This window comes from Buteo buteo, chromosome 12, assembly GCF_964188355.1.
Source record: "Buteo buteo chromosome 12, bButBut1.hap1.1, whole genome shotgun sequence".
NCBI lineage: Eukaryota > Metazoa > Chordata > Aves > Accipitriformes > Accipitridae > Buteo > Buteo buteo.
This window is the reverse complement of record NC_134182.1, coordinates 1,455,059-1,579,718: the sequence shown is the minus strand read 5'-3', so window position 1 is coordinate 1,579,718 and position 124,660 is coordinate 1,455,059. Positions and strand designations below refer to the sequence as shown.

General features: G+C 46.6%; 3 protein-coding genes and 1 long non-coding RNA gene across 6 annotated transcripts; 1 reads left to right on the top strand and 3 right to left on the bottom strand.

Moving 5' to 3' along the window:
- The first annotated feature begins 54,380 nt into the window (after positions 1 to 54,380).
- CST7 (cystatin F) lies at positions 54,381 to 60,627 on the top strand. The gene is given in 6 exon segments (XM_075041999.1): positions 54,381 to 54,659; positions 54,746 to 54,830; positions 54,833 to 54,913; positions 59,317 to 59,489; positions 59,789 to 59,905; positions 60,389 to 60,627. Coding segments are annotated over 6 exon segments (588 nt in total). The 5' UTR covers positions 54,381 to 54,605; the 3' UTR covers positions 60,467 to 60,627.
- Positions 60,628 to 61,156: 529 nt separating this feature from the next.
- LOC142037540 (uncharacterized) lies at positions 61,157 to 64,588 on the bottom strand. Its single transcript, XR_012652399.1, has 3 exons — positions 64,189 to 64,588; positions 62,319 to 62,439; positions 61,157 to 61,851 (listed from the first exon to the last, which is right to left on the bottom strand). It is a non-coding gene; the product is annotated as an uncharacterized LOC142037540 (long non-coding RNA).
- A 3,845-nt stretch (positions 64,589 to 68,433) lies between these two features.
- APMAP (adipocyte plasma membrane associated protein) lies at positions 68,434 to 84,879 on the bottom strand. Of its 2 annotated transcripts, none has more exons than XM_075042396.1 (9): positions 84,726 to 84,879; positions 80,780 to 80,896; positions 77,011 to 77,126; positions 75,164 to 75,256; positions 73,025 to 73,141; positions 71,627 to 71,801; positions 71,037 to 71,171; positions 70,477 to 70,669; positions 68,434 to 69,378 (listed from the first exon to the last, which is right to left on the bottom strand). In XM_075042396.1, the coding sequence occupies exons 1-9, from the start codon at positions 84,815 to 84,817 to the stop codon at positions 69,169 to 69,171; spliced, it is 1,248 nt and encodes a 415-aa protein (XP_074898497.1). In that variant the 5' UTR covers positions 84,818 to 84,879; the 3' UTR covers positions 68,434 to 69,168. The 2 variants fall into 2 exon arrangements, with proteins under 2 accessions (XP_074898497.1, XP_074898498.1); XM_075042397.1 differs by having other exon boundaries at positions 69,150 to 70,211.
- Positions 84,880 to 87,476: 2,597 nt separating this feature from the next.
- Positions 87,477 to 124,333, bottom strand: ACSS1 (acyl-CoA synthetase short chain family member 1). 2 transcript variants are annotated; one of them, XM_075042394.1, is made up of 14 exons: positions 124,031 to 124,333; positions 120,551 to 120,647; positions 110,320 to 110,537; positions 108,644 to 108,819; positions 105,755 to 105,907; positions 103,866 to 104,013; positions 103,430 to 103,567; positions 102,761 to 102,853; positions 98,066 to 98,178; positions 97,020 to 97,146; positions 95,218 to 95,345; positions 93,670 to 93,733; positions 92,983 to 93,101; positions 87,477 to 92,010 (listed from the first exon to the last, which is right to left on the bottom strand). In XM_075042394.1, exons 1-14 carry the CDS (start codon positions 124,314 to 124,316, stop codon positions 91,837 to 91,839), a joined length of 2,034 nt encoding a protein of 677 aa, XP_074898495.1. In that variant the 5' UTR covers positions 124,317 to 124,333; the 3' UTR covers positions 87,477 to 91,836. The 2 variants fall into 2 exon arrangements, with proteins under 2 accessions (XP_074898495.1, XP_074898496.1); XM_075042395.1 differs by having other exon boundaries at positions 110,320 to 110,519.
- Between the last annotated feature and the right edge of the window lie 327 nt (positions 124,334 to 124,660).

The following is a 124,660-nucleotide window of genomic DNA, read 5'->3' as shown; positions in this document are numbered from 1 at the left end:
GTATTATATAGCATCAATAAAACATGAACTAAACAGATTAAGAACTGCCTACCTGACAGATATCAAGCAGCAAGCAGTCAGGGGAAACCAGCATTAAACAGGAACGGCTCTAGTGAGGTGGCACGAGGAGCAGGACTATGCCCAGAATAGTTTGCTGCTTTCAGCTGTGCTCTGGGAGTTGATGCAAATGAAACTGGCAAGTGATGCAAATGCCAGCAGCTCAGTAGAGAGTGATGAGGGTGAGGTTGCCATACCCAGACATCTGTGTCACTGAGGGAACAGGGACCACTTACACAGAGGCGGCTTGAATATGCAAAGTCATGTGTCTAGCAAGGAGAAACACATAGAACAGAGACTGTGCCCCTAAATGGGGGTTGCAATGGCCACAGGACGGACCGTGACCTCCCAGCGTGAGGATTTGGCAAAGAGACACAATCCTTATCTACCGATAGACCGCATGTGACTTTTTGTGCTGTGATGAGAACGGTCCTGGGATACTGTGCAGCCTTCTGGCACCTGGAGATCAAGAAAGCAGGGAAAATTCAAGGACAGCGAGGAAAAATGCTGCCTAAACTATCTAGGGGCTGGGGGGTGGGCAGAGGGGTGCATTAGCAGAGAGGGTCAGACAGTTTGAGCTGCCAAGAGCTTTGTGGCCAGCCCTCACCCTACGCATCCTCTTTTCTTCTGAGCATCGCCCTTCAGCTTCAAGGACTCCTCTTTCTCCTTGACGGACAGCCAAGATGGTGAGCAAAGGCCATGTCCACCCACAGCCCGGCTCCTGTGGGCTGACACAGCCCTGTGACCACATGGAATCTGCAGACCAGACCCAGCCTCTCACACACAGCTTCTGGCTGCAGGTAGGGAAGATCTGCAGACGTCACTCGGAGTGTCTCGGTGATATTCAAGCCTCAGCAGTGCACTGTGTCACACGAGCAGGACTGGGAATAACGGGCTGTGCTACCTCTCTCTAATTTGCAGCATCGTAACCATTCTAATTTGCAATTTTCCCCAAATGAGACACTTGCATGTCAATTGGCTGCTACCAATTACAAGATGGGCAGTATATGCCTTGAAAAAGTAGCATCAGCCTCTATTGGGATCATTAAAAGATAGCGTTGTAATCTCACCCAGGCATTTTAGGTGCTTAACAAACCAAAAAGGGCAGACTTTCCTTAAGAAAAGCAGCAAGAAGCTGCCAAATGTGTCTTTTAACCGAGTGGAGCTTGCCAAGGTGAGTTTAGCAGTGCTATCTTGAGACTGCCAGACTGAATTACTTTGAAGATTTTGTTGTTTCTTTGCTTTTGTTGCTTTTTTAAGGGGAAAAAAAAAGGCAAAGATAAAGGAAGAAATACAGCAAGGAAAGAGAAAGAAATTAGAAGCCTAGAGCAAGCGAGCTGCAGCTCCGTGCTAAAAATGCAGGCAGGAAGCTTTCCTGGAGGACGAACAACAGCATCACAAGCTTAGACCCTGCCAATTGTCAACTATCCCTTATGCTACTCCATCCTGCCATCCAGCTTTTCGGCTTCACTTCTCCAACACACTCCTCATACCTTTGTATCCTTCAGGAAGTGTTTTCCCTGCCTCAAGGCCATGAGGAGAGTGGAAAAGCGACCTTCTTGCTGCCGGTAGCAGAACAGGCTGCAGGGCAGGCAGGATGGTGTGTGCTTGGGTCATCTTCCAACACAGAGCCTGCCCGCTTTGGATCTTTGGTATGTTGTTGCCCCTTTCTGCTAGATGAAAATTCAGCTGTGAGGAGACATCCATCTTCCCACATGGGTGGCCCTAGGTGGGGAGCAGCCTTCTCTCCTTTTCCAGCTGCTGCAGAGAAGATGATTTTAGGGTCCCCATGTGTGAGGTGGATCTTCCACTCCACTGGGTAGACCTCATGGATGCGACACACCACTCCTGGACCCTTGCCCTGTCAGAGAAGATGACATAAGGGAAATTAGGACCTCTGCAGTCCTCTTTACAAAAGTGGGGCACTTTATAGATAGGGAAGCTGTTTATCACTGCATTTAAAAGGACAGGATGATTTTTCAGACCATCACCCACGCATGGCTGGAGCTCAGCTCACCAAAGTCCTGGGCTGTGTGTCATTCCTGCTGGGCTGGCTGCTCCCCCAGAACCTGCAGGTCAGCGTGGCAATAACACTACAGTTCTCCTTTTGGGCTCAAGAGAAGCAACACACGCAGCAAACAAAGCCGAATGAGTTCTCCAGCGGCACAAGCAATTAATTACTGCTGCAAACCAGCCCCAACAACCAAAACGACTTGGAGCAGCCCAGAGGAGGCTGAAATAAAACCAGTGCAAGTGAAAGCAAAACTGGGCACTATATAGCCAAGTGGGTTCTTTGAGAATTAACCTCGTCTTTATAGAGCTGAACAACAGAAAAGGCGAAAGAGAAGAGGAACTTTACTACCAAGAAGACCATGCCCAAGTTATGGCAGCTCTTTTAACAGCACAACCAGGAATCTTTCTTGTTTGGCCCTTCCTCATCAGCCGTCTGCTTGGTACCAAGTTGTCTCCCATCCGTATCTTTGTCTCATTTCCCCCTCCGGCACCCACACTGCAGTCAGCATTACTTATTCAGGCCATGTTTTCCAGCAGATACCAACAGTGACTGTCTCAAGGGAAGCTAAATTGCAGTGGGATGTGCGGAAACAAACATGCTCACTGCCCCACAGTATCAGCCATCGCATCTTCGCTATCATCAGGCCTTCATTGTTGATGAACAACGAACTCGTCACACTGGGGCATGTGTAGAAAATCTCTCTCCATTATGTGGGAGTTCAAGTAAGAGGCTTCATTAAAAAACATTAGAAAGCTGACGGTTGCCTTATCCCTGTCCACATGTCTCAGACTGGGACGCAACTGGGTCTTCTTTCATCTGGCCAAGGCAAGTGAAGTTTGCCCCAGCACTCAAAAGCTGGAAGATTCAGGAGGGAATTTCATCAGGACTGGGAGGGTAACAGGGCTGTCCGTCAGGAGGTGTCTGGGTGGCAACTGCCAGAAATTAAATCCTAAATCACACGGTGTGGAAAAGCTGCCTGTGGAGATGGCCAGGATTTTTTTCCTGCGTATGGGTCAGCAGGGCTGAAATGGAAGCTGTATGGTGTGATGTGGCAAGCTACACCTGCGTGCTTGCAACCTGAAGCATCACATGGATGAAATCTTTTTTTTTTTCTCATACTTCTCATGAAAACAAACAGCTACCCTACAGCCAACCCTTGCGCTTCTAAAACACATGGCACAGATCTTCCCTCAGAAACCTAAAATGTACTGCTCACAACACTGAAATTGGACATTGTCCCCTACTTTCAAAATTCTGATTAAAAATTCATCACAATGTTTACAGTGGAAATTTTGAGCATAACTATCACTGTAACCCAGGTCTCATCTTACTCATTTCTTGCTCTGTTTTAAATCTAGCCAACAATATTCAGATTAGAAAAATTCTTTAGTGCCATATTGGAATTAAACATATTACATTTTAATAGGAGAAAAACAAGAGGAAAATTATTTTTCTTTACTTAATTCAGCCATTTATACTTGTGAAAACTATCATGCATGAAAGTCTTAAACCACTGTATGGTTTAGTATAGTTAATAGGCAGCAACAGTAGACTCTCCTGCAGGCTGGGATGGTTTTTTCAACACTTCAAATTAAAAACACCTGAAAACGTGATAAATACCTCTGAATTCCAATAGCCTTTTAATGTACACTTCCCTTGCAAGTAGATTGCCTTTATGAAACATGAATAAATGCACACATCAAGGAAACTGCACACTTCAGTTTTTGAGATTGAGCATGCTTACTTGTGAAAAGACCCCACAAATCTTCCTCGGATATTTGTTGGTCGACAGTCAGCCCAAATTTCCAGTTTGAAAATGGTTTATAGGATGCTCATAGAAGCTAAAGAAAGCAGAGGGCTAATTAAGTGTCTTTAACTGTCTGAACACCAGGTACAACTCAAAGTGACTGCACTGCAGACTTTTTCCCTGCAATGGCCCACTAACACCTCCTGAAGGCTCCAGATTCAGCCAAGCTGAAAAATATATTTCTGCCTTTTGTGCTGTTCTTAGCCGGCTGAGGTGGCAGGGGCTGTGCAAAACTGCGGCGCGTATAAAACTGACGGATGCTCACCTACAAGCACAAAGGGCTACAATTGCTCCTGAGCCATCGCAGATAGATTTCCCCTGCCAGAAACAAACAGGATCTCTATAGGTCTGAATTGTTATTAATAATGCAGAGAAGTCTCGTTGTACACCATAAGGGCTCATTTGATCATGATAAAGACAGTGATGAAAGGAAGCACTGAGGCTTCTGAGCTCAGTGTGAATGCTGCACTTTAAATCACTAGAACAAATTAAATTCTAAGAGAAAAATGCTGTAAAGCACTTGGCCAGGGTGCCTAAGCTGGAGGGTTATTTACACAGTTTCTTTCTTTCAACAAGTAAGTTTTCTGAGTGAAGTTAAGGCAAATATTCCCTGGAGAAACTAATTTGTAGTAGATCTTGAACGCTAAAAAAGGAAGGCAGAGGAGATCAGACCCGCCAGAAAGAGATAGCTTCGTCCACATTTAAATTATTGAACCACTGTGTTCTGCATAAGCTCTCAAGAAAAATGTACAAAAGTTCAAACCGGGAAATCCACACATGGAGGATGCATGCCCCTCATGCTGTACTCTACCCACAACCAACACGCAGCATTAGTGTATAGGCACTGAAGATTACAGCCTGAGTTGATCAAAACTGGTATAGCCCTGTTAAAGTACAGGGTGAGTTCAGATAAGCTTGAATTTGACCAGCAAAGAAAAACTGAGTCAAAATGCTCTTTAAAAATGGTATAAATCACTCCCCACAAACAGGACTGCTGTCTCATGACCAAATCTGTATTTGCTGGGGTTTTTTTTGAAGTCCCATGTTTTAGAGCCCACTAAGTCCAAGATAATAATTTTCTGTTCTTCTAGGTAAGTACCTAACTGCCATGAAGAACAAGCAACTCAAATGTTTGACCTGAAGGACTCAAAAAAAGAAGAAATATTAGCAATGTAAACCTCCAGGTATGGGAACTGTTTAAGCTGACTTTGTTTCTTGAAGCTCAAGAGCTGTCCATCCTCACAAGTGGAAAGACAGGCAAAAGTGCTAGGACATCTGCATGGATAATCAATGAACTTCTGGCAAACCTCAAACATAAAAAGGAAGTTGGAAGCAGGGACTGGTAACCTGGGAGGAATATCGAGACACTGTCCGAGCATGCAGAGATGTGTTTAGGAAAGCCAAATACCACCTGAAACTGAACCTGGCAAAGGGTGTCAAAGGCAACAAGAAGGGCTTCTGTAAGTGCATACCTAGCAAAAGGAAAATGGGGAAAGGAAAAAAGGAAAAGGAAAAGGGGAAATGTGGACCTGCCGCTGAATAGGGTGGGGGACCTGGTGACACAGGACATGGAAAAGGGTGAGGTATTGAATGCCGCCTTCGCTTCAGTCTTTACTAGTAAGACCAGCTTCAGAAATACCAGACCCTGGAGACCAAGGGGAAAGTCTGAAACAAGGAAGACATACCCTTGGTGGAAGAGGATCAGGTCAGGGAATACTTAAACAAACTGGACATCCCTAAGACCATGGGTCCTGATGGGATGCATCCGTGAGTGCTAAGGGAGGTGGCTGATGTCGTTTTGTGGTCAATCTCAATGATCTTTGAATGGTGATTAGAAGAGGTTCCTGAGGGCTAGAAGAAAGCAAGCGTCGCTTTTATCTTCAAGAAAAGCAAGAAGAAGGATCCGGGGAACTACAGGCTGTTCACAGCCTCACCTCAAGGATGCTCCAGACACTAGAGTGGATATTCCCCTGTAGCCTGCGGAGAGGACGTTGGTGGAGCAGGTATTCCCTGCAGCCCGTGAAGAGGACCATACTGGAGCAGATTTTTCCTGAAGGATTGCAGCCCAATGAAGGGGATCCATGCTGTTTTGGTGTTTGAGACAGCATTGGTTCAGGTCACACAGCGTTGAGCACCTTGGTCATTTTATCTGTTGGCATGGGGCAGGGCTCCACTATGTAATTTATCAGTTTGGTTTTTAAATTGACCTTTATTGGTTTGCTAAGGCACTTGAAAAAACTAAGTTGAAACTATTAAAAATGTCAAGCCAGTTGCTTAAGCGATTCCGGCAAATACAACTGCCAGTCTCAGAATAAAAACATACAAACATGTTAAAATAACAACACAGCCTCAGATGACTCATATTCATTGAATTTTAGAACAATTTAGGTTGGAAGGGAGCTCCAGAGGTCAGCTAGCCCATCCATCTGCTCAAAACATGTCTAATCAGATCAAGGGATGCTTGTCAACTCCTCATGCATATGCATTAGAGTTTATGTTTTCTAAAGCCTTTTCCAACCTCTAAGTTCATTACCAAGGAGAAGACAGATACTATCCCTATTATTTACAAGAGGAAACTGAGGAAATTTAGAAGAAACACAGTTTGTCTGATCAGAGCTGTAAACTAAACACAGGCTTTCCCCATGGTTTTATGTATCACCTTAATATCAGGCTGTTCTGGATCAGCCTTCCAAGATGACTGGTGAACATAAGACGGAGCTCAACATGGAGTGGGTACGATGGCACTGGAGATGCTCTCCAGTCCTACACCTTCTACGTGCCTATCATCAGGCTGTGACATGACACCCAATACAAGGCCAAACACTCCTAGTGACCAGAGAAGACAAGGGAGAAGAAAATCCAGATGTGAGACTTCTACTTGATCAGAGCATCTCTTTGAGGTGCTGTTGACTGCTAAGTGGGGTCCCAGAGCAAAAAGGAATGAGACAGGAACAACTAGTGCTGTGATCACATGCAGCAATTCAATCTCCATCTGCTCCAGAAGAAACCAAGGTCATTAGCTAGTGTTGTCAAGGTTGTTAATGAGCTATTTACTTTGGCTGGTAATATGCCAGCCCACCTCAAAGACGGACAGCAAAATGAATGGATCAAGACTGGGACAACAATGACCCAGATATTTCACTTTTCTAATAGACAGTGTCTTGCAAACCATGACAGAAACAGAAAGGAGATGAGGAAAGCAAAGAGCTCATAAAAAAACTTCTGTCTTCACAGATTTACAGTTTTCAGCAAAAACTTTGGCCACCCTCAAACGATTTTTTGACTACAGAAGAGAAGAAATAAATTCAAATTAAAAAAAAAATTAAAAAATCCCTGCTACAAAAACTTCAGGCAAAATGTTTCTTGTCCAGCCATAGGGAATATCAGATAGGAACAAAGCAGTGCTTTTAGACTGTAACATATCCTGTACCTGTGTTTCCAGATGGAGGTTAAAGAAGAAAGAATGGTTCAAAAAAGAGCAAAAAAGCCCATCAGAGTTCTGGAAAAGATGCCTTATAAAGAAAAATGTATTCCAAAGCTCTTGCCTTTATTAAATTATTTCAATGTGGGTTATAAAAATTACTGAGAAGTATGAATTCTTCCACCTCCAAAAAAAGCAATACAGTTCTAACACTGAAAGCTGAACCTATCTCACAGTGAGGTAAATCAATCACTTGGCAAATTCCCTGGGGACACGGTAGCATCACCATCACCTGAGGTCTACAGCCAGCTGGCTGAAGGACGCACCCTAACTAAATCAGGAGCTATGGGCTAGATATAGAAATTGCTGGGTAAAGTTTCAAGGCTTGAATTATTATAGAAGGGCAGGATCCAGATTCATAATAACCCCATCCAGCCTCAAGATCTATGAGTAATGCAGTTACTTCTGCTTTCATTTTGGCAGCAGCCATTGTCTTGGATGCAAGTCCCCAGAACTTCACTGCGTACACTGGACCTAAGTGAGGATACAGCTTACAGGATGGAAATTTACAGAAATGAAACAAATTAACAGCTTCTCAAGCTCAGCAGTATTCATCTGACTCTTCTGCTCTGAGTGTGCTGAGAACACTTGCACTTTTATAGCTGTAATTATGCAGCCCTGTTCATTGCTTCACTGCCTAGCCCAAGGTTTATAGAGCAATGCGAAATTTTTGGTTGTTAATCCTGGCTGTTAGTTACTGCTTTCATTTCATCTTTTCACAATCACAACTGATGTTTATATTTACTACATGCTTTATGAGGGTTTCATAGTACTTTTTAGGCACAGTTTCAATCTGGCAGCATTGCAAGCAAACCATTGTCCTTCCCGCTTGGTAGGATCCTTCATCTTGAAGACAGGTTTGGAACTGCAGGTTGAGGAGATCAGCTCAGATTCCCCATTTCTCAGGCCAGCCTTGCTGGGCAAGCAAAGGCAGTTGACCTTCTTTCACATATTCCAGTGTCTCCGACACTTCCTTTGCATCCAATACAGGGACCTTTCCCTTTCACCTAGCACGTCTACAAGGTGATCTTCAAGGCATCCAGAACTGCTTCACCATTGCTTTGTAAATGGACACTTATCTTCTAATATCATGTGGTGATTGTATTGGAAACATGCATTACTCTTACATGATCAGCTGCCTCTGATTTATCGCCACATTTATTGCAGATCCATAATGGGCTCAGATTTATGCTTTCATTTATTTTTATGTCTTAAAGAGACCAGCGCAGGTTTCATTTTGCTCCTTTCCTGCTCTTCAACTGAAAGGCACTTCTTCGCTGCCTTCCAACCTGAGTTCTCTTCCAAACAATCAAAACCTCCCTTGCTACACGGGGAGAAACACTACTAACACTCTAAAACAATATTTTGACTTTACTAACTACAGTATATGCCATAGATAGCAATGCTTTTCTACACTGAGCAAATATTTTTGCCAAGAGACACAAAAAAGGAAAAAAGGAAAAAAAAAAGAGTCAAAAAAGGAACACTCCCAGTCACCAGCACCCTACAGGCTAATGCATGTAAGATCAGACCTGGGAGCCGCCTTAATTAACCAGACTCTTAATAGTATGAATACCTCTAAATCAGCAGCTGTTTTTTCCCCACTGAAATCCCTACACCTCTAAATGCGACAAGAGAAACCCAGCATTGAGCCAGGAAGGATTTTCATAGCACGTCTTCCTTCATGGTCTCACGTAGCTCCTAGGCATGAATTGCACCGGGAACCTCTGCTTGTTCCGATATCCCCCCAGTCTCACCTAAAACCTGCTTTCAGCTCGGAATACAAAAGAAAGCATAAAGCAACACAGACACAAGCCCCTTCCTGAATGAAGCAGGGCACTGCCAGGGAAGGAATACCTTAGTGCTGCATCTAACAACACTGTGCAATATCAATTCAGGGAGAGACTGCAAAGTTATCCATCTCGCACCTCTGTAGCACAACTGGCTGCCCTTGGTAAGCATAGGCTATGGTTAATAGACTCCTCTTTATTAAAGTATTAGAAATTTGTCTTCATTGCACTTCCAGAGTGGAGAATGCCTTGATTTGAGTTTCTCCTCTGGCTTTAAACACATCAGCATCTATTTTCAAGCACAGTTTGCTCCCTCTTTCCCCAGTGACTTCTTACTTGAGAAACATTAAATGCCTCCCCATTCTGCTCCCTCCATCAGCTGAATCTTTTTTATATTAGCATCCATCACTTCTCCCATTTGCTAGACGGGTTCAAAGTCAAAAGGCTCACTGCCTGCTAGAGAATGGAACGCATCTGGGGTTTTTCGAGAAGCACGAGGGCAGCAGCGCTGGGGGCCGGATTCAGCCCGGGATCCTGCTTGTCCTAGGTGCTGTACACGCTGCCCACTTGCACAAGATGTTGGGCAGTGACTCTGAACACCACCACCGAGCTCCCCACACACGTGCAGATTTGTGTGTGCCCGCGGCTGCTGAACACGGGGAGGACAGCAACGTGTCTGGCTCGTTCCTAGGCACCAGAAGAAAGGCAGCAGCGAGAGATTTATGATTTATCCTGGGCAAAGCCAGGTAATAAAGACTTGTTGCCAGATAATAAGGACTGCTTTTAGCATAGAAAGCACCTCCAGATTCAATACTAGTTTGCATAGCTGTGCTCCAGGACCCATGAGCATTGCAATGAAATCAAGTATACTCTTGCACAACAAGGCTCACCTCTGCTGGGGGCTCAGTGATAATACCCAGCGCTGAAAGGTAGTTTGGAAAATGCATTTACATAGGGTTCCATATTGGCCACGAGCCTCACCTCGGTGACAGGTCATGCCCTGCTCTAGCAAAACTGACATGTTTTGAACACACAAAACCTCCTTGTCGCTGCAAGGGACTGCCAGACCATTGCCGCATCTACCGTGTCCCACTTGGCTCATACCACTCAAACTGGTACCATTGACCCCAGCTGGACACTATGGACCAGAGCAATCAGGAGAACCCTTCTGATTCAGCTGGCAGTGGCCCAGGCCATACGCAACACCATGGCCACGGGTCTTTTGCCTGGTCCCCATTAGTTGGCAGCTGCCCTGCTTTCCTGGAGCATGGGGTATTTATAAGTCGGAGAAGGGAAGACTTCAGCGGCCTATCATTTTACACATCTGGGGCTTTGTAAAATTCTAGGCTGAAGGCTGATTGCCTCCAATCACCCTCGACATCTATTATTGGTCCATAAAAACACACAGTGCACCGCCCCGGAGTTGCTAATAGCAGCTCAATTACGAAGGAATTTGCACTGGAAGCAGAGAATCAGGCTCATTCTTATGTGTGTCTCCACCCCAAAATTAAAGCACTTACTTGTGGAGCCCAGAATTCATTTTCTGAGGCAGCCTATTCATTGGCATCTTACGGAAAGACTGAGAAGTGGCCTCTTTTGGGTCTTTCACTTGAACAAAGCATTCCCTCGCACTTGCTTAAAGCTAGCTGGGATTTGGGGAGCTGTCACTTGAATTAGGAGAGGTTTTAAGTACAACAGATGACGTAGGTCATTTTGTCCACTCACTGAGCTGTAGAGTCCCAGCTGTAATGCAGCGGGTGGAAGAAGCACATAACCGAGTTGATAAGCTCTGCAGCTGCTGTCAAAGGCCAACCTGAGACACAACCAATTGCACCCAGTTTGGCTTCTGCTCTTCGTCACCGCTGCTGGGACTGGTGATAGAAAGAATTAAGGGGAATGGGGCAGGAGGCAACCACAGGGCAGAGGAAAGAAAAACTAGATAGAAATACCAGTGTGGCAAGGAAGAAGAAAACAGTGGCAATGAAGAGCAGGACAAAGAAGTTTCTCCTGGGGGCACAGCAATGCAATGCACTTTTTGAATGGGCATCCATAAGGCACATTGACCAGATCCCTCTCTGCAGTCTCCCTCCAGTGAAGCAACAATGAGAGCGAGGCACGAAAGTATTTTCATACCCTTCCCTCCACAAAAAAAAAAAAAAAAAAAAGTTTACAACAAACCAAAAGTATTCTTAGGGAAAGAGGCAGTTTTGATAACACAACTGCCATGTGCAATTCCCACTGCTCTCCTTCCATCCTTTGCCTTCTGATTTGGAATTGTTTAGAAATCAAAATGGATTAAGTCTCTTTTTTAATTAAGGGGGGGAAAGATCAATGGCCAATTCCATAGCTAACTGATTTGGGGCAATTCAGACAACAGCTGCAAAATATCCTCCACATTTCACATTTTCATGAACATATAGATACTTCAGATATTTTTAGAAAAGCTTTTCTCACCTTGTTTTATTTCCTACTTCTAAACGGAGCTTGGATTACTTCAAATCAATAGCGCAGAAGAAATATTAAACGCTATCACCTTTCGTCAGCTGGACAGAGCAATCCCTTGCCCTATTTCAAGGTGACGGGGAGTCCCCAAATAGCCCAGAGCGGGGAGTGAAAAGCACTTCACCTTCTGAAGTGCTCATGCATACACCTAACACTGTGCATAACAAACTTGGATTTTATAAACATTTGCATGGCACACTGCAGCAGACACACTTAAGCTGTGCTTTAGCAGGAAAGATGTTGAAGCACGCAAAATTCTTTCAGCTATCTTTTTATGTTCCCGGCTGCACAAAGCACAGAGTAGAAGCATGGCACCCATGCAGGGCTCATTATTTTCACTCAAAGCAGCTCTGGTGTCAGTCCATTGGTCTCTCTTGCGGTGTCAATTTATGGTGTAATGACACGGTCTCTGTGCAATATCCTGCTCTACAGCCCAGGAAATTCAACCTGTCTCTCAACACTCCTGCATTTTCACTCCTCTCTGGCCCTTAAAAATGTGCACCTTCACATCTGTTTGCCTATACAAGCTGCCACCTCTCTCCTCCCTTGCCTGCTTGAGAAATCATTAGTCCAGTTCTTCCTTATTTCTGTTTTGGGGTTGGGGGAGGAGATTTTTACTACACACACACCCCCACACACCCTTTTTGTGTTCTGTGTTTTCGTATTTCTTTGTTTGCTGCAATGTCTTTTGCACATTGCTGGAGTAAGCCCAGATAAACATTGTGACAAGCCACGGCACAGCTGGAAAAGAATTGCCCATCGCACAGGAACGCTCTCAGGAGCCTGTGTGTTACAGCAACTGCTATTTTTGATGAGCACAATTATGTCCTGGGAAAGCATAAGGGCTTCCCTGGCTTCATGAGAAATCTGGAGGCGTTGAGTTTACTAACACAGGTTAATAGGAAGCTGGATTTTGGTGACACTACGTCCTTCCCTGAAACAAAAGAAAAAAGGGGGATGATACAATACAACCCTGTTTACAGAAACCAGACAAAACCCAAGTCAAGTCAGAAGCCAACAAACAGGGGGACGTTGCTGACGAGTAATACCCAGTACTGCTGTTCCCAATGTGCAGCAACCTGATGTTTTTGGAGCCCCGAAAGGCAAAGGACCTGGGACATGGCCATTTCCCAGTTCTCCCATTAAGTCAGGCTGCTCTTCAGAACCTGCCAGCTACAGGAGTGAGCACAAATGAGCAAAGGAGGTGCAGAACTGTGTGGGGTTGCACAGTGCCTTCACCTTTACAACACCCAGGGCCGTCCATTTGCAATCCTGCAGCCTGTCTTTCTCTCCCAGATCTGCAACCTCTCACCAAAAATCCCGCAGCTGTCCAGAGCCTCTGGGGCAATATTTTCCACCTGATTTTTCTATGCTGTTGTTCCCATGGCTTTGCATTCTCCAGTGTTATGACAGGTTCCTCCTTGGAAGCAACTGCCCCTGGTGTGAGAATTACCCCCTCCGCCCTCTTCTTATTTACCCCTTATTTTGTGGCTTTTGGTTTACAGTAACGCAAAAATAAGGTGGATAACAGTCATTTAAATATAAGGTATTAATGCCACCAGCATTTCCTGCAGGGTCACCCATGCTTGCCCCAGTCTCCGGCTGCACACATTAGAGCTAATGGGGAGTCAGCACCCAGAGGCAGGGGAGGGACACGGAGCCAGTTTTGGCCCCAGGGCTGGGGAAAGGGATGGGACCGGGATGAGATTTGGGGGACGGCAGTGCACGGCTTGGCTGTCGTTGCTGAAACACTCAGTTCAGCACTTGGCCAGCAGGAAAGTGTCAGTGTCCGTTGACTTTCACAGGCTAATTCCCTGCCGCCAGCCAACAAGAGAATTAAAATTCAACAGCGGATCTCAGCTTTGGCTTTCTTTTTTTTCACTGTATGAACAGCCTTTTGACAGCCTGTGAAAGGAGAGACTGAGAAAGCCCCACTGCGGTCCAAGGGGCAGCATAGAGGCAGCAAAATGCAATCAGAGAAAACAAACAAACAAAAAAAGCCAGTAATGACCAAGGAGCACAGGGGCTGGAAAGAGACCACGGCTGCCCTATGAGGAATTGAGCCCGCATCTCAAAATGCCTTGAGAGACACCAGGGAACAATACTAATAGGGAGGAGGATGGTCCAAATCCTCCTCGACCAGCAACAGATCCAAAGCACTGCAGGATGATCGGCGAAGCGCAGCGGTGGGGAAAGGGCAGGAGAGCCCACCGAGGAAAAGGAAAACACCACTGGGTCGTGCGGAGGGCTGAAATTGTACCTGTCCCCGTCTGCTGGGACCCACTGCTTGAAGAGGGCAAAAGTTTTCCATCTCCTGCTCCTTCTCCTCCCTTCCCTACCTGCAAAATCTTGCCCCAGGCAATGGCTGATTAAACACTGCATACTGCGTTATTTAAGACACTGTTGCTGTGATACAAAGCTAAGTTCTTTCAGAGGCAATACCTGACAAAAACAAGCATAGAGAGATACTTAGAGTTCCTGGAGGAGGAATTTAAATTGGTCAGGAAGGGCTTCTGAAAAATAAAAGTCAATGACAAAGTCTATTTTGAAAAGCAACCCCACGGAGAACTGTGTTTTTCCTCACATGATCCTCTCCGTTGGCCTAAATTACGCTCAAATATACTTCTTGTTGTTCACAAGAAAAGCTAACTCAACAAAGCCCCTTTGCTTATCATCTTCTGGGTTTTTTATAACTACCTAGAAATGAGGGAGGATACCCAAGAAAGGGACATATACCACTTTTTGTTTACTATGTCTGCTTCATAATGCCAGTACTTTGGAAAAAAAAAACCATAATAATCTTTTATGTATTAGATTCTTCAAGGTGAACCAACTAAATAAGCTGCAAGGATTGCTGCAGGATTTATGATCCAAAATCCTTGGAGTAGTTGCCAGGGCTGAGGAATGAATTCTTCCCTGACGTTAGGACAGGTCTATTTGTTTCTGCGTGACCCACGGTCAAAAGGCAAAGGAAAGCTTAGAAGGGACAGGCTCTGCTCAGGACAGGGTGCCTATGTGGAGAAAAAGAGGGTAAGAGGGAAGACGGTCTCCCATTTTTGTTGTGGGTATATTCTGAAAATCAAGATGTCTAAAGGTTGACTACCCACCATAAACAGCACAAGTAGCTCCAGCAAATTTCAGTTCTGCTTTCTGGCAATTTCCCATCACTAGTGGGCTAGCAGTCCTGCCGGAGGAGTAATCGCAGGAGACCAGCTCCTCAGGAACAGAGAATCCCAGCTGCACTTTTCCTTGCCACAAGTTAAGAAAATACAATAGAGTATTTAAATCATAAACTTTCCTTGGGAAATGACTGTCCCATCCTGAGTATGCGCAGCACTTACCACCCAGCTGCTAATTGCTAGTTTTGATTTGGGTCCAATAGAGACAGTTTGGGGAAAAAAAAAAGTATCGAGGAGACAGTCACATTAAATTTGTTAGGTCAGCCTCTGAGAAGGGGCTGTAGCTCTCTTTGCATGGGTAATCTTGCCTCCCTGAGCTCTCCCCCCTCTCTCTTCTCCCTTTAACAGTTTTATTTTGTTGAGCTACAAGACTTTTTTTTCTCCTGCTGAGTGCTGGCTTAACAAATGCAGGAGGCATATATTAACAGTATTCTTTGGAGACCACCTACAGCAGTGGGATGAACAATGGGCCTCGAACCATTACTAATTTATAGCCCAGAAATATGGTGTATGAATATTTTTTAACTGTAAAACCATTAGTCACACTTAATAGTTTATTTGAACTAAAACCGTATTATTATCCCCTCATTATTTTACCTGGTATATTTTAGACCACTTATCTCAGGGGTTGCCATAGCTACCTGCTGAGTGCCTTTGACTGGAGTGTTTGCAGTAATCAAAGTTAAAGACTTCTTACAAAAAGATGTACGGTCTAACTAAAGAGGAACCTGCGCAAAATTGCCCGTAATTGTATTCTTTCTCTCAGCGCTGCAGCTGTTGGGTGAGCGGTAGCTTGGTCCCCTCGTTGGTCTCCGAGGAGGTATCCTTAAGGTACAGTCCTTAGGCTCCACCATAAAATCACATGAAAATGAAGGTTTGGAAGGGCCTCTGAAGGTCTCTAGTCCAACCTCCAGCTCAAAGTGGGTCCAGCCAGGATCATGGCCTTGTCCAGAGAGGTGCTGGAGATCTCCAAGGACAGAGAGGGTGTAAAGAAACCGGAGCCGGGCACTTCTCGGTGGTCCCCAATGACAGGACCAGAGGTGATGGGCACAAACTGAAATACAGGAGGTTCCCTCTGAGCATCAGAAAATACTTTTTCACTGTGAGGGTGACCAAGCCCTGGCACAACTTGCCCTGAGAGGTTGAGGAGTCTCCGTCCATGGGGATACTCAAAAGTCACCTGGACATGGTCCTGTGCAACCAGCTCTGGGTCACCCTACTTGAGCAAGGGGGTTGCATGGCTCCAGGGGTCCCTTCCAACCTCCCAACCTCAACCATTCTGAAATTCTGAGACTTCTCAGATGCCAACAAGCCGATGTGACGCTCCGCTCTTCTTTCTGAACTGAGACAAAAAACCCATAGACATCTGATTTCCAGAAACACCTGCAGAGCAGCCTACACGCCCCAAAACCACATCCAGCCTCTCCCCACATATGCAAGGACACAGTGCAGGGTGATTCCCAGCAAGACCCTTTCCAAGCATCATGTGCCTGTCCCTCAGTGGTAGAGCTGAGTACCTGGGAACCTTTGTCTTCCTCCAGGGAGACGTTGACTGTGAAAGGACGTCCACCATCATCAGGTTGGCACTTCTCCATGCTGCACCGCCTGCTCAGCCCAATCCCTTTGAGCACCAGGACTGCCCACCCAGGATGCTCCACTGCGGTTGACCCTGTGATGTGAAGGCACAGGCTGTTTCACGTGATAAGGTAAAGTGGACAGATAAAAGCACTGGGAACCAGGACTCCTGGGTTCTCTCTTTGCTGCTAGAGGATTTGTCTTGGTGGCTAAAGCTGGAGTGAGGAAGGCTGGGTCTCTCCCAAACCCTCCCCAGAGTCAAGGAGCAGCAAGAGTAGCTGCTCCCTGAGGAAAGGGGAGCAGGAGCTGAGCAAGGTAACTCCTGATTTATCTCTGAGCAGAGGCGACAGCCTCACCAACAAGGATGCAGGCCCACATATCCGAGGACCACAGGTAGGACAGACCCAGCGAGACCTTCAGCTCCAAAGCCAAATGCAATCAAAGGCACAGGAGGTCCCCACTGAGCTGCTTCGCAGCACCTCCTCCAACAGCTCTCTTCACAGCTGAATGCCTGCACCGTACCTAAGGTGACCCTGAACCAGGCAGCCAAACCCTCAGGAGGAGGGCAATGCACTCGAGCTCTGCCGTTGCACCTCTGGGTGGTACAAGGTGGGTCCCAGCCCTTCCCTCTTCCTCCATTTCCCCACCCGGGTAGCAGAGCGGACACATCCCCGAGCTCTGATCAGACGGCAAGCACTTGTGGGCACAGCGAGCGATTGCTCTTTTGAGGCAAGGACTCCTGCCGGTGTCCTGCCAGCTGGAACCAGCACCCTTCTTCAGGTTTGGACAGAAGTTCCCAGCAACCCCCATCTCTTGCTGTCTTCCCCCATCCCTCAGAGTGCTGGCTCCGGGAGAGCCCATCCCAGGGGATTTGCACCACTCGCTTTGCTGAATTGCCGTCCCCTCTTTCCCTTTGCTTCAGCCACTCCTGCCCGGAGCATTCCCTGTGCAACATCAGCAGAGCCCCTTCTCCTAGCTAACTCTGTCTATGCGGCACGTTACCCATGCTGGGAAGCGCTGGAGCCCAGTATCACAAGCCAGGGGCCTGCTGATAGCAACAATAGACCCCAAGTCCCCCAAGGCAGTAAGAAATGAGGTACCTCAGCTCTTCAATCCATCCATCCATCCATCCATCCATCCATCCATCCCATAGCAGTGTTTCAGGATACCTCAGCATGCATCTAAATATTTATTTTACTTATGCAAAGAAGTGAGAGGAAGAAACTTAATACTTTTGGAAAGAAACCAGTTTTAATCAGAGCTAGCAGGCGCTACTGGAATCATTCAAATGCACTGCAAGCAATTAGACAATTACAGTGAAGGTCACTAGAAGTACACACTAAGCAGCCATCCTGACAGAGCATTTAAGTACAGAAGAGCTGGATACTGCAATTAAAACAGTTTGCACAAACACAGCTCTGTTGCATTAGGGACTGACTTCTCTAAACCCTACAGGAACAAATCAACAAGGCAACAGGATTCACACTGGTCATACTCAGAAGACAGACTCCTTCCCCACTGTGGCTAACAGCAGGTCTAGGATTTAGCGGATTTGAGTGCCATCAGCTTCTCCTCCTTCTACACCACAACTACACCCACAGCCCCAATTCCTGCACAGCTGGAACATCATTTCCTATCTGAGAAACCTGCTGGAGCAAAAGGGATTTGTCCCTTCACAGTTAACTGGTCCTATTCTGCCACATGGAAGAGCAGAGTGGCCTTTCAAAAAAGGGGAGATTGGGGTGTGCGATGCAGAAGTTAAAGAGATGTTTTATCTCAAGTTTCACAACAGATACCACTCCCCTGTTTGACCAGAGCACTTTTTCCCTTTCGGCATCAGGAGTGGGTAAGTCCCCAGGATAAGGTTTAGAAAGACACGCAGCACGAGAACTCTGTAAAATGACAGCCACTGTCTTCTGGAATTGCCCTAATGTGGGATTGCTGACCCCTGGATCCAGGCATCCACGTAGCAAAAGAGACCACCATCCTCTACAAATTCTCTTCATCCTACCTTGCAAAGACCTGACTAAACACCCTCCTTCACCCAATCGCTGTGACGAAGGGCAGTCAAAGGACATCCCAGCTCCTAGTTTTGCTCAGCCAGCCTGCTTGGAGCTGTGATATACTCCACAGAGACACCACAGGTCCTGAGGACAGGCAGGCTTACCCAAGAGGAAATAATGTCAACACTTGTATCATTTGCTTTTGCAAAATGGTTGTTTTACACTATAAAGGTCCAGTTTTCACCATCATAGGTTATCAGAGGCAGCATAAGTCAGGAACCAGGATCCTGTTGTGCTAAACACCACGTCCAGGCACCCCAAAACAAGACATACGACTTGCTATGATCCCCCTTGGACAAATACAGCTGATATCCTCAGGAAGTCTTCCACAGACACTGCCCAGATCCATTCACCCACCTAGATGTGGGGCTGGATTCTGCCCTTCCCCATCCAAACCAGCTTGCATTTGTCAGAACAGACGTGGTCCCAAAGCGTCTCTGAAATTCTGCAGAAGCTGCAGAGCACTGCTGTTTCCACCATCTAAACCACACCACTCCCCTCTCAACTCGAAATCTCTCTGCACATCCTCACTAGGATCAAGGGAGCCGGTAGCACTGCCCCAGCCGGCAGATTCTCATTGCAAGAAAAAAAAGAAAAAAAAAACCTCATTGCTGGCTATGGAAGAATCCTTTCTATTCCCTGGTAAAAGGATTTAGAGCAGTCAATGACACAGGGTTCAAATTGGGTATATAGGTGAGGCCATGCCTGCTGGCTGTGCCTGTAGCACTGTCTGGGCAGCTGGTGTCCTGGCACAGGGAGGGGAAGGCAATCTGCGTTTCTCCCCAGGAATTCCAAGATGCATTTTGAATGGAGACCAAGCGAGAGCCCAGAGCTCTCAGCTGGCCCCTCCAGAGGGAGCTGCCAGCGGTCAGGACATCCAGTCCCAGTTAACTTTGTACGTCTAGAAACTCTGTTAATCTCAGAGGCTGACGAGTTCAGGCAAAGCTCTGCTTATCAGCGTGACCCCCTCAAGGAACCTCTCCTCGCCGCTGGAAGTCACGCTTGTTCGTACGTGCCAGGTGACCTATTGATTTTAGCACATCTGAACGTAACACAGAGTTCACGCTTGTGCAGAAGGGCAAGAACCCTCTCGTATGCCCCCACCACGTACCAGGCAGCACAGCAAAGGGAAGCCTGCATGGAGAGCTAATGTTGATAAGTGTCCCTGCATGGGGTTCACCTTAGGGAGTCCTGGCCATACACAGAAGAAAGCAGGCTCCAGAAACATACCCTTATCCAGAGCAGGAGACTTTAAAAGTTCCCTTTATTTTACCAGAAAAAAAGCTTCATGCAAACCACGACAAAGCAGCCAGCAAGCAAGAAACATTGACTCCCTTAGGGGAGAGCAGTCCTGGCTTGAAATACTCAACAGGTCCCTTGGCAGAGAACTGGACCCAGGACAACACAGCGCTGCCTCCCTCTGCCTCTTTCTGGAAGGTGTATAGAGAGGAGCCATTTGTTCTTTACCTCCATTCAGCCTTTAGGAAATTGAAACAAAACAAAACCACCTCTGCAGATTTTGCAGTTATGGGGCCTGACATATTCATAAATCAGAAAAACATTTTCGGCTCTCAAAATCTGGAGCACATTTGTCTCCCACCCATTTAACTTAACCAAAGTACCAGAAGCAAACCAGCTCCTGGAAGTCATCCCCTCTGTGCAGAGTTTAGCAGCCCCAGCCACCTCTCCAGAACTGCAGTCCCCTGCCGTCCTGGTCTCTAGACTGCCTGAAATTCCACTTTCCTCAGGCCTCTTAGGAAACTTGCTTTAAAGTTTATCTGAAGAGCACTACAGTGAATTACTCCTTGAAGTGAGCTTATTCGGAAAGTTAAATGTCAGCCTTTCCCGGTGCCCACTTCAGCACAGACTTTAGAGTTATCGTCTCCCCATACCAGCGTAAAAATGTAATAATCCTCATCAGGTTAACCCCTGCTGTGTTGCCAGAGAGCCTGTCTGAGGGACCGTCCCAGCGAAGAAAGCCTGGCACGTGTCCCAGATCTTGTAGAGACCTATGTCCGAGATTTTGGTCCTAGCAGCAGGACACCGGTCATCACCCTGGCTGCCATACAAGCACAAGCCAAGGATTCAGCCTAAGACAGGAGCTCCAGTGCCCTCCCAAGCCCCCTTGACCTGGGTGACCAAGACACAAGCGGCCAAAGGCACAACCCCGCACACTTACAGATTTACTAAAAGGAAAGCAAAGAAACCCGGGCGTAGCCTGCCACAGGGCATTTCAACAACAAAAGCGGGGCAAAAAGAACCACAGCCCGCTGCTCCTCGTCTGGGATCCCTGAGCATCCCAGACCCGTTTCTGCATGCCTGTGTCAAACCACGCACTGTTGCCCAACACAAACAGCCAGGTATCTCCTATCTCACAGCCTCTGTTCTTTCCAGCATCTCTTCCTACACCAAATCTTCCCCTTCTGCTCCAGACCCAGAAAGGTGTCTCAATTGACAAAGTCGGCACCGGCAGCCCGTTCTCCGGTACTCCTATGCTGCCCTGCACCAGTCTTTAAAAGGCCTTTTTTAGTGTACAACTGAAGCATGAAAAAAGGACGTCTCCAAACAGCACAACCAGAGCATTTTCATCCAAGCTTTCTTGGTGAAACACCAGGCATAGCTCATGCTACTGTGCCTGGGTACGACAACAGAACTGGGTTAGGTTTCAAACCAAAGCAGTTTTTCCAGCATACACTGTATCATGAACTTTAGTATAAAAGCAGGTCTGTTAAAAAGTTGTCTTCAAAATCTGTGTGTCAAAAAGAATCCGTAGTTTTTTCCTCCTTCCCCACCCCGTGTTGCATTTTGGTCACCTTCCAAATTTGCTTTTTGTTGCATAGTCTTCTTTGCAGACCTGCGGTCACTGGAAGAGACGGCAGGGTACGGGGATTTCTGGGTAATTACAGCTTTGATAACACACTATGTAACCAAATACTGAGCCACAGAAGAGAATAACAGACTAAAAATTAATGCATTCATTGAACATCAGGTAAAACTCAGTCATTCAGTGGTCTGTGCACGACAAGAGTACTTCACAAAAATAAATGAAACAAGTCAGTGGGAAAAACTGTAGATTTGTTCCTCTCACAAAAATATATACCTTGGATTCCCAAAGAAAAGTTCTCTGCACAGTCCAGAAATCACCCAGGCTAGTCTGCAGCACTGAGAGCATAAATCAAGTTTTCTCCACTTGCAGGGCTTACACTCTTGAAACAGTTGGATCTAATGGCTAATCCTTAAAGCAACCTTATTCATTTCTCTTAGGACACATCATCACAAGTACGGAAAAAATGACTTTGGAGTGAAACAGAGAGCAACTAAAATAAGCAAAAACTGACTTTGGTAAACTGCCAAGTGATGTTACCATTACACAGATCTAGAGAACATTAGTTTCCAGCAGTACCACCACTGTAACCTCATCTTCATCTGTTTCGTTCCACCTCTTGGCTTTCAAGGACAGCCACACATCAAAGTAACTCACAGAAATGGTGATGGAGGAAGAAATACTGAGCTACAAATAGATGGTAGACAAGCACGTTTTTCTGGGATGCTTTCCCGTGAGCTAAGGCTGTACAGCTCAATGGGCTTGGGATCTGACCCCAGTAAGCCCATGATCTGCAGTCCACAAACTACACAGACGAGTTTCACAGCCTCGCTGATTTATTCCCACACTTCCAAACCTGCCCCTTGCCCTACGCTGGCTCCCAGTCTCTCCTTAGCCCTTTTACTTTACACACACCAAACCATGCGTTCGGCACCACAGAAATGGGTCCCTCCTTACTCCCACCACAGCAAGGCAGCCAACTCCTGGGGTCCGTGGAGGACCGTGGCTTCAAACACACGCCTACCCTGAGCCCCAGCTTTGAGACTTCTGCAAAAGTCTTTTCCCCTTGACGTCTAGAGAATGCTGGGCATGAATTGTCCCTGCAGGAATCACCAAGGAGCAGATGCTGATGGAGAAGGATGAGTCCGGGCTTTGGCATACATTTGGACCTTCGCTCTCACTCTTGGGGGTCACAAGGTAGAGATGATGACGGTGGTCTCCAACTCTGGAGAAGATCAGAGGAGAGGAAGAGTGTGATCGTACGCTCACAGAAGCATTAGTGGGAAGGACCTCTGCGGGTCTCTAGTCCATCATCTCTCCCAAAGCGGCAGTAGCACCAGAACTAGATCGGATCAGCTGCAGCTTTGTCTAGTAGAGGCTCAAAAACCTCCAAGCAAAGAGATCCCACCACCCTGCCCCAGAACTGCTCCTGAAACCAACTCAACCTCCCACACCTCAGCTTGTGGACAGTTCATATTTTCATGTTGCCTGGCACTACCTGAACGATTTAGCCCCATCATCCATGCAACTGCCCTTCAAGTAGCTGGTCAGGGAAATAAGACAGCAATCAGAAACTGAATAATCCTTATTATCATGAATAAACTATTCTTCACTTGTCACAGGTGAAAGTAGGACAGGGGTTCAGGAAAAAAATTAATCTTTAGTGAGCAACAATTTAAGGTAGCTAAACATTGTGACAGGCAATCTGCATACACACAAAGTCTTTTGTAGGTATTCAAGCATCAGCTGTTGGAAAACAGCGAAGTTTTATTTTCTGCACAGGAGGAAGAAAAGATAAACCTGTGCAGTCTGTTAAGCACCTCCATTATAGCATGAAAACAGCACAGCAAGAGAGACTGTTTACTTAAAACAGCTTAACTGTAACCTAACACCCAAATCTTTTTAGCTGATAGTGGAAATGGTTTGGGCATGAATATCTATTTTAAACATGTTTATATCACACTTCACAGAAAGGTCAAAATTAATGTTATACCAAAAGAATTTTTCAAAGTACAATTATCTTAACTCTTGGAGCAAAGAACATTTCTATTAGGTTTACCACCTGGGGTTTAATTTTCATGTTTTTATGTATTTTTTTTTTAAACTAGGTACCTTACTGATTATATTGGGAGCTGCATTAAAGAGATCTTGTAGCTACTAGCTATAATGCCGACTAGCTGCTTTTCCTCCACTAACCCACCAACCCTAATTCTCTGGGGGTTCACGAGTGATATCTCCAAAGATCACGTGGAACTTTTTTTTTTTGGTCTGATTAGCCTGCTAGTCTCATTGCCGTATTTCTCTCAGTTTAACTCAAGGACTCATGTCTCTCCTCTTGCAGGCATTTCCTGAGAGACAGTGGGAAGGGAGCAGATTAAAAAAAAACAGACTAACCAATCTCACGAATGCAACAGTCACACAGAAAAATCATCATTTTCCTACACCCTGGAGCTTGCTATTTCCCTCCTCATTTTCACAAGCTTCTCAAGCCTATTTGTTGACATTCTTATAGCGATCCAACGGTCTCTGTGAGCAGATGGCATCAAGCTCGGAAATCGTACACATGCCATGTTACATTAAGCCCTGGCTGACTCGAAGCTATTCCCAGCGTGATATTATTGACTTTTTTGGAGTAAGCAGTAAACCCATCTTCGGAGTTTTTCAGGCTGTTGTATTAGCAAGAGCAAGCAAACTCATAAGCCAGATTTTCTTGGCTGCCGATCTGTTTACAAAGAGTGTATCTCAACATCTTATTTCTTCAAAGTGTAGTTCAGAGAGAAAACAGTTTATCTGCTAATTCCAAGACTACTTTTCATTCACTCCCCTGCCCAAAGAGTACAGTTGGCTTTCTTCTCTCATTATGGCCAGAAGGATTATTGCCTTCCCTGTCCTCCACCTCTCTCTCCCCAGCCAAATTCTCTCTTCTCTCCCTCCTTACCCCAACAGGCACACAGATCATCGTGACCTGCTCAGTCCTCAACTCCCACACTTTCATCCAGCCCAGCCTTTGGGTAGTAGCCTTCACTCATTTAGCCATCAATGTGCAGAAGAGAATTTCATTGCTCTTTCAGTTGCTGTCTGTGAAAGATAACCACGGGACACATTAAAATCAGCATGTCTGTGTTTGTACAACAGAAGAAAGCTGTTCTAGTTGGGACCCACCAAAACGGAGATACCTCTAAAAGAGGCTCAACAAGTAGTTGAATTACTTCAGCAGACCCCAGCCAGGAATGAGCCTGTATATAGCAGGGAAGCCCCTCTTTCTTTCTCACAGCTCTGGATGGGACTGCTTCTTTCCCCACCAAAAGCCAGCTCAGATTTTGCACTCACCTGCATTTTTGCACAGCAGCCATCAAATGTAATGCTCTTAGGAGACAGGCGTGCTGGAAGAAGAAAACTACTCCAGCCCTCTGCCCTACTGCAGTGAGTGCCTTACCAGTGAAGCAGCTATAACCATGCTGTGTGTGACCTGAGGAGCCCTGACCAAGGTTTTGTATGCCAGATAAGCATCCAAGCCTGGGGTTATATCAGCTGCACTGAAGCATTGGTAGGAAGGACCATATAGAGGGTGTGAAGCTCCGTATAGAGGGATCTACCCAGCCAGGAGAAGGTTGGAGGAGAACGAACCTGCGCTTTGCAGGTGTGCCCTTTGAGTCTTCCTCCCTCTCTGTGCTTTCCATGTTCCTGAACTTGGGAATAAGAAAGGCTTTTCATCTCCACCACTTGGAGTTTGCACTGTGTCACACAGCACCAAAAATCGGTCTGTGCTGCTGTAACAGAAGGTGCAAACAGACGCACCAGTTTGCACAGAGGAGCACGCAGAAGGGAGCCAGAAATTCCGCTGAGGGCAGTGTATGTGTGCTTAGCGTTGGTGGTGATGCACCACAGGGCACAGTCCAACACCACCAGCAGCAACTACTTCTGGCTCATCAGAGGTCTCAGCACCGGCTGAGCTCCCAAGAAAGGATGCAGCACTGCGGGCCAGGGGGCTGCAGGTCATGCCTGGGGACCCTCAAGGAGCCTGGGGCAGGGGAAATGGTCTTCTTGCCTGCAGAAGGTTGAGTCCTTGTCGAGGAGCTGCAGGAAGAGGTGGGAAGTCTGCAAGGCATCAGAGAGTATGAAAAAGAGGACAGGATCTTCACCAAGACCCTACAAGAGCCTGAAAACACTCAACTGCACAGACAGAGGAGCATTCAGTCTGTACTCACCAGGTTGAGAAAAGGAGACTCCCATAATGGAAAAGGCTGGAAGCTGGTGACTTCTGGCACCAGGAGGAAGGCTGCTGCTCCACCTGCGGATCGGCAGCTACAGAACAGATTTGGTGCCGTGGTATCAGATGAGGGGCTGGGAGCTCTGTTCAGAGCAGCATCGGAGCCAGCTGAGCCTAAATCACATGGCAGTACCAGGAGACTCCTTGCTCTGCGGGATAGAGGCTTCCATCTGCCAGCCTGACGCCGTCTAGGGAGATTTAGTAGGATCCAGGACATTGAGGATAGTCTGAAGGCCCCAAAAGACTCAGGAGTCTATTATCCCCCACTCCTCATCCATGTGGGCACCAACAAAATTGCCTTTGGAGACCTAGAAAGTATCAAGCAACACTACATGGGTCTGGGGATGATGGCCAAGGGCATGGGTGCTGAAGTGGCATTCTCCTCAGTCTTGCCCCTAAATGGGAATGGGAAAGGGAGAAAAACCTTGAGGAAGAGTGGATTGATCCTGCAAATCAACAGTTTGTTGCAAAGCTGGAGATGACAACAGGGCTTTTACAATCACGGATGGGGTGATATGGAGAAGAAAGACCTCATAATCAGCAGTGCAGGGCTGAAGAGGGCTCGGCCCCAAAGTATGCACACAATTAAGGAAGTTCCTACAGGACAACATCATGGAGAAAGCTCTCACACATTATTCCTTGAAATCAGCATGGCTGGGTCCTTCTCTGAAGTGCTCGAACACCAATCCATGCAGCATGGGGAACAAACAGGAGGAATTAGAAGTCTCTGTGCAATTACAGATGTCGTGGTTTAACCCCAGCCAGAAACTACAGACCACACAGCTGCTCACTTACTCCCCCCTCAATGGGATGGGGGAGAAAGTCAGAAGGGTAAAAGTGAGAAAACTCGTGGGCTGAGATAAAGACAGTTTAATAGGTAAAGCAAAAGCTGTGCATGCAAACAAAGCAAAACAAGGAATTCATTCCCCACTTCCCATGGGAAGGCATGTGTTCAGCCATCTCCAGGAAAGCAGGGCTCCATCACATGTAATGGTGACTTGGGAAGACAAAAGCCATCTCTCCGAATGTCCTCCCCTTCCTTCTTCTTCCCCCAGCTTTATGTGCTGAGCATGACATCCTATGGTCTGGAATATCCCTTGGGTCAGTTGGGGTCAGCTGTCCGGGCTGTGTTCCCTCCCAGTTTCTTCTGTCCCTCCAGCCTCCTTGCTGGTGAGGTGGGGTGAGAAGCAGAAAAGCCCTTGGCTCTGTGCAAGCACTGCTCAGCAATAACAAAAACACTTCTACATTATCAACACTGTTTCCAGCACAAATCCAAAACATAGCCCCATACTAGCTACTATGAAGAAAATCTATCCCAGCCAAAAGCAGCACACAGGGCTACGATCTCATTTGGATCATGGAGACGTGGTGCCTCACGTGGTGCCTCCAGGCTCACGTACCTGGAGGGCTGTGAGGGATGGATACGGCCAGAACAGCAAGGATGGGGAGTTGCCTTTTATATGAGAGAGAAGCAGGAATGAATGAAGCTTTGCTTTGGGATGGATGACAAGTCAGCTGAGAGCTAATGGGCCAGGCCCTGAGCAACCTGCTCTAGTTGACGCTGGTTTGGGACTTGCACAACATAGTCTTCAGAGATACCTTCTGTGACTCTCTGATCCATCAGCACAAATTCCTGCCCATTTGTCTAGGAGAAAGGCCATAAACAGAAAACAAGACTTAGCTTCCCCCCAAATACAGCACGTGTGAACCTTAACCTCCTTTTCTCCCCTTGTTCATAGGCTTTTTCTTCTCTTTTACTCCTTTCTGCTCAGAAACGGAGAAAATTACAGAACATGCCATACCTGCTGAAAGAGAGGACTCCGGGGGACTCATTAACCATCCAAACCTAGGCATATCATATGGAGTTCTGCAAATGACGATGTTCAATTAATTTGATCAGAGTCTCAGAGAGTGTTCCTACACAATACAAAGGTGAGGCCAAACACGTCATTCTTAACGACCATGCCGTGCGCAAACAATACTGTCTATTAGTTACACAAATCGCACACACACCTACAATTTTACAGAGAGTTTTCAGATGACATTTTTTGTGGGGTTTTCTGAGAGATCTCTGTGAGTGTATCCTTTACCCACCAGGTGTTATTGTCTGGCTAATGGACCATAAGAGTTATTTAAAGGTTGTTCTTTGTTACTTTGGCCTCGGCTTTTATGTGTACAGTATGTATCTATTTCCCATTGTGCAGGAAGCATGTTACAGTAAAGCTAACTCTCCATGCCAATAATGAGGCAGAGGAGTCAGCTAACAAATCCTATTCTCCAGAGGCATTCAAGTAAATTTCTTCTACCTAATGGCTTTTGGACAAAATAGACCAAAAAGAACAAAATCACCAACCCTCAGTTCAGATCTAGGAGCTTAACATGGGTGGATATTTTAAGGAAAGTTTTTAAGATTTGGGGTCCAGTGAAAAACAATGATGCAATATTTGCTGTTCAGACTGTTTGAACTGCTAGCCCAACACCACAAAATGGTAGTAATTTCACCTCACATACTTTGACAGGGAATCTGCCCCTGAAAAAATGAACCGAGATGGACGCGTGACCTTTGAATTCATGAGAGAGGGAGGGAAGGGGAGTTAGTCTGAGTTATTTGGCACACAAAGGTCTACAGTACTCACTACGCTGAGAGAAGACAGGCTTATGAATGCCTGCCTGGTACAGCTGTACCTTCAGGCTCAACAGGTCCTACCTTAACTGCCAGAAGCTGGGAAGGACCTTCAAAGAGAAACAACTGTTTGTGCACCTCATTTCTTCTGGCCACCATCAGAAAGACAAGACCTGGTCCGCAAGAGCTGCCTTTCCTCGATATCCTTTTTTAACAACAAGGACAGTCCCACGGTACCTGAACGAGGAGAGCAGAGCACATCCAGTGAGAGCAACCGTGGACACCAGTCATCACCAGACGTGTCTGTAGTGATGAGAGACGTTCAAGGTCAAGCAGGGAAGCGAAGTCAACACAGTGATGTCAAGATCAGCAAAAGGTGCAGGACCAGGCATAGGCAGACCTACAGCACAGCTCAAGGAAAGGCCAAGGCAAAGACCCTGGGCTTAAATATAACTGCTAGACCAAGGTTGTTTTCCCAACAGCATGATCCCAGGTTGTAGCTGCACCGTGTTGGAGCTGCTCTTGAGAACAGGCAGTCACGCTCCCAGGAGGGAGTGCAGAGATTGCAGACCCCATTTCTGTTTGCTCAGCTCCCGACAGCACTAGAAGCAAGAGAAAGTAACGATACAGATGATGTTATGTGGTGACCAGGTAGGAGTCATTACGCAGAGGTGAGAGAGAGCCCAGATCTCCTGAATCCTGATTCTGTCCCTTGCCCAGTACCTCTGCCACAGTGGAGCAGTGGAACCTAGCCAGCTTGTACAGCTTAGAGAGAAAAAAAAACAGTGGTTCTTGAGAGAAGGAAGCCTGGGAAAAAAATTCACCTCACTTGTCTTGTCCCACCTCTTCCCAGAGGGGTGAAGTTATCCTGCTTTGAATAGGGAGACCGATACTTTGAGAGGGCTTTGAGGTTCCTTTTATCATTAATGTATCAAAAAAGAAGTGTGAGAACTTCAAAGAGAGAAGACTGCAGGGCTGAAGGCACTAATTGGAGACAGATGGTCAGACATAGGCTCTTAAAAGCATGAAGATCTGCTAAGAACATCAGCCATTTATCTGAAAATAGCCTGAAATACTGAAAGAGGCAAATCACATCTTTCACTGTCAGTTCCTTGAATCCAGCTGCAGTCTCCAGTTGCAAAACTCAACACAGCCCACTAAATATGAATTTGGTCATAACTAGCACAGGACCACAGACTTTATGCTGACCTGCCAGTACGGGGTCTCAGCAAGAAACCTGTGAAAGATGCAGCTCCTGTTGTTATTCCCTACTTCACCCCACCATTGCCATTTTTGCCTGTATGCTTATAATACCCGCCTAAGACTTCTTTAGCTTGTCTTTCACAGTTAGGTTTTTGTCCGGATGTGTTCAAAATGACTTTAAAATGAACAAAAGCTGTCACCTCTCACCTCGTCTGAGCCAAGGCACAGGGTGAGGGGAGGAGGGGATGGGGGGAGTCACCTGAAAAAGCAGCCAGCCATGAAGTAAGCCCTGGATGCCTCTCTCAGTGCATGGCAGCAAGTTTCTCTCCAGCATGCCTCACAATAAATAGCCTTTGCACCGAATTTGGGTCTCCTCCAACTTGAATTTAACTTAAGGGCACTGCTTCAGGCCTCACATTTTTTATTTGCTGCCACATGAGCTCGCCTCCTCCCAGGGATCCCCCAAAATTTCCCACTTAAATAAAGGCAGGCATAGCCTAAGGACATTGTGCGGCTTTCTGGGTCTCGGAAACCAGTCGAGACACAACTCTGCACGCTGGCTTTTCATTTAGCTATAAATTCTCCATGCACTTCTGTTCTCCTGCATGTAACCTTTCTCATTCTGGGACCCAGTTAGTAGAAATACTTCAAGAGCATTTGGCATGAGCCCAGGAGCCTCATGTGAGATATCCGTGTGAAGTATTCAGCCACTGGGATGGCGGTGCCGAGCTTTTCAAATCCCCGATGCTCTGTGCTTTCCCAAAGAGCCCAGCCCTGCAGCAGGTCACAGTTTTCTCTGCCTGCGCCTCCTCCTCAACAACACTGCACCCCAGTATCCCCCACCACCCCCCCGGCCTGATTCGAAGGGTCTGCCTGACTTTTACACATCTGCTTGTTGGAGAAGGGGTGACACCAGCCCAGTGTTGACTCCCCATCCACCAGCCAAGGGAAGCACATCCCCGGTGGATTAAGACCCAGCCTCACGGGCAATATAGTGCGTGTGGAGGCTGCGATAGCCCCCATCAGTGACCCCACAACCTCCCTGTCCTCGTTACCCTTCTGGTCCCAACCACGAGCAGAAGGCTAGTGCTGCATCGAGGCAACCGCACGCTCTGGGATAGATGATACGGACTCGCTCCATCCAGAAGAAGGTCTGGTCTTGCCCTCTCCGCTCCCAGCCCTGCCGCTGCTCCACGCAGATAACACCCATACGGGACCGGGATCGCACAGCTGTCCCGCGAGGGATCCCAAAATGCATCATCCTCACTTGCACTCCATCACTGAGCCAGCAGAGGAGAGAGCTGCAAGTGTCAGACGGGAGGTCTGCGGCTGCCCGTGTCCCCAACGTGATGCTCAGCTGTGGGAGAGCTGCCTGATACCCCCCACATCAGCAGAAACCCCAGCCAGGGTAGACCTTCGCTGCTGCAAATGGCCTTGATCCTTCATCCTGTGAATGGGACAATCAATCTCGGGCTAACGCGGGTTGTTAAAGCAGCAGCCGTCACTCTGATGAAGCAGCACAGCTTGCGTCCTGAAAGACTCACAGTGAGAATGTCGTTTCCTAGCTGCCACATTTAGGGGAGGGGGGGTGAGCCCAGAGGTCCCAGATAACTAGGCTATTATACAAATCTTAAAACACAGTGGACAAGCCTTACCCCGGTATCCCTGCCCACCCCCAAGGCTTTTTTTCCTCTGCCTTGTATTTCCTTGGCAAGTTCTGTACACATGCTACACTCCCTCCTTCCCTCTCCTGTGTTTAGTACAAGGGGACGTACTCCATCCCAGAATTTCAGAAGCAGCACCCGTTAACTTCATAAGTCAAATCCATCCTGATGGAAATCTAGCTCTTTTTGGCACATAAGACACACTGGAAAATCCTGTGCATTAAATTACCCCAGTTATCCCATATCAAACTGAACTTAGGGAAGTGATGCTGATGCTTTGGAGCCAGGAGAGAAGGCCCAAATATGAGAAAGACCACTTTCAGGGAAATATTACCACAGCACAGGCAGGGGATGAAGTCAGAGCAAAGGATATTTGGACATACAGATAAATCTGTTCTTTCTTGGTAGGGACACTGTGCCTGCCTGTTTGATGCTAATGCCTCTGCTGTCCAAGTTTTCTCTCCCCTCCCTCTCGTTCTTCAATGTTTTCCTTTTGTTTGAGGCTCCCTGCCATCAGACTTCCAATAGTGTGAATTTCTTCCCAAACACTGCTCGTCATGCTGCTTTTTGAAGCTCCTGTTAAGGATGTGACACAGCTCTGAACTTCTTTTTTTTCTTTTGGGGGTGGGGGTTAATCATCAGATTTCAGATCTTTGCTATTAAAATCCATCAGACAACAAATGAATCTAGGTAATGAGACAAGACTGTCACTTTGTAGGAAATCAATGTCATGGTGTTTGAGAAGCAAAATCCATTTACAATTATATTACAAGAAAGAACATATCTGGGCCACTTATTTCAGTGTTGGTAATGCAAAACATTGCCTTCCTGCGACATGCACCATCAAACACCACATATTACAGCATGTGCAGAAGATGAATATGAGCACACAGTTTAGGTTTGGCAGATATGGTACTAGACTGCCCTTCCCAAGATTTTTGGATGAAGGCTTCCTATTTTTTGTAGCTTACCAGTCACATTCAAAGTTTTAACTGGAAAGGGTCCATGTTTAATTTGGTTCCACAGATCAGCTGGAATTGTTACCTTGTCCCATAACCACAGCAAGTTGCTGACTCCACCTTGGAAAGGCCTGTTCTGCAGAAATCTGAAGTTCTTCCAACAAAACCTCCATGAAAGCCATTATGGTACCAGGCTGAAATACATTCCCCTAGTGAGGAACAGCATTTTCCAAAGCTGATTCTAAAAAGCATCATGTTAGGAGAACCTGAATCCAGTGGGCTTGAAAACCCAAGGTGTTTCTTCTCACCAGTCTGTTTGCCGCTCTTCCAATTTGTGGGTGTCTCCACACAGCAAAGCATATGTCCCGAAGATGCAGATGCACACAAAACACAAGCAACTGGCCACGCAGACCAACATGGACAAAGAACAGTGCCTTTACTGGCCCCCATAAAACCATCAGCAGTATTCACGTGAACAACATGAGCAGCCTCACTTGTTCCCCCCCTTCCCCTCCAGCTGATCAGGACTGAAGGTCACCAGTGGACACATGCAGTTCCTCACTTTCCTCATCCACAGGCACACGTGCATCAGCAGAAACCTCCAACCCCAGACACATAGTCCCTCCAGACTCCATACCAAGATCATGAGTCTCACTTACCCTGTGTCCAGCCTTGGGCTATCACATTCTGGTCTTCTACTCACCGACTAGTCGAGCTTGAAGTTTGCCAGTGAAATGTACGCCAATTCACATGCACTGAGACAGAGAGAGAAAGAAAAAAAACCTATGAATCAGGTTCAATATGAGGACAGGCCAGGCTGAAGTGCAGATACAGGGCTCAGCCAGAAAAGCACACTGATCAGCAGCCTGCTTGCTTACACACAGTTAGACCCTTTTATCCCCTCTCCTACCCATTCTCCCATGCTTGTTCCTCCCCAGATCACTTGGATCCCTCCTTTCCCTGCCTCTGGCCCTTCCCTTAAACATCCCATAATGTTTTCTACATTCCTACAATCCCCTTTAAAGATCCGATAATAAGCTTTACACAATCCCACAAGCCTCCTGAAATGTCCCATCACAGGTTTGCGCTTTCCAATCTTCTTCCCCCTTTTTTTCAGTTACCAGGCTCATGACTGAGAATTAAGCACTAGGTTGGCCTCAGTCAAAAACCCATACGGGAAATATTAAAAATGTAATAGTAACAGTGATGGGAGAGTGCCTGGAAGCATTGCCTAGCACCGTTTCATTGATTATTCTGCCTATGTGGTCTCTGTGCCTACAGCAGCCTGGGAGTTTCATCTCTCAGTCGAGCCGGCAGACAGCGGGTATGGATGGCCGCCACAGAACTTCCCGGCATCACCGAGGGCATCAGGTGCGTCCCTGTGTCACTAAATCAGGGTAGCCCCTCCAAAATCACGGAGCAAGCTCTGGAGCAAACTTCAATAACCTCAACGGCATGTGAGCAGCAAGCCCTCAGCTGCTCTGTGGTCCGGCTTGCCTTCTTGCAAAAGCTACGGGGCAGAGGTACCCCGGGCGGTGATGGACACCCACAGCCACCCACTCGCCTGTCCCAGTCAGTGAAACAGCATGGAACAGCTCGTTATTCCTAGGACACTCCGCTTTTTCCCTGCGGCACAGCGTTTCTGACTAGTAGCCTGGTTTTGGCTGGAGTCCCCCCGTCCCAGGGGCTGGTGCAAGATGTTGTGCAAGCTGGGATCGAAGAGGTGGTTGCAGACAGGTTGAGCGAAGGCAGAAGTGGTGGCTCTCGACCTGCTGGGCACCAGCTGCCTCTGTCGCCCAAACAGGGACGGCGTGCCAAGAGGAGAAAGCATTTCTCTCCTTCCTGCCCTCATTCCCAAAAGTGGCAACCATCTCAGGACATCCCCAGCTTCACGGCCCCTGTGTATCCACTCGTCAGCAAGCACACTCCTCCAGCAAAGCTGCCTTGACCTCAGTACGGACCATGGAGAACACGAACCCCAGAGACATGCTCGGGGCGGGCAAAAGTCCCAAATGCTGACGCTAAATCTCTGTCCTGGCAATAAACTGCAGTTCATCCACCTCTCCAGCAGCCCGTCTTGCTTTTCCAGCTTCACAGTACAGCCTGCTGTTTCCCACATCCATCAAATTTAACTACTTGAAATTCAGCCACAGCTGACAGAAGGAGATGCTGTGCACATGGATCCCAGGCTTCCAGTTAATGGCATAAATTGTTGCCACCTCTCCCTCTTGCTGAGCAATCACAGTCAGAAAGCTATGAAAGGGATATAACTCTCAGCAGGCGTACCCTTTGCAGAGCCTGGTATTTGGGTTGCCCTGGTCTCCTCCTAGCAATGGCAAAATAGTAATAGGTGGCTTAGTTCGATGCCATATGAGTTCCCCACCGTTTGCTTAGCCCCCTGCCACCCATTTGCAGTCTACCTTGGCAGTACGGAGTTCATTCCTGTTTAGCTACAGAAGCAACCACAAAGAACCTTTGGAAGTCCAGAACAGGGGTCAGGGTCTTTTCTTCTTTCAGATTTACTGTTGTTGCTTTGCTTGTTTTGTTTTTACAAGCCAAATATTTACTAAGAGGTGTTCTCGGTATCCTTTGTGGCAGCATGTGATTTTTGCAAGCCACCTTTAAAGTTAAGTCTTTGGAGCTGGATGTCTACTCTCCACCTGCCTGCAAACCTACAACCAGGCTCACCAGATGGCTTGTCAAATGGGCTGCAAAAAAGTGCAAAAGCTTTGTTGGTTATTAGCCGCGCTATTACGGGAGTCTAACAGCCTGGGTCAGGAACCGTTTGCCACTTCAGAGAGCAACCACAACATTATCGCAACGAGAAGTAACTGCAGCAGCACCGAGCGCGAGGCTGCCCGTTCCCTGCACGACTGCCGGCGATGGGGGAAGCTGCATCTTCAGGCACCGACGCAGACAAAATCCCGGCAAATGGCAGGGTGCGGGGAAGCATCTCGTCTTTTCCCCAACCTGAGCCAGCGTACGCTGCTGGGCTGAAGCCTGCAGGAGAGGATTGCCGTGTCACAGAAGGGAAACTGAGGAAAGATGATGTGCGTCGGCCTCTCCCCTTCGAGGTACGCACATGACTTTATCTTAGGGCATATTCTCCAAGCACCCAGCGTGCTCTGCCCAGCCGAGGTGACAGTGCACGGTGGGTGCAGAGCAGCTGGGACCATCCGGGGTCTCTCCTGGGCGAGACTGGCCCTGCACGTTTGATGTTTAAAATCAACTTCTTCCTGAAAGCCCTTACTTGGAGCCTCCTATTAAAGAGGCTTTGCTTTTCACAGGTTTTGGAAAAGACTGTGCTGATTTGTTGTCTGTGAGCTACAGCCATCAGCCCAAAGACCATGCAACATTCAGAAGGACCATAAGACATTTCTTTCTTGTGCCACGTAAACCGATTGAGTGTAAGCACTAAAAAATACAGCTACTCCTCTGCAGCAACATTTTTGGACCTATGCTTTGGCTTAATCTCTTTGAAGAACGCACAGAATCATTAAAAAAACCAGACACAAACCCCATGGCCAGCGCAGAGTTCAGTACCTTTGATGTAGGACAGGCTCAAGGAAACTCTTTCCCTGATGAGAACTTCGGAGTGTCCACTGCCGCGGCACAGACAGCATGTAAAGGCACGTCAGCAAAGTAGATGGGTGCATTAGGATTAAACTCAGGATAGAGTCCCGATCCTGTAAATTGCCCCATATAGGCAGGCTGCTGTCCCTGTCCAGAGCCCATTGCAGGACCGGGACCTCCTTGCACAGCAAGATGAACCAGTTCATGGAGAAGACCCAGATCAGTTGTCACCCATTCGTGTCGCTGTTTGAGGACCCAGAGGCGGGACGTCCTCCCTGTTCCAGCAAATTGCTCTCAACACCAACAACCCCCATCCAGCACACGCCGTGCACCTTCTTAACTCCGAATAATGCCGTTTATTTTTCCGGCAAACATTCACAGCCCTCGCACCTCCTTTGCCCAGGGCTTTGAATTTAGATCAGCCGCCTGCCACGATCAATGAGTCAAACTAAGCCCTGGTGTCCCGCCGGACTTCCCTGCTGTCAGCCTGCCGGCTGTAAGGGAGCCTCTTCGGGCCAGATGCTGATGTTTTTATTCACGGCCACTTCCTCTCCCCACGGTGTAATACCCACTTCTGCACGTCCAACAGCACCTGACCTGAAACCTTGGGGTCTGCTCATGCAGGGAAGTCCCCCAGAAAGCTGAGTAAAACCCCGCACAGCCTCATCTGAGCAAGCCACCTTTCTCCTGGAAGGCAACTTGTCAAGATAACAGGATTTGCCCTTCTCTGTGAAACAACATGTGTCCCCGGTGCTGAATCTGCATGTATTTAACTTTCCAGAACTGTGTCAGCATGCTCTCTGTCGTCAGAAGCAGCGTATTTGTCATCTGCAGAGGCAGAACCATTTAGTTACTAATGGAAGCGATTTCTGCTTCCCTGAGGCTGATGTTCATCCAGCCACGTGCAGCCGAAGGCTCTGACAGAGCAATGCTCCTTCCCGACTGCCCCAACGCAGCAGCACCCACGTGAACTGAAACACCCCGGGGAGTTTCCCAGCTAAATTTAATTAGCGCAGAGCAACGACCCAGAATTTCTTGCTGAGCTGAGAAGGGCTGCGGGGTCAGAGAACCCATCCCTGCCTCTCCATGCTCAGCTCCGGTCTGAGCATCTCCTGTCCATCCTCTTTCCTACCCCTCTGGGGTGTTGTTTGTGTGCATCCCAGTACTCGGTTTAGCCCAGGAATGCCTAAATGAATAGCTCTGTGTCACCCTCGCCTCACCAGCGTGACTTCCAAACGCAGCGTGAAAGCCGGAGATGCTCAAGATGTGAGTCAGGAGGCTGGTTTCCTTTTCCATGCCTTTCCCAGGGAGAGAAAGGCAGGCACCTTTCCAGAAAAAACCACAGGACAGGCGTGAGTCTGCAGTGACACTAGTGACAGCAGGATGCTCGGGGCAAGGCTTTACAAAAAAGCACCTGAACAGGTCTGGGTTTAGCATTTTAGCATCAGTCACATCACTGGGGTGGTGGTCCCCTTCCACTCCAGGAATTAAGTGCCTTTTTAGACCCACCATCCTAATGAGATGGAGTTGTCGAAGAGCAATCACTATAGCCAGTTTCTCAGCCAGTGGAAACAGCAGCAATTCTGCGCGCGCCCCACTTTACCCTGGCTAAAGGGCTCATTTATGGCCCAAGTGAGTCGGAAGAGACTTCATATTCTCCTCCCCTTGATGAAGTGCTCCTCTTGAAAAGCAGGATTAAGTGTTTATGAGCAGCATAGAACTTAAACTATTTCTCACATTCTACTACACTACAGGGCTTCCCGGACACAGCCAGAGGCAGCAATAAAAGCAAGGACCCTACAAGAAGCATTCCTGCCGACAGCAGAGACCATACATAGAGAATATTGTGCACGGACAGACACACACAACTCCGGCAGAATCCCACTGGTAAACTGCTAGTGCTGTCCCCAGGCTTTGGCACGGGACAAGCGACTGTCCCAGACAACCCAACACGTGGGGCTCGCAGGATCCTGGGTGTCCCTCTGCAAAAACCACTGCCAGGGAGCAGAGAGATGGGGGCGGAACGTGATTTGCAAATAAATACCTCTCTGAATTTCAGTGACCCCGACATGTACCTAACCGCTGACATTTTAAGAGGCACAATATAACTAGTGAGTAAAAATAACTTCTTTTAGGTCTATTACCATGAAAAACGGGAATGGTTTATTGACTGGTAATTAAAATCTTATCCCTTTTGCTAGCATATGGCAACCAAGGAACAGGCATTTTTGTTAAGGGTAGAGAAGCCAAACTGCACTAGCAATAACTGTGTTTTATCTTCCTGGGAATGCACAATAAAAGAGTCAGATCTTATAGTTGAACTTTGTAAAAGGCACCAGTAATCAAAAGTTAGCACGGAATCTTATCAAACATTAATTTTAAGGCTGCTAATATTTAAAGACCCGCTTTTGTGTCTGTCATTTTTATTCTGAGATGTTTTACTTGTCTCATTTTAATGATCTGATGGTGAAATGGAGATGAAAATTACCCAGAGTTTCTCTTGAAGTTTGCTCAATGTGACTATCAAAAAGATGCTCTGTGCCGCATGTGCACGTGGGTCCGAGTGAGTTTTGGGGGTTTAGTGGTCTCAATGTGGATAGATAAAAAATGAGAAAGAAAACTGCGGAAGGGATGGAAAAATTACAATAATAACTAGTGTTCCCAGTGCCACGCTTGGTTTGAATCGGGAAATCATACATCAGTAAGAGCCAGCTCCAAAGGCCATCAGTGACTATGCAAAGGCTCCTGCAGCACTGGAAGAGAAGGGGAAGGTCACAAATTGGGTTGGAGCCGCTACTCGTCGACAAGGCTGCAATAGCCACTACACTTGGCCTTTCAGGAGCTGAATCTCATTCCAGCTGTGCTTTTCAAGGCAGCATTCAGCCGATCAGATGTCCTAAACCTTCACAGAGAGAAGGGTTTCATCCTGCTCTCCATCCCCTACAGCCCCTCATGGCCTTATTGGGGAATGAATTCTGCCATGTCCAGTGAAAAAGAGAGTTCTCTGCAGCCGTCTGATTTAAACCTTCCCAAATGCATTTTTACTTTTATTAAGCAAGCCTTTCCTAAGACACTGCCAGAAGAGTCCAGATCTTGCATTCGTAAAGCTAAGATATTGCTACCAATAAAAATAAATAGATGGCAATTACTACAGAATTACGCTTAGACCAAAAACGACTGAATTTATGACCCTCCGAATGTGTGCAGCATAAAATGCAGCAATACAGAAGTTTAAGGAGAAGAGGTGGGCAAAGAAACTTCTCTTTCTTTTTAATGAGGTAGCCAGGAACAAGCCAAGCTCAAATAATAACTGAAATCTGAAGCCGTAAGTGAAGACCGCCTCTAAGTACAGAGCTCGTGTACAGATAACAGAGCAGTTCAGCAAGCGGTACAGCACAAATAGATCAGAGATGACTACACATTAAATGAGGACACCAGGCTGGGAAAGATCCTGCTGGAGAGCTGCCTTCTGTTAAACTTTACGGTCTACAGCCAACAGGCTTTATCCAAAATCTACCGATGCTCTTTCCACTGACATACCCAGGCTTTGGCTACAAAGCCTTCTCGCAGGTCAAAGCTCTTTGCTTCGCCTGTTAAGCGTAATTCTTGTGGGACAGCCTTGAAGGGTGGACAAGGTTACTGAGCCCAAAAGTACTTCCAGGGGTGTATGGGTCCCTCCACTTGCAGAGCCAAAATCAACTGTCCTGGTGTAAAAGTGCTCTTGCATCTTTATCACTGCATTTCTCCTGTGGACACTGTACTGTAACCAGGAATGTGAACAAAGCAGCGGTACGCTCCCGTGCAGTACAGCCCAGACCATTTCCAGATTAATAATGCCAGCTTCTGACACTGCGTGGGTTCTTTTAATACAAAGTTGCTAAAATACTGTAGAAATAATAATTAAAAAAAAAAAAAAGCATCTAAAAGCTGGGAAAATTTAAATGACAGTTCCCACAAGTTATCTCTGAATTTGTACTCTCTGAAAACCTCATCTGGCTACTGTGGAAATATGAGGTAAATATTTCTTTAAAATGAGAATGGTTTCCTGGCTAGCAGTGGCAGTGCAACAGCTTACAAAGGACACTCTGAATGAGCTTCCAGTATGAAGATGTCCTTGAAAAATTAAGAACCGTCCAAAAACAAAGGTTGCACAGATTACCTTACATCTGCCCCTTTGACTGACCCTTTGAGCCCACCCTATTCTATGGCCACATTAAGCCATTTGCTGGATAATAGTGACTTTCAATGAACCTAGCAAACTCTGCCTCAGCCCCCAGCTGGCAGTGGGAGATGCCTTTATCTTCACTGCTCAGCAGCTTCAAGAAAAGTTTTCATTTTGTCCAGAACAAAAATTATTTTCCTGAAATATGGAGTTCAGGTGAGGAATTGGGCAACCCATTAGTCAACGCTGCTCTGCTAACTCTGCCGACAGCCTCCGCTGCCCTTGCTCCCACCCAGCTCATCCAGGGATGCGGTCCTGGAGGAGCCTGGTGTGCTCCCAGGCCTTCGGCTGATTTCTTAAATGCCTGCTGCTCAGCTTCCTCACCTTCTTGGTCCTGCTGGTCCTTTCTCTTCCAGATATATCCAACCCAAGGTGGGCTCTGTCCTAGGAGCACCGCTGAAGAGATGCGGCGCTCCCCACACATACACACAGACTGACGGCTTGGTCCCCTTGTATCTAATGCCCTTGCACAAAGTCCCAAAATTCTCCTGCCGTGGTGCCTGCAGGTTGTTAAAGACGTGTCCCCTTAATTTAAAGGCTCACAGTGATGAAGAGCCCAGTCCCTTGGCAATCAGTCTTGATGGCCAATTACTCTCGCTCTTAAAAATCTACATTGTATTTCCCGGCTGATTTTTGCTGACTTCAATTTCCAGACACTGGCTACTACATCTTTTCCTATTAAGAAACCCCCTAAAACCTCCTCTCCCTAGGCAGTCATTTCATCAGACTTCTTTTTGACATAGCAAACAGGCTTGCAGTCTTGTTTAGGCACCACAACACAGCAGGGTCCCAGTCCTGGCCCTACTCCTCCTGCAGTTCTCCTTTAGCTCCAGGAAAATACCTAGCTCCCATTTTGCAAGGACTAGGGCAAAAAAGGCCACGTGGAATGCAATGAACCACAAAAATGTGCTTCGTAATCAGCCTGTTACGTCTCTAAAAGTGCCTATTCTTGCATGATTATTGTGAGTTGTATAGGAATCATCTGTAAGGGAACATCTCCCACTCTTGCAATAGGAACACAGTGGGATGGCCTGAAAGTCCCTTACTGGCCTTCTCAAGGAGATCCTGGGGTTTTGCGGGTTTTTTTGTTTGGGTTGGGGTTTTTTTAAGAGGGAGAGAGGCTTACATGCGTTGCGAACATGGGTCTGTTCAGCTGATACAGAAGGCAGGCGAGAACTGTGGTTTCCGCAAAGGCAGCCTGTATCGCCGTGTGGATGCAGCTGAAGGTGATGCAACGGGGCTTGGGTAGTCCAGTACTTTCCCTCCAACCCCCAGGGCAGAACCGTACGTCTTGCCTTCCCACAGGCACGACGTGAAGCGTGCATTTGTGGGGAGCATTCACGCTCCTCCAACCAAAACGCCACTAAGGTTCTGTGCTGGGGGTCTTTGTTCTGGTGTCTTGTATACAGCCAGAGCCTTGGAGGAAGGCTTTCTTCAAAGACCGTGAAGCTCTAGAACTGGAAAGGTATGACAACTTCTTCATGTCCCTAATGAAAAGTCAGTATTTGGCTTAGGCTACCTACACACCACCTTAACCTGCTCTCCCCCAAAGTGCCTCAAACCACCCTCCTACCTTGACGTCTCTATAAATCCAGATACTTCTAGCTCTTCTTGGACTGGACAGCTTGAGATCCTATTCCCAGTACTCCCCATCAAGTGGGGTTTGATGCCAGCGTCTGCAGCAGCATGATCAGGATGTTCTTCCTGACAAAGACCAACACACACACAGTAAATGAAAAATGCTTGCTAGGAACACCGTACCCCATCGATTCAACCTGCAATGGTACTGCAGGCTCCAGATTTCCCTCCCTACGGGCTTATCTGCACCAACTCCATTCACATTCAACCTCTTCTGACTTTCCAAAGACTGTCAGAAAGATCTGTTGACCAGAACCTGCAGGGTCAGGAGGATGGAAAGCATTATTAGAGACTTGCTTGCGTGGGCTTTCATGGTGTCCCCACAGCCTGTGTCAGGGAGCAGCAAGAGCGGGGCTGTTCCCTGAGGGAAGGGGAGCTGGTACTCCAGGCTGGTAGCAAGACAGGGCAGTGTCCTCACCAACCAGGGTGCAGTCCCATAGTCCCTAAACACAGAGTAGAGCAGGTCCAGTGACATTAACCAAGGTAACGCCACAGTCTAATGATCCCCAGACAGGTCCGTGATGAAGAGGCAGACTTGACGGTCAAGCCACATCAGCAAAGCAACACGAAGATCAGCAAGGTACAGGACCCGGCACAGACATACCTACAGCACAGCTCAGGCAAGGACCTGACTTTATGCAGGTCCACGGCCAAGGAGAGGAGATGCCAACGAGGCTTCTCCCTGTTCTTTTTCACGTGGCTCTTTCTCACATCTTACTTGTTTTCCCAGTTGGACCCCAGGTTACAGCAGCACCAGATCACATCTGGCCTTGAGCACGGCACCCAGGCCCCTCGGAGGGATAGGGGATGAGGCTACGGATACCCCAAGCCACGGTGAGGCCAAAACGGCCAAATCCTGCCGAGACAGCCACCACGCAGCTCCACTGCTCCCCCTTCCCTAGACAAGCTTGTGCACCAAAATTTCAGACCCTTATTGCACAAGTACCAGACACGCACACTTACCAGACACGGCGTTTCCGTAACCTTTCCCTCGCTGCTCTCCAGCCATCCAGCAAGGCATTTTTAGCAGAGCTGGCCTCCTCCCAGGAACACCAAGCTCAGAAGTCGCCCAGATACAAGTCCCCCAGATACGCTCCAGTTCTTCCTCCAGCAGCGACATCCTCTCTGCCCTGTAGACCCAACCTGCGTTTTCTTCTCCAAATCAGCACGCTCCTCCATTCCTACTCACAGCTTCACGCGGATTTTGCGGAGGTTGCTTGGCCGCTGGGCTTTGTGCAGTCTGACCTTCTGCATGCCGAACTCCCTGTATGCAAAACCCTCCCCGCTTCCCTCGCTCCCGCTGCGGTGGAACAGCTCGTACCCCTGCTCCCTGCAGGATCAGAGCACTTGGAAAAAGGGGGAGCTGGGAAAAGCCCCTGGCTGACTTTCTTCAGGGAGAAAAAGCAGGCGGGAGACACGGGCATGGCAAACATTCCCCCTGTTTGCTCAGAGCACCGGCGCAGGCATTGCTTTCAGAGGCGGTTGGTCCTGGTTTGGTTTCCTATCTGAGTGTGGGGAATTGCCTTTCCTCCTGCTATTTTTCAGTAGTCAGACCCCACGGGCAGCACTTGTTGCTTGTCAGGGCACGGCTCTCCTGATCCCAGCATCAGGCTGGTCCCGGTGCCCACCCAGTTCCCCCTTTGCAGGGAAAGCCCACACCCACCAAATTTAGAATTCCTCCCAGCCAGTGTTTGCCCAGTCTCTGCATTTCTCTAGGTCCCTTTTTTCCTTGCTTGGCCCTTGCTGGTGACAGTAACCTGCAGCTCTGCCCTCCCCGACTCATGAGAACAGGCTCGTTGTCGGTTTTCCCAACGCAAGCGGTGATGGCTTGGCTTCCCCCCTTCTAGATGAGCTGAGTCAGGGATAGGGTTTACTGCCATCCCCCAGCACACATTTACTCCAGCCCAAAAGATATCCCTGACATGCTGTCACATAGGCATTTCTATACTGCCTGGATATCGCCTGGGAGAAGGTTTTCAAGCCTGATCCGGCGTCAGGGCAATCAGGAGTTGTTGATGTGTTCACACTCTCTGCAACTGCTAATAAAAGAGCTCAGGCTTCTGGACAGGAGGTTTTTGTGTGTGACAGGACTGACACACAAGGCATCTCAGTAGTTTGACAGCTGGCTGCTCAGTTCCCAAAAGCTCCTCATTAATAGCTGCACTTTCTGCATAACAAAACGAAACAAATCCAAAGCAAAGCAAAAAGATTTCCTGTCTGCGCATGCATGCGAGAGCCCTTCATGAACTCACTTGCAGTACTCGGTTGTTTCTTCCATTTAAACTGATCTACAGAAGACAGACAATAAAGTAGAATTAAATAGGTGCTGACTTACAGGTCACAGGCCCTGTAAATCAAGAGAAAGCCCTCCTCGTTGCGGATCCTGGCCTTTCTTGCAGGTCCGCAGAGTTTAGCGGTGTGGTCCCAGAGCTGAGGTCGGGCAGACACACCAAGCTATTAGAGGTGATTTACCATTTGACGCTAATTAGATCTAAAGGAAGCTTTAGGGTGGAAACTGCATTTGTGTCAACGGGAGATTCACATTCGGCTCAGCACCAAGTGCTTTTATGAGCGATGCAGTCCCCATTCCGTGCCTGGGATCCCGGAGAGAGGGAAACAAACTCCTTTGCTTCTGGCTGAATCCCAAAAGGGTCCAACCTTCTGTGCCAAGCTCTGCCTGCTCCAAGGTCAACACATGTCATCTTCTATCAACCCCAAGAGGGTCCCGTGTCCTGGACCCTCAGCCCTGTTTAGAGCAGGAGCGCAGCTTACAGACTCTGAGTTCAGCTCTACGCCACCTTTTACTTCTTACCCTCCTGTTTTACAAAGAAAAATATATTCACACAAGGGAGAAAAGATAAATGTTCCCAGCTCTTCAGTGACACAACTGCTTCCTTGAGTTTTCATGCAAATGTCTTGGCTCCTTGGCTTTCTGAATGATGTCGTCCTACAAGTAAGCAGCCCTTGACAAGGGAGCATGTGTTCAAGTTAATTGACGAGGCCTCTCATTAGGCAAAGCCATACACATCCTGCAGGATGAGTGTATCTATCCAAAAGACATTGGTATTTCCACAGGACAAAGCCGCTCTTGCCTAAGCCTCCTTAATGCTTGTAAACCTACCCTGCAAATCTCCAAGTCTGGTGGGTTTTTTTCTCCAAGGTATTGCTGGTCAAACTGGTAGCTGGACCTTGCTGTCCTGCCAGTGGCAGATCTCTTATCATCTCTGCCATCCCTCACCTTCACAGGGTATTAATGACAGATAACTCTTTCCCTTTCTCAGGATCTTCAGCTCAGGGGCTTTTCACCTAAGCCTATGCTGAGACAACAGTCGTTCAGCGCCTCGAACCTGGCTGACGCTCCCCTCGCCGCTTATTTTCAGTGCCAGCAGCCGCAGCCATGACATTACCCTGACCCTGAGATCCCTCTGGGAAGTGTAAGTCCCACTTGCAGCCCACCCATCGTCTCCTCTGTCACAAGCACGGTGAGAAAGAGATGGGGACCAAACCACCGGCACAACACCGAGAGAAACTGCTGACCGGTGGAAGCATCCCCAGGGCTGTCATCTCCATCTCCTTTGGCTCCTCACCATGCTGGGGTGGAGATGCTGGGCTGCCCAGGAGCAGAGAGAAGAGCAACCTCCTCGAGCATCCAGGGGATTTTTCTCACACCTCAGCGTTCGCTTGAAATTCTCCAGCTCTTTGCATCTCGCACAGAAACTCCACAGGGTCTCAATCTCATTTTGCCTCGTTGCGTTACTCATCCGGGTGATGGGTCTTCTCAGGCAACTTGTGACAAAGTAATTATGTTCTGCGGGGAAAAGCTGTTTGACAGAGAAAGCCACTCACTGATCTCTGCTGAAACTCTCTAAGCCTGACATCTCACCGTCTCAGAAAAGTCAGCAGTCTGAAGAAAAAGATATGGGAAGAGCTGATCACCACAGCTCCTTCAAGAGGGTGAGCTTCAGGGAGGTCCGTTCCCCTCCTGCAGCTTTGCTCCCTTTTTGCCAGAGATGGCTCCTCACTTTTTAGCACCTTTCACCCTCAGACACAGCCCAGCAAAGCCAATTTGAAGGACGACAGGGAAACACACCCCCACTGCCGACACACACGTTCCCACCACGTTGGTCTGGTACAGAAGAGATGTCCCAGGCTCGTGTCCTCGTGAGCCTGGGAGGAGGCGATGGAGTTTGGCTGCACCCAGGGCACGTACCGCAAAATGAGGTACTGCTGGTTGTGCTGGGAAAGGGAGACAGCCCCGGAGGGAGATGAAAGTTAATGCACAGCTTTACCCCTCCCCACATGGGCTGCTTTTTCTCCGCTAGCCTGCACGCAGCGTGTCTTATCACAGCTCCCTTGATGCACTACGGCAGCCCTGTTTGATAGCAGTACAATCCAAAGCACTCTGGGTTTCTCTGATTTTACATTTCTGGTGGAAAACAGGAAAAAAAAAAAATCTAAGGTACCTGAAAGAGCTCGTTTCACAGGAAAATATTTTGGCATTGCAAAAAACATTTTCCATGGAAAATTCTCAGCCAGTGTCTCCAGCATGGCTAAATTAATTCTGCCAGTCTACAACAGCGAGCAGCACTTACTCCTTCCAAGAAAGCGCAGAAATCTCATAGGACCCGGAGATGGGGTAATCAAGCATCACGTTGTTCCCTGATCACCACTGCTCAGCTTACACGGTGCCCTGAAGCATGGAGGCTAGTGTCATTTCTGGATTTTTTTTAATAAAACTTAAGTACAGCTATTCCATCCTTGTTAACTACCTGGTTTGCCTCATAAGCACTAACGAAGCAGGTGGTGTTCATAACTGTCGTTCCAAGTGGAGCTGTTTTTGAGAACTCCCAGAAAAGGTTCTTGAAGCTTTAGCGTAGTGCCAATGACCAAAAACTTCCTCAAACTCTTCTCCGTGTCCCAATTCTACAGGCAGGGGGCATTAGAGGCTGTAACAGCAGCCCCACAAGGGTCTTTCCCAGGGAAAATGTTAATGTTAATTCTCACACACACACACACACACACCCCCGACTCTCCAAACAGAACCAAAAGTTTTGCTAGATAAGTGAAGCACGCTTTTTTTCCTCTTTTTTTTTTTCTCCTCAAGGCAGATTTCTCTCCATTATGGCTTTGTTGTGTTGCAAGGACAATCCTTTCTCTATTAAGCTGATTATCTGTTGTTAGAGGGAAAAAAGCTGAATACAGGAAAACGCATGCACTACCTTTCAGGGGGAGTGGAAGGGCAGGGATGGGAATTGCTGTGAAACGGCTCTTGTTACATTTGGTGAAAGATAATTAAGCCCAGATTGATTCTTCACTTTTGTTGCTATAGAACTGGCTTAACAGCATTTTTCAGTTATGGGTTTCAGTAGATAACACTTGTGTGGCTTTTTGGCCTCTGCCCAAACCACAGGGAGATGCGGAACAGCTGGGAAGGGAAGGAGACTTTATTTGCTGCCCTGAGCATGGACACCTACCTGTACCTCTCACGGGAGAGAGGCAGCCCAAAGCTAACCCTCTGCCAGGGTATCGATGTAATGGACACCGCTCTGCTTGGTTTAAATTAGATTCAGGACACAGCAATTTCCTGCTCTCTGTGGGAGAACACCTCCGACACCATCCTCCTAGCCCAGGGAGCATCTTGCACGTGTTGGCGTTGCCACCGGCACATGAAATCACAGCTCGGCCCTCCCTCGAATCAGCTTACGGTTGCTCCTCACGGATCCGAAGCGCCAGGTAAGAGCTGGCAGCGGCGGCCAAAGGGAACGTAGCACGGCAGAGGCAGGCTGGGGCTGTCAGATCCAAGCCTCAGCAGCGCTGAGTACCTGGGTACCTGCCAGATGGAGAAGCTCCACGGAGTTGTGAACGGGGTTTTTAAACGCAGCCAGAGAGCACAGATTTGTCTGCCTTCCCACCGCCAGACCCGCAGCACACGCTGCATTGCAGACACAGGCGTACGTTGCGGCACCGATACGCTCCGCTCTGTCTCGCGTTTGCTTTTTCACGGCTTGTGCCGAGACTGAGCCTGAACGTAGAAAACACAGTATTTGTCTGAAAAGCAATCCTTGGCGGCTGCCAGCCTGAGCCAGCCTCTCGCTGCCACCCTGCTTTGGCCACCCGAATGGCTTTTTAGCAGCTCTGACCCTCTGCAGCTTCCCCACGGGACCCACGGCAAATACTTTCAACGCATCCAGAGCCATGAGGTCAGTCAATTTTCCCCACAAAAGTGATCATCTTATTTAAAAAGACACCGAGTGAGCGCAGCACGTGCTGTCTTTGGTGAACCCCTCTGCCTTAAGAGGAATCGTTCCTGCCAGTCGTGTTTCTGAGTGGGGCACACGGCGGAGCACAGGGACCCTGCTTTTCGACAGCACTTCTGAACCCCCCGTTCTTAAACCAGAGCACATTTGCTGTTCTCTTGTCAAAAGCATCTGCCCTGTCTAGGGAGAATTATTAAACACGAAGGCGAGCAGTAAGGATGCCAGCAGATGGAAAGTGGGTGCAGAGTGGGGAACCCCGCAGACACCTGGACAAAGGACCAGCTGGTCCCGAGTCCCCAAAATACGCTGCATCGTTTCCACAGGTCCAGCGCAGGCTGGGTGAATACGTGACAGATTCATTTGCAAGACATCTGGGAGGAGAAATACCAAATTATCTGAAGCCAGCCTTGCACCGTATCCTTAGAGGACAAGAAGGGACATTCAGAGCCTCTCTCTTGGCCACTGCCTTAACACAGGTTTAGGGGCAAGACACGACGAATCCGCATTTGTGCTTGTGTGCATTCCCATACAGGTGCACCTGGATGCAAAAATCCAAGCAGGCCACGTTTCCACTTTTTTTTTCCAGCATTACCCACCCCTGTTGAGCTCATCTATCATCACACAACCTCCACCACTACCGAGACAGCCCCTTCCCTCACCGCAGAAGAACAGCGGCCGGCTTCCTCCGGGATGATGGGAGAGGAGGAAAAGCAGCTGTATTAAACAGCTACCAGCGTTCCCATCAGCCAACTGGATAGGGACTTGCTAACTACTTTTAATTGCCCACTGGGGTAGCTAATGTCTAACACAAATTCATTTGGTGGATGTTTTCCATGGGCCTCTTGCACAATAGACCCTAGTCCAGGGCAGGGACCTCCAGCATTACTGAAACACAAGCAATTAGCAGCATTAAGTGCTTAAGTCGATGGCTCTGCCCAGGCACTTTCCAATGTGATAAGATCTATTTTAACTAGGTTGGTCTCCTTCAAACAGGCCCCCAGCTGGCTGGCTGAGCCGGTGCATCTCTCGGTCACCTCTCAAGCCTTAATTAATTTTGCTGAGAGGTTTGCAGGGGCTTGCACAGATGTCTGACTACACTCAGCATCGTGCAGGGTGGGGGAATAACGGAGTGGAGCGAGAAGCCGCTGCGTGCAGACCATCGCTTGAGAAAGTGAGGTGCCACAGCGGCAAGAGCTAAACTGGCAATGCTTCATCGTTACTCCTGTAAGGTTATGATCTTGCCAAGAGGCTCTATCACAAAGTAGGATCTGCCTGGCTGTACAGAGTCCTGGTGAGAGATGGTCGTTAGCAAAACAAGCAAAATATAGGAAGAGTCAGTGGGGAAACTGAGGCAGGGAATATCTGCGGGGTTACCAATCTCTCCTGATCAGTAGTCTCCAGCAAAAAGATAGTCCCCAAATGGGACTGAGAACAAGGTGGTTTGAAATATACAATATTTCAAATTGTGGAAATAATTTGGAGAACATATAACCCTCTTCTCCAGGCTGTGCTCCAAGAGAAGGTTCGGGGCTAAAGGGACCTTTGCTCTGGGCACCTGTATATCACATTCCTGTTAGAAACAGAGGATTTGTTCTTACTGAGGTAATCAGGCTCTAGCTGATTTTAAATTCAAGTAGCAAACCTTGGATGCTGCAGTGAGAACAGCACCAGGATCATAGCAAAATGTCTGTCTCCTTTCTCGTTGCAGCGGTTGCAAAGAGGAGCAGGTTTGCCCTGGAAGTGGACTACTTCAAATCATCAGATGGAGAAGGAGGGGATGGGAGGTTTGCTCATCTCAAAATTAATAGAACAGCCCCAGGGTAAAATATGGAGGGGTCTTTGCATACACCCATTCTTATAAATACCCCACAGCGCAATCTATAGGCAATCTCTGCATACCAGCTGACAGCGCTGCTGGCAGATAGACTAAATAATGCCACAGTTGTGCTCCGCACCCCTGCCTCAGCCCAGCCATTAATATGGGTCTTCTCTTCTCTAGAAATATATGATAACTAGATTATCCTCAAGTCTTCCCTCCTGCTTTCATATTTGATTGAAATTCATCAGTTCAAAAGTTATTGCTGGTAGAAAAACAGATGCAACTGCATGAGCCTTGATCCCTTTGAAAAATCACAGCTACTTCTGCCGTGTACTCTGGTGAGCTACAGAGCACCTGGCAGAAGAGACAGGGGAGCATAAGGAAACAAATACCCCGGGTGAGACCAACCCACCAGTGCCAAACCCCACTTTCTCCTCTACATCCTATGGCTACCAAGTACAGAGACCCATAATCCCCACTGTAGCCACCACTGCTGACTTAATCCTACGTAGGGACATGTGCTCCGAACCATTTTCCTCATTCCCTTTGTTCAGCCACATGCCTGCTCAGAAGGGTATCAGTATCCCGTGGCTTATCCAGGTGACCCTGTACTATAAAGCTGCTGCTATATGAGCTGCATGGTTTTCCACTTAAAAAAGACGGGCTGGTGAGGTGTTCCTGCTATAGGATGGCAGAGAAGCAGCCGAGTCCTCACCTGAATCCTTTATCCTGGTCCTTCTTCCTTGGACTGTCCTTTCTCTGCACCTCAACTTATTTCAGCATCTGCAAAGTGCAGGTCTCCGTTGTGGAAGAACACATCGCGCCCACCTCTTTCATATTTAAGGCTTAAAGTCTGCTGTTGCCACTCTGCCAAAGTAACACAAGTTTTACTATGTATTAGTCTCCCAAAAGCTGAAATATGGTGATTTCTCTATTTCAACTGAGAGCCAGAAAAAGCATCCTCTTGCTCAGATCCTTCATTAAAGCAAAGCCAATGAAATTAGCTGCCCTGGGGATCAGATGAAGGCCTTGAAAATGTAAAAAAAGATTAAAGGGACCCCCCCCCAACTATTGACATGAGTAAATGCATCTCAATTAAAACTTTCAAAAGCACAATTCAAAAACACTCCAGCCATCCTCCAAGTCCCTGCAAAAGTTAATGAGGTTGGGGTTTTTTTTCTTACAGCACCCCATTGATCCGTGAAGTGCAAAACTGGAGGCAGAACAAAAAATGAAATATTGTGGGTGCAGAGCTAGATGCTGATTGCATTTACAGGAGCGTAATTCCAACATGACCCCTTGCAGGCCCCGCTTCCAGGAAGCCGTGGTAACAACTGCTGGGTTTTGCTGTGTGGCCAAAGGTCTGCCTCGAATGACAGAAGCAAAAAGTGATGCTGAAGCACGAGAGACCGAAAGAGTTAACGACAAAATGACAGGATGATAAAAGAACAGGAACTGAAGCCCCAGGTGCACAAGCCCACCAAAACTGGAGCCCTTCCCCTTTCCCTCCCTCTGTAATCCCTCCACCTCATCCATTTTAAGATATAAAACCTCTGACCAAGTCTGGGACTAGGAGCAGATCCAGCCGCCCCTGGGCTTCTCACTGAGAAGGAATCTAAAAAGCAAGGGGGTCTGCTCTGAACCTCGTGACCCAACGGGAGGGCTCTCCTTATTGTTTTCCCTGAACTGAATCTCAAATAAGCAAGGCCTGCAGTATGTGTTTGGTTAGCACATTACAGTTTACTGACATAGTTTCATGCCAATTTTTGTTGTAGGCATACCAATTTTTGTGGTGAGCATGCTAGTTCTTGTTGTAAGCAAATAAAAGTTGAGTTTTGTGAGTTAAAGGATCCCTGGTGCTGTTTCACCTTGCTCCTGACCTGGGAATCAGCAAACCCGAGTTGTCATCCTGAGAAATTGGGATGTGACATGAAGAAGTCCACATCATGCACCAAATGTCATGAAAATCAAACTTCGGGTACCGTGTGTTTTGCTTCTTCAATAGAAAAGGAGGATATGATTACACCTTTGATTTATGACTAACAAAAGTCGGGGTGGGTTTTTTTTTTTAATTTTAATCAAAAAAGTCCCCACAGTTTCCCAAGCCCCTAGCAACCCAGATCAACAGTGAGATAACAAACAGACTCTGCAAATTCCCTTGCAGAAAAAAGAGCAGACTTGGTATCCCCTGACTTGCAATACACATCCCCTACTCGCACAAAAACAAACCAAACATGAGAGTTCTTCACGCCTGCAAGTCTTTTAAGATCTATTTAACCCAGCTTAATGCAGAAAGATCACAAACTTGATTTAGACTGGGTCAGGGCTAGCTATTTGCTTAAAGCAAATGCTCTGTTTACTCTGGGATAATCAGCGAGCCTTTCCTTGCCCACTTACTCTCATCTTCTCCCTGTTCAGGGTTTCTGCTCACACAGGAACAGCCACATAATGGGAAATTTAGAGTGAAACTTACCCCACGGAGTGCCCCGCATGCCCTGTCCTGGTGTGAAGGAGATGGTCTACATGAGCATTCCAGGGAAAGTGAGTGAAATTCCCATCAGTGACCCTGAGGGAGCTTCAGCAAGAAGAAATTCCCCGAGAAAAATAACAGGTATTTGCATATTGTGGGCTTGGGGGAGTCTGCTATTGTTTGTGAGTTATTTGGGGAAAGGAGTTTTTTGGTGGGGTTTTTGGTGTTGCGTTGTTTGGGTTGTTTTACATAATAGTACCTAGCACTATTAATACTCATTAGTGAGCACTCTGTTACTTACTGGCAGAAAAGAACTGGAGAAACGTCCTCAACAGAATCATAAAGGGGTCATTAGAAAAAGGAAAAGTTGATTTGGAAGAGCTGCAAACGAGCAATTTTATGGAAAGAGGTGGAGAGGGAAGGCGGCAGGAAAAACGTGCCCTCTGCAGACACACGCTACTTTCTTTAAGTCACTGTCTGGCTTTATAAACCCTGTTAACAGTGAAACGGTGCTTTTCAGTAAAGAGCAGGTCCTAGAGCACGTCCTGAGGTCCCCAGGACGAAGTCCATGGCAGCACAGATGCCACCGCAGTAGGACAGCAGAAGGCAAGCGCAAGCCAGGTTTGCATTAGCCCATGGAGGTGGGTGCCCTGGACCACCAACCATCAGACACCCAAGAGCATCAAAGCCATGGGCAACCTCCTAGGCAAGAAGAGGACCCAAAGGCATTGCTAGTTTTGGATGAGGTCAAAACAGGAGACAAATTCTGCTCTGTGGGAGGTTGGAATTTGCCTTTGGCTTCTGTGCAGAGGAAGGGGCTTCACACAAGGGCACCCCAGTCTCCCCAGTACTCAGGTCGGAGGTAAAGCAGCAGCAGCTGCTGGGGATGCTCTGTGGGTGCTTGGACCAGGCAAGCTTGGGTTCCAGCAGAGTGAATTACCTTTGGGTGCCCTCTAGTGCCAACAGCTAAATAAGGTGTCCTTGGCAACTCCGGCACCCACAGCCCTCTCCTCCCACCCTGCTCTGTGCATCTCACCACCCTTCCTGCCTTCTTTAGTCATCGTCCCCGCTCTCAGCAAACCCTGCCGAAGAGCTGCTAGCGGTGTCCCGAGGCTCTTGTCTTAAGGAAGGAGAGCATCTATACTCTAGAAAGATCCCCCCGCATGCCTCACGCTGGGACCCTTTTGACTCAAATCAAAAGGCTGTGAGCTCACCTGGAAGCAAAGAGAGAAGAGACGTAGGTCCTGCAGGAAGCCTGAACCCTTTTCTGGTGCATCGTGTGGCAAGGTGACAAACAGGCTCTTGCAACACATGGGAGACGTGTTGGGATCTGGTGATGAGGGTTCCCAACCACCCCTTTCTTTGTATGTTGGAGGACTCGACTACAGGCTTACCAAGACACTCTGTTGGAGTCTCTCGGTGAGGTAGGAACTGTAAGCACAGTTCTTGAGGAGAAAGGGGGTGCTGAAGATACCCGATCCAGTCCCTACCTGTGCTACAGTTGAGGGACAGGCCACTATGTGAGCTCAGAAAAAAAATAAGGGAGGGGGGAGGAGGCAAAAAAAAAAAACCCAATATAGTCACTCTCATTCCCTTTCAATGTTTTCCACAGGCTTTGGAGTCTGATTCAGAAGCTCTATGCAAGCAGGACTGATGATAAATGTGACTTACCATGCTTGCCCCATTCCTTCTTGGTGGGACATTTCAACAGAGGGTTTACCTCATCCCTTCCTAGTAGGAAACACTGATTATTTTCTTCCAGCTTCTTATACACCACCCACACTGCCCTGCATTAGGACTTTCCTTCAGGCAGTAAGAAGTCTTTGCTCAGAAAGGAGCACAGTTTGCTGCTGGGGCGAGCGAAAGGCAACCATCACCTTCCTGCTCACCTGAAACAAATGCACACACACAGACTGAGGTCCACCGCTCTCAGCCCTTCAGCGAGACACCAGTTCATCTCCCAGTCTCCTGAATCTGGCAACCAAGCCCCTTCCCCAGACTTGCAAGCTCCTCAGCGTGGACCTACGCTGCCTGGAGAGGACCTCTCTGAAAACCAAGTACCAACCCTGGGGAATCCAACCCCAAAGCTGGAAAGCTCTGCAAGCCACAGAAAGCCAAACTACCCCTCTCCCCGTGTTTCTCTTGCTCTCTGGGGAGCACCTAGAGAAAAGCTCAGCTCCTCTGAGCCTAACGCAGCCCTTACTTGTTGTCAAAACCCCTTTTGTAAATGTGGGGCAGAGCGTTCTCCTCTGCCACCGAAACCAAAATCCTCTTTCTACCGGCTCTGCTCCACACAGCCCCCTCGGGTAGATACCCCTAAAACTTCCTTGTCTCCCTCACCCAAACCCCACATCTCCACTTCAGGGGAAGCAAAACACTGGACCCCATCTTCTCCATCAGCCTTCTGCCCACGCAGACACCCACATACAAGTCAAGAACCACATCCCCAGGGCTCGCCGCCCATTTCTCAGGGATTAAATTTCCCCGTGAACCTTAAAGCACATGACCGTTGCTCTCCTCACCCCCACACCGCTTCGCGGTGTCACGTCACACGTATCTGCCCACGCTTCTGCGCAACCCCTGAGGATCACGAAGCAAAAGTCCCCTCCTGCCTGATGCACGACCGGGGCTGCGATCACCAAGCCAGAGCTTTGTGGCTGGACTTTGAGGTACGTGATCATCAGCAGGAGACGGCCTGCATCAGAGCTGCGATGATTCCGGGGGTTTTAGGGTGATTTTTTTTCTTTTCTCCCAGCCAATAAGAGCACTCAGAGAGGCACATCTTCCCTTGCAGGAAGAAGGGCGGTCGCTCCTTTTGCTGGCGGGCTCCTCTTCTGAAGCTCGGAGATGGCAGCGAACTTCGCCTGCAGCTTCGCCACAATTTGCTGTTTAGCACTCTGGAGCTTCACCGGGACTTCAGGCGGTAAGAGCGGAAAGTAATTTCTGTTTTCCTTACGCTTTAGGTCCCGTGAGTGCTGCTTTCTAATGCACTGGTGAGTAACAGCCCTTCTCCACCTGCTGCCCGTGCTGGCTCAGCGCTGCAGGGTTCAGGCTGCAGCTGAAAATCCAACTGCTTAAAAGACTTTCTCCCCTTGCAGCGAACCACGTTATTCAGGGACATCATCTGAGGATTTTAAAGTCAACTTACGGTTTTAACTTATTTGTCAGTGTTTAAACTCCGCGTGACCTTGATTATTAAATCTAAAGACTGTGGGTAACAATTTGACTGCTAAGTACAGATGGGCACTTGAGGGCCGATTAGCTGACTTTAATGAAACATTACTCCATATCATTTTTTTCCTTTGCTGAGCAAGGAAACTCTCTTGATCGCAGCTGGCCTTAAATCTTTAGAATGGGAGCTGCAGACAGGAGTGTTTTCTCTCTGAAGGTTTTAGTTCTACTTCAGTTTTACTTTGGCTCCCATGCACAGAAAGTACTAATGCAGTCAGGGATGGTGTTTGGTTAGCCAGTAGCTTTTTGTTTCGCCTGTGGTTTCCTTTGGGGGTTGCAAAGGCATGCAGGAACTCTGCTGTGTCTTCAACGTACAGATAAAGCCTAGCCTTGCTCCTAGTAATGGGGAGGAGGTTTTGAAAGTACCTCATGGAAAAAAAAAACCAAACCAACAAAACCAAACCAAAGAACAAAAAAAACCCAACCTGTTGCAGTCAGCCTATTTGCTTCACTGCAGGCTGGGAGAGAGCATCCACAGGATTGCTCTCTCGTACTGCGGGAACAGGGCCCCCAAATTATTCCTTAATGAGAAAAGCACAAGAGAACACCTCTTAATACAACATTCAACTCATCTCTGCAAGACCAGCCCTCTCTTGCTTAATAACAGGCAGTTGCCTGTTAACTCAGAGCAAGAAAAGAGTCTACCCTACTATCATCCAACAGAAGGAGTGGGGCCAGGTTTTTCCCCTCTCTCTTCACATTTCCAAACCCAGAACCGAGGATGGGGTCCGAAATACAAATGCTCTGGCCCTAAGCATCTCCCTGTAGAGCAGTAAGAGCTGTTTTCTCAGGTCGTGAGCTCAAATCCTCCGGGCCTCTGAGTATTGCAGATGCCTGGCCAAGCCATGCAGTGCCTCTGCTCTCACCCTGGCCTGGACAACAAGTATTTCACCAGTACTGTTATGTCTGCAGCCCTGCACTGTTATCTGACCCTCTGGGCTATTCTGCTTTGCTCCTGGAGCAGGGCCATCACCTTAAACACATTCAACTTTTTAAGGTAATGGCCATCAAGGGCCAAGCTAGGGAAGAAGCTGTCAGGAAAGGTTGCAGTACAGAAAATCAGAACTACAGGTGCCTCAGAGCAGAGAGTTTCTGGGTTTTGGAAACAGAGTGGTGCAAACTATTCCAAACAGCAAAAGTGATTTCAGACCAGCGTTGCGCGCCATGCAGCGACCACCTTGAACGAGAATCAAAGCACCTAAAGAAAAACAAGTCCTAGCCTTGGGGAATCTGTGTCACCAGAGAAAAATGGGGGTAAAGTTCTCCCACAAGGCCTTGGGAGATTTTATACCCACTTTGCTCTGGTACGAGTCATTCTTAACACCAAGTTACAGTGGGGAAGGAGGTGAAATGCTTGGTACCCCTTGGTGAAAGCTTGGGCAAAAATATACTAGCCTACCACCCGTCTACAACACACGGTGTATTACAAGCCTGCTACTTGTCTACAACACGTGGTCCAGCTTACTAGACTGTGAGCCCACCTCTCCAGATGAGCATCTCGGAGGTCTTGCCATGTGTGACAGTGCTGGATCTACCAGGCACTAGAGTCAGGAACAAGGACACTCAAAGCAAGAGTCAGAATCCAAAGTAACACATTTCAAAGTTTTCTTCCCATACACACAGTGTGACTTCAGCCAGCCTCACTCATCCTGCCAGCCCACACCAAAAAAGATGTCACCACGACTCAAGATGAGTTGAGGGCTATTATGCTGAAAAGGGACCCTGTGCTAAGATTGAAAAAGCCTGAGGTTATCTCCTCCTACTACAAGGGACAGCATCTGCTCTCAACACCCCCACCACTGCCACGTCTGACTTTCCAACAGGCATAAGAGCATAAATTCAAGCAGGGTCCTGGAGAGCAGCCAGAAGAGCCCAAGCCAGGGACCTGCTCTCAGCCTGGCAGCCTTAGTTGCTAGATGAGCTCGGGAAAAAGCTGGTTTCTATAAGCTCTTGGGTTGGTATTGATGATGCAGGAAAAAGCATGGCATCCCTGAGGAATAGGACAGATGGTCTTATGGGCAAAGCCCAAAGCAAGGTCCTGCTCTGCCCCGAGCTTCCTTTCTGACTTCAGGCAGGTCCTGAAGAGCCTTCTTGAATCACCTGTGGGTCCCACCACCTTATGCCCCAGACAGAGTGCCTGTTCAGAGGAAAAACAGATGCTTTGGAAAGTCTTACCCTTGAGCTGAGCACTGGGTAAGACATGCTGCCTGACAAATACCTTCAGTCCTAGGCTGCGTGGTCATGAGTTTCTGCGAGTCTTGAATCCCACTCACCCTTGCTGCAATGGGGAAAATATAATCCCATAGATAATAGTCTCAGGCCCTACAAGTGGATTCTGGGCTGTTAAGTGAAAAAACACTGCCAGGTTGCTCAGCACTGGCTGCACACCCAGTCCCAGCATAGATCAGAGATGTGGGACATGAAAGTTTGTCACCCTCACACCAGACACAAAGCCACTTGCAGAATATCCGCTCCTCTCAGACCCATGGTCTCGGTCTCTCGGCTCCCACCTGCAAGAAAACATGGGGGTCACTAAGGTAGCTGGGGTATCAGCCTGGAAGAGATGTGAATTTGGACACTCTTGGGTTGAGGAGGGACGAGGAATCGAGTCTCTCCTTTGCAGGTCAACGCTTGAATCCCTGCGCAGTGTTACAAGGGGGTGCAGCAATTACCACCTGCAGGGGAGGATGTGATAGTGTAACTAGGACATACATAAGCAACCTGAAACCTGAATTTTTGCAGCCTTCTATGCTGATGATGGCATGTAATGCTGGGTTTGTTGTTTGTTTGGTTTTTTTTAATACTCTGAATCACCAGGTTGCCCCTCCCTCTTCTACTCAGGCTTCTCAGTACAAACTGGCTTAAATACACAGTCTATGCTCTGTGCTTGGGTGTTAGCAAGAGGTCTAGCTGTGAAAAAAAAAGCTGGAGGTGATAAAAAGCTTGACTTTCACAGCAAATTTAGTACAAGCTCTGTGTACACGTTTGTGTGCACCTGCACACGCAGGCTCACTGCCTACACACACACACACAGCGGGAACTCCAGGGGCCACCTCCTGCATTGGCAGGTCTTGGCATCAGCAGTGGCTGCACAGTAACTTGCACAGGTTGAGGATTTTTTTTCCTCTTGTTTCTATTTCAGAAGTGGGAAAATGGAGATGAAGGCAAATGTAAAAGGGGAAGAAATAGTGGCATCAACTGTAAGCTTCAAGCTTCTTTTAAATTATTGGAAAAAAACCAAGCAGGGCAAGGGAAAATTAGCTACACAACCAAGTAAGAATATACAGTAATAAGGGCTGTGTGGAAAGAAGTGCTCAAATTTGAAAGCTCATGGGTGTCCCCCGTGTCGCCCAATCTGCATTTCCTACACACCTTGCTCCCCCACTTCATGGCTGTGCTGATAAGATGGTCCTTGGCATTTGGGTCAGGGCAACAGCACTTCAGCACCCAAAGCAGCCCGTTCTGCAGGATGGTGGGGAGCTAGTCCAAGTTCTGCCCCAGGCCCTTCCCTGCCCAGCTGGAGAACAGGGACACCCTCTCCTTTGTCAGCATGTAGAAGGAAGGTATCTTCCCCTCACCTTTATCACCACCTAAATACCCCTAAAATAAAAACCTCAAGATGCCATCAAAGGATTAAGGAGGGTGGAAAGTTTTACATCTGCAAGTTAAACTTGGCATGCCAACTAAGAACAGCAGGACTCTGCCAGCCAGTGTTTGATATGTTATCAAAATTATACGGTACTCTGAGCAACACAATCTAGCTTTATAACTAGATTCAAAGTTGGGCCTTCTACGAGACAACAGTCATACCAAAGACGTTCTAAATAATATTCATGGTACCCTGGCTTCTTCTAAGTCAGTTTGAACTCTGCTACCACTTCTAGCAGCGTCTTTTTATGTCACTTCATTCCACAGCATTGTTTCACCATTTCAAACATATAAAGGAAAATTACTTTGTAATGGATGCGAGCAGAGCCCTTCTGAAGCACAAGTGCATTGAACAACTAAGAAAGCTTAGCACTGTTTCAGAGGGCTGAAGCTCACACCATTTCAGGCACTTGATGTGTTTTGCATTCGTGTTTTGTGTTGTTTCAGCTACATATGTCCCACCACCTCATTCGACCATGAAACCTGGCTCCCCTGTCCCAATGAACACCAACAACCCTGGTGTTCGCAAGGCAGCTCGCTTTGGGGTTTACAGATACAACAACAGTTCCAATGACCTCTTTCTGTTTAAGGAATCGCAAATAAACAAAGCCATGGTACAGGTAAGTAGAGACCAGACTTCTGGTGGTCCTCCAAACCGTTTACCAATTGACCATCCTACAAAGCACCCAAGATGTGTGAGCCCTGATCCTCCTCAGGACTGCTGTGCATGCCTAAAGATAAACAGCACATGTTCCTCTATCCCATTTTTCCCCCCCTGACCCCTGCCAGTAATTCAACACAAAACACTTTAATCCACAATGCCACACACAATTCACAGATGCGGCACTTGATTCCTAGCCAAAATTTTGGCATGCCTTTCCCCTGCCCTTCCTTTAAAGGAGGAAACTACTTTCTCTAGATTGTCAGAGGGCTGAAATACATGCTCCACGTGGAAATCGGACGCACCGTGTGTGAGAAGAGGGAGCACTCCAGCCTCGACAGCTGTCACTTCCAGAGGAAAAAAACCCTGCAACAGGTATGTGTCCAATTCCTTTGTGGTACCCAACAACTGCAGGTGATTCTTGGCCATCTCTAGCTGTATAGTCACCTTCAGACCAGCTCTGCCATGTCCCCGTAGATGTACGAGCCTCCCCTGTGCAGAACCAGCTGGGGTGAGGCAGGGTTATCAGTATAAGCAGCATCGTACCTCTCATGCATCCAGGGCCAGCTCCTGTCTGCAAGGAGTTGAACCAGACACAGTCATCTAGCCCATATTCCTGGGTAACTTGAGTGAAAGTATGCAGAAATAGAGTAGATGCTAAATAGCGAGATTTCCTGGGCAGGGGAAAATCCTTACACAGGCTTTCCCGCTAAGGTGTGATTACGTAGCAAATAGTACTTTTCCTAGGATAAAGGGGGCAAAGAGATGCTGTTCTCTCCTGCCCCATCATGGCCCACAATGCTGAGGACCAACCAGCAGCCACCTGAACTTTGTCACCAATTCCCTTTTTATTTGCAGATGCTGAGATGCTATTTTGAGGTCTGGATAACGCCTTGGTTACATAAAGCATATGTCCTTGTTGCTCGCTGTCACTGAGTCACCTTTCCCCATGAAAGCCTGACTTACAAGGGATCTACCACCATGAGTTTTTCCTTGCCTGGACTGTTGAGGCCAAAACTGAAGTGAAGAATGGCTGTACAGAATTGCCATGGAGCTTTTCTCTCAAAACACACGGTTGTTTTCCTCCCTGAGAAAGATGCTCAAAAGTGACAAAGAAAAGACCTGCCTTGACTGAATTTATTGCTAGCCAGTTGTGTATCTGTTTTTCCAAAACTAAACTGCAGATGAGAGCATGTTGTCATTCATTTAGTAGAGAGCCATCTATGCTCTGGCAGAATTTCCAAGCAGTGTCAACACACCCAGGAAGCTCTGTTGGACTTGCTTTATTCTGTGATGAATCTTCATGCAGCTATAATATAAACAAGTCTAAAACCACAGCACATGTGGCTACAGCGCTGAGGAAAGCTTTACAACAATGGGTTGGTTTGCCTGGGGATACCCCCCCCCCCAAAAAAAAAAAAAACAAAACCAAAGCCAACCCAGTCTTAAGAGTCTCCAGTGCTAGAGAAAAGATTAGACCTGTCAGGAACGCATGAGTTGTTTTCTTCAACACAAAAGTATGGATAAGGCTGTCTTGAAACACACCCACAGCCCAGAAATGACACACTCTAACTAGTGCTTCTACTTTAGTCAAAAGCTAATCTATACCATGAAAGGGCATCACTGCAAATGCCAAGGCAAATAAACCCAATCTATTCCCAAAGCATATTTTTGCTGAGGTTAAACAATGCAGTTTCATTCAGGTTAATGTAAGACATTCAATCTCTGGCTGACCACAGCTTATATTCAAGCTTAGTATAGGGGCATCTACCATTCCTTCAGGCTTCACTCTTCACGCATCGGCAGATTATTGCTTACACTGGACTAAAGCTCTTATATTTGGGAGGATTTGGGTAACTGCTCCCTTAAAACAGCAATAAAGTCTGGGCCCATGTTCAGTCATACACAGACCAGCACTTAAAAATGGACAGGGCCCTGACCTAAGCTATGAACACTTTCTTTCCACAAAACCCCCTTTTCTTCTGACAGTTGTTGCCTTTCTGCAGCAATATTGCAACACCTATTAGCAGTGACACCCCCACTTTCAGCCTTTATAACAACCATTCAGTCAAGAAAAGCCAGTGAAGGGCCCCAGGCCAAAGTCCAGGGATCTTAAGACAGATATATCTATTAACAGCAGAGCCGAGGTCTCTGCTCCAAGCGATCCCAAAGCAAACCTTTGCAGGCTGGGCAAGCCTCAACTTCTGCTTCAGAAACATCACTTGTGGTGAGCAGGTGGCCCAGCAGCAGCTCAAATTCAGCATCCAGTGCTGGAGAGCCAGCTGTGCTACATCTTGTCTTTGGGGACAGCTGTCTCTTAGCTGGAAAAAAAAAAAAAAAAAAAAGAAGTGCTCAAAAGAGACCTCCAGATGGGCCATGAATGGATGTAGCGTGGTGCTACATTCATCCATCACACAAGCCACCATTGACAGCCTGATACCAAAGACAAGAAAAAGAAAGCCAAGTATGGCGGCTCGAGTTGTCCACAAAGCGGGAAAGCCAAGCCTCAGCTAAGTTTGTAAGAGGGCAAGAGGAGCCAGGAGGAGCTGCTCTCTGAATCTCAAAGGGGTTAGCAATGGTCTCAATCCCTCTTCCACTTCAGCCATGTGTTTCACACCATGCCAAGGGCTTACAGCCAGGCTATCAGCTCCAGCCAGCCTGGGCCCAGAATACGCCAGACAGATCCATGTTTGTTCCTTCAGCCAGCCCGACAGCCTGGTGCTCAGTAACAGATGTCATCAGCCTATCCACATGCCACAGCAGGGGTGAGAAGGCAGCACAAAATTACCTTAATTCTGTCCGGCGATTCATACAGGCGGTAAACACACGACAGAGCGGTCTCCCACGTGTGACCCTTCAAGCCCCTGGCATAAAGGGCTTCATCTCCATCTCCTCCCCAAGTCAATTCCCTATTTGTCAAAGAAACAAAAGATAAAGCCAGGTGAACCTGGCGTCATGCAGTCTGACAAACCCAACATGCTCTTGCTGCTCTCTCAAGGAAAATGCAGCAAGATTGTTCAGACCTCTCTATCCAAACAGGATACATAAAACTGTTGCCAGCATTTACTGCAACACAGATGAGCTGATTGCAGCCAATACAGTGGGGAAAGGAGACAAGCGCCTTCTGAGAAAGACACATTAGCCTTATGTTTACAGCCGCAAAGTGTTTACTGTAAGATCACAGTAAGAAAGGCACCCTGGAATGGCAGCATCCATCATCCCCCCAGGTAGATAACAGAATTATCATGAGCACCAAAGAAAGGAGCAGAGCTAAAGTCAACCGAGGACTTTGTACCACTCCAGAGCACTTGGCTCGGGAAGGATTTGGGCAATTAAAGTCTTGCATCAGGAAGACACTGCTAGCACTGAAATAAGGAACTGCAGCTAAGTACCATTTAATCACGAGACATACAGCAGTCAAAAAGCCACCATCTCTGCCCTCTGCATCTTTGCTAGAATTTACAGCAAGGTTAACTGTTCACCAGTTCGCTTCAGGGAGTTCATACCCTTGCAGAGCTTGCTGAGGGTCTGACATCTACTCCAGGCTACAAAGGCAATTAAATAAAAATAAATATTTCTGGTAAAGATTTAGGGCATAAGGAGAGAAGGACAACTTGTTCCTGGCAGCCCCAGATGCTGGAGAGAAAGGAACAATCTCAGCAGTGACATTAAGAGCTTCTGGCACAACCAAAGCTGGTGCTTCAGAGATATGGGTTCCCGCAGGAGTGAACCCGTACCTCCAGCAAACAAGCTGAAGGAGTGGCTTCCTTCAGCTTCAGATCTCTCTCCACTATGCTGGAAGCACTGGGCTTGGTGTGTGACATACTTTCGTGGCTCATGTATGTATAAGGATACTTAGCCTCCTCTAACAAGAGTTCCCTAACAGTCTGCCACATGGAGGGACTGGCTGCACACTGAGACGACCTCCATGCACACAGCGCTACCCCAACCAAGCTAGCCCGAGTTTCATCAGAGCTTCACAGTGCCTAGGGATCCTCACACCGAGATCTGCATTTGCTCAAAAGCTTTGCTATGCAAATATTTCCTCTCACACTCCCACTTTTTAAATTGCATAGGAAACAAACTGCCTGCCACCAAAATATAAAGCATTGCTGACTGACAGACTTTCCACTTTGCATTCTCTTCACATCAGCAGCTCCACATTAAAGACCTGGAAGGCCTTTCTGTACCAGTTGTACCCAATTTCACAACTTAACTGACTTCCAGGACCCACTGACAGCTGGGGGAGTCATGCATACAGCTGTACAGAGCCAAGACAAGTTTTAACTGGCAGCAGTCAGATAAGGAGACATTACTTCTGCTGGCTGGGAGGAAAAAAAAAAAAAAAAAGTATGTAACTACAATCACTTACTGCTAAATTTTTCACTCCCTACCTCAAACAAAGCAGCAAAAATGAGCTGCCCCATGTGCTTACTCTTTTACAGCACTGTTTTCCAAGCAAGCTAGATGAGAAGGTCCAAGTGTCAGCATCGTCAGATCTCTGCTGTGATCACTGAGCAGATGGACCCAGAAGCTTAGGAGGTCATTATCTCACGTGGAAAGGTTACTGCCACAAAGCAGACTCAGATTTAAAGGAATCAGATTTAAGTCAAGGCTTTGCAATCACTTTCATCAGCTGTTTGCACTGAGATACCAACCTTTGCGTAAAAGTGTCAGGGGCTATCTTCCAGCATCTCTGCTCCAGGAGAAGTTGGCTCCAGAAAAGGGACAGAGCAGTTAGCTGTGGAGTAGCATTTTAAAGGGCTTCAGCAAAATCTTCTTGATAGCTGTGCCCTGCAGAAGCATCTGTTCCACCAACAAGGCAAAACAAAACATATCTTTAAAATGCACAGCAGTGTACTCCAGCTCAGTTCCTTTTCCTCAGGCTGTTTTACTGCAGGGCTCTATGTTAAAGCAAAGATTTCCCCAAGCCCTGCAGGAGACAGGGCACTGTTCTCTCAGTCTGTCCCATAAGAAGCTTGGGTAAGACACAGAAAGCACCCTCAGGCTCTTCTGGGAGTTGTGCAGAGAGGGTTTCCTCCCTTCATAGGGAACCACAGCCCCTTTCTCCTGCCACCAAAACACAATCTTGCCCTGACAAGATCTTTGGGTACTGCTGTAAATGCTCCTGCTTCTTCCAGTGGGGAGATGTGGCCACACTAGAGAAGAGCCAGAGCTGCAAAGGTGTCATGTTCCTGCACTGATACCATCAACAGAGAAGACCGCTTTTTTTTTTTTTTTCCCAAGCCTGACTTGTTCCACCTTTCCCTGTTGCTCAAGGCAGATGTGTCACCATCCATCTGAAACCGTAACATGCCATTGACTCACACTTCTGTGGAAGTGGAACGAGCCTGTAGAAGCAGTCTTCACAGGAGCACCAAGAGGAATTTATGCCAGTTTGTTCATTCCATAGGCATTTTAATGCTGCTGCGTTACTCTGGGAGGACTGCATTTGAGCAACTGTCAGATTAAATGCACCTGAGCTTCTATGAAAATACTGTTCTTAAGTACCCCTTATGCTGAGTAATTAAAGAGCTGTGTGTCAGTGAACCTGTTTCATCTGGGTTCTACAGCAGACCACCCCACTTCTGCATACAAAGGTTGGACTATCAGGATCCAGCACTGCACCAGGAATGGGATTCAACACCATCTGAGCTCAGGAAGGGCACTCCTTTCAGCCTCTGCAGACTTTGGGTATCCTTGGACTGGAGATACGCACACCCTGCATTCAGATCCATGTCATAAGATCTTTAAACCACAAAATGGCACCTCTGCCTGGTGCTGCAGTTCCACCCTGGGCCCCCACCAATGTTGCAGCCATCATGACAGTAATTGGCCTCCTTTCAATTTTAGCAGCCATGAAGGCATCAGCAGTTTTGGGCCAGACATCTCTCTCACCTGGAAGAGTCAAGTATACTGACTTTCTCCTAGACCTTGGTGCCTCACATGCCACCACTCCACTCTTATAAGGCCAAGCACAGTGCTGAAAAACCTTGCAGTCAAGTTTCAGGTCACTATCAAAACACAGGAGATAGCCAGATCACCTCCTTCTGAGGAAAAGACTGACCCATATTTATGTCTATAAAGCTCCAGCTAAAATGAAATGTTAAGGTTCTTATGACAAATGAAATACCAATGGCCTGGTTAAGCAGCCTGTCACCATGCAAAGTTTGTTGCTTAGAATGATATTAAATTGTGTCACCTACCACAGTTTGCATCTGGTGCTTTACAGACTTCGGTGGTTTGGGTTTTTTTTTTTTGTTTGGGGTTTGGTTTTTTTGGGGGGGGGGGGGGGCGTTGTTGGGTTTTTTTGTTTGGTTGGTTTTTTTAAGGGAACTGCTGACTGACTGGACCTGTACCCAGTGAACTCTCTATTTGTAGAGGCTGGACAGATGGGCTTTATTCATTCTGAGAAATTAAATTGAGAAGAACTGAACACTCTGTCCAAAGGCTTAACCTTTAGACAAACTCATTTAGACTGACAGCTATTCAGCTACTTTCCAACAAAGCACAGACAAGAACAATGAAAAATTTCTATTGGCCAGGGCAGACGCAACAACAGGCAGGGCAAGACATCAGAAACTATAAAGATTTTTATGGGCACAAATTTCTGCTTGTCTCTGAACTCCACTCCCAGAATTCACCTCCTGCCCTCAGTGCAGAGCCTGCCTTCTGTCTGCCTGCAGTTATTTCTAATGCAGCTGTAGCTAGAGGCCCACTCTTCACAGCTGAAGAGGTCTGGCCAGCAAAGAACCCACACCACCAGCCAGAAAAAGAAGTAGCAACTGAACTCCCATCAGACACCAAGGCCAACAAAGAACTCAAGTGCCCAAGGCATTAGCTCAGCTTCCTCCATGCTACAGCACTAACCTTCACTACTGACTTTCCGGATTTTAGAGGCAAATTGCTCCCCATAGGAAGACTCTTGAACAGACAGCTCCAATATCCTCATGGTGTCCAGCCTCCCTTCCTGACCATGGCACTTGGCAGAACAATCCTCTCTGCTACCACAGGATTAAGAGAAAAGCTCAGAAGGCAACAGCCCCAGTGAATAAGGGCATTAATTGTCTTCAGGTTAGGGGCAGCTGCTTCTGGGCTTCAGTTCTGCCATGACTAATCATTTCTAGACTTCTTGCACCTGCCCCTGAGATACTTATGCCTGGCCACTGTCTGACAGTTTGGACTAGACCACTAAAAAGTCACACCAGACAAAGCCACACTCTGTTAGATCCCTCTCGTATTTGGCATTCTCTTTTCCCCTTCCCCAAGAAAAGCCAGTTATTCACATGACCTCTGGGTCTGCTGTACTTGCTACAGAGGTTAGCGAGAACTAAAAAAGACTCAAGAACTTTTTGGTGGGACCACAGGATCATCAGTGTACTAAGTTAGTCTCCAACAGCAGCCAGGAAGGAGTGAGAGGGTGGAAGAGTAGAAAAAGGATCAGAACCAAAAAACTCCCAAGAGACAACTCTTCCTACATCTTACCCCTCTTGAGCATCAGCAGCACTACAACTTACTTCCTTTCGCCATCACGTTTGGCATGCCAAAACAGCAGATGTCTACTTCACTACAAAAGATAGCACAAGTTACTCAGTTAGATACTTTGGCAAATAAATCACTAGAGGTAACAATGCAACAACAGGCAAAACTGTGCTTGCCCCAAGGCTACCAAAGCACCAGCACAAAACAAGCCCCAAAACAGACTTGCTTTTGCAACCCCAATTTAAGATCCCATCAAGTTCAACTTTCATATCTCACCAGAATGGGACAAATAGCTGCAGGGGCTGGCAGAGCAATGCTAACCAGCTGCTGTTTAAACAGCCGGCCCTGCGTTGCGTTTTGCCAGAAAGAGATATTACAAGTGTGTCCCGTTTTCAGCCCTTCTTCAGAGTTCCCACAGCAACAAGTCTGTCCGCCCCCACACAGGTCACATCTCTCCAGCCTTTCAAACTTATATCACAGCATCACTCCATCTCTGTCCACAAACTGTTAAGATGGGGCTCAGCTGAACCACAGGTCAGAGCCTGCAGCAACTGATCTACTAGGCTTCTTTTGCCTCTTACTGGGCTCCCTCCCAAATCCAGTAACCACCAGGTCAAGCAAAAGGGCTTGCAGCTTCCCGTTCAGGAATAAGTCAGCCTGATCCAGCAACCATCAGCTACTTGCCACAGGACTGCTGCAGCCTGGTAGTAACACAGAACAAGGTGACTCATTTCCATATCCCTCCATTAATAAAAGACAAGCGCAGAAGGCCAGTGAAAGCAGATGACATTTTTAACATCATCTTCCCCTTCTCTGGTGCTTTTCATTACATATTAAGCAAATCTTGATTATTTCCTTTTCAAAGGTGAGGAAATTGAGCAATAGCATAAGTTTATGTTTGACTATCACCCAGTGGCAGAAAGAGAGCAAAGCAGCAAAGTCTTCAACCCCAAAGCATGAATCAATCCACTAAATCACACACCTGCTGAAGTAACCCCTTTAGTTCTTCAAGAGGCAAAACCTTTTATTTAAAATGTAACAGCACAGCCTTGCCTTTGTAGTGGTGGACAGTAAAGCATTCTCTGGATTTACCAAGCAGAGTATCCGTAAACAAAGGAAGCAAACCATTTCCTCTGGAGGTGCCAGAAAGCACCCATGAGCTACTACCACTTTCCAAGATTTTTCTGTCAAAGCCTTCCTCATCCACTATTACTAGATTTTATAGGGGCCTTTTCAGTCCACTTCTGTCTACAGACACCAAACTTCCCCAAGATCAGTTCTCCATAAAAAGCATGAAGAGGATTCCTGAAGCTGGCCCTCTTCCCTCCCACATCTCTCAGGAATGGCCACCTACATAATGAACAGGAGACTTACAGGACCTGGTAAACATGGAGGAAATACTGCAAGTGACCCTTTTTAAACCCGCTGGAACTAGTCTTTAATAACATAGAAAATGCAACTTTCATTCATCATCTGACTACAACGCTATAAAGAAACACAGAAGTCCATACATAATGATCAAATTTGATTCTGCATGTTGATTAACAGTTAATTGTAGTGTCTGATGTTGATTACACAGCCTGGAATTGAAGAAACCCAAATGGGATAACTACATTTCTAGGCATGTTCTGGATGTTGCTGCCTCTACCACAGCACCATGGTATGACATTAGAACATGCAATGTAATCACTCCTAATCAGGAGGTTCTAAAACAGAAATAAACACATGCAAGACATCCTTTTCAATCCAAATCATATACAATTAAATTTCATACATTACAAATCCTTCCAGTGTAAGAAGACATACAGTTGCATTAAAGGTGACAAATGATGTCTGTTTAAGACAACTCCAAGCAGGGCTGGGTCTGGAAAAGCAATGGGTTTTCTTTAAGGAGCACATAACCATATGAAGATGCCCCACCATACTCCTCAGATATTAATAATTATGCGTGCCAACTCCAAAGCAAGAGCAGTTAAACCAAGGAAGAGGACAGGTACAGCAAGCTGTACGTTTTCCTATGGCAACAGAACAGTGCTACTGCACATTAACAGACTGTCTTTCACATTTTGTCCTTGGTCACACACTGCCTCAAGCACATGCTTCCATCGTACCTCTGGAGTATTACAGGACAGTGGCACTTTATCATGGATGGACAGTTAAACATGCTGAAGATTAAGTCTGCAAATAAATGGAGACCGGAAGGAGCCCAGGTAAAGATATCCATTGTGCTCATGTGCCTCGCTAACATAAGCTACTGTCACTCCATTGGGATCATGAAAGCTTCTTCTGTAGGATCCCGTCTCACTAAGTTCAACAACAAGGCTATATTTTGGCACAAACTTTGTCACAGTTTCCTGGCTCAGCAGCTAGAAGAAAGAAAAGAAAAAAAGAAAATTAACAACAAAAGATTTTGTTCTCCACAGTTAGATCTCAGACACTTATACAGTCAAAGACCATTCCACACTCCTTGGAAGAAGCAGCTAAGGACATAAGCACACATTTTGAGTAAACACTATTACACAGGCTTAACACATTAACATCTGAAAAGCGAACTTTAAAACAAAAAAACAACAAAAAACAAAGCAAACCAGCAGAAGCATACTCTACTCCAGCACTAGGCTGAAAGGATGTCAATGCAGGAGACATCATCTTGTTCTGGTACAGCTGATGCCAAGCAGCAGACATCATGCTCTGCTCCCCGTAGCATCAGTTTGTTAAGGCTCCTGCACTGCACCAGGAGAGACAACAGGTTTTACAGGGACAGCACAGTTTGTTTAGCCGGAATGGCACTTCCATCCTGAACACTGCTTGTTGATTTTTTTTTTATTTTTTTTTTTGAGAACAGAAGTATTTTCAAAGTCTCTGTATTGTTTAAAAAGCACCATGCCGTTTCTTTAGCATCAGGTATCCCTTACAAAATACATCATTCTTGCTCATCCTCATCTTAAAGGGGGGTGTGACGTAACAACAGGCATATTGAGTCAGAACAAAGTGTCACCTAGCAGCATACATAACATACACACTGTCTCCTAGGATGCCTAGGGTAGTCATTAGAACAGGCCAGACTTCCCAAATGCTCTCCGGACACCTGGCAATAAGTAGTTTAGGCACTTCAGGTACAAAGGTGAAGTCTTCACATATCCAAATGTAGATCCTGTGTTGCTGCATGGCTAGGGCAGAGATAGTCTCTTTTTCTTTCCTGAGATCAAGATGGAAGGCAACTTAAGAGATGTGTACCTGCTGCTCAGAGAAGCAAATGTTAGTTCTACTACCTATGAATATATAAGGACTGTTCTACCTGGGGACAACCACAACAATTTTAACCACAGCACTAAAAAAAATTTTTTAAATCTTCCTGCAAAGAGGAAGAAACAGGACAAACAAATATTTATCACTTCCATTCCTATACTAAAGGTGATTTTTTGAAAACTCTTTTTAGCTTTTTTTTTTTTTTTTTTACCTACCTTAAATATCATCCTTTTAATCCATGGTTTTTCAGACAAGAAATCCAACAAAGAAAATCCAGGATTGGGCCGGACAGCTGACATAGCCACCCAATATCCTCCAGAGCTGCTTAACCTGATATTATCTGGAAGACCAGGCATATTCTCAACAAACATATCTGCTCCACCTTTCATCAGCCCAGACACATAATACCTGAAAGTTATAGACAGTAGGATTAGGACACCTTAACTTAAGCAGTCTAAGTAATAAATAAAAGCCGCCAAAATAATTCATTTAAAAAAATAAAAAGAAGTTGGTTTTTTTCCTTATTTTGGTACACGGAAATACAGCATTCCTCTCCCCAGAAAAAGTCAGCTTACTCCACTATGCTCAAGGAGCCCATGATGGAAAGATTATGCAGTCCAGATGTTTAAAGAAAAAATTAAGTATTGAGGAAGGCCACCTTCTTTGCCATTGGTAACTAGGCATAAATAGAGTGTAGGGTTTCTTTTGTCATTCGACTCATTTATTTAAACAATCTCTAAGCAGAGAGTAATAATTTCAGCAAAGTCATACTCACCTCCTGATTCTAGCCATGGTTGTCTCCTGCACCAGGACAAAGTCTTCCGCAGGAGAGAGCTGGACACCATTGGGAAACCTCAGTCCCACCATTAAGACTTTCACTTCTTTTGTTACTGTGTCGTATTCAAGCAGGCTAAAAAGAAAGCATTATATACTGTTTTGAGAGAAGACAAATATTTATTCACTTTGGTTTCCTTCTCCAGGCATTCTATCTTCTCTCACATGCACTTCATCTAAGTTAAGAAGGCAGAATAGCCAGGAAGCATTTGCTTATGAACACAGGAGAAATACTAAGCCACTTGAGATTGGCAGCATTCATGAAGGATTTAGGCTGAATGTAATGCTAACTCCTTCACTTTTAAAATAGATGTTCCACGTAAGTCCTCTTGAAGGAAAAGAGGAATCTCATTTATTTTGCTGCAGGTCTCATTAGCAACATCCATACATTCTCTCACCCTCTCCTGGGCATTGCAGTGTTTGCACAGGTGGTTTATAAAGAGAAAAAACTTGAAGACCAAGAAAGTGGTGAAGTTCATTCCTACAGCTGATCTTACAATAAGTTAAATTCTTTGGGGAAGGGATACTTGCCGCCCATCATCTGTGCCTTCCATAATCAAGAATAAGTAGTCTCGTCTTTGCCATTTGCTACTGGAGTCAGTGAAGTAGATTTTCCTCCCATCCTGGGTCACTGTAAGATCATTCACAAATGACAACTTCTGACCTTCAATTAGCGTTTTGGTTGACACAAGCACTTTTGTTTCACCTGATTACAAAAAGAAAGGGGCGGGGGGGGGAAAGACACACAAGACAAGCTTTTGTATGTCCTGCCTTGGAAATGAGTTAAATACTAACATGAAATTAGCAGGCACTTTGCAGGGAACAACTCAACACTGAACACGAATGACCAGGAGAAAATACTTTTCAGAAAAACTGACACAGTAGATGATATTCCCTATTGATGAGTGCCAGACTTTTCACATCTCTGAAGCTCATATGAAACCAAGAGCAAACTCAGGGGCCAACCTTGTAGAAGGATCCAGGCAACCCAATCACTACTCCCTCTTTCCCCATAAATCTGTAAGAACAAGGAGTAGTACTTTCTAAACATTAAAACATCAGCAGGTTCACTAAACTGCTCTGCCATATACTACCAGACAAATTAAGGTCAAGTCTCTAAAAATTAACCAAAATCTATTGAAGTCATCTTTGGGCACAGGGCTTGGCTTGGTTGGTTTTTCTGTGACTGAGCTAATATGGCAGCTGTCTGCCATCAAAAGGCAAGACCTTGATCATACCTTCCCAGAGCCACACAGTCTGAGCCCTTCGGTTACATCTCACCTAGCATTTGGCTAGCCTCCTCCTCACCACCTGAAGCTAATCTGGAGATGTAAACTGTCAGAAAATCGACCCTACATGAAAGCAACTATTGCTTTCTGACAGCACAGCTTCTAGAACTGAGATCTGGCTCAGGGACATACAAAGGGCACAATGCAACAGTGCCTTCATCAGCAGGAACAAGCCATTTGATCTTCAGCTGCACCAAAATACATCTTCCTTCACTTTCTCTAGATTGGGGTTACAGAGAAGTCAAGAGCTCTTCGCTACCACACAGTGAGGTCAAGGCAGAAACAAAAGTACAGCGAACATGACAAAAAGTTTGTGTAACAGCATTTTTTTTTCTTCTCCTTATGAAAGCTAAAACAGCTACACAGAGCTTTATTCATGGATCCTGAGGTACCAATTTTGACAACCAAAAGCACATGTCACCAGAAGATAAGCCACTGGTAACGCTGATCCAGACAGAGAGATATAGAGAGGAAGTGATTGCTACAAGAAAATAAATATCAAGTTCTGATATGGCATATTTCACCAGACAGCTCCAAACCACTTTACAAAGAAGGCAGGCATTGTTTTGCCTGCAATGTCTGGCAAAACTGCAAATGAAGCCCAGATTTGTCAGAGAACTTCTGAGCAGAAAAGTCATACCTGTACCAGGATTAACTTCATAGAGTCCATAATAAGCATCTGCCACAAAAAGGGTGTTATTTGGCCCCACTCTGATGCCAAGTGGTCTTCCACACGTTGGCTCATCTTCACGGGTTCCTTAGGAAACAATTTTAAAATGGTTTTCCAAATAGATATAAATACAAGGCATTCAGGCTACCTACATAGGTCAAACTGTATCTTAAGAAAACTCTACGGCCAGCACCACACACATTCATTAAAGAAATGATTCTTACTTTCCTAGGTGTGAGTGAAACAGATATCCCCAAGTTTTCACCAGTCTAGGGATAATCATATAATTTGCCAGGCTAGTAGCTAGCTAATAGCTGCCCCAAGTAGGGCTGAACATCAGAAAATTGCATTTAAATAAATGCTTCTTCTCAAAAAGAATCAGTTTTACTGCAGGTTTCCTTTACTTTTCTTTTTAAAATCAAAAATAAAAATACACACATCTTAGAACTTTCTTTTTCTGGAAAGGTCCAACACCGTCATGAAACTGCCAGTTTCTCAAGACACAGACACTGAAGACTTCTATGTGAGGACGAAGGGTAATACTGCACATCTGAAGAGTTTGTCTATTTGAGTCCTGAAAAACTAAGAACTTGAGCGCATCTGTAGTTTGAAAGATTAGCAAGAGAAACTTCTGGAGAAGGTAGTCAGCTACAGCCTTTTCACTTCCCTCCCCAACTCAAGGAGGGCAAGACAGAAGTCTAGGCTCCCCACTACCTCTTTGGCCCCAAAGAAATAGGGCAGCATAATCTTCCCACCTCTCCCAAGCTTTACAAGTCCAATGGAAATAAGTAGCGGAAAGGTGATTCTTCATATCCATCCCAACCCACATGCACACCTAAGCAGCAGCTGGAAGGCCAGCTTCCTCTCAGCTGGAAGCAGACTTTGTTGGCTGTCAGCACCAAGACCATCTTATTAGTTAGGCAACCAAGAGAGCGCTTCCAAATCAGTCCAGAGTCTAATCACATGAACATCCATGTAAAATTACATAGCTAAAATGATGAACGTGTCAATGTGAGCTACATAAAGACAAAAACAGTTCCTGCCCATAATTTCTGTCTAACTGGCAACCAGCACAGGGCTGCAGAACCTCATGTAAGCTTCTACATTGCTACCTCAAACAAAACCACCCACAGTCCCAACAAAATAACAGCCAGGCTTCTCAGACTGCCAGGCAGTACTGAGATGGCCAACATTAACCACAGAACTATAGGAACGGTTCTGTTAATAAACAGGCCACTACCAGTTTTTTTCACTCAGTTCCAGAAACCTCATTAAATGAAGCAAATAAGTGGTTCAGAAAGAGGTGTGGAATTCAACAAGAAATAACTGCAATTTAACAGTGAGAAAACAGAAATATCATGACCAATGGAAGATCTCTGCTAAAGCAGGTACAGCCATCACAACCCCCCACTGTACTTACAAACAGAGGAAGGCAAATCAGTACAACAAAATGCAAGGCAAAATTCTGTAGATGGGGAAGGTGATATTTATTTTTTGAAATTCTCGAAATAAGTTGATCTTTCCCACTCACACATTATCTCAGAGTTCATTCACTCACACTTGTTTAGGAGTCCTCAGTTTCTATGGGTGGCCCTTCACCTCAGAATCTTGCTGACTTCAGCTTCCATAAATATTAGGCCAGGTTGCTGCCCATTTTTTTCTTGTTTAGGATACGTGCTTTTTCTAGATGGACTAACAGGAAAAGGAATGTTATTTGTGATGCACTTCAACCTTGTCTTCCTCCTGGTGTTAAGATGCAGGATCTTCTACCAACAAGCCATCCATGCTGCAGCCTTACAAGAGTGCAGGCCTTGTAGTCATGACCTAGAAAACCCGCATTCCTAAATTTTACTGCTGGGAACAGTGTCCTTTGTTATCAAGAGCACCCATTCCCATTCTTTTGGCCCTTTGCTCTGCTGTTCCTTCCAGCGCTTATATACATATTTCCACTCACACCTCATTCATACAAATATATTAATATTTCTGTTATAAATCTCTACAAAGGAAGATATGCACTTGCATGAGCAATCCAGAGAGAATATCAGTTTAATCAACACAAGCACCGACCCAGACATTTTCAGGTACACTATGTTCAGAGCTGTCACTCACCACAAGGACCATGGCCAATTCTGGCTATTGTTTGTATTTCGCCATCTTCAATTTTGATAATCTTCCCATCAGCTGTCCCAGTAAATAGCACATCTGCAAAAACAACTGGTGTGATTAGCTTGATCACAAAACTGTAGTGGCAAACATCCTTCTACGAGTATGAAGTAGAATACATGTTTAAGATATAGTGAAGTAATAGTCATCTTCAGTCATAGGAAAAGAATAAAGAGGGAAGGGGAAAGATGAAGGTAAATAAGAGCATTTGGTTAGATTTCTTCCAACTCAAAAAGAAGAGGAAGGATTTAAACCTTACGAGTTGCAAATACAGGATATGAAGCTTTTCATCCCTAAGCGGTCCAAATCCTTGGTTAAAGGTGGATGTAACAATTTAATGGCTAGTCATTGGATTGATCCCTCTGGGCAAATTTCTACATCATCATAAAATGCAATCAGGCACTGCACCCATCTTACCACTCTTCAACAACAGACTGACTAGATAAAACTTCTCATTCTGATACAGTCCACATAGGCTGCTGGACACCTGCCAATGCTCATATTGTACCAGTTCTGGAGAAGAATTACAAAAACCATAGCAAATGAACAACCACCCAAATCAAAAGCATTGCCAAATTACATGTGATAGCATAAGACAGATTCACTAAATACAAACAACACACAAACTTTTTCATATCACCAAATTAAGGGAAAGACCATTAGATTAGTAGAGCCCATGGCTTGGACTTTTCCATCTCCAATTTAATTTAAGTTTGCTAATTACACTTTTAAAAGGGAATAAAAAGATTTCAGCATTTATTCATACAAAACTTCATTCTTAGGGTGATTATTTCACCCATAGGTCAGTTGTCCCTTGCAGGAAGGTTTCCTTAAAGAGTTTCCAATGAGATCGACAAAACCAGGTAACAGAAAAGAATCAGTGGCTTCAGGTAATCACTTTAGCACATTGTTAACAGAGATAGGTAGAAAAAGCATACTCTGAGGAAGGAATTTAGAGTAGTTTGTTGCTGGGTAAAATGATTTTTAAAATATTTTACTAACTTATTAGAATATATAGCAGAAGGAAAATTATGGCTACTGAGTACCTCTTGTACTGAAGTATGTTTCAGTAAGGGCCTTGCTTGCAACTCCCACACCCTCTCCTTTTCATATTAAAACAGTCAAGGACTCATGTCAAGGTAGTTTCTAGCCTTACCCCCCTTTAGGAGGCACAAGGAATAACTACCCCTGCACAAAGCCGGTTTCCTATTAAGTGGGTGTCATGCCACTACAAGTCTAGCCACCTCATTACTCAGAGGTGGCATGGGTTTGTGATTTCAGAACACATATGCCATAAGATAAGTATAGGATGACACCTGTAACACATGCAACAGCACTAAAATATAAATATGCTATTCACCAACTTGAGATTTTTTTTCTGTCATATAAGCAAAAGTTAACACCACAAGACTCAGCTCCCTCAGAGGCAATAAGCATTAAAAGAGTAGGTAGTACCCTGTAAATATTAATTCCCAGTTAAGAGCTAGCCAAACAAAAAATGGGACCACTTCCTCCAAACATAAGTAGCCCCTGACTACACTGCTGATGGTTCAGTCCTGGAAGACAGAGATTGTTAATCTGGCAACAAGATTTATTTTATACTGGGGAACAAGGAGAAAAGCAGTATATAGCAGCCAGGTTTTGCTGCATAACACAATTATTTTTGTAAAAACCTGCATACTCAAAGGTAACAAACTCTGTAAGATATTAAAAGCTATATTGCTGAACAAACCCTTATCAACAGAGCAACATTTAAAGACCCTTCTTTAAAAGCTTATTTTGTCAGTGCTTACCGCCAATATTGACAATGGACTCTGGTCCGACCAGCTGATTTTCCCATAACCGCTCAGCTTTTCGTAAATTGATATTGGGCTCTAGCACACCCGTCAGGAGGGGAGGTTCCTTTAAACTACAAAACAGAACACAGACCTCATGATCCTTTGCACAAACCTGCAAACACTCTTAAGCAACATACTGGATCATTTTCTTCCTAGCTTGCCAACTCCTGCAAACCTGACCTATGCTTTCTTTTTTGAAATATGCTGTATGTAAAACACAGCTGACAAGCTGAAAAATTGACTCTTGTTCATCAAGGATCATAATTTTCTGGTTCTGCTGATCAGAAAAGCTGCAGTTATGTGTTCCTAAGATGAAGTTGTATAGATTACCAGATACAAGTCCAACAACACATTCCCAGTTCATCTATCTTACACAAAGGCAAAGGATTTCTGCGTTGCCACAACGCAAAAGAGTAACTGCTTTCTTACTCAGCTGAATGAGTTTGTACCAGAATATTTTTCCTAAGTAGATATATGCAAATTCCTAAGGACAAAGGTTTTCAAATTTAAAAGCCTGGCATTTTACAATACACCAAAGTCTGACACTGTATAGCATTGTCATCACAGAAAAAAAAGAAAAATTTAAATTACTAATTAGCATACAACTCAGGAAAAAAGTGTTCCAGTAGTTTGAGCATTAGGATACACATGCTTTCGTACCATATTGAAACATATATTCTCCTTTGTGACTTAATGCATTCCCACAGTGAAAGACCAACTCGAAGAACTAAGTTGCACATAAACTTAAAGGGTATTGAACTGAAATCTCAAAATGACAAAATGAGGCCCAATTTTGGAAGCCCTTATTCACATAAATAGCCAAATGGAGTACCAACCAACTACAGAGATATGGAGAAGGGAAGTACTAAGATGCCTACACAGCTTCAACTTAATGAAGCACTGTGCTTCAAACCCAGCCTTAACAGTGCTGATAAACTCAAATACACTTCAGTCTCTTCGGTTCTTAAAAACACACACATAAGCCGCCTCAGTCTCCATGAATTAAGGATTTCAAGTTATTACTAAAAGCTGCATATATGCCCAGGCTGGTAAGGTCAGTAGGTGATCATTCACAAGAGGATGCTAAAGCTCCCTAGGCCAAGTTTTGAAAGAACTTTTCAATTTTTTTTTATTTTTTTTTTTTTAAATAACTCCTTATATGACCATAAGCAAATGCCTTCCACCTGTAGAATCTTAAAAAGACAAGGTTTGACTCCAAAACTTGCCCAGGTTCACAGGATCCGAGACCTATTTGTCACCATTTACATTGCAACTCTACTGCTCATATGGGGAAAATCGTTACAATTTCTAGAGCTTCAGTGACTGGGGGGAAAAAAGTCAACTGAAACTGTGAACTATAAAAGCCATGACAATTGAGGAAAGCAGGTTCACAACACAAATAATTCAGGAGAGAAAAATACATACTTTTATCTGTCTGGTTACAGACAGCAAACTTTACTTTAAGTATATATTATTGCAGTGGCAAAGGCAACTGAATTACTATCTCCAGTCCACAGAAGATTTACAGCAGAGTTGTCTTCACAATGCTAACACAAATTCATTTTCCATCCCTTCTTCCAAGCATTAGAAAGTTTCAAATGAGGATAACAGGTTTCAGATAAGGAATTCAATTGCTGGGAACTCTGGACAGTCATGTTTGCAAGCAGAAAATCCTCCCTGGGATCAATATTATCCAAAGACAAGCTCATAGAGAAAGAACTTGAAATAAATCAAGAGTTGCAGGAATGTCACATGGAGTTTCACAGATCACATCTGCTTTCTTCTCCCCCCTCTTTCTTTTTCCTCATTATTTCTAGTGGCTTACAGGAATAACATCATTATTGGCAAATGAGATTTCTATGTGTTCTTTCACTCAAGGGATTGATTCAGACAGCATCTACTTCCTCGAGCTTTTTCAGAAAATTTCACAAACATCACACAGAGTCATCCTATCTATTGTACAGACCGGAACCACTTCTGGCAGTGAAGCTAATTAAGAATGTACAGCAATATAAGCCAGTGATTTGGGCAAGAAGAATAGTTCTCCCGGTCTTGTAAACAGGGACTTAAAGTAAGAAATGGAAGCATACAGAATACTGTTACCCTGGACCAGAATTAGACCAGGACTATATAATAGCAAAAGCATTACAGACATACCCTATCAGCTTTCAGAATTACTGCTCAGTTGCAATGTGTTTCAGGGAATTGGATTTTGTTAAACCCAACTGTCCCGGTTTCAGCTGGGATAGAGATAATTTTCTTTCTAGAAGCTGCCATAGTGCTATGGTTTGGGTTCAGTACCAGAAGAATGTTGATAACACACTGATGTTTTCAGTTGTTGCTAAAGGAGTATTTATACCGAGTCAAGGATTTTTCAGCTTCTCGTGCCCAGCCAGCAAGAAGGTTGGAGGGGCACAAGAAGTTGGGAGGGGACACAGCCAGGACTGCTGACCCCAACTGGCCCAAAGGGTATTCTGTACCATGTGACATCATCTCCAGTATATAAACTGGGGGGAATTGGCCCAGGGGGATCGCTGCTCGGGAACTAACTGGGCATCGGTCAGCAAGTGGTGAGCAATTGCATTGTGCATCACTTGTTTTGTATATTCCAATTCTTTTATTATCATTATTGTCATTTTATTATTGTTATTATTATTATTAGTTTCTTCCTTTCTGTTGTATTAAACTGTTCTTGTCTCAACCCATGAGTTTTACTTTTTTTTGCCCGATTATCTCCACTATCCCACTGGGTTGGGGGGAGTGAGTGAGCGGCTGTGTGGTGCTTAGTTACTGGCTGGGGTTAAACCATGACACCAACCACAGTAGAAAGCATTTCATTATGATTTGCAACGAGGCAGCTTACGTCTAATAGCCTACCAGCAAGACTTATAAGTACTACCCTACCACATTAACAGTTTCTTTCAACTCTAAGAGATATTTACAGTGTTGTTCCTTTTCATTAAGGAATTACCGAGTTGATCATAAATTTTTAGCAGACTGAGCATTTTCACTTACTTCAAAATGCCAGGAGCACTAAACAACCTGACTCCACCCTATGCTAGCAGTCAAAGCATTTCACACACAACTTCTCCCAACACAGGTCACATCTCCTCATGTAGCTGATTCACTATTACACTACACAGTTGACACAGACCTCGATTCAGATGTTTATCAATTCAGACAGGGCAGAAATCACCTAGCTGCGTTGCTTTATGAGCTCTGCATTTAAATATAACATCACCATATGGTTCTGCTGGTACAAAGCACCGAATCAACCCACAGAGGTTATCCATTTCAATTTCCATCCTCAGATAAACAGTCTCTCATTGACAGAACTATAATAGCAGGGCTACAGCTAGGTCCTTAGTGAAAACGCAGTTCTTGTCTCACAGAAGGAAGAACGTAAGAAATCACAAGCTCCACTGACAGCTTGGACAGCAGAAAATCATTTTCTAGATTAATGATCAAAGAAAGTAATTCAGCTCCTTCAATGATCAGTAGTGACACACAACTGCACAAGATGGCTCAGAAACAGACCGGGTATGCAGAGGAAGCCATGACAATGGATAATACTGCAATCAGTCCCCAATTTCTTAATCCAGTTAGAACCACTTTACGTGGCTGACTCTTCTTTGCTGAAGAAAAAAACAAAACCAAACCAAGAGAGCACATAGGAGAAGTTACACTTCAATAACATTTATTTCGAAACAAAGCAACAATTTACCTTATAGGCTGAGGGTCTATAGGACAATCCAGTAGAACAGTCACTCCAAGCAGGGGCACAGTTAGAGATGCAGCCAAAGTCAAGAAGGTAACACGGAACACCTTGCTGCTGTAAGTACTGCGAAAACCAGACAAGAAATAGGATTAACATGCTAAGCTGTTTTAAGATACAATAGTCTTTAAAAATCCTTTAACAGCCTATCTTCTTCACAAAAGGAACCAGAAATACTTTTGCCCAACCACCATCCTGAATGACCTTTAAGGTCCATTTTGAACTTGTTAGGATAAAAGAAAGGGATATTTATCCAGTCTCAGCATACTGGCATCATGTGAGGCAGAGTATTATCATGTACAGGTTTCACACATGCTACAAGTTACAGCTGACTATATAAAAAAGAAAACAAAACAAAAAAACAAAAACACCAAGAAATGGGGGAGAAGTGCTGTTGTTTGGTTGGTTGGTTTTTTGGTTTCTTTTTTTTTTTTTTCACTCTGATCTTCAGTTTTGGCAGTGGTTCCCATCCCAGCACAAATTTTGGATTAAAAGTTCAACTAAAACAACAAACGTTAGAGGAAGTTAAATGAATGCTTGCTTAACTTAGTGAACATTGGTTTGAAACTCAGGCCCCAGCACACAAAAGAAATTAAATATCTGCTATTTATCCATCAAAACGCACCAAAAAAAAAAAAAGTAAAAACTGTTCTTCCACAGGAGAAAAACAGGTTTTGTTCTCAACAAGTTTAGAGGCATCAATCAGGCACTTACAAAGGAAAGCACAGAGCCACACTCAACAAATCCTAGCCTGGAACTAGAAAAGCAGCTCCCACAATTTTAGCTACTCTGAACCATTCATTGGCACAGCCAGCCAGTCTCCTTGTAGTATCAGTTAAATAAAGGCAAACAGTGCCTGATGGTTCTGCATTAATCCTTGGACCACTTCCACTGTTTCGTCCTTCATTAGCCATTCATCGAGACAGTAGGAAATATGAACTACTGCCCAGAGCACAAATTTCACAACTGGGGAGCTAACAACATGCGCTTGCAGTACTGATATCGGCATCAAGGTAACCTTTGGGATTATCTGCTGGAACAGCAAGGACAGAACTAGGATTTCGTCACTGCTTGCAAGCACAATGTACAGAAGTTGCAATATTCATAATCCATCATAGCTCTTTCTTGACAGCACAACTGCTGCCAGCAGACGTAGGCGTTAGGATGGAGGCCTGCCCCAAGTTCCCCAGCTCTGCACAGTACCCAACGGGCCATCACAAGCCACCGCACAGATCACCAGGCTATGCCGAGGTGACTGCTACAAGGGTGCTGACAGCCTGCCATGACAAGGGTGCTGCTGCTGCTAGCCCAAAGCCACAGACAGTTCAGCCTGCTCCAAGAAGTGTTTTTAGCACTGCTGCTGTTGGTCACCAAACTTTCCCCAGCTCCCCCAAGGCACTCACCACCTCAGCCTACTTACTTTCCACCAGCACGCCCAAGTATTCCTGCTCTCAGATATATTAAAAAATAAATATTATTTCTCACGCTCAAGAGCAGAGCATTCCCATTGTGGACTTCAGCAGTGTTACAGCACTAAGCCTGTCTCCATCTGAGCTGGACCAGGCTGCGAAACTGCTCCAAAGAAGCTCTCTCATCTGCACTAACTTCTTCATACTTCCCAAGAGTCAGACTGCCCTAAAATTGATTAGAAGAATTCAGCGCTTCTTGCTCTACCAGTAGATGTCTTGAGGAAGCAACAAACTCCCAGTCTGTTTCCCCTTGGATTTGGGATCGAGAGCAGGTGGTAGAGATACGAGGCGATGCCCAAGTTTACACAAAGACTTCAGCTGTCAGCCTTGTCTTTCCACTGTCCTTCAAAAGATGAAGGCTCAATACTATAAGATTAAAAGTACTGTCAGCAGACACCTCAGCATCTTTGTGACAGCTGAGAACAGCTCACACAGAAGAAAGGGGATAAAGATGAATGGGAACTCATCTGCCAAAGCCAACTTAATTAAAGCTCCTGAAAGCATGATTTAAGTAAAGGTCATATTTCTGATCCTCATCCAAACTTGCAAGGAACTGACAATAAAGGAAAAAGGCAGGAAGAATGAGGTGACAAACAAACTCACACTTGAAGCTGGCAAACTGCAAGACCTATTTTAGATGCTGCTGAAACCACAAGAATTTAAATAAATCCCCAAAACTTTAAAAAAAAAATTAAAATTAAAAAGTCAGCTACTCTGAATCCTTATAAAAGCAAACAAACAAAACATACCTGATATAGAATACTAACAACTGTAAGTTACTGACTGGTCACTGGAAAGAATCGCAGAAGTAATGGTTCACCAAGACTGATAAGCAAAACAGAAATCCTGAGTTAACTGTGTCTCTGATAACTAACCCTACACAACTTACCAGGACTCCAGCTATAACAGCAGCAATTTAGTTGTCACTAAGAACTAAAAAGAGAAGCCATTGCACCAGCTCTTGAAGACAGTAGGATGGCAAGACAATACTATGGGTCACCATAGTCAGGGGTCCAGGCTGCCTCATCCTCTTGGCAGAGGAACTAGTGGGGGGCTGGAGGAGAAAACAAATGTCATCAACAGTTTCTGCCACAGCTCCCAGCCGGAAAAAGGGCAGCCTCCAGAATTTCCTCCACTGGTTTCATGCAGGACGACTCATGAGAACAGGACCTGTGGATACTCTGGATCATTGCTGGAGCCCTAGAAATTCAACTGATTTGAGCAAAGCTACCAAGGGAGGCTGAAGTCAGGAAGAGCAGTCTCTCAAGCTGAGAGATGCTGATGCTCTCCTTCAAAAAACAGGGGTTACGCATACAAGCCACCATACAGAGTCTTTCATTCTGATGACGCTGAAGGGCAGAGATAAGAATCTGCAAGGTACTCAAATCAGAAGAGACATAATAGATGGTGAACCAAAGCATTACAAGTCATCAACCACTCTATTCAGTGGAAGGCAAACACCACCACTTTCTTATTGCAGCTACTGCCTTCAGTTACAGTGAAGCTAAATTTTTATAAAATTCCTAAACAGAAAATTGTAAATGGAATCTTCTTTAACTTAGCCACAAACAAATAGACTGTTTATGTGGTTATTCTATCTCAGACACATATAGACTAGTCTTTAAACTGCAGATTACTCTTTCAGCTATTGTCAAATACAAACAGCCTAACCACAGTTATATAGGAGTTAATCACACCCACAATAAATCTGTGCATGCCACAATGGGATAATTGTTCTTTCTTGATTAGCAGAAGATAAACTGTACTTAAAACAGACCCACTGAAAAAAAAAAACCCAGCCACAAATTAAACTATTTTTTTGTGGTTAAAAACTCTTCCTGCAGCTCAGCAGAAGCAGGTGTGCAGGCCCTGCCCCAAACCCTTCCCCGCAGAAGCACTAGGGAGGGAAGGCAGCCACTGCCGAACCGGGGTGCAGGGAGGTCGGAGGGGGACCCACGGGTGCCCCAGCATCCACCCGCACCCCCAGCCAAGAGAGGGGAATGGAGGCCTCGCTCCCCACGCCCGTAGCGGCCTGCTCAGCCCCTTCCACCCCCCTCTCGCCCAGGACAACCTCTCCCAGGGCACTCTGACCCGGCCCAGGGCCTCCCTCACCCGGGTCAGGCCGGGTCGGTCGAGCCTCCTCCCAGCACACCTCCCAGCCGGATTTCTCTCAGGTCGGGCCTAATCCCCTCCCCTACAGCCCCAGGTCAAGCAGGACCCCCAACCCCCCCGCTACGAACCCTCAGGTTCGCCAAGAGCCGGGCTTCTTCCCTCAGGTCAAGCCGAATACCCCCGCGGCCCAGCGCGGGCCCTCAGCCCCCCGCCCGGCCTTCCTCTCCCCTCAGACCAGGCCTAGCCCCGCAGCCGACGGTCACGGCTAGGCCTCTCTTCCCTCCCCGTCTAAGGGGACCGCTCCGGGGCCCCACCTGCCCTCTTTAGCCTCCTGCGCCGGGCTATCCTCGGTGATGACCTGCGGGCGGAACGGCCGGCGCTGCCGCAGGCCCTCCGCCTCATTCATCCTGCCGCCGCTCTCCGGCGCTCCCGGTCCCGCCCTCTCCACACATCCCCATGGCTCCGCCCCCCGATAGCCCCGCCCCTACTGACCCTAGGCCACGCCCCCGCTCTCCCCTCAGGCGGGCGCCGCCGCCCCAACGGGCGCTCCCGGCCCCGCCCTCTTTAAGTATTCCCCATGGAACCGCCCCCCTGTGGCTCCGCCCCCACCGGCCCCAGGCCACGCCCCCGCTCTCCCCTCAGGCGGGAGCCGCCCCGCGGCGGGCGAGAGGTGAAGGGCGACCCGGTCCTTCGGCCACCGCTGGGTTTATCTTCCCATCCCCGCCGCCACGGGGATCTCGGCGAGATCCACCGCTGTCTTGTGGGCGGTTTGGGGGGGTCCCGTGGGCAGGGCCGGTGCTGCTGTCGTCCCTTCCCTGGGCGCGGCTTGGGCACGGAGAGCCCGAGCTCCAGGGCCCGCAAGATGGCGCCAGGAAACCGCGAGGGAGGGGGAGGTTGGGAAATGGTCTCCGGTGGGACGGGAGAGCGGAGGGCCGGCGGGGACCTCTGGGGGGCGGAAAGCAAATCCCTCGCTGGCTCCCGGAGCCGGTTACGGGGGTGTGAGCTGGCGGAGCAGCCGGACGCCCCTTGATGTCTTTTACGTCCCCCTCAACAACTTGTGTTCCCACGGGGTGACTTAACCCAGATGCGAGGGGTGACACCCGTCTTTTTCAGCTCCCAGAACATCAGCTTTGCTCCTCTCTTGGTCTTTTGGGTAACACAACGTGCTGAGATTTTTCTGGCTTCTTTCCCTTGCTCAGGAGCAGCAGTGTTACAGGAAGGACCCTGGGTGCCAGCAGCAAGATCAGACCCACCACTTCGTTAACGTTTAGCAAGTGCAGCTGAACAGGGGAGGGCTGGAACAGGAGACCGCCCCAACTGCGTGCTGCCAAGGAACGGGAAAAGCTGTTTGGCATCACGCCTAGTAGCAAAATGTGGGTTTTCCACAGAAAGGGGCTGCAGCCAGGAAAGGGGGGCGCGGGGTGGCTTTTCTCTCTGTTCAGGTTGAACTCGGGCAACAGGCCCAGCAGCTGCAACAGAGCTTAGCAGCACTGTTCCCTGAAGGCACCCGCTCTCCTAAACAACCATCTCGCCCGAGGACCTTGTGAGTAACGTTCCATAACCTCTCCTCCCAACTCCTGGGGGTGCAGAAGGCTGAGGCACAGAGGAATAAAACGGCATCCCCAAGGTCCAACTGGTAGAAAAAAAAAAATTTGAGTCTTCTGCATGCGAGGTGCAGGATGAGCACTAAAACGCACTGGGTTTCCCCTCTCCCAGCTTCAACAGACCAAAAAGCCAAAGTAAGCTTTGTCACTGCAGACACAGGGAGTGCAGGCAGATACACACCAGCTACAGAGGAAATAGAAGCAAGAGTGAAAAAGCTGCTGTGGCAGATCATTCATTACCAATGTTTGTAGGCTGGTAATCTTGCATAGCTGTGATCATTTCCACCCCAAAAGATAGTTACGTCCCCAAATCCTTCTGGGACAAAGCAGGGCTAGGCTCACTGCCATGAAAAACATGCTGCACTTCTAGTCTCAGGCAGAAGACAATTTCTGGTCCAGAATTGTCTTGTTTTCAAGCTCAGAAAGAATCGCCTGTTCCAGCTTAGTTTAAAAACAGAAACTTGCTGCCGAAATCAGTTTCTGTGGCTTTAACTGGCCACAGAAACAGCCCCTGAATATAATTGTGTTAGGCTGGAAAACAGTCTTCATTTTACGAATAAATTCTCAGTAAATAAATCAGGGCAGCTGCAGTAGAGAAACACAAAGTGAGGAGATGGGCACCTGCCTTTCTACCTAGCCCTTTTCGTGACTTGTCAGAGACATTTGCCAGAGGGTTGCAAGAGCTAAGAGTGGCATTGGAAGCTTTCCAGAAGCAGCTGCTTGAGGTAACAGGATAAGTGGCTAACGAGGATATTCAGTGTCCAGCCCTGCATTACAACTATAGTGTTATCCGTGTGGTATGCAGAGAGTGAAACACAATCTTCCTCACTTCTCAATGGACAAGGCACCCTGCAGAGGATGTGTTCCTGGCACTTAGAAAAGATCAAGGCACCTGGAAACAAATTTCTTTTCATCTGCTTGGCTCTGGGACAGCTACACGCTCACGTTCTACACAATGCTGTCTCTCATGTGTCCTGTCCGTCCCCGCCCCATCCCATTTTCACTCCTTTTCTACTTGTGCATGCTGTGCACAAGACAAGATTAGTAGCTGAACCGTCCATATAAACTAATAGTCATTAATTGTTCCCACCAATTGTTCTCTGTTTGCATCACACAAGAAAATGAGTGTAGAGCAGTGGAGCCTTGGGATTTACATGACACATGCAGCTTACTGACATGCAAATGCTAGTTCTTCAACTTTTTGAGTTGTTTTGCAGTGGCAGTTTTCTGGCCCTAACTGATTTCCTGTGAGCTACTGTTTAGAGAAAAGCAGCAAAGTAAAACAGCAATTTGGACCACAAGATGACTCATCCTGATCTCGAACTCTTTTGCCTTTCTTTGGTCTGTGCTGCCAGACTAAAATAATCAGGACTGGCAGAAGCAAGTCCAATGAACTGAAAAGGTCCCAGACCCTTTAGGGGATGGAGGGCTGGACACCTATGATGCAAAGCCAACCCATCACACAGAGAAAGATATTTCCTTTAATGAAAATATGAATACAGAGATCATTGAGGAAACTGGTTTTGGTCAAGGACAATAAATGTGTTTAAAGCATGATTACAAGGAAACATAATAATCATTAAAGGCTTAACATTAGACCGTACAACACACATCTCTAGAAAGATGGACTTTCCCTTTCCAAAATTAAAAAAATCATCGTCTGTGTCTCCAGTGGGAGAAAAGGCACCATGACTGGGTCTTACTGGCAAAACTGAGTGGGGAAAAAAAGCAAGCACATTTGCCCTTTGCAACAAACTGCAACAGGTAAAATTGACTCTGGATCTCTTTCAATGAAGCTACAAAGGTGATCTGGCAAATAACCCACACATTACTCATGGACACACAAAGATTTAGAAGAATTCAACAGTTCTGCTTTTCTAAACGAAACAATTACCCCCAAGTTTGTCCCACGATCCTACCCTAAAGTATTCCATACATCATTACCTCCTTCAGTGATTAGTGAAGATCAGCTCTTAAGTCTGCACAGGGTCTTTTGCAAGCTACCGCCTTTCTAGCATTTCAAGAACTGAGGACATCAGTGCCAGTTCTGCAGGTTGAACCCCTACCCGAACCACAAGCCTGGTAGGGGGGCAAGGCTGCTGCGTGCGAAGAGGAAAGCACTGTTGCCACACACCAGTGCTGATGTTCGCGACATCCGGGGAATAACAAAAATGCAAAGCTTGACTTAGGCTTGCACTGAAGATGCAACTGCTGCAGTTAGCAGAGATCATGGGGAAAAAGAAAAAAGAGGGACTTCTCTGGCTGGAAAATTTAATCTGTTTGGCAAAGCTTTCTATGAGTAGCCTACCCGGTGAAGCACAGTATTCTTCTTTTTGTAAGAAGTACCTATTCCAAGCCCTGCCTAGATCTGTTTCTACCAGCCTCAAGGTCCTATTAGATGAACTGAGCATGGGATGTTAGCTCCAAGAGCTGATGCTGGTATACTTGCAGAAGTGCAGTTTTACCAGGAGAGGTGGGGGCTGAGGCTGCCCAGCAGGAGCTGTGTCCACTGCAGAACACCATGTGGGCAGCACATCAGCACTACATGCTCTCTCTGAATACCCCAAGGGAGCCTCTGAGCAGATGGACATCCCAAGGACCACAGCTCAGCTGTGGAAGTGTGCAAGGAAGAGAGCAACCATCCGTGGTACTGGATGGCAGGCATGTGGCACTCTAGTCTTGCAAATGCTGGTGACCTGATTTTAGCAAAGGTGCTTGTAAGGCTTCAGAAGTTCACAGTATGAGGTTTGTTTGTAACTACAGTCTGTCCACACCATAGCTGGCATGGCTCTGATTTATTGGGGTGCTGCAGCTACCTCGTCAGTCTGTAACCTCCCTGGCAGCCGTGGTCCCCAAGCCCACAAAAGTTGAGACAATAGGGATGCAGGTGAGGGAGCGTGCCTATCTCCCATTTTCCCTGAGCAGAGGAACTGTATGGCAAATGTCTCAATGCACCAAAGCACATTGCTCCTCACATAGCTAGTCTTCACGAGGCAGTTCAGATGAATTAGACCATGTGTCTATGACCACTGCATCTCACCTTAACAAGGAAATTTCACGTCAAGAGGACAAGGAAATTCTTTATCCATAATATAGGAAATGCTTTCTTGATTAAAAGAAAAGCGTATAATCTTGTTCAAAAGTCATTTTTCTTCCTCTGCACTGTATTTCAGACTGCGTAGAGACAACTTGTTTAAACAAGGGAGTCTACTTCTTTTGTCACAAGCATTAACTCCTGGCTGCTTCCCACTTGAAAATCAGTTAAGGAAGTGGGTTTTTTTTCCTTTTGCAATGGCAATAGAGGGTATATGTAGTGGCTGTCTCCTAAAATATTAACTTCCTGTCAACTCTATCAAACCTTCCGATCTTCAACTTCCCACAAAGTCCACAGGGTGTCTATTTACCTTAAGCAAAAATGGATTGCAGTCAGAAGGATGGGAATTTTAATGAAGCATGCTATTCCCTACTGTATTACCCAGTCCCTAGAGATATTTAAAATAAATTTAAAAAAAAACCCAAACCAGCAAATGCAGCTAGTGTACTCAGAGGAAGTATGGCACCTAAGACAACACACCTGTCCTTGAGAACACATCGTACTGCGAGTAGCCTGCTTCCCCGTTTGGTACCAGAATCTCTGCTGGCCAAAAAACTCACCACTCCTCTCCCAGTCCTAGAGGATCACCTAGCCGTTTTCTTCCTGCCTTTCCTGCCTCCAGTTAGGTGCACAGATTGTCTTCCCAGTACACAGTCCCACTGGAAAAGATAGTTAAATTCAGTTAAATTAATTCCAGTTTAATTCAGCAATAAGTCACCCCTGTAAAACTAGGGCAAAAATAGGCAACTCTGCCAATTACTCTGGGGTTTGGCAGGCCAAAACACACACCTCCATGAAACTAAGCAGACTGTCATCTGAGAAAGACAGAGGCAGGACGGCAAGGTTTGATGGAATGACACCAGCCACAGCACCGGAATGGTGGTTAGCAGTCACTTGGCTTGGGCAGGTTAAGATGGAGAAGCTCTGCCTGAGCTCTTGTGGCACACACTCCCAGGATCAGCACTGTGCATGCTACACTGGCGTATACCTTGAGCTTTTGCACCCAGGGAGAGGGCAGGAGTCCTCTACCAGGCCTTCCTGGCATGCTCTGTGGCCCCTCCAACCACTCTGAACCCCTTAGCCAGCTTAACCCAAATTTAGCAGTGGCAGAAGTCTCAAAGGCATTCAGCACCTACAGATTTTTCCACGACCTTCAGTGGTGTAGCAGAGGACAGGAGACCTGCTAGCAAATTCTTCTGAACAGCCCAAATATAAGGAGTGCTTCAATCAAAATGTGTTTCTGATAAAACGAGTCCAGAAATAAAACACTGAATATATTAGTTGCAATTCTGAACGTATATGAAAGACAAAGGCTATTGTTCCCTGCTATTCTAAGGTTGCTGGTCTGGAATGCTACCATCACTTTCCAGAAGGCATCTAAGAGGCACTTCCTTCTTCTTTGTAGATTGTGCAATTTGCGGGTATGCACCTAGTACTTAACTCTTTGGAAGATCAGCACAGAAGAAGGGACAGACATGGTAGGGCGCAACCTACCAGCGATAAGCATTAAGTCATAACTTTTGACAGGAGAACCAACCTACCTCCAAATTGGGTGCCTGTCTTTGTTGGAACAAACAAGATTACAGGCCATTCAGCAGTGGGCTAAAACAACCATTCCCTGGTCAGAAATCACACAGCCCAGCAAGTCACAATGAACCCTCCAGCACATCTCTCTCAGCTTCAAACTCTCTTGAGCGCTTCAGGATTTTGTTTCCCAATGCTTCTCTGACAGACAGCAAGCAAACATCGTCCCTTATCATAGCAACTTCAAGAAATGAAGGCACCTACACAAATCACCAACTGGCAACAAAGATCTACCAGTTGTAGATCCTAATACCACTCCTAATATACAGAAGTGAACCACAATGGACAACATTGATCTAGTTGTCATCACCGATGAGGAAGAGGACAGTTACTTTAAAGGTCCAGTTGGTAATTCAGTTTCTCAAGGCAGAATAAAAACATGTGGGACCAGACCCCTCCTATGCAACAGGCAATGCATCGAGGACATGTAGGAAGTCCAGCGGTAGGCTTTGTGGCTCAGTTTTGCAGCTGCAAGTGCTAGTGCTGGGTTGCCTGCGTGGGACATGAAGGGACACAGGCTCACCATCTCTGGCAAGTCACAGGACATATAGTGGTAGGAACAAATCCTTATGAAGAAAGGCAAAGGAGGTATTAGAACAACTGGGTAAACACAAGAAAGAACTATCAGACTAGCCATGTCCTTCTCATTTCTCTAATAACACATGTGAGAGATCTACTTGCATACCCAGCACTGCTGAAAAGGCACCACAGTTGCAGTAAAATACAGCTACTTGAACTCAGGTATCCAAACTGAAGGAAAAATGGAAGAAGTGTATTCCAGGGCTTCTTTTAAAACAGCAAAAGTATTGTATAAAAACATTTCCCTGTACAGTAACATTAAAATGAGAAACATTAATGCCTGCATCTTGCTTCAGCTAGTATTAAATTTCATCATAGCAAATGGAAACCATCAACGGCTGCTCTACAACAGCCCTAGAAGCAATGAAAGGGAGCTCACTGACTGTGCAAAACTGCAGATTGCTCCTAGCTCTGTGCATCTCAAAATATGTTGTGGAGCGGAAAATCTTGTTTCCCTAGAAGGGAACAGAGTTTTTTAAAAAACACCAAGAGAGAACTATGTTGTTTGCCTGGTTATTTGAGACCTTCCACATTTCCAGAGGAGAGAGATCCCAGAGCTGCCTGTTATGAGGAACTCTTCTCCTTGTATTTCTGGTAAGCATCCAATATCTCCTTGACAACACTTGGATCATCAAGTGTGGTGACATCTCCCATGTTGCTTGATTGTTCAGTGACTACTTTCCTCAGCAGCCTTCTCATAATCTTCCCTGATCGGGTTTTAGGAAGACGTTTCACTACCTGCAGAGAAGGGAAAGACACACGTATATTAGAACCTGGGTCCTGCTGGAAACCACAAGGAAATTTGCCTGAACTGTCCTAAGCCTGGCATACTATCTCATGGTCACAGCTCCTCTGAGGCTCCTGGGAAATACTAGACCTTTGAGCACACTAGTTTATGTCCAAGGAAAGAAGTGTCACTAGCATCAATTCCTTGTGCTATATTTTATTCTTATTTAAGTGGACTTTGTTCCCCATTTATGCATTGCTGTGTATCTCCAGGCTGTGTGCTGCAGGACACACAGCTCTTTGGAGAATCAGATCCTCAATAAGCTGTTAACTATTGAGCTGGAAAGCTAGTTACACTTGAAAAATCAGGCACTGATGATGACACAGATCTCAATGCATTACCAGAACAGACATATTCCCCTTTACAGGGCAGAAATATAAAGCACACAATACTGCACACCAGTTACAGGGTCTCCTACTTAAGGGATAACACCTGTCTGCTTATGTTTCTCTTAGCCTGATTATATCTGTCAGCCTACACGCCTTCCTTCATAATCAGAAGAATGTTAAATGTCTTGGCTACACTTCCTGCAAAGGACTTAGCAGCAGATTCAAACATAGTGCTCTCAACACGCTGTGCATCCCTTTTAAAGGGTTGTTCACCACTTGGCCCAAACAGAGAAGCCTCAGGGTAGCTCTAAAACACACTCTGTAACAGCCCCAATGAGAAGCTGCTCTGCAGGCTGGAGTAGCTGTAATATCCCAGCCACCCTCTGTGTCACTGCTGATCCTCAGGCATGGAGAAGGAGCACATGCACACCACTGCACCTGCCCTCCCCTACCTAGAGATCCCTCCAGCTAGTTCTGTTTTCCTGCTTCTTTGTCCTGCTGGAGAGGGACAACAGCAGCACTCCAGGTAGGAAGGTGAGGCTTGCTCAATGTGACCATTCCTGCTCCTGGAATCAGTTACAGTCCCCCACTTACCAGAATGTGGTCAGGCACAGCGTATTTTGCTATCTTGGAAGCCACTATGGTTCTGAGCTCTTCTTTGACACGGTCTATATGAGCTGTCTGCTCCTTTAGCACTATGAAAGCAAAGGCACCTGGAAGACAAATGAGCAGAAGCCACATACCTCATATTAGATCCTGGCCAGCAAGACCAGGGATGCTCATTCAAATGCTAAGGCAGGTTTCAAATCATTCCTATGCGCAATCTAGGGACTGCCAAGAATCCTGTTTACAAACGGGAGTCAGACTCCAGCCCTGAAATGATGGTCCAGCCTTGTCTTGGCATCTATGGACCAGACTGATCTCAGTGACAATGACAACTCAACATAAATTACCAAAGTGACATTGGGATCAAAAGCTGGCCAATGCAAATCAGCTATTCCCATTCTGTTCAAAGGACATCTCTGAGCACAATCCTTTTAAAGGAAGCTCTACCACATATGGAAACACTGTGTGTGAAAACAGCTTAAGGAGTAACACCTGCACCCAGCTTAGGAACATGCAGTTATTTTCACGGCTGTCTTTGCCTCTTAGGGCTGAAATGCCAGTCAACCTATGGATAACTGCCCTCCCATTCCCTGGGCACCTCCTGACACGCAGCCCAGGTTAGAAATTAAGGAAAGTGTATGTAGATGTCATGTCAGGACACTGCTTTTCACATACCTTCTCCTTTGATCTTGTGTGGATACCCAATCACAGCTGTCTCGGGGACCTCAGGGTGATCAGCCTTCACAAAAAGGGAAACAAAAATACACAGAGCATAACAACCGCTTCAAGCCCTGCAGAGTTTGCGCCGGTTGCTCTAGGAACAAAACACCTTGCCATATCTCACCCTCCCCTTGGCAGATCCTGCTGAAAGCACAACAGGAAAGCTGGACATCTCTGGGAGTAGCATTTACTCACTGGATTGGCCCTGCTTTTAAACAAACAAATAAGTACTCTTACATACACCGCTAAGCCCACTGCACACCAAACTGAATCTGCACCAGCTGGAAACCTGCTTTCTCTTTCTTTGTCTGTGCTCTTGTGTGTGCATGGCTACAGTCCCAAGTGGTGACTGGCCATGGCCAAATCAAAAGCAAAACCAGTCCTGCATTGCTCTGTGACACAGGGAACTGTTGCCAACAGAGCAAAAGTGAAGCTGCCAACATCACAGTCCACATTTGACTGGTGTTTATAAGTGCCCAAAGCACACCAGAAGGCAGAAAGAATCAGGCTTCTTTATCTTCCCAGAAGGGGGGAAGCGTTGTTTTGCTGAATGCATATTTTTATTATACTACACAACAATGATTTATTCTGTCACACTTCAGTTTAATTTAATGTTCTTCTGCAGTAAGACGACAATTTGGGTGTACAGACCGCGAGAAATCACAGATCTGAATCCCACACCAAAGACTGGATTACGCTATCTTAAATTAGATTAAAATATGAAAGAAAACATCACAGAGCAATCTAAGCATATAAATATATTTGCATATACACATGCATACACATACATAGAGCAGGAGAGGAACTGGATCCTCTATCTACAATCAGAAACCCACACAGACAAAAAGATTACTCACAGAGGAGAAAGTAGGATCCTGTGTGCTATGCGAACACAGCTCAGGTTTATCAAATGTCACATTTAAGCGCCATTTGCAGGCAAGACACATAATATAAAATAAATATTCAGGTCAAGCTTTGCAGATAAATGCTCTGAGGACTTTTTGTTTTCAATTCCCTGTGCTAATATTATTTTCTCTCAAAATGACAGGCTAGCTTTGCAGCTGACATGAATCAAGGTTGCTTCATATTTAACACTGCTGAATTCTCACCCATACTCAGCTAGTTCGGATGAGCAAGAACCACAGATTTGGGAAGGAGAGGTTAGATGTTAGCAGAGAGGAAGGAAAAAACAGGAGAGACAATCCCTTATGGAGACTCCACCAGCATCCAAAATTACAGCTGCAACAGTACAATGTCACTGAGAGGAAACACAGCTCTGACAGTTCAACTGCATGGACTGCCCACAGTGTGACTCCTCTTCTTTGTCTCCTTAATAAGGGAGCTGTTTCCTTTTGCACATTTGCTGTGCATCAAGCTGTGTGTATGCAAGGGTTTGAAGGCAAGAGACCCTGTGCTTGTTTAAATTCACAAAGCTTCTTTGAAAGGGCCACCCTGCCCCACAGATATGCCCTGTCAAGGGACCTCCACCTGACTGGTACTTACCATTGCATCTTCTATCTCTGCCGTCCCAAGCCTGTGTCCGCTGATGTTAATGACATCATCCATCCGCCCCGTTATCTGGTAATAGCCTTTCTTGGTCCTGTAAGCACCATCCCCTGTGAAGTAGTAACCTATAGCAAAGACACGCGCGTGGTCAGCAGCAAGAAGTGTGCCAGCCTATTGCTTTGGGCTCTGATGCAGAACAGACTACGCTCTGGGATGGCAAATAGCTTAGGGTGGATCAGACAGCTCACAGGGACCCCTAAGCTTACAGCTGCGTGACCTGCCACACACCATTTCCCATTTCTCTCTGCCATCCCCAACCTTCGTCTGCTCTGCCTGGGCTGTGCTGGCTCCTAGTAAGCACCTGAGCAGCACCAAGACAGCGGAGCTTAGATCTTTGCCAAGATGGGCAAAATCACTGCAGGTAATCAGCAGTAACCAGTGGCTGACCTCCCTGTAGTAAAACCAAGTCCAGCAATACAACACAGTGATGGTTTGTTGGATTTCCAAAACGAAGGGGGGCTCTCTGATCTCCCTAGGCTTTACAGGCCTACAGCTACACAGCAACTGTGGGTTCAGCCCTAGTGCTTACAGCACTAAGATAAAACCATTTCAAATGCCATTTGCCATCATGCTGTAGGCTATTGGTCAAACTCAGGCCTGCTGCTAGCTACACCTCACCACTCATGGAAAACTACAACTGTTCAGCTGAAAAAAAACGGTTCTATTACATTTTGTACATGGGAACACTGCCAATTTTTTTAATCACTTACACTGGGATGGATGAAAAGCCATTTTCCTTCCTGGCTAACAAAGATTCAGATCTCAGATAACAGTCCCTCTCCAGCATATAAGCATCACAGAAACACTGCTATCAGATTAGCTGAACCCCCTCCCCGCCATGATAAGCGTGGTGTTTGGAGGGTCTAAAACATTTGACGGAAACTGAAAAAAACCCCAGTGGTTCCAGGAAACTCCAGTGTCACTGAGGACACATCTGGTGACACAGATTGTGTTGGCTCTTCATCAAAGCCATGTCCACATCTGAATTGTGGCACTTCTAAGCAGCAGCAGGCAGCTTGTGCTGTGAATCTGAAGGTGGTTTTTGCCACGACCCATTATTGGCCAATTAATGGACTTCCAGTCATGCCTCCTGCCCCTCCAAATCAATTAAACAACTATCAACTAAATATCAACAAAATTTCAGATGCAAACATGTAGTCAGTAATAAGGGACTATGAGCTCATTCAGTTTCTTCTACCAGTTTCTCATTCTTATTTTCCAACTCATTTTGTACAATTGGCAGGATTGCCTCTCTAATTGTTGTTTACTTTGTAGCTTTCAAATCCCTTTCAGTTGCTCCCGAGTGAAGACAGTAGTCTTGTCCCATCTCCTACAAAAAATGTTTCCCTGACACTTCTAATTACTTGCCAGATACAACTTGACCATGTTTTAAGAAGGAAGGATGTAACACAGTCTGTGACAGCAGGGGTGAGATTCAGTGACGCAGCAGGTACTTTCCCATCCAATATGCCTATTCCCAAGTGAGACACAAATGGCCCCAAAGAATAGGTATTTGGACTATAAAATTTGGGCATTAAAATTTTCTAAAAAATACATTCCCTTTTGACAGCTAGAAAGGTCAACGCTATTTAGGACCATTAGGGCATGCTTGCAACATGTGACACACAACCCCAAGCAACCAAGATCTGGCTGGTACAGAAATATCACAAAACGCTGCTGAAAATGTTCAGTGTGCTTATACTGCAGTGCAAACTGCCTTCCCTTGGCACTTTCCTTACCTGGGTAGGCTTTGAAATAGGCATCAACAAATCGCTGGTGATCTCCATAGATTGTTCTTGCCATGCCAGGCCATGGCTGGGCAATGCAAAGCGCACCAGACACATCATTGCCTTCTATAACCTTTCCCTGCAGGTTCAAGCACAGGAAGGACGATCAGGTGAACAAAATAGGAATGGTAAGGGCTTCTGCGTCATTGACCTGGCAAGAGTCACACTGTTGCTCACTGCAGACTGTTAGTGGAGGGCCACAGGTGAAGAAAATGAATCCACTCATGTGGCTACTCTGCACTGTCTGTATCATGCCTTCCTCACCCCTTGAGGCCAGCAGCACAGCAGATAAGACTAAAAGAAAAGTGAGTCCTGTGATTCTCCAGAAGGCAATGCCAGCAAAGATGCGCCAAGCAGCCAGAGGATGCCTGGGATGAGGCTAGCAGGGAAATGCCTGGACCCCTGCCTTCTACTTTCACTTCTGTTAACTGCCACATTCCCTTACCAAACTCTCTGTAGAAGAGATTACATGCTTCACTGTTTCACAGAGTGCTGGAGGGCAGATGGGGATCGCTCTGCACAGCGTCACAGACCAGCACCAGTTTTCTCACAGACACACACAGTTGCAGGGCCTCATGCCTTGCATTTCTCTTGGAAACCTCCACCAGTCCTGTTGGCTGCTCCAGTCTTGCCACGTCACTGGATGTTGCATGCACTGCTCCAACTGTTCAGCTCCCTGGTTCCCAGGAGATGTGTGACTTCTGACTTCTCTCATAAATGGAGGCAGCAGCTCTTAATCAGAAGCAGTGTAAGACCATAAAAGTGGTGCTGAAAATGCAAACACTCCTCTAGAGATTTGCAGTCGGCTTGCAATGCCTAGCTGGCAATCTGTACAGATATTTGAGATACACTCAATACATAAATTGCTTATCTATTCTACCACTTTAATGGAGGAACAAACATCTTTCTGGATCCTGTTCCTCTGCCATCAGAAAGGTGATTAAGGCAGAAACACACACCAGCTTCTCTTTTGGGCACCCAGCACAGCCTCAACTCACATTCTCATCCATCAGCACGGGCACAATCCCAAAGAAAGGTCTCATAGCCATAGCTGGAACGATCTCAGCTTTCTCCTCTGAAGGCCGTGGGGCAATGCAGATGCCACCAGTTTCTGGAAGAAGAATAACGAAAAACAAAATATGTGGGGTCCATCCAATGCTGGATGAAAGCAAATGCCAGCTCTTCTTAGTTAAAGAAAAGAATAGCAAAGCCACCTTGCAAGAAAAAGCCACTGGGAAGGAATTACACAACACCAAGTAGCACATCCATCTGAAAGCAGCACAGACCTGATAAACCAAGAGCTCTTTGTGAATACAAGAAAGTCTTCAACAAAAAAAAACATCTGGCAAGCCAGGATGACACCACCAAGGCCCCTTCTGTCTACAGGGGACATTGTAGCAGGTAGACAGTGGAGAGCTGCAGGCAGGTCCCCCCTGGTGAGCTCGGATCAAGAGCTACTCCTACTCCCTGTTTGCATGGTGCCTCATTCAGTGCTGGCTGCAGAAATCACTGCCCTATGTACACCAGTGACAAACCACAGAGTGTGGCCAAGCACCTGCCTCGGGGAAAGGGCAGCTCCAGAGCATCAGGATCGCCGACGTCCAGCTTAGCTCTTCAAAGACTCAGGTCCAGCTTAGCTCTTCAAAGGCTCAGAGGAGAGCAGTACGTGGTTCTACAGTGGCTGCCTTTGCACCAGACAGCCTGCAGACCCTGCAGCAGCAGCCACAACGTGTGCGTTCAACAGCCTTCCCACGCTCCCGTCCATGGCAAATCCATCAGGCACAGGGAATACCCCACTGATTCAGCCCACACGCTCTGTTCCCTACATCTGGCCCAACGTCAGCTCACAGATAAACCCATTCCCCCAGCTACCAACCAGCAACGAACGTGGGCAGCTCTAACACATACTTACACCCTTGCAGGTCCTTCTCACGCTAACAGGGCTGCCAGGTGGTGGGGGACAGTACTTACCAGCCCCATTTCCTACCCCAGAAGTGATTTGACAGGGAAAGTATAATCATGTCAGGAGATTTATCTTCCAGTGCTGTTTTTACAGCTGTCTAAGGTTAGCATGAAAAACACTTCAGGAGTCTGAATTACTATTACTACAAAGTATGAGATTAACCCACCCCTTACAGGCAGGTTGTGCTTATTTTCTATTCAAAATGGAACCTTTTAATCACCCTTTTTCATTCCTGCTGGGATGAACACTAAATCAGATTCCAACCTTAATCAGATCTTTTCTGTTCTAAAACTAATTCAGAAACACAAGAAAGAAACAAAAAGAAAGGAGCATTAGGCTTTTAAAAATACAGCTCTATAAATAAAGGTATGTCCTGCCACGTGGAGAGTGCATTCCTCTACTGGCTTTGCTGACGTTGTGAAAACTGAAACCAGGGGTTGGAAAAAGCTGATTTTGACCCTGAATTTGCATCCAGCTGCCCTGACGTAGCTATGAGGAAGGGTCTCTTTAAGGAACCCTAAGCTCCAGACTTGCAGAAAATTTTCACATGTGGCTTACACATAAAATTATTTCACATTTCATTGATGGGCATGCATCTACTTCACACGTTTCTGTTTATTTTGAAAGGGTCATCTTGAATTTTACCAGAAAAAGAAAAAATCACCCCAGACACCTGCTGTTCTCTGTTTGCACAGACAAAATCTGCATCAGAGCAGGGAACCTGATTAAACTGATGGTTACTCTTCCTAAGCCAGTACTCATTCCGAATACAACACTGCAAGCTATGTTTCTACATGGGTTTTGCCACATCCTACACATCCTGCACACAAGGCAGTAAAGTCACATTCCTGAGAGAGCTGCATGGTGGCAAGGATGCTTTAAAAATTATTTGCATGGTAAAGACCTATTTTAAACTGGTTTGAAAGTACCAATTTTAGCCACTGACATAACAGCTAGCAAGACTTCTAGGCTCTACCCTGCCCCTATGAAGTCTGTCTCGTTAGAGACAGAGCTGGCAGAAGAAAAGCTGTGCTTCCACATTACCTGTGCCCATGCTGTCACCATAGTGCAAATCCACACAGATTTTAACCAAGGACACCAGAGTCTGAGCAGGGAGGGTGATGCATCGAAACAGGCTCCCCTCTGCCGTGGGTAAATCACCTCTGGCAGCAGGCTGAAGCATGTACTCTCTGCCACCATTGTCTTCACCATCACAGATAGATTGGACTGACTACTTCGGGGGGAATCCATCTCAGAAGCACCAGCCCAGTTTAAATTGCTGTAAGATGATGCCAACAACAAAAGCTTCCGGGGCCTATTCAGAGGTGTCTTTCAAAACCAGCTTTTGTTCACAGCTGCATACAACAGCTGTACTTTTTTTATAAAACCAATGACAAAAGTAAAAATACCTAGTGTCTCTTCTGCACTGTGAAGAAAGAACTACCCCTGAAACTCAAACACAGCTTTGGTTCTATTACTGTTAATCATAGCACAGCACTACCCAATATTTTAACAGTAAGAGCCATCGGAATTTTTCATCCCTCTCATCTGCACATACCACACTACTTAAATTGCTTCTCATAATTGCTATCTCACTCATCTGCTCAGCCAAAGACTTTCAAGTGGATTCTTAAATTGCCATTTGCTGATCTTTACGCCTACCAGGCTTTATTAGCTGGCAACACGTTGCCGCTTCGGAGAGCAACACACCATAGAGGACACTGCATAAAACAGTACAATTAACAAGCTATATTGAAACTGTATACAAGAAGTGACACTGCAGGACCACAACCAGCATCCATCAAACTGTTTCTATGATCTCCTTCCACGCTCCCTTTATATTCAAATGGTGTATATAATGTTTCCAAGATTAATTTGGCTTCCCCTTCATTGGAAGCATCAACTGTGGAGAAAGACTGATTCTACTTTCTAACAAAATCAATTTCATGAATATTTATCATTATATTATGCTTCCAGGAGCTGGTAACTGTTTACCTGCAAAACTATGCCTGGATCAAGGTAAAAATCAAGCACTCTGCACTTAGAGACTGTCCAGAAAATGTTCTTTAACCTCTCACCTGACAGTTGTTGCTCCAAAAACCCAAGAGAAATACAGTTTAATATAAGATCTAACCCTGTACTTAAGACGAAATAGAAGACACTGCATGCACACTGCATGCACCAGTTAACTGAAGACAGACAAACAAAAAAAACATTAAGGCAAAAAAAGATTCTTCTCAACGCCGTCACTGTACAGTAATCAATTGCTTCTCCATGGTGTTTTATTTCAGAGCAGTGAGGAGGAAAGCGCACAGCACCTAGCCAGTCAGCTTTCCTTCTGCTCAGCATGTGAGAACCCAGATGGTTTAAGAGACCAGTAGTTGAAGTAGATAGTACTTAACGCTGCTCTGAATTCTGAGGTTGTTTTATTTCAAATCTGAAAATAAAAAGAGTCTGCAAGTCTGGTCTGGATTAAATGGAACTTGGTTGTGTGCCAGAAGCTAATTCATCACATTGACATGGGCCACAGGGATCCTGAAGAGAAAGCCTGCTAGCAGAAATAAGAATGAAATCAGGAGCACCTTGACTGGAAAGGGAATGAATATTCTGCCCAACAGCAGGTAGAAATTTAAGAGCAGGGATGGCATTTTTTTCAGCAGAGGCAGAATGCCAGCAGCTGTGCTGCATCCTTTAAGTCCATGGCTCCGTGGCAAACTGTGGTTCACGACTTGAGAAGGACGTATTGCAAGACACCTTTAGCAACTCTTGAACGCTGGTGCCCAGAAGAGAAGAGTGGGTGCTGAGGAAGGAGCTGGGAAGGACCTGCAGGACTTCTTCAAGCGCAGGGCTCCACCAGGCAGCACAGCCCCAGCTGAAGTACAGTGTTGTGGCCCCTCTCCACTGCTGGCCGGGGAGGGCAGGAGGCAGGGACCAGCTCTGCTCCAGCTGGACAGGGATCTACGAGAGCCAGTCACACTGTCCAGCAGGTCGGAAATGGAAAACAAGCCTCAACTGGTGCACACAGTGGGGCCAAGAATGTTGCCAAAACAGAAGCGCACTACTTTTTGAGGCATCAAAGGTCCAGGGCCAAAGCAGCTACAGCATACTACTTCACTCCTGGGAGAAGCTGCTTCCAGGCAGCCCTGCTGGGTGACAGCCACTGTCCCCTACCCACCTGATGCACGGCCAGCAACCCTCCACTAACGCCCTTCTAATCTGCCAGAGCAGCTGCACTAAGGTCCCTTTGACTACACAGCCTAGTTTTCCATCCTCCTCTGACCGTTCCCAGGAAGGGAAAGCACACCTTTGTACAGATTATGGCTACACGGTGCTATAAATGCCTTTCCATGTTAAGACCGTGTCAAGGTCAGTACAGTTGGATAAATAATTGAAAATGAGGTTTCTGATTCAAGCTGCCTACTCCCAGCTTTGCCCAGAAATTCAATCTCTGCCTCCTGCTTCTAGAACCAATTGAGATTTTCCAGCATTCAAAATACCAAAGAACATTTAGAGGGGAAAAGAAAAAAACCAACATTGCTATTGCTTTTATATGCTATTACATTGCTATTATGTGCTGAACTCCCCAGTGACTTTCAAAAGCTGATCAAAATGCCAGGAGGGTTTTTCTGACAGACTTGTTGGGTTGAATTGAAATGAATTAATCCTTCTCTACCCACCAACTACCTGTCAATGGTCAGAGCCCTCCACGCTCCCAGAGGATGCCTTTTACCTGTCTGCCACCATGTGTCCACGAGGGTGCAGCGCCCTTCTCCCACCACATGGTAGAACCACTGCCAAGCTTCGTTGTTGATGGGCTCTCCCACTAGACCAAAATAAGAAAGGAAGCAGCCTGAGACTCAGAGGGTTGCAGGCAGTTCATTCTCCCTTTTGGTGCACAACACCCTGAATGCATGATTTTTAAGCAGAATGCTTACAGCATTTTGCTGGGACGTGCAAAGGACTGCAACGCATTCATGTAACCGAGCACTGACTTTTTCCAGAAAGACCAAAAGGCGAGCCATAAATATCACTGAAAATAACTAATCAATGCAGGTCATATATAAGAACGTCTAGAATCCTAAATAGTGCAGGAAAATGCTGCTTGGGTCACCTACGCCAGTAAAATTCAAAGTGATGTCGTTTACCATTAGATAAATCTTTTTAGCAAAGAATGTGATCCTGCAAAATAAGCTAGGAAACAGGCAATCACACTATGGTTCAACAGCCCCAACTTCAGTTTATTTCTCCTTCTGCTGAGAAAATATCTCAGCAGACAGGGAGCCTGCTTTATCATCTGTTTTTAACCACATCCCATCTGGTCAGCTGAGCTCCTTTGGTACCTTCATTTCACCAGCTAGAACCCCTTGTCTTTTTCACATGAAGATTTCACACCCCTTACCCGATCCCAAGGTCCTCAGGGACGATCTGTCGTATTTCTTCACCCACTCTTCTCCATAATTCAGCAGCAAGCGTATAGCCGTAGGTGCTCCATAAAACTGATTAATTTTCAACCTTTGTACCACTTCCCAGTAACGACCTACAAAATCACAAACAGGCTTTTTATCTGCCTAGTACTGATGTACCACTGCAAACACTCAGCAGGAAGGTTAACGGCCAAAGCTAAAGCTATGACTACTCTGAGTACAGAGCAAAACCAATGGCAACTTTTTTTATTTTTCACCCTGGATGCACAAATGTTCCTGAATGTCATAGACACAAGTTCCAAAGAAATGGAGCTTACCTCCCGTGAGCAGGCAGGTCACACTGGACAGGTTTCTAAATCTCCTTTGCCACACTGCCATGTCTAGCCAAACCTTTGCCCACCACTTCCTCACCTGGGTCAGGGTACACTGGAGTGCTTTCAAACAGGACAGAGGTGGCTCCATTGCAGAGTGGTCCATACACAACATAGCTATGTCCCGTGATCCAGCCAATGTCAGCCACACAGCCAAAAACATCGCCTTGCTGGTAGTCAAATACATACTGCAAAGATAAATGTAAGGCCAGCTGACTTTCTGTTGGCAGGCGCACAGAGCTTAAAGGTAAGGTGCTGGACTGGACATCCAAGTGGGAGCAGGAGAGTGCACAGGGCAAATGGAGCCAGGCATGTAGGTCGGAGCAGCACAAAGGCCAGCCCAAGGTGAGGAATCAAGTCAGAGGGACCAGGACCAGAGCTTCCAGGCTCCTGACTGTTTCTGCAAACATACAGGGAGCATGACTGTACCAGCAGCTGCTCAGATTGGAGCAACAAAGCTACAGCCAAAGCCCAGAGCCCTGGATACCTAAGGTTGCCTACTCCAGGCAGTTCACACGGGACAGCTGACCCTGAACTGCCAGGAAGCTGCAGGCCTTGGAGGCTCAGACCCTTCACCAATATCAACAGGTTTACATGAGAAAGCTGAAGAAACTGAGAGGTGCCCATGAAACATTTTCTGAGAAATGTTCTTAGCTGCTCAGCTTCTCTACCAGTGTATATCGCTTTCCAGGTGCTACGCTCTCCCTGCTCATCAAATTGAAGATAAAGATCTTGGAGAACTCATTGTCTTGTCTTTTTTACGGAAAATGCTTCCCACTGTAAATCTAACTCCTCTACCACATGGTGAAGAGGTCCCGGCTCGTAAGGCAGAGTCAGCTTTATGTTTTGAATGAAAGAAAGTGGATCGGAACTAAAAGAAAACCCCATGAGTGTGTGGCGAATGCCACACGTGAGTGTGCAAAGACCACAGAGGCCACACAGGTCAGCTGATCCCTCTACCTAGGGGAGCCAATTCTCACCTTACTTTTGCAAGTGCCTTTCCCTCTCAGGCTCTGAAGTACCTCTAAAGGGACCACAGCTGCATATGGCGCCTCCCTGCATGTCTGCACCAGGGTGCAGGACCTACCTTCTGGACTAAGAAAGAGATGCCTTGGAGATTACACTGTCACTTAGAAAAGCTGACATAACAAATACCCTTCATGCAAAGAAGTCCAACACTCGCACATTCAAATCTTGTACAAATTCAACTGTGTCAACCTAAAGAAAGAAAGCCTCTGCCTGAATTGTGTGTGATTACAAACAGGGTGATACCCCTAAAGCCGGATGGAGATCTTTCACCGCAGTCCTCTCCACGTTTCACTGTTACCTTTTCACATGCAGAGCTCAGACCAGAAGCTTCAAGAAGCAGTGCCTTGACTTTTTTTCTTTTTTCATGAGGAAGAAGGTTAAAATATTTAGACTAGACCACATAGAAAAGCAGCGCAAAGGTGCAACTACAGAGCATGAATGTAATTTTCAATCTTCAGACAACAAGTGCTATGCAAAGAGGTTGTTTTAAGAGTCCAGATCCTCTCTGAAATAAAAAAGGCCAGCATGCCACTGCAAAATACTACAGTAATATCCACATTACCAATGCCAGTGAGATACTTACCAGAACCTCCTCAGCTGCATCACTTTAATGTCCACAAATTCTGGCCTGCAACACTAGCATGTTTTAAATGCAAAAGTAGCAGCATTGCAGTTTCCCTCCCTTCGTAACTCTAGGCTCTGGTTTGCATAGTATTATATTCCCCAGGAACAAATCCTGAAGATTAATTACACATTCTCAGACATTTGTCAGTTTGTTTACACCCAAGAAACCAATTGGACAGCAAACACATAATACAGCACACCTCACCAGTCCAAGCCCCTCTCATTACTACTGTCGGAAGGTAAGTGAACCTCTTCCAGAGGATGCAGCTGAGTTACCTTGTGCGTGAGAGCAGCATACAGCAGGTATCCAGCCTGGGTGTGAACAATTCCTTTAGGTTTCCCAGTGCTGCCTGAGGTATACAGCATGAAAAGCATGTCTTCACTGTCCATACTCTCTGGAGTGCATACAGAAGCTGCCTTGGCCATTTCCTAAGGAAAGAGAGGTGGTAATGACAAAAAGACTTTGGCTATATGGAGCCAACCAACACTCCATCTCCAAGTATGTCAGCAGTGTCCAGAGACAAGAGCCACTGTTGCTGCTGCCCCCTCACAAACATCCATGGATGTATCATAGGTTATATGTGCTCACCTTGTGGAAAGGTTCCTGTGGACACGTAGCATCTAGCCTTTCCACCAATACCTCTCCTAGGTGCAGAAGTCAAGGGGAATTGGCCAGATAAAATAACATTTCAGGAAAAAAATGGTAGGTCATAGCTTACATTTCAAGCCTTTACAAGCTGCTGGTAGAAAACCAAAGTGTGACTGCAAACATGAACCACACTTGACAGCAGCAGCAAGGCTGACTGGATACTGTTTAGGACCTTCCTTTTCCTTTTAAAACTGCAGTGATACAGTTAAACTGTGCGTTCTTCTCCCTTCCCTGGCCCCAGCAGTGGATGACCATCCTGTCCATTTGATCCTCAAATTCTAATTGCTCCTGCCCGTGAGAAGGAGAGTGCTTTATTCTCCTGCCTCTGTCACTCTCCTCATACTCCATTTGGCCAGGTGGGTGAGATCCTCTCCTCATCCCTACAATCAGAACCATGGGAGGGAAGGATGCAATGTCCTACTAAGCCAGAGCAAACTTTTGGTCCAGCTTGTGTGCCCAGTCCAGCAGAGGAAGGGGAAATAATGTGGTCTGAAAGAGATGCTTGTGGTCACTAAACCTTGTAGCAGCAGAGGGCTTGTCTGCCCAGACCGTAGATTTTTCAGGACGAGGCTGAACATTTTTCTTATGCATGTACAAACTTGGAATAATCATTGTGTGTTCCAGATGCTCAACATAAGGCTGTAAAAAAAGCACAGCTGGCTTGGTTCTCTCAAGCTCTGTACTGTCCTACATGAATAGTGATTCCTGCAAGGGTTATTAGGTGGCTCTTTGAAGGAATGTCTAGGTACTGCCTTTTTACAAGTACACACTGTAAACACACTCTATTTACAAGTGAACACCACCAACGGCAGGTCCAGTTGTTTAAAAGTGTCTGACAAACAAAGCTTAATAAAATATGAAGAGCTGATAGGGTCAGATGTAATTCTTAGCCTCCGAGTTACAGCAGTCCTGCTCATCTCAGGTATTTACTGTGACATTTCAACACTGCTAATTGAGACTGCCTTGCCAGTTTTTGAAACTAAGATGGAGTTCTCATATTCTCCATTACAATGTGAACTTAAATTTTGCCGTAAGCCACTGCACAAGATCTGGAAAGCACAACTGCTGTAAATATCAGTAATGTTAGAGTTCACAGCATTAATGGTTTAATTCTTGTTACGTTTCACACCCTACAACTGACAACAGGCTGAGCTCAGCTCTTGGATCACCAAAGCACCTCAGGCTGTTTACAGACTAAGGAACATCATCAGAATGTGCTTTGTGGAGTAAGAAGGAGTAAAATAATTTCCAAATAAAACCTGCCTTGTCTGTTTAACTTACCCTAGTAGTTGCTCCTATCTCATGTGACCAGCACAGGGACGCCTGAGTAATTATCTTGGCTGCACACGGGTGATTTCCAGGCATTATTACAATGAGTAGTTTCTGTTTACTGCTGCCGGCAAACTGATAAAACTACTTCTGCATTAGGCTGCAGTCCCATGTGTACCAGCTAAACAAATTAGAACAACTGTTGTTTTCTTCCCCAGGAAGCACAAGTTCTAAATATTCCCAAGCCATCACTGTCCTCCCATCATGTGGTAACCACGACACTGCCCAGAGGCTATATTAAGCTTCTCCAGGAACTTGATTATTTCTGCACTGCCTTTCAACAGTGTCCAGTCTGAGAGTGCATATGACAAACCACAATGGAGTGTCTGAACACAGTATATAACACCACCACCAATGGTTATCAGTGCACCCTGGGTCTCAGGAAACACTCATTCCTTAAATCTCAGCACTGTTTGCAAGACTACTGAAATGGAGCAGCATACCCCCTGCCCATGCTGAGATGAGTCAGACGCAGACTGAGCTGCTTCAACTCACAATCCTAGCAGACTGTAAATACAGGCAATCCATTTGAGGATGAAGATCCAGATGCCATAAGCGGCTTCTCCTCTTCATCTGCAGAACTCAAGTCCAAAAGGCAGAGATGGGGAGAAAGATGATCTAGCCAACACTCAGGCCTCAAAGGAGTTATCCAGAGTGCCAATGGGTGTCTGCAGAGCTAGGTGACTGCAGGGACATACAGATGCTGTCACTGCAACACAGCTGTATCCACTAGCCCACTGGCATTCTGTGGCAGCACGGGAAGAGCAGTACACAATGAAAACCTGTTCCAGAGGCAGCATAAAGGCTAGTCATCGCTGGCGGGTCTGGTGCAGCTACATTAGAGTGCCAAGCTGCAGTGCAGCGGCTGCTTCATAGGCTTTTAGCCCAGCACACATACGCAAGGAAAGTATGGAGGCTGCCTGATTTTCCTTGGCTGCCAATTCCTAGTGTAGCCTACAGCAGATCAAAGACCAAAGCCAAATACCAGAGTGTGCGTGATCTACGCATTCAGCAAGACTCTCATGCACATGTTCTGAACAGCCCCGCATTGGGTCTCTCAGAGATATCTGTGTTAGCTGGTCCCTACATTTATTAGTGCACCATATTTCTCTCCCCCAGCACAGTAAACATCACATACTTCAAGAAATATCACGGGAAACAGGCAAGGTTTACCAACACCAACATACCTCCTCAAGGGGAATATCATGGTCACCCATCTGGACTTCGTTATCTGTCCTCTGAGCAACAAAGACATGTTTGACGCTTGGACAGTTCTTCACAGCTTCATCCACAGTCGTCTTCAGCTGTATGATTCGGCCTCCCCTGACTCCCTGGTTGTAGGTGATAATTGCTTTGCATCCAGCTAAAAAGAGAAAGAATTAGCAGACATACCAGCCTGTCTTCAAGGCTAGTATGTGCACCCTGCTTTCATTTCTTCTGGGGATGATGTATAGGACAACACGTGTGACAAATACTCAGAACTTCTATCAATCGAAAACCATCAGTGCTGCTGACGAAAACACTTTAAAACCCGAGACCCACAGAGATTAGGGGTAGCTGGAACCTCCATAGGTTATCTAGTCCATCATCCCCATCCCAAGGCAGGGTTCACTCCAGCTAAACCATTTCTGACAGCTGCTAGTCCAATCTTCCTGAAACACTCCAATGGTAGCTCTTCCACCCTCTCCCCACCAGTCCACTCCAATGCCCATCAGGAACATGAGAAAGTCTCTCCCAATGTCTAGCCTAAGTATCACTCACTGCAATTTAAATGCCTCCATTCCTGCCTAGCAAAACCAACATGCAGAACAGTTTCTTCCCAGTTACCTGTGTTACAGTGAATACTGCTGCTTTAGTCTAACAGCTCACACACCGAAACCAGTGCAAGACTTCCTACGACCTTAGTGAACAAGCACCTTTGCCCCTCTCTTATCCTATCTCTAGGGCTGCATATAAGCGTCCGTTGCAAACTGAAGCAAACAGCACCAAACTCAGCACCTCAACTCAGAGGCGTTACCCTGCTCTGAGACACCTGCAGCCTTCTGAAACTCACCTGTACCTTGAGGGGAAACCTCCTGGAAGCCACAGCACACAGCAGCACTCTGGCAGAGCACTTCAAATGGTACCACGCTACGTTATTACAGAGCTGTGGCTGCGGAGAAATGGTTCTTTAGCCCATCACCTCCACACAAATGGCTAAAAGTGAGGGATAACTAAAACGTGTACTTGTTCTCTATAGATTAACACTAATAAAGCAGAAAAAAAAGCATGAAAATTGCTGTAAGACTTATTCCCTCACACTAGCCATAAAGAAACTGATGTGACTGCTAGGACATGAGCCACTTCACTTGCTATTTTGTTCTTCTGCTGGTATTTTTAGCATTACTTTTTACCTAATCACACTACAAGTGCTTTGGGCTAAGAACAGTTCTGTTTGTTGGTACAACGGCTAACAGAGCGGGGGCAGGCTGCCAACACTTCCAGTGCTATACATAAATCACAGTATCACAATCAAGACTGCAGAATTAGCACTGTGCAGGAGTATCAAAGAAACACTGCAATAACACTGCAAAAGAACATATCAGGCCCCATTCCTAAGCTCTGGTTTTCCCTCCAGCTTCACTGCTGTCTGCCAGTAACCCAGCGCAGACTGAATGTTAAGCGATTTATAAAGTATTTTAAGGCCAGAGGATTCTGCATCTGCTGCTAAGGAAAAGGCTCTTCACAGTACTTTGCAAAGGAGAGTGAACTGTCCCGCCAACTGAGAATGAACCTTTTCTCTTTCTGCCAAGAAAACACAGCATTGGGATATGTCTTGGAGCACTGTCCAGAGAGTTTTGTTCCCCGGTCTGCATCTACTTACAGTCTACGATCCTCCCAGCTAAGGACTCTGCGCTGAATCCAGCGAAGACCACAGTGTGAACAGCACCAATCCTGGCGCAAGCCAGCATGGCTGCCACAGACAAGGGAGACACGGACATATAGATGGCCACCTTGTCCCCTTTCTGTATCCCATATTTCTTCAGGGTGTTGGCAAGACGGCAAGTCAGATCCAGAAGTTCCCTGCGGCACAGAAGCAACCTGTTTTACGCGGGGGAGCAAAAAGAGGATGAACTTGAACCGAGCAAGGCATCGCGATCGCCTCGGGACCTTGTCATTTCAGCAGTATAGGGTACACCAGCTTTTGCATCTTAAAGAATGGTGGCCTGGGGTGCGGTGAGAGCCAGACTGCTCCTGCCATTGGGGAGAAAAGAAAAGGGGGGTAGAGAGCCACGCTTGCTGCAGAAGGACGAGCAAGCAAGAGCCGCAGGCACTGCCCAGAGCTGCCGGACTCTGGCGTGGGTAGAGCAGCCAGCAAGCCAGTGGCTGTCCTGCGGCCTCCAGAAGTCGGTGTCCATTTTAGCAATCCTTGATGCCTTTTTTACCTATGAGGCTCGGTCAGAAGCTACTGAGAACACGTGTGGGATAACACAAGATGAAATAGAAGTGTTGTCCCAAGACCCCCAGCACTGTTTATGTTGGTGAACTGCTGGAAGTGTTTCACAACTAGTACCTTCTCTTTAAATTGCAAGGGTAAAAAATGCATTTGCATGCATAAGGAAGAAAAGGAGAAGTCCCGAGACACGTGAGTGGCAGATTTTACAAGACTCTCATCAAAGCCTGATCACCCACAGCCCGAATTCCTCTATTGTCACTTCACCCTGCCATGCTGCAGACCACAACAGCCTTGCAGAACAGAGATACTACTCCGAGTAAAACCACAGCCACTCTTGCATAGAGAAACTCAGGAACACCAACAACAGGAACAAAGGCTCTTTTCTCAGGGCTTGCCGCTGCGACGTGCTGACTTAATAGCAGAAACATTCCTCTAAGGATTGAAAAAGCAGTTTGTGGGCAAGGACTTGCGCCTACACTTATTCTGATGCCTGCATGGGGGATAACACGATTGCAGGCATGCCTGGGACCAAGATGCTGTCATGAACTGAACAGCTCTGTGTGCCTGCAGTGGAAGGGCTTTGAGAAGACGACAGATAACTGCACCAGGTGAGGATTGGTCTCACACCAAGGAAGGAGGTGACCCTCATGAGGGGCTGCAGAGCACCACTTACCGGTGCCAATCATCAGCTCAGAGGAGGAGACTTGCAGAGTCCGCCAGGAATGAAAATTATCCTCTGGGTTCAGGAACTCGCCGAGTATTGAGGCCCAGAGGAGAGAGATATCTTCTACTCGCTAGTACACTCATCTTCAACCTGTCACTTCTGAACCCTTAGGGGTCTGTAAGCTATGCCACCAGGGACTCCAAAAAACTGTTAACAAACAAATGAATTTTGGGAGTCTGCATTCCACAATAAGCTGTAAAGCATGAATCTACCAATGTATCCTTATCTCCCAGAACTGGCCATAGCTGTGAAAAAACAAACAAATTAACAAAGCCAGTTTTCAGCTGGTGGCTAATCTGCAAATAAAATGAAATGTTGTTTCTGGTCCATCAAAAATTGTTTTCTTTTTTTAAATCAATGCAAGTTGGAAATAGGCAAAGCCCAAGTGCTCCACTTTGGAAATGTTGTAACAAAACCACGGGCTGAGAATAACTTGGCATCTTACTTCTTTAGGATAGAACTCCATCTGCACTGTGAGGGCATGAAGCAACACAGCCATAGAGGAAGTATGAAGACAGATACAGTGATGGCTGGAGGGATACCACTTCCCTGCAATCTTTTGGAAGAGAAGGAAAATGAGCCTCAAATCCCAGCCACAGCACTTTGTGTTATTTATCTTAAGATTATTCTTGTAGCATGAAGTAAACAGACCACTCCTGAAGCACAGGAACTCAGAGAGGTGGCCAGACACGCTCAGTGCCTGCTCTCTGGCAGTAGCTGGCAACAACTACCACCACAGAGAGGTGGCAACCCTGCAGAAAGCAGATATGGAATGGCTTTACCCCGCCCCAAATTTCCTCCTAATCCCTTACAGCTAGAGATCAGCCTAAACACCAAAGCACAACATTCAATACTTCTTCCAAAGCGATTCATGACCATGCACGTTCCTGCTATCTACATAAGTGCACAGTCTGTTAGATGTATTATCTTGCTTACTTTTAGTAAATTCATGAACCGAGCAACTGCGTGCAATAACAAATTCCCACCCAATGCTTGGTTTTGTGCCTTGTCCTAAAAGGTCACATTCTCAGGTCCAGATTTCATCCGTTGCTGCATTAGAGAAAAATATCCTATGTGGATAAGTAGTAAAGAGCCAAAACAAAACTAAGCTGCTCAACGGCAGAGCATAGGAAGTGAAACAAGCCCCAGACAGCCACTTGTGAGAAAGCAAAATAAAAACCGCTTATCTGTGATGAAAAATACCCAAGTGCTTTCAGAGCTGCAGCCTCTTTCTCCTGAACAGAAATGCCAGAAGATCTCTGGCTAGGGCATCCTTTCTGAGCAGCTCCATGGTTCGCTTGCTTACTCAGGACTCGGTGACCGTGATGGAAGAAGCTCTCATTGTTTTTTGATGATTAACCCCAATTTAACATTTGCTTAATGAGAGTGTGTGAGCAAGCCGATAGACAATAAGAACCAAGTCTTTACCCCCAGATCCATTTGCTTTGCCTTCTCTTCTTTGTGCTCTGAAAGGCTGAGATAGGAAGGCCTCAGAGGTCCCTTGGTGGTGCAGCACATGGGGGAACAGACACAAAGGCAAAAAGAAGGTGAAGCCAAGAACTCCAACAAAGAAATCCACAAATCCCTGAGCATCAGGTGTGTCTTCTGGCCCCTGTAGCAGCAACTCAGGCTTCCCCTCCAGCTCAAGAAAGGGAGTTAGCAGAAATGGTGTGTCAGGAATCCTTCCCTTGACTCCCTCACTGCTTCACACACACTTTGCTATCTAACAGGCATGCGATTAGCACATGCCAGCAGGTTACACATTTCCAGTACTTAACCTAAACATGTCTCAGGGTGGAACAAGCACCCTGCAAGGTCACTGGCCCGCAGAACTGAGTGGGACAAACCTAAATGGACTGAGCAGGAGGAAACCATGGCTGTTACCCTCTCCCTGGCACTGCTGCCAAGCTCGGTGTTGCGGTCCCTCCAGCACACAAGGTTAGAAGAGCCAAGAGCAATTCTGGCCTCAAGCCCAGCATCGCCCCACCCTTGGCACAGATGCAATGCCACCGAACGCTGGCGGGCCGTGCACGGGGAAGGACCTGCCTCCCATCCACACCCATGAGGTGTGTTGGTAGCAAGGCTTATCTACTGAAAATATACATCAGACACTGAACAGAGCTAGACGCGGTCACCCTGGAGGCGGTGAGAGTGCAAAAGAAGGCATCTTCACTTAGCTTCTGCCTGCACTGTCACATGGGGTTTGGAAAAAGGGTAGAGGAAGCAGAGGCTTAGAGTGAAAACGTCTACCCTGAAAGGGCTCAGCTGTTGCCAGTGAAGGACAGAGGGTGGCCAGAGGCTCGGAGCAGATGTGCACTGCTTCTGCAAACCACAAGAAGAGGGAGAAAGGCAAAATCCCCAGCGATGCTTGTAGTGTTGCCGCCTGCCCGCACGCCAAAGGATTTCCGTGCAGCCGCCCAAGCAGACGGTGTGGAGCAGGGCACTACACTGAGCAGAGACAAGCAGGAAAACCACTGGAGACAGACAAAGCTGTGGCGCACATGGAGGGTCCCAGGGTGCCCAGCTCCCTGCACGCAAGCCAGGCAGACAACAGGAGGATCTCAGCAGAGCCACTGCAGGAGAAGGAAACGTGCCGCAACGAAAGGAAGCGCCCGGCCCCCTCTGCACAGAGACAGCTGAGAAACTGCAAAGTCAGTTCATGGTGCAACGGTCTGCAGAGCCTCTGCAAAAGCAGATTGTAAGAGCTGAGAGCAAATAAAAGAGCAAAGTGGGCAGCAGAACGCCAGTGGGTAAAGTATCAGGGTGGAGCTGAGAAACGGGGAAGCAGCAGCCAGTTGGACCCAGGAGGCGAGGCCGTCTGCACAGAACAAGGAACAGTATATATAGTACGTGCTTTTAAAACAAAGCAAGCCAGGGAGATGGTAGGCGCATTAATGAACATAGGCAGGGAAGGACTTGCTTTTGGAAAATGTTATCTTCAAACTGAAAATGCGGATAAGTCCAACCCATTCATTGTACTGCAGGTGTGAGGGTAGATAGATGCTGAACGTGGATTTCACACGAATTTACCCATCCCAACCATGCACCTCCAAAACCAGAGGGAAGCACCATCTTACCCCAGTGACATGCCTGCTCATGGTGCAGTTGACACACTGACAGGCTTCAAACACCATGCACAAGAGCTCTGGGGAGAGCCAGTTCTCCCGCTGTGCCGGCAGGAAATCTGAGCAGCCCACTGATTTCCGTCAGCTTTGGAGCAATCCCTTTGTATAGCTGTTTCATGTCACAACCTGCTGGAAAACCATCTCCTTTCAGAGACAGAGCAGTCTGCTCCTGTCATTTCCCTACAGCCCTGTAACATGGCACTGCCATGGCAAGCAACGTGTCACACACTTTGTACAGAGTTTGCAAGGTCTCAGCTAGTGATGATCACTCTGTCTGAGCTCTTCTTGAACTACCTGCAGCCTGTTTTGCCTGGTTTAGCTGTAACAGTGATTCTTCTAACTGACCAGGTAACCATGGCTAATTTTTTTATGCTACCATCATGCGTTTACAACCCTAACATAATGAGGTAGTGTAAACAAATACAGGCCTGGTATGATAAGAGGCCTTGAGAAATAGAGGCACAGGACGTGGCATGAAGGAGAACAGATGTGGGACAAGTGATGGAGGACAGGCTGGCACTGGTGGCCCCATGCTGCAAATGACCTGTAAAACAAAATGTGCACCTGACACTGGACAAAAGTGGTGTCAGCGGTAACCAACAGGACCTCCTTCTTTCTTTTTCTGTAATAATTAGATCTTGACTAATAAGATTAGAATGTTAAGCGTTCAATTATACTAAGAATAAACTCTTGGCTCTCTCCACATAAGGTGTGCTGCCTTTTTGCCTGTAAACAAGACTTTGAGCATTAACACTGTTCTCTTTTAGAGACTCATCACCCTTTATGCAGGCATCTCCTCGGCTATCACAGCATCACTTCTAAGCACAAGACCTGCAAGGCTGGCCCTCCAGCAGAGCTAGCAGATCACTGTTCAGGCCAGTACTTCTGTTTAATCTAGCAGACGCAGCATTTCTCTCCCTATCCTTACAACATCTCTGTTCAGAAACTACCAGACCATATTTTTCCCAGATCCCTCCCCAGATACAGTGGTGCCTCTGTTTCCAAAGCCCATCGCTCAATGTCTGGAACAACGACTCCTATAAAATCCACCACCAACACATGGCATTTCTCCGACGCATTTTAGGGATGCCTGGCAGAAACATTTTTCCAAGAAGTCTGATGCTATCTTTTGCCACAGCAAGACAGCCTGCAGCTTTCTAAACAAAGGAAGCCAGTTCTTTTTACATCCAAAAAAATCGCATCAAGACCTTCTTTGGGAAGCAGCCCTTTGCAGAGCATTTCTAGACATTTTCCTAATCTATTCAATGCCATATATGGGCTTTGACAGCGCCTGTTTAGGAGGCTCGGCACAAGCCATGTTCTCTGCTGTCTCAGCATTACAGCTGGGTTGAGTATCTCTTGCAGCAAACAGTTTACTTCCTGGAACCACAGTTTGGATCAGGCTGAAACTATTTGAAAACTCATGTCAAATGCCCCGAACAGGTTAGCGTAAAAAGAAAAAAAAAAAAAAACACAAAACAAACAGAAAACCCCAGATCTGGGCATCTCTCAGCCCAGCACCCTTATATCTCACCTCCTAGCTGTTGCTCTACATGAATTACTGTGTTCAAAGTGTGCCTCTATACCTTGCGATCACAGCACCACGGACACTATCATTTGAGATGTGGTTTCAAGTCCCCTGGGACACAGCAGATCTTCACACCCATCCTTTCTGCCTGGGTCAACATTCTGGCCACAAGGATAATGCACAAACCTATTCACCCTTCACTGCAGCTTCTGTGACAGTGCCCTAGTTTAACCTTTCATTTCCCTAACTTTTTGCTAAATAGAGAAAAGATGTGTTTCCTTTTTTTCGCCAAAAGGAAAATTCAACTTTTTTCCCATTTTAGTGAGAATAGCTGAAAAATATAAAGCTCAACGTGAGGCTTTTTGGCTGTAGGTTCAATTGCTAAGCCAAGGACAATTGTCCAGCCTTCCTGCAGATATCCTGAACCCAAGGCAAGGAAAACCCCTTGTGACCTCTTTCAGCTGAGAAAATGAAAGGTCCCTGAGCTGCCTTGCATGGGGAAAGCCGAAAGCCTGGGCAAGATTACTTGCAACTTCAACTTAGGAAGCCAACACTGGAAAGAAGGAAAAGAGTTTGCTGTCAATGAGAGACACCTTCCACATTTCACAGCCTGGTGAGTCCCCACACAGCTTCCAGCTGCAGTCTTCACTGTGATCTCTAATACAATTTCAACCATTTCAGTTCAGGCTGAGGAACCACCATCTGCTGGCTTGTTAAAGGCATAGCTGCAATGTGGCTAATGAAGATGTCCAACCACTTCTCTCCCACCTACCTAGGACCCTAAGAAAAGCTACCAAGGACCCTAATTTCTGGCCCCTCAGCTTCTGCTTTTCACTCCCTACTTTGTAGTTTGCATTTTGAACATTCCTTCTGCCTACAACATTTTCTGCACCGGAACAAGCTCCTTTGTAAATTAAAACCCTTCCACTGAGACCCAACCTGCAACCCTTTGCAAAAATAAGTTAGCTAACATGTACTGTTGCCCACTTCTTTGCACAGTTCCCTTTGGCAATATCCATAGGATTTTGCAGTGCTAGGAAACACTGGCTCACAGGTGGCTAAATTGTAGAGACAGTGGTAAACAAGGGAACACCAGAGAGAATAAATAACCCATGTCGGACAGGGGGAGGTCTGGCATAACTTTAGCTGCTGTCTTTAATATTCCCTGTTGCTGAGCTTACAGAAGCTGCAACCCAACAGCTTCAGCCACCAACTCTGCCTGCTTGTACAAGGCACTTGATAATATAGTGCCCTTTAAAACCCACGGCTCAGCAACACATTGGGGAATTCCTTTGCAAGGTTTCAAAGCTCCTGGGCCCTGACAACATCCACAGAGCAGGACAAAACACTCCCAGCCGGGTTGGACCCTTCCGCCAATAAATTCAGCTGGCTGCTCACAGCAGTACACTCCTGTGGGTTAACTGCTACTTTGCCACTGTCCTACCACTGAGTTTAGCCTCCAGAGAGCCAGACCTCTTGATAACAGATTGCCATGATCTGTCTCCACTTTGCTGACTGCAGCCACCAAATCCCAGGAGGGCTGAATGCCCTGTTGTCACAAAGCAGTAAAAAAAACAAAGTCTCCTGCCTTCCCATTCAAAACTGGAGATAAATTGAAACTTAGCTGAATTTCTGCATGATAAAGAGGAAATCCAGAGAAAGGAAAAAGCACAAGAGGGGCCAGGGAACTTTTCCCCCCCCAAAATGCTGAGTTGCATCAGCTAGAGAGATGGCACAAAACTCAGCAGTGAAAAAGATCATCACAACTGAGCTTGTAAGGGCAGCAATCATCATTCAAGCAAAACTGAAATGTTTCACCCATGGCTTTGTTTATCTTTGCCAGTAAGGAGATGTTTGGACTCCTCTCCTAGCACAGAGCACTTGAACTCAGCTGCATAAACACAACCCACCCTGCTGACAAGCATGTATAGGGATGTAGGCTGACATAGGCACAGCCCCATCAGCTCTTTGCCCACTACCAGCTAGGCAGTTAGTGGGGCAGCAGACGGAAACAGAGGCTCTTGCTTCTCCCAAGGATGAGCAAGCTGGGACAGGACTTTTCGATGAAGCTGCATTTCTTGCCAATGCATGGCAGAGGTCCTGCTGATCGAGGATTTCCCCTTCTTCGGGGAGGAGGAGCCCTTTTCCCGCACAGCCACCTGCTTGCTTTATGGGAACGGGGCCAGCACTCAGCTGTTTTCTTGCCCCTGACAGCTCCCCAGAGAAGGGAGAGCACCCACACCAGCAGCTGCATCTTTCCTTGTGCCACCCAGGGCTTATCTATAAAGAGAAGAAGCTCACAGCAGCAAGCTTAGCAAAGTAGATAATACAAAAAACTGGTGTCTTGTATTTCTCTGCATGTAAGCCCTGGACACCTCCCAGCTGAGATTCCAGGACCTTCCTCAAAGCTGGTCCATTAGGGCAGTGGCCAAATTAAAGCCTTTACCTTCCTAGCGCACAACTTTAAGGCTGCTGTCTCATTAACAGCACATCCAAATCCTAAGGAAACAGGCACAACTCCTCTGCCATGGACACCAGAGTTTGGGTCCTTCTCATATCCAGCATCCCTCTCATTCCCTCTTTACACTGGGGCTGTCCTGCACTGAGGCTGGCATGCAGAGACCACCCTGCTACAGAAGGCTCTTGGACGATTACTCAACCAGCATCACAGCTTCTGGGCCACCTCTTTTTCTAATATGCTTTGCCTCACAAAAATTCTAGCTAAAACAAGATGCTACTGCAAAAAGTTTTCAGCTAAGCTCAGCCTCAAAGGGAGGTCAGTGCCACCACACCTTGGAAAACCTTACTGCCCCATTTAAAACCTTTAAAAATGCAGCCCAAAGACCACGGAAAGGGCAAAACTTTTGATTCTCTCCTTGTGTACACACCCATATAATATCGCTGTTTTCAACAAAGCTATTTCTGGCTTAATGAGAGAAGCAGAGAACCAAGTGACCTGTTTACCACGTCATAGGACCAAAGTCTCTTGAGAAACTGCATCACTCGAATGCAGTCACATCTCCAAGAGTATCAGGCAGAAACAAGAACATGGCTCTCAAATACAAGGAGAAGTTTGAAAACAGAGGTTGCCAACTTGCCTTTCATTTGCATGTTCTTCCTTTGGGTTGCTAGTTAGTGTATCTTTGTAAGGCTGCGCAAAGAGGGATTCAGTTTTCAGATGTGAATTACTTCTCTTCAAGCCACACAATCACAAATCCACAGGATGAAAATGTGCTTTCTTCCAAATACATTTTGGCATGGCCAAGAGAAAAACAGTTCTGTTGCTGTTCAGAAAGGTCTTCTCATATCTCCAGAGATCCCAAGAAGACAGTTTGAGGGTCTGGAGCAGCTCAGCACATTTCAAGTAGCACAATCTGAGGGGGAGGCTAGAGTTGCCTCAAATGAGGCTGTGCTGATGGGATGCTCTCCTTCTTAGGTTAATAAGAGCACAATTCCCACCTGTGACCTACCCCCAGTTTCACACCTGGGACACGAAGAGAGCAGTGAAAGTACATACACCACCCCAAACTCTGGGAGAAACCTTCAATTCCATCTCCTTTTGTACCACCAGAATGGCAAAAGCAAAACTCAAAGCATTTAGCCAAGCTACCCAGCTGGTTACAACACATTTACATCACAACATGCCTACATAGCCTGTCAAATAACAATACCAAGATTAAAACCAATCCAGCCAGGACTCGGTATCATGCCATTGACCATCAACGCAAGATATTTGCACCAAGACATTTGCTGCTGTGCTGAAACCAAAAGCTGCTCACAGAAATTTTCCCATGAATGCTTCTAACAAGCAAAAAGAAAACTGGCAGGTGAGAACATAAGCCAGAGAGAAGAAACAAGCCTTCCTCTTCTAAAAGCCCCCACGTAGAGAGGGAATCGCCAGGCAGGCCTGATTAACGCCATAAGCAGAAGATGATGCCAGATCTCAATCTGAAATTTTCAGCAGCCATCAGTAACTTACATCCACTGTACCTCTCACCCTGTAATAAGTTTATTATACAAGTGCCTAAGATCAGGGAGCCCTCTCCGTGAAGAACCCGAGGGAAAAATGTCATTTCTCGGTGGTAACACGCCTGCGTTTTTCAGGAGCTGTCTCACCATGACACCCCAACCTAGCCGCAGCACTGCAGCTGCACGTCCTGTGCGCTGGAGCACCTTGGGAGAAAGCAGAGTCTCACATAGGTCCGATTTCAGAGCAGCAGCTCTTCTCCCCGCCCCACCACATTGCCAGGCATCGTAAAGCATTGTGAGAAGGTGCCATACCTGTACGTGACATGCACTGCAGTGCCAGGCTCATCTCTCTCCCAAATCAAAGCCACTCTGTTCGGAGACTTTTCGACGTGTTGATCCAAGCAATTTACTGTAAGAAAACAGAGCTTTTAAACAAAGCCTGATCATATGCAACGTGCTCTGTAAACTCAGCTTGGTCAAGCGTAACAGCAAGCTAGCGTAAGATGAAACATCATTTGTTCGCTAGCTAGCCACATGCTCATTTATAACACTGAAAGTGACAGCATTTGTAGCACTGGTAAAGCTGTCCTTTGCTGTATCTGTAGTATGCAAATACTACAAATACTATACTTAATTGGTACAGCTGCCTTAAGAAATGGCATCACTCAGCTGATTCAGCTCAGCTTAGCTCCACTGGCTAAACTTAAACCAGCCCAAATCTCAACCCTGCTCCCAGCAGCACAAAGACAAGACACTCTTTTGATGTTTTTGCTCCCTAGAGCAGCATTTCACTACATAAATCCGACAGACTGTCTTATCCAGCTTGCATTTTTAGCACTGCATCATTTGAATTTTCTAATTAAAGCTTATGTGAAACACTTTTATTCCAGGGTGTAACAGAAGAGCTGAATCTCAGCTAACTGAAAATATCTAAAACTTTAGGATCTAGGGTAAAATCACAGAGCACAGACACCTACACATTACCAGACATCTGGGAAAGATGAGCATATCTCAAGCTGTGTACTACACCTCCTAAAACTTAAAGGTTTACCAAATTACCTTTTGAAGGTGCATCTCTCCCCCCAACAACTCGAGGTGGAGGAAACCTGAACAACTACGTGAGATGCTCAAGTGGACTTAGGGAGAGCACCCACACTGAAGAAGCTTATAGAGAATCCACCCAAGAAACCTGCCTGCACGTTCAGTAGCAACTTGCCTGATGGTTAGAGATTAACTTGTAAAGTATTAATTCTAAGCCTAAACTACGCTTACTTATTTCGTTATAATCTTCCAAATGCAGTTACTTTATTCCAATAGACAACTATTAAAAACCAGTCAGGCACACTGCTGTGCATACAACTCAGAGAAAACCCTTAAAAAATTGTTGAGTATCAGATCATATTTCCTGGAAACGTTAATACTGGCGGGGGAGGACTTCATTTTTTCCAGATAAACTAAGTGCAAGGAAAGCTGCCTATTGCTGTCACAATTTGTGAAGTTTAAGTAAACTGCAGCCCAGGAGTCAGCTTCGGCTGTTTTATGGTCACTGCTGATTTACACAGAGCGTGGGAATGAGCCCCTAAAGGTGCAAATCCCTCAGAATTCAGCATATTTCATTACAAGAACAACACTCAATCTCAAAAATATGAAAAAGCACTCTTCAGCTGTTTAAAGTCTTTTATATTTTAATGTAAATCTCTGCAGCAATACTATAAAAATAAAGGAGATAAAGCCATTCCTTAGGCCACCCTAATATGATACGGGAGGACAAAAGCTCTAAGGGGAATGCTTTAAGCAGTTATACACTGGTTCCCTCTGCCATCTGTCCGTAGGTAATTGGATCTGCTGCGGCTTGGTCTGCGACCCTTAACAACTCCCACCTCCAAGCTCATCGCAGCAACACCCTCACACATTGCACCACACTACAGTAAATCACATTAACGGGGATTCATTGCCCAAGCAGCACTTCTTACTCATGAGCAGCCATACCAGCCTTCAGAGGGAATTTCTGTTGCAGCGAGCCCCAGCTGAGCCAAGTGAGAGCTTTAGCTCTTTGCTCAGTAAGAACTGGCAGGTGAACCAGGGCCAAATGCTATTATTTCCTTCCTGATCTTAGGCTTACAAGAGCCTTTTGCTCATTTTACAAAATAGAATTTAGTGACCTTCCCCTTACTACTATATCCTAATGGTTTCTCCATATGTTTTCTTGCCTCCTCAACAACGCTTGGAAACAATTCATTTTGGTAAGACATGCTCCTGAGAACCCAGTGCCCTGGTTGGAAGTGGTTAGCCGGATTATTGTCCTGGCCAGGAGTTACAGTGCAATAAACCCAGAAGCGCTGAAGCTCGCAATTGCCCCAGATCCTACCACAAGGTCTCCCCAAGCAAAAAGCAGCAGATGACTCAGTTGCCTGTGGTCCAGCTGTGTTGGGAGATGGGGACACAGGCTGCTCTGCATCAGGGACCTGAACTGTTGCCATGTTTCTGTAACCAGTGTTCAAATCAAGAGATCAAGGGACAAAACCAGAGCCTTCTAGCAGAAAACCAGCCACTCGGCTGTGGCCGAGTACCATCTTGACTGTGCTTTAAAAGAAGAAAACCATCAATAGCAAAACTGTTTAATTCTGTGCATCTGTGTTTCAGAGGTCTACGGTTTCTTTTTACCTATGCAAAGAAAACTAAGTAGCATTTAGTGCCTGCTGAAGAGCCAGATGCAAGACATGACCTAAAATCAGGCCCAGCAATATCTGAATTTCAGACACCTGACCCACAGGGGATCTAGAAGAAGGTGCTGATCCCACTCTACAGAGGAAAGAAACAGGTCCCTGAAAGTCTCTGTGCTCAGCCAAGATCTTCCTTTCGACAGGAATCAATGAAAACAGAAGTCTGGCTACAACCCCTCTGATTGCTGGGTGCTGGAAGCAGGGCTGTACACACACCTCCATCAACTTGGGATTCACTGCTGGGAATTGTCTCCTGTGAGGAGATGCTTCCCTATGTCATCTGGAAGACCTGAGGAAGATTTGCTCTTTTGCTGCAAAAAAAGGTGGCCAGACAGGTTATGGTGATCAAGCGGTGGCAATTCCAGCGCTCTCCCAGTAATGGGAAATGAAGGTAAGAAACGTACATCCCTGTTAAAAGACTTTGCCACCGAGTTGTACCCCGGACGGGGCTGGGGCTTACTCCCACCAGATGAAGCAGAGCCACGGCACAGAAGAGCCTTCATGGCAGATACGGTGAAGTTGGAGGAAAAGACCAAGCCCCTCGTTTAAGACAGAAAAGAAGCAGCAGCTTCCCCCCGATAAAGCACTGGGGTTCGCACCATCCCCCACCTTCGGTTCACCTTTGCATCGCCACTGCGGAGCCCACCGTGGGCCCAAGCGGCACCGTGCGGCCGGCCTTGAGGCCGGCACGGCCAGCGTCGAGGCATCCCTACCGGCGTGGCACCGGGGAAGCCGCGCTCCAGGTGTCAGGGCTGCCAATGGGTACCCCCAAAGAAGGGCTGAGCGGCCGCTGGGGAAGCAGAGCCAGGGCGAGAGGCTTAGCCGGGTTCATCCCCACTTCCCAGGATTTTTCTCCCTGCTTCCCAAGAGCGCTTCGCAACACCCGGCGGACGCGCCCCCAGCGCCGTTCCGCCAAACTCCTCGGTTTTTCCCTCAGAAAAGGAGCGCTGGCGAAAACTACCCCAGCGGGAAGGCCCTCGGCAGGCCGCGAAGGCAGAAGCGGGCAGCCCCCGGCGGGACGGGCCCTCAGGGCGGCGGGGGATGCCCGGGGGGGACACGGACGCCTTACCCGAGACGTTGAGGCGGCCACCGAGGAACCAGCGGGCGGCGGCGGGCTGGCCGACCTGGCAAGCCGTATGGAAGGGGCTGTCCCAGCGTAGCACCCCCCTCGCCACCTCTGCCCAGAAACCGGCTGGGTCGCGGGCCGCCCGCTCCTGCCAGACCCCGTAGGCGCCGGGCGGGACGGAGACGGGACCCTCCGCGCCGCTGAGGTAACGCCTGGCGCTGAGCGGGAGCCGTCCCGGTGGGAGAGGGCGCCTGAGGGCTCGCAGCACCCCCGCTCCCGCCGACGCCATCGGGGCACGGCCCTGCGCCGCCGTCGGGGCCCCGGCACCGCCCCCGCCGCCGCCGCCGGGAGAGACCGCCCGCGGGGAGGGGCTGCCCCACAGCCGGGCGGCTCCGGGAGCGGCCCCCCGCGGCCCGCGGACCCGCGGGTGTCCCACACGCCTCGGGGCACCCCCGCACCCGCAGGGCCCGGGAGCGGCCCCGGAGGCACCCCCGCACCGGCATGGCCCCGGGAGAACCCCAAGAGACACCCCTGCACCCACAGGGCCCGGGAGAACCCCAAGAGACAACCCTGCACCCACATGGCACTGCGAGCACAACAAGAGACACCCCTGCACCCACAGGGCCCGGGGGA

Bases quoted from the DNA above. Each gene is read 5' to 3' on its own strand.
- APMAP (XM_075042396.1), bottom strand. From the start codon at position 84,817: ATGAATGAGGCGGAGGGCCTGCGGCAGCGCCGGCCGTTCCGCCCGCAG. The intron at 77,127-80,779 runs GTAAATTGTTGC...TCTGTTTTGTAG, and splicing joins ATAGACCCTCAGCCTATAAG to TTTAAAGGAACCTCCCCTCC. The intron at 70,670-71,036 runs GTGAGTATGACT...TATAACTTTCAG, and splicing joins ACCATGGCTAGAATCAGGAG to GTATTATGTGTCTGGGCTGA.
- ACSS1 (XM_075042394.1), bottom strand. From the start codon at position 124,316: ATGGCGTCGGCGGGAGCGGGGGTGCTGCGAGCCCTCAGGCGCCCTCTC. The intron at 108,820-110,319 runs GTAAGTAGATGC...TTCTCTTTTTAG, and splicing joins AGCTGGGAGGATCGTAGACT to CTGGATGCAAAGCAATTATC. The intron at 92,011-92,982 runs GTAAGTGGGGGA...CCTTCTCTGCAG, and splicing joins CTGTGCCTGACCACATTCTG to GTAGTGAAACGTCTTCCTAA.